Below are 113,861 nucleotides of genomic sequence, written 5' to 3'. Positions count from 1 at the left end.
AGTCATACTATGCTATGACGTGTTATGTTTTTTATGCCTAGCTATACTAAATGTGGTTTTTTATGGCCTTAATTGTACTTATGACGGTTTTTTATGACTTTTTATGCCTAACTATAGTATGACATTTTTGTGAACTTCTGTAGTGCCTTACTATACTATGTCTTTTTTTTACTTTTTATGCCTTTGCTTACTATGTCCTTTTTTATGCCGTTAATGTTCTATTGAGTTTATAACTTTTTCTGACTTATATACTTGTCCCCTTCTGTACTTAATATGCTATTCTTTTTGTGTGACTTCATATGCATAACTATACTAATGTCTTTTTTTTGGACTTTGGGTATGCCTTACTCATACTATGTCCCTTGTAAATGCCTTACTATACTTGACGTTTGTTGTAATGACTTTTTATGCTGTAGTATACTATGTTCGTTTTTAGAACTTTTTTATGCCTCGGCTATATATGGCGTTTTTTTTAAGTCTGACTATACTAGATGATGTGTTTTATGACTTTTTTTACCTGACTATACTATGAAGTTTTTATGACCGTTTTATGCCTTACTATACAATATGTCCTCTTTTATGCCTACTATACTATGACGTTTTTTTTAATTTTTAATGCCATATAATGCTATGGAGTCTTATGTTTTTTTATGCCTTAACTATACTATGTCTGTTTTTATGTACTTTCTTATGTTGCTACTATGCACGTTTTTATGCCTGGGGTAAATGTTCCTATGAGCGTGTTTTAATAACTTTTCCTGCTTTACTATACTGTGTCCCATGCATAAAAAGCATAAAAACGACATAGTATAGTAAGGCGTAAAAAAACATAAGACGTCATAATATAGTATGTATTAAAAATTAAAAAAAACATCATAGTATAGTCAGACTTAAAAAGGACATAGTATAGCGAGGCTTAAAAAGTCATAAAAACGTCATAGTATAGTCTGGCATAAAAAGGACATAGTATCGTGAGGCATAAAAAGTCATAAAAACGTTATAGTATACTAATGCATAAAAAGCATAAAAACGACATAGTATAGTAAGGCATAAAAAAACATAAGACGTCATAGTATAGTAAGGATTAAAAATTCAAAAAAACGTCATCGTATAGTAAGGCATAAAAAGGACATAGTATAGTAAGGCATAAAACGTCATAAAAACGTCATAGTATAGTCAGGTAAAAAAAGTCATAAAAACGTTCATAGTAATAGTAAGGCATTACAAGGACATAGTATGGAAGGCATACAAAGTCAAAAAAAGAAATAGTTATAGTATGGCAATATTAAAGTCACACATAGTATATTAAGTAACAGAAGACATAGTATAAGTTAAAGCAAAAAAATTATAAAACGTCATAGAACATTTAAGGCATAAAAGACACTAGTATTAGCAAGCATAAAAAGTAAAAAAAAAAGAGCATTAGGTTATAGTAAGCATTAGAAGTCATCAAAAAATGTCATTAACTATAGTTAGCAATAAAAAGTCATAAAACGTCATAGTGTACAATAAGGCATAAAAACGGACATAGTATCGTGAGCCATAAAAAGTCATAAAAACGTTATAGTAACTAATGCCATAAAAAGCATAAAAACGACATAGTTATAGTAAGCATTAAAAAAACTAAGACCATTCATAGTATATTTAAGCCGATTAAAAAATTCAAAAAAACTGCGCCGGGCGTCGTCCCCACCCATAGTAGTAAGGCCAATAAAAAAGGACATAGTATAGTAAGGCATAAAACGTCATAAAAACGTCATAGTATAGTCAGGTAAAAAAAGTCATAAAACATCATAGTATAGTCAGACTTAAAAACGCCATAGTATAGCAAGGCTTAAAAAGTCATAAAAACGTCATAGTATATTAAGGCACAGAAGGGACATAGTATAGTAAAGCATAAAAAGTTATAAAACGTCATAGAACGTTAAGGCATAAAAAGGACATAGTATAGCAAGGCATGAAAAGTAAAAAAAAAGACATAGTATAGTATGGCATAAAAAAGGCATAAAAACTTCATAGTATAACAAGTCATAAGAATTCATAAAAACGTTATAGTATTGTACGGATTAAAAACGACATAGTCATAAAAACGCATAAAAAAGTCTTAAAAACGTCATAGTATAGTAAGGCATAAAAAGTCACAAAAATGTCATACTATAGTTAGGCATAAAAAGTCATAAAACGTCATAGTACAATAAGGCATAAAAACAAGATAGTATAAGAAGGCATAAAAAGTCATAAAAATGACATAGAATATTGAGGCATAAAATGTCATAAAAACATTGTAGTATAGTAAGGCATAAAAAGTCATAAAAACAACATAGTATAGTAAGGCATAAAAAAACATAAGACGTCATGGTATAGTATGGATTAAAAATTCAAAAAAACGTCATCGTATAGTAAGGCATAAGAAGGACATAGTATAGTATGGCATAAAACGTCATAAAAACGTCATAGTATAGTCAGGTAAAAAAAGTCATAAAACATCATAGTATAGTCAGACTTAAAAATGCCATAGTATAGCAAGGCTTAAAAAGTCATCAAAACATCATAGTATAGTCAGGCATAAAAAGGACATAGTATAGTAAGACATAAAAACATCAATTCAAATTAATTCATATCAAATTTTATTCATCAACCACATTCAGAAAAAGCAAACAGCTAACCAAAGTGCTTTTCAAATTCTGGAAAACATTAACATCTCAGAGAAACAACAATAAACAGACAATTAAAACAGCATAACAAAAACAAGCAAGTGGATTGACATCATCGTAAAGTCAGGTATAAAAATGACATAGTATAGTAAGGCATAAAATGTCATAAAAACGACATATTATGGTAATGCATGAAATGTCATTAAAACGTCATAGTATAGTAAGGCATAAAAAGGACATATTATAGTAAGGCATAAAAAGTCATAAAAACGACATAGTATACTAAGGCATAAAAAGGACATAGTATAGTAAGGCATTAAAAGTCTAAAAAGGACATAGTATAGTATGGCATAAAAAGTCGTACAAAAGACAGTATATTAAGGCATAGAAGGGACATGTTATACTAAGGCATAAAAAGTCATAAAAACGACATAGTATAGTATGGCATAAAAAGGCATAAAAATGTCATAGTATAATAAGGCATAAAAATGATATAATATATTGAGGCATAAAAAGTCAAAAAAAGACATACTAGAGTATTGCATAAAAAGGCATAAAAACATCATAGTAAGGTAAGTAATAAAAAGTCATGAAAACGTCATAGTATAGTAAAGCATAAAAAGTCATAAAAATATCATAGTATAGTAAGGCATAAGAAGTCATAAAAACGACATAATATACTGAGGCATAAACAGTCATAAAAACGTTATAGTATACTAAAGCATAAAAGCTATAAAAATGGCATAGTATAGTAAGGCATAAAAAAACATAAAACGTCATAGTATAGTCAGAAATAAAAACGACATTGTATACTAAGGCATAAAAAGTTTATAAAAACATCACAATATAGTAAGGCATTACAAGGACATAGTATAGTAAGGCATAAAACGTCATAAAAACGTCATAGTATAGTCAGGCTTAAAAACGATATAGTATAGCAAGGCTTAAAAAGTCATAAAAACATCATAGTATAATAAGGATTAAAAGTTCATAAAAACCATCATAGTATAATAAGGCATAACAAGGACAGAGTATAGTAAGGCATAAAACGTCATAAAAATGTCATAGGCATAAAAAGTCATAAAAACGTCATAGTATGGTAAGGCATAAAAAGAACATAGTATAGTAAGGCATACAAAGTCAAAAAAAGACATAGTATAGTATGGCATAAAAAGTCGCACAAAAGACATAGTATATTAAGGCACAGAAGGGACATAGTATAGTAAAGCATAAAAAGTTATAAAACGTCATAGTACAATAAGGCATAAAAACAAGATAGTATAAGAAGGCATAAAAAGTCATAAAAATGACAGAATATTGAGGCATAAAATGTCATAAAAACATTGTAGTATACCAAGGCATAGAAAGTCATAAAAACAACATAGTATAGTGAGGCATAAAAAGCATAAAAACGACATAGTATAGTAAGGCATAAAAAAACATAAGACGTCATAGTATAGTAAGGATTAAAAATTCAAAAAAAGGTCATAGTATAGTAAGGCATAAAAAGGACATATTATAGTAAGGCATAAAAAGTCTTAAAAACGACATAGTATAAAGTCAAAAAAGGACATAGTATAGTATGGCATAAAAAGTCATAAAAACATCATAGTATAGTAAGGAGTCAAAAAAGGACATAGTATAGTATGGCATAAAAAGTCATAAAAACATCATAGTATAGTAAGGATTAAAAGTTCATAAAAACCATCATAGTATAGTAAGGCATAACAAGGACAGAGTATAGTAAGGCATAAAACATCATAAAAATGTTACAGTACAGTCAGGCATAAAAAAGGACATAGTATAGTAAGACATAAAAAATCATGAAAATGCATAGTATACTGAGGCATAAAAAGTCATAAAAACGTCATATTATAGTAAGGGTTAAAAAGGACATAGTATAGTAAGGCATACAAAGTCAGAAAAAAACATAGTATAGTATGGCATAAAATGTCATAAAAATGTCATAGTATAGTCAGGCATAAAAACAACATAGTATAGTAGTGCATAAAAAGTCATAAAAACGTCATATTATAGTAAGGTTTAAAAAGGACATAGTATAGTAAGGCATACAAAGTCAGAAAAAAACATAGTATAGTATGGCATAAAATGTCATAAAAATGTCATAGTATAGTCAGGCATAAAAACAACATAGGATAAGAAGGCATAAAAAGTCATAAAAATGACATAGAATAGTGAGGCATAAAAAGCAGAAAAACGACATAGTTTAGTTAGGCATAAAAAAACATAAGATGTCATAGTATAGTAAGGATTAAAAATTCAAAAAAACGTCACAACATAGTATAGTAAGGTATAAAACATCAGAAAAACATCATAGTATAGTCAGGTACAAAAAGTCATAAAAAATCATAGTATAGTCAGGCTTAAAAACGACATACTATAGCAAGGCTTAAAAAGTCATAAAAACGTCATAGTATAGTAAGGCATTACAAGGACATAGTATAGTAAGGCATACAAAGTCAAAAAAAGACATAGTATAGTATGGCATAAAAAGTCATACAAAAGACATAGTATATTAAGGCATAGAAGGGACATAGTATAGTAAAGCATAAAAAGTCATAAAATGTCATAGAACATTAAGGCAGAAAAAGGACATAGTATAGCAAGGCATAAAAAGTAAAAAAAAGACATAGTATAGTATGGCATGAAAAGATATAAAAACGTCATAGTATATTAAGTCATAAGAAGTCATAAAAACGTCATAGTATTGTAAGGATTAAAAACAACAAAGTCATAAAAACGCATAAAAAAGTCTTTAAAAGGTCATAGTATAGTAAGGCATAAAAAGTCACAAAAATGTCATGCTAAAGTTAGGCATAAAAAGTCATAAAACGTCATAGTACAATAAGGCATAAAAACAAGATAGTAGAAGGAGGCATAAAAAGTCACAAAAATGACATAGAATGTTGAGGCATAAAATGTCATAAAAACGTCGTAGTATAGTAAGGCATAAAAAGTCATAAAAACGACATAGTATAGTAAGGCATAGANGTCACAAAAATGTCATGCTAAAGTTAGGCATAAAAAGTCATAAAACGTCATCGTACAATAAGGCATAAAAACAAGATAGTAGAAGGAGGCATAAAAAGTCACAAAAATGACATAGAATGTTGAGGCATAAAATGTCATAAAAACGTCGTAGTATAGTAAGGCATAAAAAGTCATAAAAACGACATAGTATAGTAAGGCATAGAAAAACATAAGACGTCAAAGTATAGTAAGGGTTAAAAGTTCATAAAAACATCACAGTATAGTAAGGCATAACAAGGACATAGTATAGTAAGGCACAAAACGTCATAAAAACCTCTTAGTATAGTCAGGTAAAAAAAGTCATAAAACATCATAGTATAGTCAGACTTAAAAACGCCATAGTATAGCAAGGCATAAAAAGTCATGAAAACGCGATGGTATACTAAGGCATAAAAATCCATAAAAAGGTCAGAGTATAGTAAGACATTAAAAAAATTCCTCCAAATTAATTCATATCAAATTTTATTCATCAACCACATTCAGATAAAGCTGACCAAAGTGCTTTTCAAATTCTGGAAAACATTAACATCTCAGAGAAACAACAATAAACAGACAATTAAAACAGCATAACAAAAACAAGAAAGCAGATTGACGTCATCATTAAGACAGGTATAAAGACGACATAGTATAGTAAGGCATAAAAAGTCAAAAAAAGACATAGTATAGTATGAGATAAAAAGTCATACAAAAGACATAGTATATTAAGGCATAGACGGGACATAGTATAGCAAGGCATAAAAAGTAAAAAAAAGACATAGTATAGTATGGCATAAAAAGGCATAAAAACATCATTGTATAATAAGGCATAAAAACGATATAATATATTAGGCATAAAAAGTCAAAAAAAAGGACATAGTGGAGTATGGCATGAAAAGGCATAAAAACGTCATAGTATAGTAAGTCATAAGAAGTCATAAAAACGTCATAGTATTGTAAGGCTTAAAAACGACATAGTCATGAAAACGCATAAAAAAGTCACAAAAACGTCATAGTATAGTAGGGCATAAAAGTCACAAAAAATGTCATAGTATAGTTAGGCATAAAAAATCATAAAACGTCATAGTACAATAAGGCATAAAAACAACATAGTATAAGGAGGCATAAAAAGTCATAAAAATGACATAGAATAGTGAGCATAAATATCATAAAAACGTTATAGTATACTAATGCATAAAAAGCATAAAAACGACATAGTATAGTAAGGCATAAAAAAACATAAGACGTCATGGTATAGTAAGGATTAAAAATTCAAAAAAACGTCATAGTATAATAAGGCATAAGAAGGACACAGTATAGTAAGACATAAAACGTCATAAAAACATCATAATATAGTCAGGTAAAAAAAGTCATAAAACATCATAGTATAGTCAGACTTAAAAACGCCATAGTATAGCAAGGCATAAAAAGTCATAAAAAAGCCAGAGTAAAGTAAGACATTAAAAAAATTCCCTGTATAGCAAGGCATAAAAAAAAAACGATTCAAATTAATTCATATCACATTTTATTCATCAACCACAAAAAGCAAACAGCTGACCAAAGTACTTTTCAAATTCTGGAAAACATTAACATTCTCAGAGAAACAACAATAAACAGACAATTAAAACAGCATGACAAAAACAAGCAAGCAGATTGATGTCATCGTATAGTCAGGTATAAAAATGACATAGTATAGTAAGGCATAAAATGTCATAAAAACGACATATTATGGTAATGCATGAAATGTCATTAAAACGTCATAGTATAGTAAGGCATAAAAAGGGCATATTATAGTAAGGCATAAAAAGGACATTATAGTAAGGCATAAAAAGTCATAAAAAAACATAATATAGCAAGGCATAAAAAGTCACAAAAATGTTAGACTATAGTCAGGCATAAAAACATAATTGTATAGTACAGTTTAAAAGCGAAATAGTATAGTAAGGCATAAAATGTCATAAAAACGACATATTATGGTAATGCATGAAATGTCATTAAAACGTCATAGTATAGTAAGGCATAAAAAGGACATATTATAGTAAGGCATAAAAAGGACATATTATAGTAAGGCATAAAAAGTCAAAAAAAGACAGTATATTGAGGAATAAAATGTCATAAAAACATCGTAGAATAGTAAGGCATAAAAAGTCATAAAAAAACATAATATAGCAAGGCATAAAAAGTCACAAAAATGTTAGACTATAGTCAGGCATAAAAACATAATTGTATAGTACAGTTTAAAAGCGAAATAGTATAGTAAGGCATAAAAACGACATGGTACATTAAGGCATAAAAAGTCATAAAAACGTCATAGTACAGGAAGGCATAAAAACGTCATGAAACGTTATACTAAAGTCAGACATAAAAACATCATTGTATTCTACAGCATAAAAAGTTATAAAACGTCATAGAACAGTAAGGCATAAAAACAACATTGTCAAGTAAGGAATAAAAAGTCATAAAAACGTCATAGCATAGTCAGTCATAAAAATGTCATAGTATAGTAAGGCATAAAAAGGACATAGTATAGTAAGCCATAAAAAGTCATAAAACGTCATAGAACATTAAGGCATAAAAAAGATATAATATAGTGAGGCATAAAAAGTAAAAAAAAGACATAGTATAGTACATCATAAAAAGGCATAAAAACGACATTGTCTAGTAAGGAATAAAAAGTCATAAAAAAACATAATATAGTCAGGCATAAAAAGGACATAGTATAGTAAGGCATAAAAATTCACAATAACATCATAGTATAGTAAGGTATAAAGAGTCATAAAAATGTCATAGTATAGTTAGGCATAAAATATCATAAAAACGTCGTAGTATAGTAAAGCATAAAAAGTCATAAAAACGACATAGAATATTGAGGCATAAAATGTCATAAAAACGTCGTAGTATAGTAAAGCATAAAAAGTCATAAAAACGACATAGAATATTGAGGCATAAAATGTCATAAAAACGTCGTAGTATAGTAAAGCATAAAAAGTCATAAAAACGACATAGAATATTGAGGCATAAAATGTCATAAAAACGTCGTAGTATAGTAAAGCATAAAAAGTCATAAAAACGACATAGAATATTGAGGCATAAAATGTCATAAAAACGTCGTAGTATAGTAAAGCATAAAAAGTCATAAAAACGACATAGAATATTGAGGCATAAAATGTCATAAAAACGTCGTAGTATAGTAAAGCATAAAAAGTCATAAAAACGACATAGAATATTGAGGCATAAAATGTCATAAAAACGTCGTAGTATAGTAAAGCATAAAAAGTCATAAAAACGACATAGAATATTGAGGCATAAAATGTCATAAAAACGTCGTAGTATAGTAAAGCATAAAAAGTCATAAAAACGACATAGAATATTGAGGCATAAAATGTCATAAAAACGTCGTAGTATAGTAAAGCATAAAAAGTCATTAAAACGACATAGTATAGTGAGGAATAAAAAGTCATAAAATCGTTATAGTATACTAATGCATAAAAAGCATAAAAATGTTAGACTATAGTCAGGCATAAAAACATAATTGTATAGTACAGTTTAAAAGCGAAATAGTATAGTAAGGCATAAAAACGACATGGTATATTAAGGCATAATAAGTCATAAAAACGTCATAAACAACATTCATAAAAAAGCAAACAGCTGACCAAACAGCTGACCAAAGTGCTTTACGACTTCTGAAAAACATAAACAACTCAGAGAAACAACAATAAACAAACAATTAAAACAGCATGACAAAAACAAGCAAGCAGAATGAAATGAGGGACACAATTTTTCTTGGTTCAAATGCTAATGAGTATAAAAATGTTTTTAACTGCATAGTAAGGTAAGGCATAAAAAGTTATAGAATAGTAAGGCATAAAAAAATCATTGTATAGCAAGGCATAAAAATGTCATAGCACAGTGAGTCATATAAAAGTCGCAGAATAGTAAGTCATTAGAGTCGCCAATTATCCTAATGTGCATGTCCTTGGATTGTGAGAGGAAGCCTCAGTACCCATGCAGGCACAGAGAGTACATGCAAACTCCGCACCAAAAGGCCCCAGGCTTGGGTTTCGAACCCAGAACCTTCTCAGTGTGAGGCAGTTCTAACCGCCGCCTCACTGTGCCGCCCCATCACAAACTCATAGGCATAAAAAGTTATAGTATAGTAAGGCATAAAAAGTCATAATATAGTAAGGAATGAAAATGTCATCGTAAGGCAATAGTCACCAATTAACCTAATATCCATGTCTCTGGACAAGCCAGAGTACCCTGAAAGAACCCATGCAGGCAGAGGGGAGAACATGCAAACTCCACACAGAGATGGCACCAGCTGGGAGTTCGAACCCAGAACCTTCTCACTGTGGCACGACACTTCTAATCACTTTAACACTGTGCTGCCCCATAACAAATACATAGTATAGGAAGGCATAAAAACGTCATAGTATAGTTAGGCATAAAATAAGTCATAGTATAGTAAAGCATAAAGCATTTTTCTCCACAGAAATTAAACTTACATTAACATACTTTATATATGACGTTTACTCATTCTAGCAACCTTACTATAAGCCTACAGAGTCAGATAGAAGCCAGCGTTAGCTTGCTAGTTAACGCTAGCTAACATGGTTAAATAACATCAGTTGACATTTTTCTGGTGATGTTAGGTACCACTGTGATACTCTCACATGACATGAGCCTGCAGATAGTTCCTGCCTTTTCAGTCAAAATGCTAGCATGCCTACATTGGAATGATCTAATATAATTTCATTTTAAACATAGTGTAAACGAGTTCATTCAAATATTGGTAGGGACAATATTGTCCTCCCAAAATATGCAAACCTACGCCCTTGCCTTAGCCGATGATGTGGGCCTGGGTGGGGTCAGGGACAGGAACAGGTGCAACGGGCACAGCAGCATTTTTCTTGATGAAAAAAAACATCAATAGCTCTCATCATTTTGAATTACTGGTATGTTTTAAGGTTTTGATGTGAGTTGTAGTTGTAGTTGTAGTTGTAGTACAAACAGCCTAGAGTGCACATACACCATACTCTATGTTCACAGCTATACTACTACCTGCTAAATCTGCTCCGGTTGCCAGCGTCACCGCTCTCTCTCTCTCTCTCTCTCTCCCTCTCCCACTAATCAACAACTTATGTCTACTTAGCTATTCCTTTAGTTACCACACATCTGTGCATGTGTGTAATGCATGCAATATCATAACTGATCTAAGAACGATAGAAGCTGAGACAAGGACATCTTGACAAGCACACTTTGGCTATCGCTAGTCACCTGTCATAGATCCCAGGATTATTTCTCAATGCGCATGCACAAACCCGCCAAAATAAGGCTGCTATACTCTCCGCTTGACAAACTTCAGCCTTTATCAATGGGACACGGTCACACCCACGAAAATGACAGAAAATGGCTAGTCAAGCTATCTTTCAGAGACAATACCCTGTTGCCACCACAAATTGGCAGTAAATTATATAATGAATGCACACAGGCATGAGATCCTTTATGGGACAGAAAGCTGTTCTGAGATCAGAAACTGTATTGGATCTACTTAGTAGATGACCATGATAAAACAGAATCAGGGTGAAGGCTTTAAAGATTCCATTTTACTTATATAAACCCTTGATTTATTTATCTTCTCTTTATTGTTTATGATATTGTATGCATGGCAATGTATTGACTTTAGTTTGTTGTACAGAAAATCATCCATCCATCTGTTCACCCATTCCTCCATCCATTCCTTGAGCAACTTCCCTCATGTAATAAATGGTTAAATAAAATTTGGATCCTTGTGTTGTAATATGCACACCAGCTAGAGGCTGATCCAGTTGTCCTTGGATTATTATTGCCTTACTTACTATCACCTCGTAAGGCAATAATAATCCAGTCTTTTTTCAGGTCATATGTCATATGTGCACTTTACCCTATTAATTAGTGCAAGTACTAATGTAAAACAATGAGTACAGTACAAATGTCAACTATTTATCAAGTGCCTGACAAAGCTCAATGTCAGGTAGGTTCACGGATGTTACATAGGAAAGTAAAATAAATTATATTTACAAAATCTTCAGATGATAACATTTGGTGTTTTACAAGCAAAGATTTTTCTATTTTCATTTTTAATTTCCACTGGTGGTTAGTGTGACTGTGACTAGACTGTGAATTAGGTGTTCTTCAAAAAATAAAACTAAATTACAATAAAACTTTTTTAAGGTTTTTTATGGTTTTTTAACATAGGACGCTGTTATTTCAACATGTGTGAGTTTGTCAGATCTCACACATAAGTTCATAATGTCACCCTGTTTATAAATGTAGAAAATTATTATGATAGTATGCTGTGTATTGTAGTATATTTAATATGTCAGGGTAATGGAAAGAGGTCCAGAACTCAGTGCTTTAGTAATGATTACCTTTCTCTGTTTAATGCAGAGGAGGTAAGGTTTTTACTTGTTTTAGGAAAAGAACAAAATCTGCCTTCTTACAAGTAGAGCATACACACTCTTCAATTAATTTAACACCAAATACACTCATGAAATTGTAAATCCTGAATGTTTTTTCCTCACTGTTGATAACCACAGCTTGTGGAATGTAAAATGATGTGCGAGCTTTTAGGGCCAGTCACAGCATTTGCAGCTATCTCGAAAGACTAAATTAGCTGGACAGTTTAGGATCCAGGTGATGCCATTGGCACAACTGTAAAAAGAACCTGGAGCATCAGGTTTTGCATAAACACCGCCAGTCTTTGTAGCACAGAAGTTGTTGTCTGGGATTTTGGATGAAATTGTAGGTCTGAATTGAACCGTTGTGTGAGGCTGGTCTTTGGTCACAGACAGAGTCATTTGAGTTGGAGGAGCTTCTGCAGTGGGAAGCAGAGGAAGATCTGGAGAAATAACAGTAAGTTACTATATTACTAGTCAGTAGAATCAAAATGAACAAAGGTCAATGAATTCATTCTTGGTGCATATATAATATTCTAGTCCTTTTTTTTCCCATTTACCTGCAGCCAAAAGAGAGTGAAGATAGCTGATGAGGGGGTAGTTTCCTTGTCCACAGAACTGTCCATTAAAGTCATCCAGATCCAAAGCCCAGACAAAGGCTCCTCCAAATCTGTTGTCCTTCAGATAACGGACCTGAATGAATAACGATAGAAACAGTTCGACAGCAATGTTTGCACTTAAAAATTGTCTTTAACCTCACCTTGAACAATATTTTTATAGAAACACGTGGCTGACTACCTTAGTCTCAAAACTTTCTTTGTTGTCATATCCAACCCACTCGTTTTGTTTGATGGCATAGGGAACTTTTTGGTCTTCAATCAAATGGATACTGGCCCCTTGAAGAAAAGTGCAAATCTGAAAAGAGGGTTCAATTCTGAATATTTGCTATTACTAATAAAACATAGTCTGAGAGTTCAGGTCAATAAATAGCTGCCAGATTCACCTCATAATAGGACCAGAAGCCAGCCTCCCTTGTAAAAACACCAGCTTCTGCGGGACCACTGGCTGGTGCGCCAACCTGACTGGATTGAGTAGACAGTCGAAATGTTCGTCCGTATGTAGCAAAGCCCATATTTAGCTTTTCTACAGGCGTTCCCTTGTCCTGCCAATACCTCATGGCATAGTCCTGAAATTAAAATAAAAGAGACAGAATGAAGTTTCCATCCAAATTTAGCACAAATCTTTACTGTATTGCCAGAAGATCTTCAAATTAATGTGTGTTCTCATCCATGATTGTTATGTGCATATTAGGAGTTGGGTTTTTTGAGATTAACAGTTGGTGGAATTCATTCTCAAGTACTATTAAACCACTGCAGAAAGAGAAGGCACAACAAAATGACATAGGCTAGTTAAAAGAGTCCCAGTCAAACCTCAAACAATGGAAAAAACAATGTAGAAATTGTGATGGAAAAATTATGTTGATTGATATTGTTTGATTTCTGTATTGATTTGAAGAACAGTACTGTCTCCTCATTGCTCCGCACAGGTCTGGTGTTATTGCTGTAAACTTCAGTGGATGTTCAAATCATATGCTTCATGCATGTCATGATTATTTCGCTTATATTAAGTCTGTTTCCATTTTGCAATTATCAATACACCAACTTTTCCTCCTTAGCCAAGAGTAAAAATTTTTGCAATGTTACAATGTTTTTTATGGACATATAGAAAATGTGCATAAAAATAGATGGATGGAAACCCACTTACTGAGAAAGAAACAGAAAATTGGGATTAAAGGAGAGTAAAGTATATTTTTAGATTCATGATGGAGAAAAAAAAAGAAAATCCCTGTACTCACAGTATTTAAGTAAACATGATCCCCGGTGTCTTGGGATCCTTTGTATAAGGGGCTATGATGTCCTGTCACACTCTCCCAGGTGCCATGAAAGTCATAAGTCATCACATTAATAAAATCCAGGTACCTGATAAAATGCAAATGAGATCAAGTTCATCAAAATATGTTGACAGGATAATCATGAGGACAATTTGGGGAGTAACGTGTGGGTGTACTTTGCCATCTCTGCAATTTCATAACCAGCATCAATGGTTGCTTTCCCAGCAGCCACAGCAGCAGAGATAATCAATCTGGGCTTGCCAGTTGCTGTTCCCTCAGCCTTGTAGGCCTCTAGGAGTTCCTATAGATAGATAGATAGATAGATAGATAGATAGATAGATAGATAGATAGATAGATAGATAGATAGTAAATATGTATGTTAAACATCAGCTGAACATCAGAACAGTTATTGTGGTTCTGACCTTGCATAACTCTGTGAATCTCTGCCTGTCCTCTAGAGGACTTCCTCTAGCCGCAGGGTATTCCCAGTCCAGGTCCAATCCATCAAAACCATATTTTCTCAGCAGTGCGGTAGAGGACTGGATAAATGTATTTCTGTTGGCTTGTGTTGACACCATTGTTGTAAATCTGTGCAGCATTTTGGAGAAAGAAAGATGTTCTCAAGAGGACATAAACACAGTATATTGATCTTTATCGGTTGTTTTGTATCAAATATCTCACTTTTGTGTACCAAAGTTCCAGCCTCCAACTGCCAACAGCGTTTTAAGATTTGGATTCCTATGGGAATATTCAAATTTAGTTGGCAGCAAGGATTATTTTGCATAACATTTTAAAAGAGTTAATGTCAGAGGATTTTGCACTGACCTCTGTTTGAGTCCATTAAATGACTTGTAGAGTTCCTCATCATTCCATTCTATGGTTACCAACTCATTTGATTCATTAATACCAGAAAAGGCATAGATCAGGTGGGTACAAATGTTTGGGTCAATATTTGAAGGCATAAACTTCCCATCCCCAGGTCTGTATTGGGACCAGTTAGAGAAATAACACACCAGTCTGGAGCCTGAGACTAAACACAGAAGATAGATATTGTTTTCATTAATCTTTGAGAATAATGATTGACTATATACTAGAACTAGTTGCTACTAAGACTATTCAATGTCAATGGTTGATAGTGTATAATTTATTAACTCACCCAAACTGCCAAGGGAAAGACAGAAACCTTTTAAAGTTGCAGATTTAGTCAGTAAATGTTACGTAAAAAGAGAAGAAATCAATTCAAGAAAACTATTTCATAGCTTTTCATTGTGCCTTACCTGCAATTAGTAGTAGCTTGCACATGGTGATTGTGCTTGGATGAGCTCTTGCAGAGTCAAAAACAGAGCACAGAATAGCTCTCTTTGGCTGATGAAAAACAAACACACCATGACAATCATTAACAGGGAACAATTTACATCATCCAAAGTTCAGGACACAAAGCTGTTGCTTCATCTAGATAAGTCAAATAACAGAAGTTTTGACCCCACGAAGAAAACCTAAATTTAATTTGTTTTATGGCACAAAGTATTTACACCTTAGTCAAAGTTGTATTAATCCTCCAAGTGCAGAAACTGTAGGATCTCAACAGAGTGCAGTGTAGCAATCATTCTGTGAGTGATGCTTAAAATATATTCAATCCTTCATTCATCATTCATTTAAAATGGTGCATTGGTGTATATGTCCATGAGAACTCGCAGTCCAGAAATGCAAATCAAGATTTATGGTAATTTAGAAACAGTATTACCGTTTGTCCACCAGAGAGATCTAACAGGTTGAATATTCAACTATAAAATGTCCAAATTTGAATGAATGTTGGTCACAATTCTTTATGTTTATTTAAAAATATACCATTGGCTGATATACGTATACTTATTTGATATTTTAAACTCTCAAGTTTTGATATTAATATTTACTATTAGCTTCTGTCTGACACTGTGTGGGGGAGCTGGCAAGCATCCCCCTCACTAAGCTGAAAAACAATACACATTCACTAATACAGGAAGTTCATTTTTGTTATGTTGTGCTTTTATTTTGGGAACCTCTACTAATCACTCTCTCTTTGAGGTCTACTTCCAGGGGGCATGTTCTCATGGAGTGCACACATGGGAATGCAGCCACCGGATTCAGCAGGTGTCAATTACCTTGTTAGGTTGTACCAAGTGGGCAGGAAAGAGAGAGGGGAGTGGGTAGAGGGGTTTTTGTTAAGTCTGGCTTTTGTTTGGTATTTCTTTAGTTTATTATGTATTTTATTTAATCTGCATTAGGCCAAAAGTCGGTGTATTTTGTGTAGGTAAATATCAGTAAAGTTAAATTGTAAATAGGTATTCTAAATGTATGGTGGTAGTGTTTAGGGTCACTTCACTATGTAATGTTTTGGTAGAGACTGTGGGTAGTTATGCCAGGTGGGAAACCAGGGTAGTGTGTCAGAGAAGGGGGGTCAGGTTGAATGTCACCTTTGTTGCTGCCATCCACTGTGACCTGCTACACTAGCCAGACTGCTTTTGTTGTCAAGCCATTCTGCTACATACATGTAAGAGCTGTTGGACTTCTTTTGTAATTTGCCTATGGTCACCAGTAAACCAAAATCAGAGCTCTGAAACCAATCCTTGTGTAACTGATGCTGTTCATTTCTCCATCACGCTTGCACCTCAATCCTGCTGGCCTTCATCCTGGTTGTAAGGGTTCACCACCATCCAAACCTTACACACTGATTATACAACAGCTTCACAGTTTTGGGAATCCATAATATTACAGCATTCTTAGAGTGTTCTGGACTCTATGATTTTCCTTTTTCATTTTCTAATGTTCCCAGAAATGTACTGTGGCACAGAGATAAGATGACTATGCTACTTTGGACTTTAGATAGACTTGACATATTTTCAGTGCATGTTCTGGGTCAGTGCCCTGCAAAAAAATGAATTGTCCTCTGCCAAACCTCAAGACAGACAGACACATAAAAGCCTACGATGTGCCTCAGTATATATAGTGTACTGTAGTAGGAACTAGACTTATTTTTTTACAAGCCTGGGAGCACATTCATTCAGTGTTATATTTTGCTGTCTTTTTGTGAGGTGATCATTTTGTGTTTCATGTCAGACTCATGTCAAAAATGTGCAATTAATTAAATGTAGAAAGTGTCCACAGAACTGTCCAGCAAAATCATCCAGATAAAGAGTTCCCCCAAATTTGTTATCTTTAAGATACTTGCCTGTGGGATATAAGTTATAGAGTGCTGCAGTTTAAAATGCAAGTTTTGTGGTTTCAATACAAGTAACAAATGTAACACATTGTTCTACATTTTTGTCTTTGTTTACACCCAAATATATAGTAAATACAAAGTACTGTTCTGTTGTAGTTTGAAAATTCAAATTATGTCATGTCAAGGCTGTTTAAAAATATAAATAAATAAAGTATAAAAATAAACTTGATTTTGTCTTTTCTCCTTATCCTTTTAATCCTCTGGGATCATTTGATAGGTCCTGACCCCCCGGTTTTCAGTTTTGATTTGTATTCCAGTGGTTTGGATGTCCAAGACTCTGGGTGACAACTGTAATCTTGGAAACAAAAATCTATTATGTACCCAACATGTACTAGAGATTTCATCATTTTTGCAAGGCAGGTAACAAAAACTAGTCGAATCATGAATACACTGCAGTAGAGTATTGGGAAATTAAATCTCACATGTGCAAAAAAAAAAAAAAAAGTTGACTCAACTGATCAGATTAAAAAAGACTCACCACCTGAGGTGATATTTGCCAAAACATAAAGTTTTAAGTTAGAGTGCCACCTTCTGCTCATTCTAAGGTATTGTAAACAGCATGTGCTGAGTGTGCAGCTGCATTGAAATCAAAGATCCTGAATACGTTAATTATTTCTGTGATTTCTATGGTCTGCCCTTTTATCAAAACCAACCCACTCACTGCCTTTAATGGCATAGGGCACCATTTGCTCATTGATCCAATAGAGACTGCTTCCATGGAGGAAAGTGCACATCTGTAGACATGGAAGAAAAGGATACTAAAAGAATCCTTAACAAGATTCGTGTTGTCTTAGTTTGAAACATTTCTCTATTTATGTTTCACTCATACCATTAAAACATGTTGTAAATTCAGGTTTGTAATGTTTAAAGAATGTCTCAGTGTTGTTCTTGTGTTGGTCGCTCACTGACCTCTTAGTAGGACCAAAACCCAGCTTCACAGGTGCTGAGCGCAGATGCTTTATTGTGTCACAGCAGCTTCTTTTTCAAGTGAGTAATTCCTAAAGGCAAGGACATACAGTATTTGAGGAAAATCATATGAGATTCATTGCCGTTATATATTCACCAATCACTTAATTAGGAACACCATACTAATATCTGGGTATTCTATTGTTGGGATTTCTATTGAGATAGTTGCATCATCACAATAATTTCCAAACTGACCTGGCTGAGCATTCTGAACCTCGTCTTGTCTTCTGGTGGGCTTCTTCGTGCTCCAGGATACTCCCAATCCAGGTCCAGCCCATTAAAAACATATAGACTTAAGAATCTGCATGATTATTTCCTCCCTTGGAGAGAAAAGCCAGTGAGCTCTGGCACCATTACACCTGTCTGGGAGGCTCTCTGTGTTTCCTTTTGGATAAAGCTTATGGTTAGGTCTCTTCTCATCCAACCATTGGCAGAAAAGAGAACAAGTATATTTTCCAGTCACTTGTAAATGGTTAAAAAAATTATTTTAAGATTTATATTCAAAGAATAATAAACCATTTCTGGTTACCCCCCTTAAAATAAGAAAACAGAGCAGAAAATTCAACATTCAGAATCATATCAAATATGGTAGAAATAAATATTTCTTCTTTATTTACATTAGGACATAACTGTGGTAACAGATATTTGATGTTAGGAGTCAAATAAACAAAAGCTATTACATAAGGATTAATAATCTCTATCGCCATAGTGAGTGAGATGGGGAGACCAGTTCATAGAGAAATAGAGAAACTTCATATTTATAGCTGGTTTATAGTTGCTTGGTGATTTTCCAAATGGTTTGATCTCTTGCCTCCCATCAGGCCATAATTTGCAAACCTTCCATCCAGTTGAATCATCAGTCCCTGGATATATTATATATTATCCTACACCCATCCCCAGCAACATTTTTATACATTAAAGGTACATGTTGCCAAGGGGAGGCAATTTAAATTCTGAGATTACATTGTGGCTCACCTGATGGTGAAAGTTTGACCCTTATTTCAGTCAATCAACATACAAAAGTAACACAAATCTCATTATTTAAATTAGCAGAATAAACTAAAGTAAGCTGTTATAATAGTAGTTAAGTGGGTCCTTGCATCTGCTTTTATCAACATGATAAACTGATCCACTTCTGTCTCTTCTGATGTGCAGCCAGTCTTTCTCCATAATTGAGTGTATGTGTAGGCATGTGCATAAACACAGTATTTTTATTTACAAAACAAAAGGTCAAGCTTCCTTTTTGTCAGATGATTAAGCATGTCTCTAGAAACATTGTCCCAACCATCCACCATTTTCTTCTTAAAATGCTGAAAGCTGTGTTGGCTGCAAGGACACAGAGGGTATAACAGCTCCAGTCTCCAGCTGTTCCCTCCTGCAGACAAACTGCAAGCACCGCAGGTTCCTCCAGGTTCTTAATTGAAGGTGGAGGGTACAAGCCGGGTAAAGTTACACGACAGTTGAGCTGAAGTCAGAAAGGACGTTTCAATTTCGAGTTTTATGCCAGGGAGTAGATGGTGTTCATTGGCGAGTGAAGCTCAAGACTTCCACCAAAGTCCAGCTCCCTGACATCTCTCCTGGTTCCAGTGTACTGACCGATGAATGAGCCGTCCTCGTTGAATGGCATCTCTCCTCCTTCTCCGTAGTCCACCAGACTATCGTCACTGTCTGATCGCTTCATCATTGCTTCCATAGACGGCTGGCCTCTTTGAAGCCCTCTTTCCTCCTCCCTACAAAATAATGCAAAAAAAATTAAAACTTAATTTTAAATGTACATTTTGTCAGTGCTAGAAGGCAGAAAAGATGTTTAAAACTCATCCTGTGAACTATAAAAATAAGTATACAAGTACAATGTCGATTTAATTCTTTCTTATGAATCAGGTTTAGTTGGCAGTGCTACATTTACAATATACTGTACATGTACGTACCTTCGGGGGTAGGGCAGAGTGGAGACACGTGCTATCCTAAAATAAGAAAAGATTGTTTGAGATCATTACATGAGAGGATGAATCACATTTCATTGATCATACATTCACAATATATTTTTAGCATTATCATTAATCAGCCAAATATGCTCTTTATAGCTCCAAAAATCTGGATCATTTGGACTGTACAGTTGAAATGTCAGTAGTGTCAATGTGTCAACATTTAGTCTTTTCATACCTTTCAAGAGACCTTGAGTGGTTCAGTGCGAAAAGAACAGGGTTGAGATTTTGGGGTGGGGGGTTTAGATAGAAAAGGGTAGAGTAAATACACACACACACGCACGCGCACACACGCACACACACACACACACACGCACACGCACACACAAAAAACAAAAACAAACAGAAATTAATATAAGTATTATCAAAGAGTTATCATAAATAACTGTAACTGGATTTGATTTGTACCTGTGTAGCATCATGGTAAAATTTCATTAATGATTAAAGGTACCTTGTGGAGTTTATGACCATTGGCAGTACTATGGAGTGAAGTGGATCCCCATTTTGTTTGTATTCTGTACATGCAGGCATGTGAGGTGATAAACGATAAACTGATCACCAGTTGGTGGCAGCAATGCACATACACACATAGCAATGTGCAAGCAAAGGCAAACATGACTACCAACAATGCACAATTTATAATAGTCAAGAAAAAAAAAATCTGATTTGCAAATGTTTTATGAGAAAGGACATGTTTAAAGGTCTCAATTATACACTTTTGGTGAGAGACACTCAATATAAACATAATGTTTGTTTTTAAAATAACTCCACAGAGCAGCTTTAATTCACCAAACAGAATGCTAATGCTAATGCACAGCTGCGAAGCAAATGGATGTAAAACCCATGGCTACTGTTTGTGTTAAGGGAAACAATGCCTTATTCAGTGTTGAGTATTATTACCATACCATTATATCATTACAAGTACATCATTGAACACACTCTGGAAACCTCAAATAGGATTTTGTAAATCAGTTTTTGGAAGATAGACATAGAAACTGACAACTTAAAAATAAAATCATGCTTTCAGATAGAATCAATGATATTTGTTGTGAGTGGGTTTTCTTCATTTTCCACCAGCTGTCTGCTCCAATACTTACCGATAATCAAATGATCCCTCTTGATCTTTGTCATCCACTGGCTCCAATGAAATGTCCTTTTTCTCTCGTACTGAAATTAAAACAAGCTAACTTGTTTTAGAGAAACAATGTGGTGATATTGGTGATCATTTTCAGTATCGATTAATCTGCCTCTTATTTTCTTGAGTAATCGTTCAAATCTCTTATTTTGTCTGACCAACAGTCAAAACCCTAAGTCTTACTATAATGTTAGGACAATTAAAAACAGATTGTTTTTAACAAATTGTTACACCTGAGAAGCTGGAACCATAAAAAAATCGACTTAAATGAATAGTCTGTTATCAAAATAGTTTCAGATTAATTTTCCATCAGTCGACTAATTTATTAATCAACTAATCTGATGCCACTCTAATCAACAATCACCACTGTACCTGGGTATTTCCCCCCTCGGCTCCTCTTGATGAAGCAGACTACGAGAAGTATGAGCACAATGAGGGCCACAGCACACATTATCCCTATGAACCAGCCCTGAGTGGAGATGTCCACCTGGTCCTGAGCGTATACTGAGACACACACATAAATACCAAAGTCAACACTCAACTCTCCAAAATGTTTATTTTCTATAATGTGTTGATGCATGGAGCAAGTAGTACATTACTTTCAGTGGTATAGTGGGGTGACTCCTCCGTATGCCATTCCCCTCTCCCGACCCGAGTTCGTGCCGCCACGGAGAATCTGTACCGAGTGTAGCGGTCGTATCGGCGGACTGAGAAGCTTGTTACATTTGGAGGGAACTCCTCAACTTGCAGCTCCTCTCCTCTGGTGGTATTCACTGTGGCAAGAGTAGAAATTTCAGTGAGTTAGGAGAACTCTTAATGCTGCTTGAGTGCACACAACTAAGCTATTAAGTACCTCACCTACTCAGAAAGTGCCGTCGTTGCCCTCTGGAGAACACATTTAAACAGTACTGCAGTCTTTGAGTGCGCTATTATGTACTACGGGTATGTGGTCTTGAGTGTCACATAAAAAACTTTGTCAGCTTTAATGAAATAAACCTCTTCCTTTTCTGTTATCAAAGCTTTAATGTGTCTCCAAGGAAAACTGCATGTCACAACATTAGACCTTGAAAATGTAATCTATGAAGACAGAAACATGTCAAGATTTATATGACAATATTTCAGGTGTTGGGTTGGAGTACCTGTCTGGTACTTGAGAGAATACCCAGTGATGATACCGTTGGGTTCTGCTGGCAAGTCCCAGTCGACATAAATACTGTCCAGATGTCGCTGTTGGATCCTGAAGGATCTAGGAGCAGATGGTACTAGAGAAAAAAATACAGCATGAGATGATAAAAATAAGCTTTGAAAAGAAACATGTATGATTTGCTTGTGCTTGGAAGAGGACGCTGATATTAACTACAGTTCCTTTAGATGGGAAATAACCAACTTTTCTTACCTCCTTCAGGTGTTGAGAAGTGTATATTATTACTGGGTGGTCCTTCATATCGATTGTTTGCCACCACTATGTACATCTTGTAGTTGCTGTAAGGTATGAGCCCAGTGAGGACCCCTGACGGCTCTGGACCATTGTTTTGAAATGCTTGAGACTTCATTCCTCTGTTGACTCTCAGCCACCTCAGCTGGCTGCTGTCCCTCCAGTAGTAAACCTGAGAGATGAGAAGCACCACACCCAGCATTTTAATTCTGCTGCACTCCCAAAAAGTATTGTATTGTTATTTTTGAAAAGTTTGAATTCCTGCACATTGGAAGTACTAAGTTTCAATGGTACAAGTCAAGGACCTTTGTCTGGGATCAGATCCACAACAACATCTTTATAGTAAAACCATAAGTCAGTCAAAAGCCAGTCAAAACAGCAGCCAAATCACAAACTCCTGAGCCAATTCTCAATAATTGATGATCTGTGTTAAACTCCATAGAATACAAAACAAACAAATAAAAGAGTGTATTGAGGTTAAGTGAATTTTGTAAACAAGAAAAGTATAAGGGGTTAGTGGAGGCCGATCAGACAACTACTCAGAGACTCGATTCCAAACTGGGAATATCTCAATCACCTTAAAGAAAAACAAATCATACTAAAGAACTCTAAGAATGAAGACAAGGACAGTAGAATCAATTGACATAAAGGAAATATGAAACAAATAGTATAATACTATAAGGGAAAACTTCATGGAAATTATAATAATCAAATGTTACATTGTCCAATGTTTTAAGTAATGAAAACTAATGCAAACATATTAAAAACAACTGTTAGAGAAAATATAAAGTAAATAGCTTTGAAAAAATCAATACAGTTTAAAAGGCCATATATATATCTTGTATTTTCTATTCCAACAAATTGGACATATATTGTTGTGTGTCTCATTTTGTCGATATTTTTATCATCTGTTGGTGTTATAATTGTCTCAGGTGTTTGAGATTTTGCTAGCCTTTTGATCGGTTGTTACAGCCGGTAGCTTTAGCTTATCAATGCTTTTCATTATGAATTTGATGCCTAGTAAAGGCCCATGATGTTTCCAGTACAGCTGTCTATCAGGTGTGCATCAACACTTTTAGCCCTACTGCAAACCAAGACCAGTTATTCCTACTTTGCACACTATCACACAAAGTGAAACGCACAAGTGCTTTGATTGTATCATCCAGAATCAGCAGGGGAATCTACAGTTTGTACTGTTTCTATTGTTGCCTATCAACATAAATACAAGCTATATTTAAAGTCCATGATCCCATATTGAATTCACAATAAACATACCTTGTATTCCTTGAGTTCTCCCATAATAGAGCCGCGTGTCACTGAGTCCCAGTGCACAGTCACCTGAGTGCTCTCAATGTTGGACACTCTCAGGTTCAGGGGTGCCGTTAAGGGACCTTCGGGAAAACACAGATGACACAGTACTTTGTCTTTGCTATCAATGAACACAAAGAGAGGTGATGAGAAGGAAAACATGTCCCCAAGATAAAACATACACTAAATACAAGAATATGAGTGTTTAGAACACTGTGACCAGTTTATTCATCTGAAACCATTCATGATCTCCGGTGCATTAAGATTCAGATTAGAGCAGAACTGTAAACAGTACAGTGTGTATGCACCTTTGAATGGCTTCTTGTTAAAAACTACAGAATAACACAGATATAACGTCACATCCATACAAGGCAAAAAGAAAAAATATGCAGCTCAGACTTCATTCCATGAGCTGAGGTTTTGGCAACAGTGTGCTTTCTTCAGAGCTTAAAGGGGTAAGTATGAAACATAGCTTTGAGTATGTTTGAAATATTCAGTATAAAATATATACTGTAATCCCTTCAATGAAATAATCAAAATATTTAGAAAGCCCTCTTAAATCATTCAAATCTGCAAGAGTGTACATACAAAACTTTTGAAGGTGAACATCCCTGCATATCTTCTGATATGCAATTAGATATGCAGAAAAAGCTACATGATAATAGAAAAAACGAAAACGAAAACGAAAAAACGATTCATATTATAGGAAGATGAGGCAGAAATCAATTAGACAATACAATACAAAAATCAGAAAAGTAATTGGATTAGATCTTAAACAGGAACTTAATTGATTTTACGCATCACAGTCATCACTCATCTCTATATTACAGTATAATGCAATGGATTTAGGTACTTACGGTCTTCCCCAGAGTAACCAATGACAACAGGAGACTCCGGGCCCAGCCCAAAGTCATTGACAGCCTGAACTTTGATCTCATAAGGAGTGAAAGTATCTGCATCATATATGTAGTATTTCAGCCATTTAGTGGTGGCGTTCTTCCACTCTTCTCGGGAATCTCTCCTTCTCCACCACACTAGATACTTCAGATGGGGCCCATTCCACTCTCTGTATGTCAGAGGCTGAAAGAAGGTTCACAGCAACCAGTATTGTTTGTTTTTATTGTGGTAGAAATTAAAATACTCAACAGAGAAAATTATCGAGATAAATGTGAAAGTATAACAGTTTCAAATGGGTTCATTCGTTATTACCTCCCAACTGATCTCCATGTTATTCCTCCACGTACCCACACCCTTTACGTTCTTTGGGATGACATCTGGAGCTGTGGAGAAAAAACAATGCAGCGGTAAGATCACTAAGATCACTATGCTCATCATGTCCGGGCTGTAGCTATATATTTAACACCCAGAAATGAGAGAGGTATCAATCTTCTCATCTAACTCAGCAGAAAAACAACTTAGCATGTTTTCCGAGATGTCAAGTTGTTCTTTAAAAATGTGTTCCACACGTTTCTCTTTGATAGTTTACAATTTATCGTCTCTGACAACAAACATGTATTTTTGGAACATCAAACCCACGTGCACCACTGGTCTGGAAGCGCATAGATGGACGACTGGGGCGACTCAGTCCGATTTCATTTATAGCGATGACCCTGAACTCATAGTATGTGAAAGGTGAAAGATGCAGAATGACAGAGTTGAGGTTCCCTGGGTATGTTGATAGGTTTCTCCACTTCCCTGGCAACCAGTCATCATCATCATACTGCACTAAGTAATCTGTAACAGAGTAATAAATAAATTCTCTAAAAAATGCTGGTAAATAGCCCAAAACAATATTCCTCACAAGATGTTTTTATTTCATCTTGAGTTCATCTAGTTTTTCAGCACCTACCTGTAATGGGATTGTGGTTGCTGTTTCCAGGAACCCAACTGAGTCTTACACTACGTTCATATGGATCCGACAACTCCAAGTTAGTGGGAGGATCTGGACGGTCTACACACAGAAATATACAAACAATTAAAAAGCCTAACACATTGTATAGTGGATGAAATACCATTTATTTTAAACGTGTCATACCCATCACCATTAGGCGTGCTGAGGCAGATTTCTGGTCCAGTTCACTCTTGATGACACAGGTATAATCGCCCTCATCGCCTGTGTTTACATTAGTGATGACCAGATTTGATTCATCTAGAGAAATTCTAAGGAACACAAGTGAGATTTGTTCACACTAACACAAATATGTATATACTGTATATATATTAGAGTGTATATTTCTATATTATTTATTTGAAAAAAAAAACTTACCTCCAGCCAAGAGTGAGCTGCTTTTTGTCTTTCATCCAGGTGGTTGTGACAGGAGTAGTGACATCTGCTTTTACCCCACACTCAAATCGCACATCGGTTCCACGAATGACTTTCATACTTTGAGGTTTTGTGACAATTAATGTGGGCTCTAAGAAGGATGGGAATGTATTTGTGAAAAGTTTTATTGCTAACTCTTAAGCGTTATAGTATGAAACAGGGTAACCCTCACCTTTGACCTCTATTCGAACTTGAGTCTCGTCTCTTCCTGCGATGTTGCTGACTACACACAAGTAAGTTCCCTGGTCGTCTATCTGTGTACGTTTGATCTCCAGAGTCCCATTACTGTGGGTCTTAAAACGATTTCCTTCAAGATTCCCTTGTCCATATCTGGACCTGTGTGAGCAGACCCATAAACATATGCAGACACATACACTGTGAACTGATGTCTGAAGTCACTCTTACTTTGAAGTGTCAAACTGCTTGTTCTTACCATCGCAGTTCAGGCACTGGAGAACCAAAATAGCGGCAGTCTAAGAAGGTACGACTGCCCTCTATTACCTTGATGAGTTCATTTCTGGGCCCAAGAATACGTGGTGTAGCATCTGGAGGAAAAGATAACAACTGCAACATTATCAATGTAAAATTAATTTTATAATGAACTCTTAAACTTACAGTATGTTCTCTTATGTTCTTCTATGTGCTGTACCCTTATTTTAAAATTCAATTTCAATGCAGAACTGAAAGAAAATGTACACCTACTCTACTTAGGTTCTGGCATCAAAGACAGAATGGGAAAGCAGTAACACTGATTCATTAATTTATTTCAACTTTAATTAATTAATTAATTAAAATTAATTTTTTGGCAAGCTGGCTTCTTCAAATGTTTTAAAATGCAATTTGAACATTTCATATAAATAATGTCTCACTTTAGGGTTAGGGTTCTTTTATTACTGTACAACAGTCAAGCAACTTTAAGGTGTCATGACACTGACAATTTGAGTGTAGACATTAGAAATGTAGATCATTTCAAATCTTCCACAACTCCAGCTGTGTCATGTGAAAAACAATGTTTACACTGTAAATGTCATGAATGATAGAGTGGTAACTTACGTAGCACGTTGACAAAAGCATTGGCCAATAAGTACCCATACTGATTTGAAGCATTACACTGGTAGACGGCAGTGTTTGTAGCAGTCACACTGCGGAAGCTCAGCGTGTCTCCTGACACCTGTCTGTTAGGTTCTGGTGTAGCACCTGAAAAAACACAAGGAAGGAAAAATACAACGGTATTAGTACCATTCAGATTTTATTTTCACAGCTTATGGGATTGATCTCCAAAAACTTACTTTCAATTGGTTCCCCGTTGATGAACCAGCTGACTGTGGGACGAGGAGCCCCATCAGAACGACATACCAAACGTCCATTTTCTTCAGGAGCCAAGACCAAATCAGTGGGCTTCTCCAACCAGAATGGAGCCGCTTTTAAATACAAGTATAGGTAGTTGTTTAAAGGTTACTGTGCAGTAAGAAAATAAAGTACTGAATGTTTCTGAACGTGCGTCTCACCTTTGACCCTGACAGTTATTGTGTGCTCAATGTAGCTGATCTTATTGGTAGCAGTGCACACATATTCACCAGCATCATCAAAAGATGCCTTTGGGATTTGAATCATCTTGTTGAAATTCTTTACTTTCATACGTGGTGTCACTGTCAGGTCGTCACCATCCTTGGTCCAGGTAATATGAGGAGTCGGCCTTGATGATGAAAAACAAGGCTTTACACAGGATGACTTACATGAAATCAAATTGTAAATCATACTGAACAAGAAACATACAGACACATAACTCTTTGTCGCAGAATGTTAACAATAGCAATGAATATATAGTACCATATTTAAAAAAAAAAAAAAAAGGTTTGCAGTGTTCACACTCACACTCCTGCAGCAATACACTCCAGAATAAGCTCCTCCCCTTGCAGGACCAGTATGGAGCTGGACGAGCCTGTGGGAGACAGCCAGGTGGGGGCAGCCTCAGCCACTGTTCGAGCTGGAGAGGAAACCAACCACAACACACCAGTCACATACACCTCAAACAATAGCTAAACCTCTCAGACAACAGTGCTAGTTATCCTGTTAAGAACTGACGTGGACCACACACTCACCACAGTCAGTAAGTTTAGTAAGTCTCTTTAGGGTGTAGTCTGAATTAAAACAAATTGGTCCAATCTGTAAGCATAATCATTATAAAGGAGTTCAATTCAATTCAATTCAATTCAGTTCAATTTAATTCAATTCAATTCAATTCAATTCAATTCAATTCAATTTTATTTGTATTGTGCCAAATCATAACATCTCAAAGCACTGCAGGGTAAGGTCAAGACAGAGTTGTAGGAAGAAAGACATGTAAAATATGTTGATGTTAATGTTAGTTTGAAGTTTAAATGTGCAAAAGTATATATATATATATGTTGTGTGTACCGTATATTTATATCATAAACCCTGTTGTCTGCCATTTAGGCCTTTGTGATGCCATGCATGTATGCAAAGCTACATTTACATATTGCCAATAGAGTTTTCAGTTGGCTACATTTTTAATCAGATATGAATTATGAAAATGAAAACAGGGAAAACACATTGAACTAAATCGTTTCAATAAGTTTCCAGCAACGTTTACTCATGAAAATGCTGTATGGATTCAAATAAATTGAATATCTGCTAATGTGTCATCACCTTGAGAGCCTGTGTTTTCTTTTCCATTCACTCAGCTCTTGCAACTACTACAGAGTAAGAATAGATGCACTTTCACCTGACCCATCACAGGCCAAAAACACCTACTATAACTCAGGTCAACTCTCCAAACACAGAGCTACACTATATGATTCACAACCTCATCTTGAACCCCCAGCTTGAGTTATTTGTTTCTTTTACAGCCAGTGCATTTGATAATTTTCTGTTCTTGTAGGTTAAGCCAATGTCTGATATTTATCCACGTAGCATTCAGGTTATACAGTATATGTACACTTGAAAATGTATCTCAAACTTGACCAAAAAGATCAGATAATGGCAAAAAACTAGACATCAGGAACTGTGAACACATGATCATACTCACTTGTAAGCACTTTAACAACCACTGGCATCTTCTGCTGGATGACGTTCTTGTACGGGAAACGGGCATTACAGCAGTAGTCAGTGGTAGAGTCATTAAACAAGACATTAGAGAAGTACAAATCTCCATTCACTCCCATGGAAACCCTACGGTCCTGCCGCACAGCCTGCGTGGTGGGGAAAGCTGTCTGAATCGGCCAGTTGAAAGGTCTTGCATATGAGCCTGAGATGAAACACAGTGTTAAAAATACAGCAAGTTCATAGGTGAAACATTTCAATGGCTAGAATTCTTGAAAGCTTGTTTGGTAAGCTGATCAATAAAATGCTTCCTTTTAAGGGTTATCTGCATTTGAACCTAGATTTAAATGATTCAGTTAACCTTTGTGGATCAGGAACTTTAACTCAAGAGAGACACTTACAGCTGGACATCCAGTAGGTTTCAGGTTTAGGCGGGCCAGGTGGAGGGTCACAAGACAAGACCAGAGGCAAGCCAGCGCTGACCACCACAGGCTCCAGAATCTCCCTTGGCCACACAGGAGCCCCTACAAAAACACAGAATATTACAGGTCTCCACTGAGCAGCAAGGTTGAAGTTTGTTGTTTGATGACAGTGCATGTTAAATATGTGGGTCGCTAAAAACTCATGGTCCCTATTGTGTTTACTGATATGGTTGCAAAAAGGCTAATCAACTCATCTTTTCTTTTAATATACACCATCCCACCGAACGGACACTTTGGCCACTGGTAACACCAGGTGTGTTTTGCTCTGTACCGGACTCACATGTTATACATTGTTTGAAATCTCTAAGTCTCCTGATTCAATCTGTGCAAAGCATTTAGGGTCCTCTTATCACTACAATAGCTGTTGACTCAGAAATGGTTCAGACTTGTTGCTATGGCTCCAAAGTGTTTTCCACACAAAAAGTACTTCTACCCTCATTTAATTAGCCAAGAATGAAAAAAAATTAAATGAAGAAGAAAAACCTTGAATTTCTAGCATGTTTCTGCCTCTGTAACTTTGGTTCAATAGCTCTTCTATTCACTCTGACTCTATACTCTATACTATCCAGAAAATATTGTTGTTCTTGTTGTATTGTTGTGGACTCTTCATTTCAGAGTGATGCACATGGACTGAGTCACTGCCCACACTGAGGTCACTGCAAATCTCCTGTCACTGATGGATCCAAACAAACAGTGGATTCTTTAATAGTCTCAGTATTGAACTTACTGTATAGTCGTAGTCTGATCTTGTTGGAGTATGCAGACCCATACTCATTGGAGGCAATGCACTGATACTCTGCCTCATACTGTTCTGGCTTGTTCCAGGCATAGATGTCCAGCGTCCCAGAGCGCCTGCGCATTGATGCCTGAGGGTCACGTGCCACGTTGAAATACTTTCCATTTCGCCTCCATGAGAAACTTCATGATTGATCAAAAAGTGTGAAGCAGGAGAGAAAAATCAGTGAAGTAATTTGCACATAATGATGTCGGCTTTAACAAAATGCATCAGCTCTTACATGGGATGAGGGTTTCCTTTCGCTTCACACTCAATGACCATGGTGTCTTTAGGGTCAACAATATGCTCCTTCATTGACTGTTTTATAATGGTTGGGGGTTGTCTGACTGCAGGCAGAGAAATAAATCAGCTTGGTATATTACAAACGTATGTGCTTCAACAAAACATATTGCAACTTACAACAGAAAGTTAAGTCACTGACTCACTTTCCAGAGGGATGTCCAAAGCCCAAACACTCTGCCATAAAAGTAGCAGCAGCGCTGGTTCGACCAGTGTCCCCATCTTTACAGTTCATTTAATCCAGCAATACTTTTGGTCACCAGTTCTCCTGTTCTTAGAATAAATGATGAGAAAAACAAAGCATCTACAAGGCATTCATTTCAGGCAGTTAAAATCCAGAATGAGAAACCTTAAGAATTTACTGATGGTTCACAATACATTCACCTTGCAGCAGTAAACAACTTACTATTTAATTTAACTACTTAACATGTACATTTGCATTACATTTTATAATTTTATCCAGTGTTTGTTTTGTTCTTTTGTGTTTTTTTGTTTTTTTTATGAAAAACTGTCATCTAAAAATAACTATAGTTGTCAAGTAAATGTGGTGGAGTAAATCATAAAAATTTTCCCTCTGAGAGAAAAACAGAGCAGAAGTATTAAGTGAAAATGCTCAAATAAAATCAGCTCAAAATTGTACTTAATTACAATAATTGAATAGATGTACTTAGTTTCTTTTCACCACTCACATCTCTACTATTTAGTTCACACTGAACAGATCCTTTTTATCACGCTATTGCTATAAATATGCAACAAACCATGAGTCATGATCAAAAGAAAAAGTACTTACCTTTGTCATATACAGTCAAATCAGGGCTCTCTCCTCCCCATCCCTGTGACTTCCGCCGTGCATCGATAATTCCAATGACTTTTCTCCAGGAAATTATTCTTGTTTGTGCAGTATATCAATTAATGCCTCAGTCCTTCAAACATCAGGTCAAGAACCCTAGAGGAGTTCATACACTTCAGTAATAGAGTTTCTTTCTGTCACTGCCACTTACACTCTGCCCACCCATCTCATGAATAATGAATGAGCACCATACACCACCTACACCTCACCCACCACACTTCACTGTTCTGACCGAGCTCTCATAATTCTGAACAATCCATCTCCATCAAACACAGTCACAAAGTTCTTCAGCACAATAAACAAAACTGAAGTTCCAAGAATCACAGGGCCTTTTCATGTGATTTTTTTTAAACAGGGCATGTTTTTCTTGAGTCTGATTTTTTCTTAACAGCTGAATAATCTTTGCTTTGACCTGTTCCAGTGTGAGTTGAGAAATCAGTTTAGTACACTGGGTTGGGCCAAATGAAAGTACAAAACAACCCATATTCTGCACAATTTGCATTCCTGTTGGTTTTGATGACATCATAATGTGGGAAGAGAGGATGAAAGCAATGTTTGTTTCTCTCATATGAATTTTACATGTGGCAAATCTCAAGTCATGTGACTACAGTCCACTTGCCCTGACTAAAGATGGAAATATGTAAGCAATACATCTTCCAATACATCCTTCCTCCACACACACCCTGTATTTTTAATTCCTCCCATTTTTTCCCCCCAAATACCGATAATATATATTCTTTTACACTCAGCCATTCACATGCATATCCTCGGTCGAGGAAAAGGTCATTACCATTCAGCAGAGAAAATCCTACAGGGGGAAGGAGCAGTTCTCTTTCCTAGAAACAGTGCCAAGGACGCAGGAGAAGCTGTATTTGTGTTAGACAAAAGCCATCTCACGGCTGACGACAAAGTGCTGACCTGTGTAGGCTTTTAGGCATCCACACAGGGCTGCGTATACAGGCCAGCACTGACTGGGATAAACAATAGCTTGGCAGGGGGGAGGTAAGGGTAAAATGAGGTGGCATCGCTACCTACAGATGAAATTGAACTTGTAATTAAGATTTGTATGTACAAGTCTAATAATAAAGCTGATTAAAAAGTGAAAAGCTTGTATAAATGCATGACTGATCATTATTGAATTGATTTCTTTCCGTTCGCTTTGTAGCTGATGCTCTGTATCCTCCAGCCCTGATCCCCTCTAAATGTATGAAACACAACTAGTCATGCCTCACACAGAAAACAAAAGCAGAAGGGGTATGTTGAGCTTCTTGGCTCTCAGAATGAGCTTTTTTCTCCCCATGCATTGGACTGAAGCAGGCCTGGCAGTGAGCAGTGATCAGTGCCATGCACCAGATTGCACAGTGAAGAGGCAGAGAGGCGGACAGAGCCAGCTCATCGACGACAAGAAGTTCTCTATGCTCGCGGGTCTCCTTTGGCACGTGTGCCCAGGGCTCGGGTAAGAGCAGATGGCATGTGGGAGGGAGTGTCCAACCACACAAGCTGCCTGTTCAGACTCAGAGCACCTATCATCTGCATCTTTGACGTCACTGCATCAGGGAGACCACAAGAAGACACTGGAGAGAAACACTGCGCTACATTAAGTCATCACTGTGCAATCTAAACATCACTGTCTGACAAACATAAGCACTATAATTCTGACTTTATGGTGAGGTGACAGTAAACTACAGCAACATTTTCTCAAAAGCATCAGTCTACGGCCATAGCTGCTCTGTGAAACCATATTTATCTACAGCAATGCTTTGAGCCACATGCTAACATCAGCATAACCAGTGGTAGAAGAACTACTCACATCCTTTACTTACGTAAAAGTAGCAATACCACAGTGTAGAAATAAAATCTGCCACAAGCAAAAGTATGCGAATACTTATGTGAATCTTTTATTTTTTATTATTGGGTTAAAAGTATTGGTGCATTGATGTGTACATCATTTTGATGTTGTTGAAAAGGTGGAGCTCATTTTCTTACAAGAGCAATGATAGCAGGCTGATGTTTAAGAATTATATAAACTATTTTCACCATTTTAGTTTAGTATGTTAACATGCCAACATTTGCTAAGTAGCACTAAGCTCAAAGTACAGCTGAGGCTGATGGGACTGCCATTAGTTTTGAAGGTAATTGATTATAAATTAAAGTATTGCACAAATTGAAATTTCAACCCAGTGGTGACGTAAGATAAAATGTTGAGGGATCATCAGTTATTACAATTGATCCTGAGGAACATGAACTTCTGAACCAAGTTTAATGACATCTATCTAATAGCTGTTGAGACCTAATAGTGGCACTAAAAGGAAAGGTCAGGGTATCACCAAAGTCTTTGGGATTTATCATCTGGGGAACATGAATGACTGTACAAAATTTCATTGCAAGACATCAGAAATTTGTCTCAACCTGAGTGGTGGATTGACCGACAGACATCCCTACAGTTATACTTCTGGTGTGGCTAAGACTACAAAGACCCATGGATCTTTAGAATAAGTTGACATAAAATTATTCAAATCCAAGCCAGTCATCTCAATGGCAGGTGTGAGAGCTGAATAATATTGAGCTCACTCTCATACAAATCTGCTGATGCCGTCGTAGACCCGTCCCACCTCTCAACTCAGACTATGACATCATGAAGACCTTGACTTCCATTGATGTCTGTCTTTAACAAGAGCTGTAAGGACTACAGCACTCCTTCACACAGTAAAAGACTCTTTGCAAAAGTGTCTTAGTGTCATAATACTGTGTACTTTTTTTTATCCAAAAACTAATTCCCAAAATTGGCTAAACAAAGTACATTTGGTGAACATTAGGATTCCTACCTTTGAGTGTTTTCACGGCTCCTTGGTCCCTCTTTCCCCTTGTTGCAGCAAAAGCTGGACCCCTGACTACTTTTGTCTCATCCAGTGCCAGGGTAGATTCACAGCAGCATCTCCAAACTGAGCTTCACCTTTCCAGCAGCATCTGTTTTAGGTGACATTTGTCAGTCCATCATCTTAAAGCAGGTGACAGACGAGATAACAGAGGCTCATGTGGTCAATCAGGCTGTCCCACGCCTGGGTCACATGCCTGGCAAACAGGGCCTGAGAGCCTATTATAATAAATCCATTGTGAAATCCACACATAAATATAACGTCATCTCCACTGTGACGAGAGAGTAAAGTGAAACAAAGCTGACATGTCATGCACAAGATGGTGGATTAGGTTTAGGTGTCATCATGCAACTTTCTAGCAACAATCAACTACCACTTTCTTGAGACATGAAATTTTTTGTATATTTTCATTTGTGCTGTCGGATTTTCAGGATGTTAGATGTGGGGGGTGGGTTACTGACCTTGTATCTTCACGCTGGCTGGCACGAACGCACACTCTCTCTCACAAAGCTGTTTCTGTCTGGAACAAAGTCAGTCTATTGTGGACAGGGAGGGCACAGCTTCCAGACACATGGGGGGGATTTAACCCATCACATTCAAGTGACTGGATGGCTTCTCCTTCATTGATAAATCATTTGCCAAGACCAGGGTGGTTCATTTAATGGGTTGAAGTGGAGACATTTTATATGTTCAGTAAACAAAACAGTTTAAATAAAATGACAAGGAAACAAGTCTTCATAAATATAAATTTATTTTAGACTAATTTAATGCCAAAATCATACAACATCATACGAAAACATAATGTGGCATGATATATAACTTATATTGCTGTCAACAACACTGAAAAGTGCATTTTCAAAGAAAATAGTAATTGTATCAACTTAACTATGTCACATATGTAAATTTTGCAAAATTTTTTAAACAAAGTGCATGAGAGTGCTTATTTCATGTGCATGTTTGTTCTGTGCATCTATGTATAGAAGTAAAACAATATGTTATATGTACAGTATCAGTCAAAAGTTTGGACAGACTTTCCCATTCACTTGAATGGTATGTGAGACCTGTTGCCAACATTGTATTGATCTGGTACAGAGACACCAGGGAGCGGAAAAAAAACAGAAACTTCTTACAATACAATCTTATAATGATCTTGACTAATTTGATGAAGCTCAGAAGATTCAGCAACCGTCTGGCTTCTTTGTACTGTATTCAATTCAAAAATCACTTATAAATGATGATGATTGTTCCACCTCCTCTAAAGTTGATCACCCTAGCTGTTTCAATTGATCCTCAGTGGAAACAAGGTCCATGGCAATCCAACCATCAGCTGTTAAGACATTTCACATCAGACTGCAAAATTCACTTTCATTGTGGTGCTAAAAGGAAAAAATCTGGGGATCACAAGAGCCTTTAGGAATTATCATCTGGGGAACATGAATATCAAGATAACAGTGGTCCATTTGTTGTTATTCAAGATTGATAATCCTTTGAAACAAAGTGGTGGACTAACCAACACACTGACATCATCATCCATAGAGCAATACTGCTAGCATGGCTAAAAATGATTTCTCAGTTGAGGTCTCAACAGCAAACATATTGTGCATTTCACCAAATTTGTATTTACATACAGGCTGTTGTACTTCAAGTTGTTTCTGTTGTTTTGTACACAGCCTGTGTATGTGTGCATCTGTGCATTGAATATGCTTATACCCACTCATACCCATCTCTGCTTCATCTCCCAGGCTCTCTCACTCATCCAGTCTTTAGTTCTGCTTGCAGCTGAGCGCTCTGCCCCAAGCACCAAACACAGCCTGGCCAGCTTGGGCCGGTTTCTCTCCAGGTAGGTCTGGGTGTCTCTCTGCAACTGGTCCAGGGGCCCCGGTCGGCTCTCATCCAGGGACACTTCACCACTCAGCATGGGGTTGAAGCGGAAGTAGACGTCTGGAGCAAGCAGGTCATCTAAAAGGGTGTGAACCCCTTCGGTGTCAGTGGCACTGCAGATCAGATTGCTGATTTTCGCCCTCAGGCTAGTGGAGGTGGCAGGACCCCTCTTAGCATTGTCATAGCGACCTGTGCCAAGGGACAACACACACTGGAAGGGCTGATTGGGCCACAACAGACGGCTTTCGTGGACAGCCAAGGCACAGGGGTTGTTGAGGAGAATTCCTCCGTCCTACAAAGAGACAAAGAAATAAATCTACAAGTGAACAGGATAAGTACTTTGTTCAGTAATGATCTACTCTGAATTGTACATGTGAGACAAAACAAAGAGCGCTTTCAACTGACTCTGATTTTCTGATAATGTGTTCTTCCTCTTGGTTTAACTCATTAAAGCTTGAATATAAACAAACAACAAGACTTAGCAGCTTTATTAAGAAGTGTAACATAAAAGCACCTACTGTATGTTTTGATTTCATTTAAGGACTGTATGAAATTTATTAGATGGGTTAGCAAGATGTATTTTATGTATTTTTTTCTTTTCGTGGAAAGCAGGGTATCCTGTGTTTTTTGAGAGAGCAGGTAAGGGTCTTAGGACTTTTTCTCATCCTAGATTTATGTTTTATTTAATTCTTTCCTTGAAAGATGTATTGTGATTTTTTTCAGTTACATCATAAATATGTACTGTACTGTGTGCAGTACAGGTCATTAAGGTGTGGTTGGCCATATGCAGAGAACAAGAGGACAACAAAAACATTAAAGTTGTGGTTTGGACACTGTAAAGCTCTGTTAAGCCGGGGCGAGTTGCAGATTCAGGTGAAAATTTGTCTGTAAATTCATCACTACGACTGACCCCTTTCAACATATAAATATATTTTGATTCTTCCACTGAAAACGTTGAATGTAATCTCCTACCTGGTGAATATCACTTTTTAAAGGGAACTCTTGGAAGTATCCTGGGGCAGCTGATGATGCTCTCACTGCCTGCCACATCTGGTAGGCTGAGCCTCCTGCGTAGCGGCTGAGAGAGCCTGGTTTGTGGTTGTAGTTGCGGAAGACAAAGGCCTTAGGACTGGTACCCCAATTTACCACAGCACTTACTGCTGAAACCTGAGCAGATAATAAGAATACCCTCTCTTAAACCTGTGCCAACTCAAATTTTACTGGTTAAAACCACAATTATTGCTAATTACAGTTCATTGTGCATCATTAATCCAACTGTATTTTTACCAGTGCTACGAGTCTGATGATAATTTTGATCATAAAATCAACTGCTACTGTGATTGCAATATTCTTACCTTGGGACTTGACTCCTCTCTGGCTGTTTTAATAAGCACTCTATTTCCCAGCTTTTCTCTGAATAGGATAAAAGCAGAAAATCCGTATTGATGTGTAGAGATTCTTCACTGGAAGCACATGTATAGTGTTGTTAGAATCTATACCGTAATATTGTCTCCCATGTCTCAGTGTTATAGTAGGAGTGACTCCAGCCCATCTTCATGGTGCCAACCAGCGGGTTCTGCCGAAACACTTCAGAGCCAAATCGACGATACATGTCAGCACACTCCTCTAGAGAAAAATGGGCCAGACCCAGCATGAAGGCTAGAACGGCGCCTTTAATAAACACATGTAGAGACAGAAAAGAGAGACACAAAATTATAGTCATACTGGGAAGCATCAAGATGTTGCTGAAAATCCATCATATTGTAATTTTTGGTTGTTCTTTGTCACCTGTGCTCACTCCACAGATGTAGTCAAACAGCTGGTGGATCTTTCTCCCTGTCTCATCTTCCAGTAGCTTTAACACCTGCAGAGGCACCACACCTCTGTAAAAGGCAAAGACAAAATACTAATTATATGAAGAATAATACACACATTGTGATGTGTTTTGGTCATGTTATATTTGATTGTAAACAGCACACAGGACAGAGACCATTTTAAACAAGGTTCTGGGTTGAATTGACACAATTAGTTGATCAATTTATCAGAAAATTGATTGGGAACTATTGTCATAATCAATTAATCTTAAACTTTATTCTTAAACCGATGTGCACAGTAATACATCAATAATTATAACCTAACAATATACTATAATAAACATTAACATAAACATAGGGGTCATTCTACATGAGTGCTTTTACCTTTGGTACTTGAAGTTCTACACTTAACTGGTATAACATAACTGTGGTATTGCTACTTTTACTCAGGAACGAGATCTGAGTACTTCTCCCACCATTGTGTTCGAGTAATTTTTCAAGCAAAAATGTCCGATAGGCACTCTTTTCAGCTTTTCAATGTTAGGATTTGCTAGTTTTCTCTGTTTTATATGTTAGTAAAATATATATCTTTGGGTTTTGGACTATTGTCCAGATGAAATACGCAACTTGAAGGCATTTCCATGGGCTTTGTGAACTTGTGATGGACATTTTTACAGACAAAACATTACATTGATTAATTCAGAAAAGAATTGTTGGATTCATTGATAATGAAAATGATTGTAAGTTGAAGCTCTAGTTCTGGCTATAGCATGGAAAGAACACCATTCATTTGATTTTCTTACACTTACCTTGTGCCACCACCATCAATTGAAAGCACTCTAATGCCACAACCTTTGACTGGATCCACATAGCCAATTAGAGCCAAGGTTTCTCTAACGGCACTCTGAAGCACCTGGTCGTCTCTGTAGTTTCGTCGCTTTCTCAACAATGTGACTGCAATTTTCTCCTGGAAACAGAAAAATCTTTAAGAATTGACTGGGGTAAAATCAGTTTCTTTCAGAAATGTGATTGTTTCACCTCCAACAGTCCTGGAAACAGAAAAATCTTTAAGAATTGACTGGGGTAAAATCAGTTTCTTTCAGAAATGTGATTGTTTCACCTCCAACAGACCTGCCACATTACAGCTTTGCACGAGGGGTAACGGATAAGGTGTTCATTGAGTGCCTCCACACAAGCAATCAGAGCTCCTGGAGATGAAGCAAGTCCCAGACTGCCAATCAATCCACGTGTGATTTCCTCTGCCTGTCTCCGACTCAAGACAAGCTGACAAAATACAACCAGAAATTACTTGCAGAATGAAATTAGGCAAATGAGACATGCCAGGGACATAATATACAACTTTCTCAACTAACAGATATTTTTTTATATTTTAAATTTCTCATATTCTTGATCAATGTGAAGTCACTTCATATGTGACCACAACTCACCTTTTTACTTAATATTGCTGCTGGTGAAGTCATGGCAAGTTTGGGCTTACTCGCCTGGGTCAACGGGCTCAGCTTTAGATAAGCACCCAGCAAGTCAGGGATGGCACTCGTGGGATGGCGGAGGCAGTCCATAAAGGTGACGGTCTTAAGTCTTTCAGAGGTAGCAGATCCAAGGTCCATCTTTATTAGAAGGTTTTCAGCATCCTCATCCTGTCCCCTTTGACCCTTGAAATACTGATTAATGTGACTGGCCATTTGGAAATGGCTCTCCCCAAAGCTAGTTGTAATATGGCTGCTGTGGAAAAGGCCTTCACTTTCAGGAACGATAGGTGCCTCTTGCTTCAGCTGTGAAGTAGCACCTTGAGTTTGTGAGGCAGATTTTGTTGAGCAGTTTTTGCAAGCGCTATTTTTTTCCACAGGAAGGTGCTCTCTCCTGTTCTGAACTTCATCAGTAACCTTGGCACCAAAGTATTTATTGATGTGTCTTGCAAAGTGAAGGTAGAGATTGTTAGATTCCACTGTTGCCTGTTCAGCGCTGGGTTTTATTAAGGGCATTTCAGCTTCTTTAGAGGTCAGAATACAGGTGTTTTGCATTTTTCTCCTCTTCTGTCTCCTGTGTGTCACTCGGGTGGAAGACATGGTTTGCACATTCTCCTGCAATTCAACTTTTGCAAAACCTCGGGAAAAGACTGAGTTAATGTGATTAGCGACGTAACTGTAGCTCTCACCAAATCTTGTCGCCAAAGAGCTGATGTGAAATAATTGCAGTCCAGACATTTCCTGGGTTGACGGACTTGTTCCTGAGCTCTGCTGTTTGTCTTTGGACTTATAGACCTGCATTGTGTCTTTGCCCTCAGATACATTTCGTTCTCTGGTTGCTCGTTGACTTTGACTACGTCTCTGTGACCTGCCGAGATATTCTGGAGTTGCGACAATGAGACTGGCATTTTCAGTTAGAGGTACAACATCCTTCCTCTTGAAATAAATGTTTATGTGTCTGGACAGTCTATTAAAGGGCTGACCAAGACATTCACGCAGTGAATTCCAATGAAAACTGTTCTGAGCCTCCTCAATGACCCCAATGGCTTTGAATACATCCCTATTAGAGGATGAGTAAAAACGCACAATCTGAAGATGTTTCACCTCTTGGCTTAAATTTCTGAGGACGTGGTAAGAGGTAGAGCCCGTATCACTGTGTTTTGAACTTTTAAAATTGGCTTTTCTTGTAAATCTGGAAAGCTGAGGAGGTGACAGCACTGAATATCTGGGGACGTCCAAGCAGAGCGGCGCTTTGGCTAGACGTGGATGCCTTCTGATAAGGCTCATAAGGTACCTAATTTTGCAGTATGATCTCAAAGTCCTGTTCACAGAACACATGTTGGTGCTGAGGTAGCGACCCATGTTAGACCTGATGTCGTGAGCAGCAATCAGTCAAAGTCCAAATATCACTCTTGAGCCTGCATTGATTTATGCCACTGGAGCATATTCAACAAGAATCTAGGAAAAAAACAAACAACAAAAAATCAAATACATTAAAGCAAGACTAAGAGTCTACAGCCATGATAACAGCTCTGGGAGGCTGTGCTTGGAGCTAAATGCAAACATGCTCACAATGACAATGCAGATGTTTATGAGGAATAATGTAAACCATCTTAGCATTAGCATGATTACATTTGCTAAGATAAACAAGGTACAGCTGAGGTTCATGGGAAATTCTCTGTATTGGAAAATTTGACCTGATGATGGTGATAGATAAAAGGTCAGGGGTTCAAAGTTATTACAGTTATTTGTCTAGGCAAAATGAAAATCTGTGCAAAATCTTGTGCCTATCCACCAAAAAGATTTTGACATGTTTCATAAATAAGTTAAAAAGTTGAAAGAAAAAAATGGCCATGATGCTAGAGAAAAAGTCAGAGGATCATCAAATTCATTGAAATTTATCCTCTAGGGACCTTAACCATATGGAGCAAATTTCACGACAAACCATCCAATAGTTGTCAAGATATTTCATTCTAAACAACAAATGTCAACCTCATGGTGGCCAAAAAAGTCTGTTACAAATGTCTAATGTTTTTATGAAAAAAAAAACACGCTAGATAACCAAGTTATATAAACTTAAATATATTAATTTCCACAAAACAAGGGTTTAAAAAATTAATTACCCCGCAAAACAGTAAGCCCAAGGTTCAGAGAAAAAACAAAAGTATTGAAGTATGAGGGAAAGTTGCCACATCAATATCCTCACTGCATGTGAGTTCAGAGCAGAGGCACATGCTGACTTCTATAAACAAATCATTCTGAGGGGAGAGTGCATACTTTCACGGTGAGCTGATCAGACTGTACAAACATCATGTGCCACAACAACCACAAATATTGTTTCCTGGTACTGTGTACCCTCAGGAATGTAACATGAAACCTCAGGGCAAATAACAATCTACACGACCTGTGATTAAGTCTCTGCCCTCTGTCAATAGATATCTGCAATAGGATAAAAATTTAAGAATATACATATATGAGCTGTGCTCATATCCCAAACACATATGTTTTTACTATATTCCTTTTTAAAATAAGTTGCATCTATAAACACTGACCTATGCACACAAGCACTGTTTCTTTAATGCCTTCACAGAGAGAAAAGCAAACACCTTAGGTGTGCAATAGTCAAACATCTACTATGGTTGTTTTCTACTTCAGTAGGGGAAGGTCATGAACTAAAGTAGCTTAAAGCTCCTCTAACCTTGACAGAAAGTATCTGATAAAAGCACACACTGAAGGTTTACCTGAAACAGCACCAGGTTCTTCTTTCTTTACACTTCCTCTTCAACCAATTTTCTGTCCTTTGTAATAAAGGTAGTACATCACTTCTGACAGACAGTCAGAAACACTATTTCTACTATGTTTTGACACCTAATTCAATCCTTCTGTCGTGCAGAGCTCTAATCTTATTGGTTGAGCTGAGCTAGAGGGGTGGGCCAGCTCGACCAATGTTCAGAAAAACCACACAAGCTTAAGGGTCATGTGTTGTCACTGCTGACTGCCAAGCACAGGTCTAAAATTAGGGAGGGAGAGATAACTTAAGGGTCTCAGTAAGGCGATGTTAGCTGCTTCTTACATGACAGCAAATCACATTCCCACACACAGACACACACCTCCCTCCAATACAATCAGGTCTGTGACGCACTTCAATTCTTAGAAACTGTGCACAGGCCTCATGGTAAACATGATACAAGACTGAAGTGGTATATGGATATTATAAAATGCAGTAATGCTTTAGACTGTATGTTATTGATACCTGCAATTAAATAATCACCCAGTAATTTGCAGGCTGTAATTTAAAGACTAACTTATGATACATTTTAGTCATTTACGATTGCTGTTGTAGAAAAGAAAAATTAAATATAAAAAATATGTAAATCAGCCAGAAAAGTGTCTGCCTTGAATCACAGTGTGTTTTGTAAACATTAGTGTCCTATAGCCACAACTCATAACCTTTCACAGGCACACACTGTTCTGCACCACAGTGTATTGTTGATGAAACAAGCTCACACCAGGAGGCTGAGGCTTGAGTGTCTGAATCTGTCCCCCCAGCTCACAGAAATGACTTACGAGAAGTGATTCAGATTAAAAATATCATGCAAATTCAATCAGTTCAGGTTTTTGAGTTTCCATTATAGTCCAAATGACTTAACACTGATTTCACTCAGATACTATAAGAATCTACTGAACTTTCCACTCACATTCAGAGTTGATATAATTTTAGACCTACAGTGACATCTAGTGGCAGATTCCTGATAGTTTTATCCAAATAAACCCGAATGAAATTCATTATGACATACTGTGTATCACAGGAAATTGACTGTACTTTACTTCAGAGAGTTTTAGTCTCATCTCTGTATATTTGCCAGAGTACATCATGAAAGGCTCTTTCTCCACGCTGTTATGTTTATTATGGTTCAATTTTTCTTTTTCTATTTTCTGTTCTGTTTTATGAAATCAAACTCTTTTTGATACATTTCTTTGAATGTTTAATATTAAGCTTAACATTATGAATCAATTTTTAATATTCAGGACATTTTCAGCAAATTGCAGAAACTTGTTTTTACAGTATTTTTGCTTATATTTTGCAACCATCTATTACTGTCATCATTTTCATTTGTGTATCACTCTTGGAAGATGTTGGTTTGTTTTAACTGAACTGACTGAAGAATATCAAGTGAGACTAACAGTCTTACAAGCAAAGACATTCTGCACTAAATAATATCTTCACAGCAAACACATTTAATCCAGCTATTTCCTTTCAGCAGAAAAACAGTACCGAAACTCTTCCAGAAAGGTTCATGATGAACCAAAGGCTAAAGGGGACTAACCATGCAGTATTTATCCAGTTCTTCTTTACAATTAATTAGACATACTTTCTTCTTTCTCTGGTCAAGAGTCAATGTCATTTCTTTTCACAGCGTCCTGTGGTGCACTCCTCCGCACGTCCGGTCCACTTTAAACGATTCCTTGCAAAGATGGCATAGGATTGGTCCATAAATGGCCTCACAGGTGACCACGTCATGAAGCGCCCCAACCAACCAAGACCCACCGCACCGTACATGACTGCAAATGCTGGGATCCCACGGTGAACCTGTCAGTACACAGACATTTAGCCACCTAGCATAATATTAAATTTAGACTAATCTGGAAAAGTCTTCCAAAATGGCAATTTGGCATACAGAATATTACAGTCTTAGTAAAGTCAGTGGAACGGGAACTTACCTCATCTTTCTCATCAATCACATGCATTTCCTCCATGGCCATCTCATAGCTGATGTCCTTAAATTTCCCCCCATCATAGCCTGGCAGGGAGATATCGACGAAATCCACTTTCCCTGGCTGGTTTCTCTGCAGAAACTGGAGGAACCGGATCTCTGTCACACATATGGGACAAAGCCCATCATACAGCACCTGAAACAAGAGCAGGGAACAGATGGTCACAGCACTGGTGTCTTCAATTTTCTGTTTCGACCAAATAGTAAGAGTACTCCTTAGGCAGAATGGGCCATGTCAGCTGGTTGAGGTGGCACTATTTCCACAGCTTTGTAAAGTGTTGGGTAGTTTAATCAATAGTAGTTCATCATAGTTTATAATCAGTTTAGATTTCATATGTAAAATATTAATTTGAAAAGTAACCAGTATGTATAGATATCAAATAAATGTGTTGAATTGCAATGAATGTATTGAAGTACAATCTTTCTCTCTGAAATGTGGTGGAGTCAAAGTATAAAGCCGCATAAAATTAAAATACCCAACAAAGTACAAGTGTCTCCAAACTGTACTTAAGTACTAGAGTAAATGTATTACTACTACTACTACTGTAAACAACTAGTCTTCACTAATACAAGTTCTGTGTTTTTTAAGTTTGTAACACTACCATTTCCTGAAACTGCAGTTCAATGGCAGAATGTGAATATATATATATATTAATATATATCAGTCTTAAATGTGCCATTTTGCATAATGACCACTTTTACTTTTTATACTTTAGGCAGTTTTTTGACATTGTTTGTATGTGTACTGAAAACTGATGAAGGTTAGCAGAAACACTGAGGGAACTCACCTTGACAGTAGCAGACTCAGAGCTGAATGTCCGATGCTGATGTCTGCAGAGTTGAGGTGTCACTCTTACAGATGCCACTGAATTTACACCAGTGCGCAATCTGGCCAAACATATTCTGACTCTGGAAAACATCTTGAAATACAATGAACCCACCTAGCTATAGATGCTACACGTTGCTAAGCTATTGTAGCATCTGACTTTGGCGTAGCAAACACTGGTGTTAGCTAACGTAACCAGCCACCATTCATGTGTTACCCAAGCGGTTGAGTAACACAGAGTTCGCCCTCTGATGCCGTTTATCACAAACGATCGACAGAGACCTCTCACGTTGCAGCAGATATAATCCTCATATTCAGCATTTTAGTAACATAAAGATAATTTAATTCAAGCTGTACATTTACAATTACAGCGGCTAGACTGCAGCTACGTGTGACTGAAAGAGGCGTGGTGACTGGTGCGAGAGGTCTCACTCCGCTACTTTTTCGAAGTCAAACGTTAGAGAAACTACGCTGTAGTCCAACCCCATTTTTATAAAAAGACAACCTGTTGGATAATCATGTGATACCGATGCTTTCTGTCCATTTTGGGGAGTTTTTTTTAGCTTGTATCCAAATATATATATATATATATCCTAAACCTGTGTCTAATATTTTATTTTTGTCAAATGTGGATACATTTCTGGGGATCAAACAGTTGCTGAAACCATCTGAAAATCTTAGAGGAGAAGAGGGTTTTGTTGCTTATAATATAGCTTATTATATATATTTTTTAACGTAAATGTTTAATTTGAAAAATAACAAGTGACTACAGTTGTCTGAGAAACACAGTGGAATAAAAAGTACAATATTTCCCTCAGAAATAGTGGAGGAGAATTAAAATGCAGATGCTCATGTAGGCTAAAGTACAAGTACACCAAAACTGCAAGTATGGTAATTGAGTAAATGTGCTTTACACTAAAAGTTGCCTGCTCATATTCATATTCAAGATAAATGGAATCTACTATAACAGCCAATTAACAACTATTTGAACTTACTTTTTTAATGAAGATTTCATTAAGATAAAATACAGCTTATTTTGTTTGCATTTAATAACCACAGGTCCCACAAGGCTTTGACGGCAAATCTGTGGCTAGGACTCAAGGCACATGCTGTTGTTGAATACTAACAAAATAATTTCCATCTTAAAATGATGTAAGGTGGTACTAGCCAGATCAGGTGTAGGTACTCATTTAGACTATGGACAGAAAACCCCAGTATAAACTTTAAAGATTATCAGAGGAGCAAATAGCATATAAAAAGTGACAGGTTTCACAACACACGTCCTGTCTGATACATAAAATACATGCTGTGATTAACAATTATTGTCATTACTGATAAATCCACAAATTATTTATCAGTTAATTAAGTGTTTTGTTAATAAGATGTATAAATATAGTGAAAAAGGTCAGTCACAATTTCCTAAAAGACATGGCTTCATTTTTATTTATCATATTTACCAATACATTTTCTAATAATCAACTAATCAATTAATAGAAAAATCGTGTTAGCTCTACTGATAATGCAAATTGTTTCAACATTTTTGTACGAAAAGTGATGAGTCGGAACTACCCAGAACTACCCAGATCTCATATTTCTCAGAATATGGACAGAAATTTAAGGGTGCACTGCACAATGCAACTTTTTCTCTTCCAATACCAATTCTGATACCTAAACTCTGGATATCTGTTAGTACTGAGTACCAGTCCAATTTCAAATCTGTCTTCTTCACTGCATGGAATCACTTTTATATAGTAGCACAAGGATAGGGATTGTTGTGGCACTAAAAACTGACTCTGTGATATCAGGCAAAGTGGGAAACTGTCCAGGGCCCCCAGGTCATTCCAGTCTATATAATGATATATGATTAAGTAAAATCTCAACTATTACTGGTTCTTCATCTTTTATCCCTTTATCTTGTAGCCCCAGTTTTGAGACCTGGCTTGTTTTACTTTATCCTGTGGTCATTTGTTGTTATATCAAACTGCTTCCATTTTTCCTGTGTCCAGTAATTAATAAAAAGAAAACCTCAGGCAGGGTTTTTTTTTCATAATAGGAGGAAGGAAGGCTGCAACTAACAATTATTTTCAGTACCACTATATCTGACAATCATTTTGTTTGATAATTCATCCATTGTTCAGTCAAAATAATGTCAGAAAAGAGTGAAAAATGTCCATCATCATTCTCTGTAGCTCAAGTTCACATATTCAAATGGCTTTTGTTGAGTTTATTGTGGTAAAAAAGTATGAAAATAGCAAATAGTCATATTTGAGAAGCTGGTACCAGAGAATTTTTGGCATTTTTGCTAAAAAATTATCGTAATTGTTGCCATTTCCGCTCTAGAGCACTGGTTGGTTTCTGGATGCTTGGGGAAATAATGAAACTGCTGTATACAGTCAGCATGGGGCTGAACTGTTGGCATTGTTCCTGACTGAATCAATGTAACTAATAGTGGAGACTATATGTTATATTTTCTAATGGCATTGGTGAAGAAACTGAATTTATAAATGTGATTGGTTATATCAAGGCAGATAAACTATGCCCTTTATCAGGTTTGTACTGTAGGTGATACCAATTTGATGTATTGAATTCTCATTGAAATTTTATTCTTAATGAAATTGTCAACTCTCAGAGATTGTACCCCGATAGCTATTCCTTCAATAGCTCTGGTTGACCATCAGACCATTGCTGCTGAAGTAGGATTGTTATAGCAGTGTGATGAAGCACCTTAATTTGTGAGGTATTTAATTCACTAGATTAACAAAAACAGACATCTCCACCTGGCTGTTTTATCATTCATTTATCATTCCTTATCATCACAGGATATACCACAATACAACATTTTTGGCATTTTGCCCAAGCCCATCCGCAGTACTTGCACACACAAGCAGACAAACACCATACACTGAGGTCACTGTCTCTAGCAAGGCTATTGGTGGTTTTTTGTGTGTGTGTGGTCACTTGTATTTATCATGCAAGCACACGTGATGAGATCAAAGGCCTTACAGCAGGGTCTCTGTGAGGGAGACAGCCAAAGCCTGGCACAGCAGCAGAGTTCATAGCCTGGTCAATACGTTTTCAAGGATTGTACAGAGGTGAGCTGTTGTGCTATGCAGACTGTATATATTTTGAAAATGTGCAGTTGCTTATACTCTGTTCACTTCTTTTACCTGTTCCCACTACCCAGCTGGTGAATCAATCATGCCCCCTGCAGCACCAACCAATCTAGGCTACACCCCACCAGATGGAGGCTGGGGCTGGGCTGTCGTCTTTGCTGCTTTCATCTCCATAGGATTCTCCTATGCCTTTCCCAAGTCCCTCACCATCTACTTTAAGGAGATTCAGGAATATTTTTCAGTTTCCTACAGTGAGATTGCTTGGGTGTCCTCAGTCATGCTGGCGTCTATGTATGCAGGAGGTTGGTGGCATCAAATTTGACAAAGTCATTTAAAAGAAAAAGAAGTTGCACATTCTCACATAACATATGCAATGAACAGTTTGACTAACTTTTTGTCCTTTATTTAACCAACCGTTTGTAAAATACCCAAAACATGAGTGTTTTCTTTCCTTTGTGCAGGACCTGTGAGCAGTATACTAGTCAACCGCTATGGCAGCAGACCTGTGGTTTTGGTCGGTGGGCTGATGGTTAGTGCTGCCATGGTGCTCGCTTCTTTTGGCACTACGATCATGCATCTGTATCTTTGTGTTGGAGTAATTGGAGGTAAAACATTTTTTCTTTTTTCATTAATAATCATATATGATGTTACTTGTCAGCGATTCAGTAAAATATCCCTGAAATTTATTCACTTTCATAATAATGATTAATTCTACTACTGAGGCGGCTGCTCTTCTCTGTAATGTTTACTTTACGTTGCCTGGTTGTGACTGGCTGACACAGGACGATCCAATGGTTGTGGCGTAACTCACATTCATGAGGACTTTCAGGGCCAGTCCACTAGGATTGTTTGTGTCTCTGTGTGGGGTTAATGTTGGCCATTCTTTGCAATGTGTAAATATTTGTAATGAATTTGTAATTTGTATTCATAATTTGCAATGAAATTTCCATGTCCAGTCAAAACGGTGCTATTATTAGACTTGGGTCAGACCTCAGTTTTTGAAAATGTCGTGCTAAAGCAAATGCATTGAGAAAATCCACATGCATGCCAGACCACATGTTACTACACGTTACTAACAGTGAGCAAACAAACCTCTCAGACTTTAAACTCAAACCTTTAATCTAGTAGAGGTGCACCAAACACTAGGGCACAAAAAGGAATGCTACAAGGAAATAATTGCGGGACTTTTCTCTTGAAATAAAACATACTGGACCACTATGGATATAAAATAAAATATGTCAGAAATGATAACCAGGGCTGTGTTATTTTCATGAGATTAGTAGATTATTTCCTTAATTAATCATTCATTTGTTTTATGAAATGCCTTTTTGTAGTGAAACAGTTCAGACACAATTTCCTAAAAGCCAAGGTAACATCTTCGAATTCCTTCTTTTATCTGACCAACAGTCCAAAACCAAAAGATATTCAGTTTATTATCACAAATGACAAGAAGCAAAAGCCCATAACTGAGAAACAGAATATGTTTCTTCGAAGATGACAATTGATTATCAAAATATTTACAGTTACATTTTCTAAAATCATTGTATCAACTCTAATAAAAGTACAAATTGTTTGAACTACTGAAAACAAAGAAGACCCCAGATTCTTAGATTTAATTGCAACATATGGTTACTCATAGCCTATAATTTGTAGTTTTGTTCCAGCCTCAGACTAATTCATAATCTAATTCTATTCATATTAGCTCCTCTAACAGTGCATCTATAACAAACTCTAATACAACATATTGCAGGTAAAATTGAATTAAAAAAATTGAATTTCTATAGCAATGTGGGCAAGGAGGTTTTATGGGAGAATAAAAAGAATACTGCTCTCTTGATGGTGTACTTTATGATGCAGTTTGTAGTTCAAAACAAAACCTGAATTCCTCGTCAGTCAATGTGTGACACTGAAAATCTTTTTGCTTAATCTGTTGCTGATGAAGATGGGAAGTCAAGTGTCTACATGCGTTCCTCACAGGCAATAAATTTTGTTTATATAATTTAACTTTGTAAATGATTTTACTATCTCAGTGTAAATTGGTATTAATCTTGACAAGACAGCAACATGACAAGTTTTTATTCTCATTTCGCTGTATGTTCACCCAAGCATTATCAATTTTTTATAATGTTAAATTAACCATATCATTTTTTTCACCAGGGTTCGGCCTCGCCTTCAACCTGCAGCCAGCCCTGACGATCATAGGTACCTACTTCCAGGTCAAAAGGCCGCTGGCGAACGGGCTCGCGATGACAGGAAGTCCGGTTGTTCTGTCCACTCTGGCTCCTCTTAATCAGTTTCTGTTTGATTGTTTTGGCTGGAGAGGGAGCTTCCTCATCCTGGGATCCATTGTTTTGAACTGCTGTGTGGCTGGTGCTCTGATGAGACCAGTCAACAAAAGTGTCCAACCCAAACCAAAGACTGAACCACCTCTGTGTAACGGGGCAGCTGCTGAGGAAGGTGCTACTGCGGACACCAGTGCACAGTCGGCTAACCTCCTAACTGAAGAAAACCAAAGTGAGAAGAGTAGGAGTCAGGGCCACGTGCGCAAATTCATAGATCTGTCACTTTTCAGACACCGGGGTTTCCTCATTTATCTTACTGGTAATGTGGTCATGTTTTTTGGCTTTTTCGCACCTGTGGTTTTTTTGGCACCATATGCCAAACATCAAGGGATTGATGAATATTCAGCAGCTTTCTTGCTTTCTATTTTTGCACTGGTAGACATGTTTATCAGACCAGCAACTGGTCTCATTGGCAACACCAAGTGGATTAGGCCAAGAATCCAATATTTCTTCAGTTTTGCTGTTTCGTATAATGGTATATGTCACCTTTTGTGCCCACTGGCATCTGGATATATGGGGCTGGTCGTTTATGCGGTCTTCTTTGGTTTGGCTTTTGGGATGGTTTCTGCCCTGCTCTTTGAAGTTCTGATGGACCTTGTTGGAGCTCATCGCTTCTCCAGTGCAGTTGGACTCGTCACCATTGTCGAGTGTGGGCCAGTGCTTCTTGGACCTCCAATTTCAGGTTTGTAAATTCACAGCCACATAGAGGCATTTACATACAGTATAAAAAAATTGAGGACTTTGTAAAATGGTGACCAATGAAGTGTGTATCTTCTCTTTCAGGAGCCTTGGTTGATATTTTCGGGGACTACAAATACATGTACTATGCATGTGGTGTGTTTATGCTGGTGCCTGGCATATTTTTCTTTATCATGCATTACTACAATTACAAGAGACTGGACGAGGAGCAGAGGCAGGCTGTGGCTGTGGAGATGAGGACTTCTGAAGAGGCAGTAGAACTTAAAATGAGCCAGGACGATAAAACAGCGCATGAAACAGATGGATGAACTTGCTGACTATGAATCTATTTTAGTGAGTGTAGGAAGATGACACTGCACAGGTTCGACTGCAGGACATAGTGTATACGGGCTATTACTGATAAAAAATGATTTTCTACTTTGGATGAGGTTACTGGACTCTTTGGACCTTTGCTGCATATCTGTAGATTAAAATTTGGTATTTTAATGGTTATTTTATGTATATTATTATTATTATTATCATATTATGTGACAACTGTAACTCTAATGGCCTTTGTTCATCAATCATCCAAAACCTGCCCTTGTTCCTTCCAGTACAATTATCATAATGACTTTATAAACTAATATGGTTCTGCTTTGTTTATAATAAAAAGTAATTTTCCTGAGGGACTGATATAAAATAATGAGTCAAAATTCAGAACACACAGTCATACCACTTATGCTTAATATCATCTTTGTACCACTAGATGGCACTGGACGCTATCATGTGAGAACTGGCTCACATGCAACACATCTCTCCTATTAAACTGCAATTAAACTAAAGCCATTGTCACTGAGGGTTTAGTTCTTTACAGCATTTTTCCCTGAACCTCCCAGAAATTCTCAATAGGTCAACAAGGGCACAGTAATTGAAAATGAGAAAATTAAAAGTCGGGAGAACAGACAACAGACTTTCTCTCTTCAAAGACCTTCCCCGGAATCCTGTTGCCCAAAAATTCAAATCCCACTTTATTCATTCCTTAAGTTTTATTTTACAGTAAAATACATTTTCAGTGTCATGGGGATCTGTAAAAGCTGTTTCATTGCAGCACCGCTTTAGTACAGTCATAAAAATTCAGTATGAAGTTATGAAAATGTTTTAGAATTGAACTTTTAAATAAGTGTGGGGACCCTGTGTGTATTTAATAATAAGACTGCATTTGCATATGTGGCTGAAGAACTGAAATACTTTTCTTAGTCTCACTGGCACAAAAAGTGTCAGTGTATATAACACCGACACTTTTACTATAGCTGCAGGCCAGGCCACCAAATATGACAACATTCTAAAGTGCTGTTTTTAGTTGTTTGTGTATTTTTAATTGACACGGTATTATCTTATACATATTTCTATGTGTGTTTTCAAGAACTGAATAATACATGATCAAAGATTCTGACTCATTGAGCTGGCCTCAAAGAAAATACCTGACAGCAGATAAAATTAGTGATCTCATACCAGGTCGCATTATCCCACTTCAGGTCAAACTTCATTTTCCAGCATACTGCATGACTACAGCCCCATAGCGCCGGGCCTTGGGCACCTGCAATACAAGATACATTGGCGAGCCATTCAAGAAGAGAACAATGCCATTAATACAAATGTATGTTTAAATGATCCTTTCTTATCATGTCCCTGCAAGGTGCATATTGACTCCTTTTTTTCAGATGGGCGAAAATTGCTTATGTGAGTGAATCAATACATTTATTTATAACCTTAGATAACATTATGTGAAAATCAGATAAACAGAGTCTATGGCTTACGGCTGGCCGGTTTTCTCTTTGAATCTCGGTTTATCTTCAATCAACCAAAAATCACTGGGTCAAAATTTAACCCAGTTTGATTCAATATAGTGCCAACACAATACTGGGTTAACTTTACCCAATAAGTGGGTTTGACCTATATTTGTTTTATATATTTGGGTTATTTACCCAAACTAAAATATGTTTTTTGACCCAATGTTAGAAACAACAACTCAAGTTTTACCTTATAAATGTCACAATTTTATTTTTAACTGTACAAAACAATGTGCATATGTAATAGTGGAGGAAGCATTCACATTGTTTACTTAAGTAAAAGTACCAGTATCATACCAGTATCATGATATCAAAAGTAAAAGTATCAGTATCTAAAAATATTCAGTTACAAGTAAAAGTCCTGCTTATCAAAAGTACTCATTACAGAGAAATGGCCAGTGTATGTTTCCTATTATACAGTATATCATTAGATTATTGTTACTTGTGCATTAATGTGTAAGTAGAATTTTACTCTTGTTTAAGGTGGAACAATCTTTTTTACTATTTTTCATACAAAGCCACAACTAATGATTATTTTCATTATGCATCAATCTGCTCGTTATTTTCTTGATCAATTTTTTTATTGTCGGGTTTGTAAAATGTAAGACAATAATGATAAATGCTCAGAGAAAGAAAAATCATCATGCTTGAAAGGTTAAAAACTATGAAATGATTAATTTCATTTTCGCATGAAAAATTACTTAAATGATTATCCAGTGTTAAAAACAGTTGCTCGGGAATTTTTGATAATTGACTAATCAACTAAAAGCATAATGACTAATTGTTTAAGCTCAAAGCTTATTTAATTGTTTTTACATTACATCATTGTTTTAAAGTTGTTCATATATTTGTATATGTTTGCAAAGTCTTGATTTATAATGTTATATAAATTATTATTTAATCTATCTGTTAGATAAGTGAAGTGTAGTAATAACTTGGCTACAATATTTCCCTTTAAACAGAGTGGAGTATATACATGTAAAACTTTATATCAAATATCATAATGTGTGAATACAATGGTAAAGTACAGATACTTCATATTAGTACTTTAGTGTAGTACGTGAGTAAACGTACAAAGTTAATTTCCACCACTGTGCATATGACATTCAAACTGTAAAGGATACACTTATTATTAACAAGCAGAAACAAACAGTGACATGTAAGTTTGCAGCCAAACCATAGCGTGGGTAAATAACCCGGTAGTACACAAACTGGGTCAGTTTTGAGTGAGTGGTTTTTAGTGTGTAGAGCGTTGCATGAATACATTATTTAAAGCTGTCCCATGTAGATATGTGACAGATATTGCAACGGAATAGGTAGGTTTATGAGTGGACACAAAGTGAGAGAGTGAGGACTTCCAATTAGTGGCAGCTCCCATAAGCTCTGTATCATCTCCTCGCTGAACAGCTTGAGCATAATCACTGTGATGAACTGTGACTGATGTCAGTAAATCTGGCTTTAATTGGGACCAAGAAGATTGAATCCAGGCAGCACTGCGTCCAATCCCTGTGTGGACTGCTACCGAGCTGAGGCGTGATGTTTTAACCATGCTGCTGGTCTGAGCAGTTGCATCCCAAATTCTGTTTTAGTCACACGGTTGGGATGTCTGCAAAGAAGGAAGTGATACTATCTATTTAATCCAACATGTTTGTTAATAATCTCTGCTAATCTTCTTTAGCCACAGCAGCAGAACTAATCTGTCTTCACAATGTTTACACTCGGAGGGAGGGCAATGTCATGTGAATACCAGGGACTTAAGAGTTTTTTCATCAGCCCTGTGGACGACGGAGCTATTAATGACACATCACTGGTCTAAAATAAACATCGATAGCCAGTGCGGCCAACATGGATACACAGGGCATGTTGACATGTTCTAGCACAGACAGAGGAGCAATTGCCATGTCTTTCTATCCAAGGAGCTCTCAAGGACTCAATCACACCTTCCAGAGACTAGAGACGCCGTGTCCTGCAGTGTGTCTTAACTGACTGTCGTCCCCGATGAAATACAAGATTTACTGAGATCATTAGGTGAAAACAAGGCCCAGAGTAACCTACTCTCACAATCAATAATCTTCGCAAAAACAGCTACCATAGCATCGATCATGCTCACCTTGATATTTATTTAGAGTAAAATCATCTGTATTTCAAATACATTTTTGAAAAGAGATTTTTCTCAAAGCATTCAACATCTGAAAGTGAAGAGGGAAGAACAGAGGAAGTCTAGCTTTGGCTTCACCCTCCAAGATCCCTAGAGGGCAGCCTGGATCAGATGAAGGATATCCGTTCAACAAAATACTCAGATAGCTGGTTATCAATGCTCTTCTTGAAGGGGACATGTCAACAGATATATGTACAGTAAGCTGTGGAGTGCAGTGGTACTGAGCTCACTGTAGGTACAACTCTGGGGTATTTATGTCTTACTTTAATATTTCTATTTGCTGATTCTTTACGTTTCTACATCTAAAATGTTGTACTTTTAACTTCACTTCAGCTGTACTCACTAGTTGTTCCAATAATAATGATAATCTAACAATATACAGGTTATTAAACTGATAACGGCCAATCTGCATAATCAATACTTTTGATACTTGAAGTAAATCTTGCTGAAAATGCTTCTGCACTTTTACTCTTTAATAACTGAGTGTTTTCATCATATCGCCTATTAATAAGTGCAGTTTTGCTACTTTTGCTGAAACCTGCAATTCTATTTTTTTTTTTTTTTCGGCAGACACAAGCTGTGAACACAACATTGACATATCATCACCTTTGATTGCTGATATGGCGAATGTGTTAGCAGAGAGTTGCTTAATTACACATCTAGCAGTTATGGAGCAACATTGTCATGTTTGTGTCCACCTAATCACTTTTGGATGTTTATGTCTTTCTAAGACAGTCTTGGTATTACAGACACTTGACCAGACAAACTGAGCTGCTGCTGCTGCTGCTGCTGCTGCTGCTGCTGCTGCTGCTGCTGCTCCTGGACATCCATGCTTCCTTGTGGAATACAAATGGGATAAAACTGAGCCCTTATGAAGACGGTCATTTTTTTGAACTCAGACAAAAGAGGAACTTAAACCCATAAACTACTCAATCATGACTAATGCTTGTAAAAGAAATCGAGTCGCAAAGCAAAAGGACTTAATGAGATTATGTTACCCATAATTAACAATCTGTGAAACACATTTCCCAAAACCAGGAACAGTATGGCTTTTTTGTCCGCCGTCGAGCCTAAGAATGTGTGAATTATCATCCAAACACACATTTACCCCACTTTTCAGACTTGACAATACAGAGCCCCTGACCAATATCCTTAATCTGCCACTCAAAATACATTTAGCCTTTGTGAGAACAAATGTGCAGCGCCGAAACACTGGTTGTGGAGACTCTCTGCTGCCTATTAGAACCATTGTTCCTCTTTATCTGGTGAACACAGACAACCACCAAAGCTCGCATGTCTGGGGACGGTGCTGCTGTTGTGTGCATATTACAAGAAGAATACAAGGATTGTCCTGTGGATTATGATCTATCTTTTGAATACCACACTGAATTACACTGCAACATAAACAAATTTGATTGAAGAGCTGAAGAAAGAACGGATGACATACACTACCCACAAGCACTGTAGCATCTACACATTGTGCACACATGCAGTCAGATGTCATCTGTGGCATGTGGATAATAAAAAATAAGTGGTCTTTGTTATCAGTCTATCAGGGCAGCACACTTGAGTGACCAATTCGACCTGAGAGATAACATTGTAAGATTTCATTTAAATCCTCAGTCTTGATTTGGAAAATTGTGTTGAATCTAAGATAGTTCCCAATACTCATCTGCAGACGCCTGAGATAGGCATTCCAGCGTCACGTCCTCAGGGATCGACACCCAGGCCTCGGCTGAGACTGAGAGCATGACAGAGAGACTGGGCATGGAAAAGGGAGAGAAGCAGAAATAATTATAAGAGCAACTGAGGCGTATCGGCTTGTCCTTGGCTCAAAATGAAAAGCAGGATGAGACATGATGGCACAAATCAACTGCAAGCCCATATACAGTACCTGATTCACTCATAACATCTGTGTAATTACACATCAGGAACCTTGTAATACTGGGATTCTGTTACCAAATTGTGTCATCTTCACATTTCTGGCCAGGACCCAGAATAATTAAGTGTATCATTACCCTGAGCTGAAATTGTCGATGAGCAGGGAGCAGTGATGATGGAAGCCCTCTCTGGGAATGTGGGAGGCATTAATGACTAACTTATTTTGATACACAGAATCCCGCTATGTTGTTTTAAAGATGCTTGTCTGCGCTGCAAAGGTTTTGAGTGCACTGGCCTTTTGTAATCACGAATGAGCGCCGTGGTGGCTTAAGTGAATCAGTGTCCTCAGAGGTTCTTTGTGTTTCAAGGGCAGTCTCTCCTGAGTCTCAGGCTGACATGATGAGGTTGTTGACTGTCACAGCTGCCACGCTAAGCCCGCCAAAGGTGTGTGATTAAATTCCCATTCTTTTCCTAAAGAGAAGTGGAGCCATTTAGAAACCTATAAACCATATGGACAAGTCAATAAATTGTCTTTAAATCAGACCGTATAGGTTTACTCAGGGGGAAATGGCAATAGAAACTGGATGCCTTTGTGTGCAGCACACAGTATGTATGAACACAAAGGAGGTTTTTCTTTTAGATTTCATGTAGTTGAGCAACAGTTTTACAGGGGTTGTCGGTAGCAACACTCAAAACCTAATTTTCTGGTTTTTAGGTTTTAGAAGTACTATTACATAATTTTGAAAAATAATTTTCATTGATGAAGAAAATCAAATCATTCAAATGAACCCCCTTGTAAAGAGTAAATCAGGTGAGGTTCCATAAATTTCTCTTAACTACTGTCAATGAATCGAATGAAAACATTAAAACTAACATAACTGATCCTACCAACTAGAATTGCTTAGGTGTCTGATATAGCTTATTCCTCTTCGCCATAGACCTGCATTGTTGTTGTAAATCTATTAGGGACACATGAGTGAGTCACAGCGCCGCACTCAGTGACATCTTTCTTCATTACAATGAACATGGGCACTGTAGTTTATTTTGAGCCAATCCCATATACTCTATCCTGCTGCTGTAAATACTCACTGGAGTACTAAATGTGTATTAATCCATTGCTGCAAATATTCCCAAAGTTTGAGTAACGTTGGCTAAGTGCGACAGTGCCCAGCTGTTTAGGGACATTTCTGAGCCTTTTTTAAAAACTGAATCTGCAGTGAGCTATTTGTGACCCGATTTTAAGGATTTACACATCCAGTAGAAACCAATGGGGTTGAGGTTGAGTGCTACAAGGAGGATTGTGAAGATGCAGTGTCTTGAGAAATGGACTAATCCATTGTTGGTTTTGGTCTTTTCAAGCAATTTGTTGCAACAAGCCCTCAAAATTACACAACATAATGACAAATACATGGTCTGTATTTGCACTCGACAATGACTTCTGTTCTTGGACATATACTGAAATGATGGTTCCATGTTGTGCTTTCCTTGGGAGCTTTAGTGTCTGCTACAACCAAAATGAAAAGCCTGCCCAAAACAGCAGGAATACCTTAAATTAAAGCAGCAAAACAACTTCTTCAAAACAACCAACACATTCAACAATGTTGTCCTAAAATCTCCAGTATAAGATAGATTCAACATTGTCAATGGCAGTTTACCACTGAACGTCAAAGCACAGCAGTTGACTTCAAAAAATGGCTTGAAACAATTCTTTATGCATTCTCTGTAAGAAACAAGCACAGTGCCATCACCTGGATAGTGTGCATGTAAGTACATGTTGTTTTGTTTACAGTAAGTGGAAAGCTCCAGGTATACTTGTGGTGCAGCAGTACAGGAAGCACAGCATGACAATGATGCTTCTTCAAGCTATACATTACAATACTATTAGCATTTATTCACAACAGTAATAGGAAGAAGATAAAGAGAGAGAAAAACAAGTTGATAATGATGAAAAGATGGAATAATATATACTGTACATCTATTGCACATTGGGTATGGATAAGTTAAAATTAGACAATAAAAAAAAAAAAAAAAATTGTTAAAAGTCCCATAGTTCAACAGTCTGATGTCTTGCCGATAGAAGCTCTGAGACTGATGGACCTTGTTCTGCAGCCTCTAAACCGTTTGTTGGGGTCCTCAATAATTTTTCAAGCTTTCCTCATGCTCCTCTGAATGTGGAGGTCCTGCATGGATGGCAATTGAGATCCGCCGATGCAATGAGCAGCTCTTATCACTCTCTGCAGGGCTTTAGCAGGGCAGTCCTGCTTATAGCTGCTCCCATACCAGGCTATGCAGCCAGTGGTGCATCTTTATAAGTTGTACAGTATCCTCCTGTCCATGCCAAACCTCCCCCGTCTCCTGGGGAAGAAAATGCGCTGGTTCGCGGTCCTCACCACGGACTCAGTATGAGCTGACCACTTCAGGTTCTTGCTAATGTGGATCTGAAGCTGTCGACTCTCTCCACAGGTGTCCCGTGGATGTAGATGGGGTGTGTGTACCTCCTGTACCCTCCTAAAATGCAGCACCATCTCCTTGGTAGACGCTGAGATGGAGGTTGATGAAAGGGCTGTTACCTCCTCTCTGTAGTCCAACACACCATTCTTGGTGATCAGGCCGATGATGGTGACATCATCTTTGAAACTTTATAGTGCCGGTGTGTGTTGGCATGCAGTCGCTGCTAAAGAGCACATGCAGGACTGAACTTAGCACACACCCCTGGTGGAATTCATACAGCCTCCGTTTAATGTATCTGCCAAGTACTGCTTCAATTCAATTAAATTGTTTAAAAAAGAGGCAAAAGAAGATCAGTTAATTTTTAATCAAAACTAAAAGCACTAAATCAAAGGCTTTCTATGCAGTTTGTAATTGCACTTATTACACAAAGCTCTGCCAGATTTGACATACTGCCAGAGAAACCCATTATAAAAACAGAACTGATTTGCTTTTGTAAACTGATACATATTTATGTACTGGTTGCAAACACTCCACTGTTTAATTTGTTATTTTTATGAAAACTTAATTAAATTACTAAATACTCATTTAACTGAGGGCAATCCTCACGACTGTACCTCAGTTGTTATGTTATTCAGCGTCTGTTGGACCCTGCAACTGATGGCAAAATGTCAAAATATTACAGTTTGTTTGGCTGTATCGAAGGGTTAAGTGTCACTGAGTGTTTTCTTGACACCAAGCCGGTTCCTGCAGTCCTGGGAGTGTAAGACTGGAAGTGTCTGCATTCAGTGGCAGCTCAGCTACAGCCGCAGATTGAGTTTCTCTTCATTTCTATTAGCAGTAGCAGCAACACTAGCGCTGCTGTATTCTCTTTCTTACTTGATTCATGCATGTGATTTATAAGACTGCAGAATGTGTGCAATATAGTACAGTCCAGGATGATATATTAGTAAGTTTCTGTCAGACCAGATTCATATACAGCTGCTTTTGTCTGCCACTTGTGTCCCCTCTATAACCAGTCCAGGCAAGTGTTCCTCCTAGGCAAGACAAATCAATGATAAACCTTAAAATGCTTACAAGTGCATTTGATTATCAGGTATTTGTTGGTTCTGCAATATGTGTATAGGCTCCACTGAAGCCTGAAGTAGCAATTAGAAATAATTTCCTTGATTTCTCTCATGTAGAAAATTGTGGTTATGAGAATTATTTGTGCACAAATTTTCAGAGACTTCAGCAAACAGTTGCACTGGTATCTATCTTTTAAATGAAGAAGAGGATGCATTGTCACTGAGGGAGCTAAGGCAACAGAATGACAAACAACATAACTCACAAACTGACTCCTGTGCAGCCAATCAGCTTTAATGTATTATAATGTATTCATAAGGTCGTTCAGTGGTGATGGATTGGCTGAGCTTCGGAAAGTGCGGAGCTAATAAACAAATTTGTTTAGTCTTTATCTTCCTTTACTGTTGAAGCCCAGGATGCATCACCATGTGTACCTACAGTTTTAAACATGTTACTCAGACAAATTTTTATAATTAATCAAGAAGAAAACAAATAAAATATGTAATAGTGTGTATGTTTGTAAAAATGGTTGATTCTGACAAAAAAAATGGCATAAAAGATAAATTAGAAAACAAGGCCAATGCAATCAACTCATAATTTTCAGAAATATGAGAAAACATGTTGAAAGCTGACAGTTTACAATTAAAAATGAGCTGGTTTTGCAGTTGAATCAAACAGCTTATGTAAACAACCAAATAAGCAAAATATACAAAAAAGACTGGAATTAACCTCATCATCGCAGAGTGAAGAGCATGATTGCAAGCGCAGGCAGAATTACACAATACCGTGTTTCAAAAAACAGCCCTCTCAGCTGTCTAAATAGGATGATTGCTGCTGGTCTGAAGGGTCCTTCAGTGAGAGGAGCTCTGGAGGAAAGAGACAGAGAAAAAGAGGTAGCACATGTAGGAGGTGCCAAATAAAACATCACTGATTAACTTGTTTAGCACTGTGCAATGATGCTGGTCTCTCTGTCTGTGTGTGTGTGTGTGTGTGTGTGTGTGTGTGTGTGTGTGTGTGTGTGTGTGTGTGTGTGTGTGTGTGTGTGTGTGTGTTTCCACTTGTAACCCATGCAGTACATACAGCTCCATTTTGTGTGCATTCACCTGTCGAAAGATGGCAGCTTTACAAGCACTTTTGATAAAGCAAAATGAAAGATGTCTGGGCATGGATGCTCTTTTTCTTCTTGCCTTCTCTTTGAACAGCAGCGACGTTCATGGCCAGGTGAAGGACAGAATCAAAGGAGAGCATCCTTTGATGCAAGAGGCTGATCCTTAATATCTTTCAACAACATGATGATATAATTATCTCGCCATGTAACTGTCGAGTTTGTGGCTAATAGCAGGTATTTATCAGGACATATTAACTAAAGCAGACTCCTACAATGAATCAGTTGTTCTCGTGTGAGGCATTACTCTTACACAGCTCAATAAAGCAGCTGTATACCACATGATAGTCAGTGGTTTCCAAAGTTAAATATCTCATTTCTATTTGTATAATTTCACCAGGGGATTTAATGAATATAATTTTTTCATTCTCCCAGCTGGGTTCACCTGCATTTAAAGACAAACCACTCTTGTCCGTTCTGCTTGATCTAGAGCTTCTTGCGTTCGGATTAGCACGCTCATTACAGCCCACATCTATTCTGTCTTAAGCCATCATCCGTGTCCCGTCAACCTCAATACGAACCCAAGCGTCAAAACCATGTAAACTAGTTCATGACACTGAGTTTAATTTGATTAGCCAATTACTTTTCTTTTCTTTTTTTTTAAAGTGGTACTTCTGCAGGGTAATCACTCTTTAAAGTGTGTTTAATATATCTTTCCTCTCTTAGACGCTTTCAGCTATGAAATCAACACAATATATTTATTAAGAGACAAGTGACAACATTTATTTTCTTAAAGACGGGTCAAAGTTGTTGATATCATGCTCGGTATAGTCATAACTTCTCTTTACCAGGCCAGAGTCCTCATAAAATAGTGGTGTAAAATACAGAAGAGAGAACAAAAGAGAGACTGGCTCTACACATCTGCAGTATTCTGTATATGTTGTTTTCTGCTGTTGAGTTACGGCAGTAGCACACAATGGATGATAGGACCATAGACTTATCAATAATGCATAAGATAGTAAGAGAAATGACAGGCACTCTGCTGGTAGGTTCTCTCCAGAAGCAAGCCATAAATTTGCAGGGCAATAATAATGACTCTTCTCAGGGAAATAAAGGCCACCCTCTGCTCCCTATAGTCATAAACCTGACTCACTCTTCCATTGGTTGGAAGAAAAATGCTTCCTCTCCCACCACACAGGAGTCATACACAGTAGGTACTTCAACCAGCCAACTTGATATGCAATCATCTCTCTTTACAGAGGAAAGAATACAATTTCAGTTTTTATATTAGCTATTTTCCTATTATGCCTGTGGAGGTGGGGAGAAATAGAGCACGGTAATGGTGAAATGAAGTTCACTTGAACAGCATAGGAAAATATTCAAAAAAGATTCCCAGTAATTCTTTTACTTTGACCATAATCCTGCTGTGCAGCCTGCTGTGTAGACCTGCTGTGCAGTGGGATTTTCTATTTCAACAGGTTTTTTTATTATTATTTTAAGTACAGGTTATTCTTTGTATTTCTTTGGAGAGGAAATATTTAATTGTCTTTACAGTATCTCAAACATACAAGCACCAAAGAAGCATAGTTCTATTTTTTTTTTGAAAAATTAATAAATTCAGTTTCTTGCCAAGAGTGACATCAGAAGATCAATACAACTCTAACATCTGTCTGTTAAATATGCAGCTGGGGCCAGGGGATCATTGACTTAGCTTTGCATTAAGATTGGGGTGCAGGGATAAACAACTAGTTTGTTAACAAATTTCACCTATACCAGCACCACTAAAGCTCACTAGTTAAAATGTTATGTCTTATTTATTTCATCTATATGAAAACTCTTCTTCTTCTTTTTTTTTTTTTTTTTTTTTTACAAACAAGTGGATGGAAACATGTCTAGCTACTGGCAGCTCCTGCACACTCTGTGTTGTGTGTTTGTCCCACATTATACAGTAAAATGGCGAGCGTGTAGCTAGTGTTAGCTGTCTCCCTTTCATGGATCCAGTTGTGCCGACAGCAAATGACCATGAGCTTATGTAACTCAATGCAATCTCTCAGTGAGCATTTCTTTCACTGGTCTTTCTGAAAAGAAATATTATATGTCTTCCTGGGGTTTACAATCCAATTCTAAAATAAATTGATATCTACTACATCACTTCTAAGTTAAAACCTTCGTCATAGCATTTGGTCCCCTCTGTGCAGCTGTTATTGGACATCTGAATTAGCCCCATTGACACGCTTCTGTTGTGGTGATGTTGGGTCAAAGACACATTAGAACATAGGGCTGTCACTTTTTAGTCAAAATTCTAACATTCATTCGAACGTGGGGTGAAAAGTTCAAATTCGAGCTGTAATGAACAGTTCGAAAAGTAGGCTGCAGTCTCTATAAGCGCATCAGACCATCGGCAGGCAACAGTTAATAAAAAGGGAGCCAAACTTGATACGGATCATGTTGATAGACTTGTGTTTCTGGCAAATAATATGAGAAATTAGGTCGGAATATTTGGCTTGACTATCGGTTCCATGTTTTAGGTTCCGTGTTTTACCTCGCTACGTTTCTAGTTCAAAGGTGTCGGAGCTCCCTCCTGTTGGCTGTGTGTTCTTTGTTACTGTAGTACTTTGAGACTTTGAGATTCACTGAATGAAAAGTGCGGCACATTTTTTTCTAAACGTTGTTTTGGGCCTTTGAAATTAATTCAAACGAATTGTGGGTAATTTCAAATTCGTTCGATCTTGATTTTTTTTGAAAAAGTGACAGCCCTATTAGAACATTTAAAAAAATACTATTCTTATCTAGACATTTAGGTTGAACCACACAGCATACTGAGTACAGTTATGTTTAATGATTAATGATTTGTGTTAATGTCAGTGTGACTTTTAATTAGGTTATCTTGGGTTGGAGGTTAGTGCCTGCTCATTATATCAGTACCGACATTTTCAGTCATACCAATGTCATACCTCCTTGAGAAAACTAATATAAAGGGAGCAATTAATGCAGGGAAATACATAAAACTTAAATTTCTTCTTTGTGGTAATTACAAATTTAGTATTCAAACATCATCTATTAATTGTCTACCATCCAACCATCAGATAACTAGAATTGCTTTATTCTTGTAGAAAGCTTTTTATGTGACCCTTGCAGATACCTCCAGCTGTTCAAGTCATATTCAGTCAACAGTGGCCCAGAACAAATACTCTGGGATGGAGAGTGGCAGGGTGGGTCTGCATAATCAGCTCTAGTGAGCTGCCTTTAGAGTGCAAACAGCAGGTATCAAACAGTTTAGGGTCCATTTTTTTGTGCTGAGTGCTTTCCACAAAAGGTTGCATTAGACACTCTGACCTTGTCAGGAGGGTTAGACCAAGATTTCTGCTGAGCCCCTTTCAGATGGAAAAGAAGACCAGCAGAGATTTGACATATCTCTCGCGGATTTCTGTCTGAATTATGTATCTTCAGAAGCCACCTGATATCACAAAAAAAATAAAATAAAGCATAACCACTTTCTGCCCATGCATGTATGTCAGTTTTTGAAGGAAGGAAATGCTCTGTATTATACCAGATTTCTGACTCGCTTTTGGTGTTTGACAGTTGTAGAAAAAGACACGTTCCAGCATCAACCAAAGCAAAGGCATAGACGCAACTCCTTTACAAGTATGATCTGGTGTTTCCATCCCTGACAGATAACATATGGCTGTAACGGGAACATGACCAAATGATTCTGTTCATGCCATTCAGCTGCTAATGCAAACATTTGAAGGGCAAATGTGATTTCATCTCAGGAGATGAATTCAGGCATCAGAGGAGGACTGGCATGTTCAATTACATGAACAACCACAATTTTGAGGTTGTCATGTGATGTGATGGAGCCAACATGACTTCACCGCGCCATGTCAACCGTATGAACTGAGGAGCACACAATAGACAGAGGCAATGGAAATGATTGATTGTATGTCTTGGGGAAGAAAATGATTTCTTGACAGATTTCTTCCCCCTTTCAAAGTCCTTTCAAAGAAACTGTAATCTCCCCGTTTAATGTTTTATATCTGATTCTATAATCTTTAAGACAGCAAATGCAAGAAATGCACATCGAACTTGGCATATGCTATACATTTAATCTCAATTATTAACAGAGCCCCATGTGCTTAACCCAGATAACCACTGACTGCTGATGACATTCTTAAAGGCAGGAAAAAAGCCACCTATTGTATTAGTGTGTTTCTTCACCTGGATGTGTTGAGAGAGAGAGAGCAGTTTTTACAGTAGTAAATCTCAGGAGGCACAGAGGCAGTTACTGGAATGGAACGGTGAAGCCCAGAGCCAGAAGGCAACAGCATCTGCTCTCTCTGGAGACTGCCATCAGCAGTTTGGGCTAAAAGAATGGCTACTTATGTTGAAATGTCGGTGTGCTAGCTCTATTTTTTCTGCCCGACACTGCAATACTGTAGTCCTCTTTGTTAATTTGAGAATTTCATAATGTGCATGCAATGACATTTGACTTAATGGCGGGATCAAATGGTGTAGCTCTCAGTAAATGTCAATCGGACGCAGGAAATAATGGTGGAAAAAGGCATTTGCATTTCCAGTTTTAAATGCAAGCTTTAAAAAATAAATAAATAACAGAGCAAGGCATACATTACGCTGGCAAACCGTTAGCCTATTATTCTCCTTTTCACCCGAGTTTTCTCATATCACACCTTAGGTGTGTCTGGGAAGTTAATGAGTTGCTTCGCTTGAGAGAAATATGCCTCACTCTTATCCATGACAAAGATATAATGGAAAAGATTAATATCCTTAAAAGAATCTATTAAACGTTAAGATCAACTGATGTAAAAGGTGAGACACTCAATTTCCATTAAACATGAGGGGCTCAGCGAATTGAAAAACATCCTGCTCAAGACTGTGGTTATTTTAATAGCAGTTTGGGGTGATTCTACCCACTAAGACATTAATACTCTACTGAATAAGATTCAAAGGCCAGATTCTCACACTGGCTTCTATAAAGATAATCTTATTTCTTACTTGGCTGAACTTGAGAGTTGGTTTATGCAGATAAAGCAGACACTAACCGTTTCCCATTGACCTTTCCAGGAAGGAGCAGAGAATGCTTCAGAAAACAAAAACACTCAATGAAAATGCAAATGAATCACTTGAAAGGCATCCCTCACTATTTCACTGTAAGTAATTTGCTGGCAGTGATTTATTGATCTCAGAGAAAAGATATTTGACTTGTTAAACCAACAGCAAGATAATATCTTCGCTTATTGAATCTTTGAAACTGCTTTCACACCACTCGTCTTTACTTGTGTCACAGCACTGCAACCAAACTGTTTGCGAGAGTGGAAGGTGCGTGCAAGGATTTTTGTGATATTATAACAGGAATGCCTGTAGAAATATATGACTTTTATATACAAAAAAAAAACATCCTTGTTGTTCAAAAGGCATTGTGTGGCGATGCATGACATGATCTACATGTTCTCTCCATCTGATAGAAATCGGCCTCTTGGGCATGGTGTCATTGTAATCAGCAGTAATATCATCTTAAAATGTCACAGCTAAACCTTTAGTGATTCCTGTTATGATAAGGCTAGGTACAGCTGAGGGGGAAGCTAAATAGAAAAACTGCTCCATAGTTCTTCCTGAGACATCTCCAGCTCTCCCACCCTGAGCAAAACACAACGATTTATTGACATTTTAGCCACCCTCTGCACAAGTAGCAACCAGCACATTATCTTGTAGGCATGACATTTGGAAAGTGAATTTGACATGGAATTGGACAGGCGTTAAGAGTTGACCCATATTGCTGCCATTATTTGTAAAATACACAATTTTTATGTTGTCTTTCTGCAGATGTAAGGAGGAGCATGACGCTTTGGAAATGTCCCTAAGAACCCCATCACTTTAGGTATGTAACATTCAGCCCAAAAGCCCGTAGGGAGCTTATATGGGCTGTCTGCTTCCTGGCCATATCTGGACTGACTGTTTTAGATTTAGGAGACAACTCTTGTGAACATTCTTACAATAAAATCGCCCTTTTTTCAGGGTTACTTTTCCAAGAGCAGCCATCACAACCATTCAGGGAGGAGTTCATTGAATCAGCAGTGCATGAACCTTCTTTAGACAGAAGCTGGTGGTCTGCAGGTCAAGAAAAAGTCTTTTTGATTGGTTTGTTGCACTGCAAATGTAATAGACGAAGGTTCAGGGGGAATCTTTTTCCTTTTTGGAAACAGAATAATATCACAATAAAGTCATGAGCTACGTGATCATGAGCCAGTGAAAGCGATGTCTTCAATAAAAAAAAAAAAAGTTTACTTTATAAAAGTGCTAGAGAAGAAAACTCTTGTCTGTATGGAAATATTTTAGCTTAAACACACATCAAACATACAAACTAATGAAGCAGTGTTTGATGTGCATTACTGTATTTATTTTATTTATCTACATGGTCATTTCTCCACTGATGTTAAAGGATAAGTCTGTTTATATTCTTGTCACGATTCATCTCTGGACTCTCTCGTTTGCTCCTCTGGACCTACCATCACTCCTGTCACGATTCCTGTCTCAGCCCTGGTTATTTTAGCCTCCTCACCCTGCCACTCTCCATCCACCCACCAGATGTCCTCAGACTTTCCTCCCTATCACACTCACCTAACTGCCAGAGCCACCTGCTCACCTGTCTCCTACTCTCAATCACCTGAGCTTCCCTGTCCCTGTCCCAGTTTCCTTACTATCCCAGATGAAAACCAGCCATTTACACCAACTCCGCATCAGATCTTCTCCTCATGTCTTCTTGTGTTTCCCTCTGCGCCTCTGGGCCGTCCACTGCAGCAGCTCCGCCTGTGTATCCTGCCTCTGGGTAGTCCGTCCGAGATCCTAAGCTCTCCTGCTCTCCAGCCCCTGAGCCGCCCAGCTGAGGTCTTCAGCTTTCCTGCTCTCCAGCCCCTCAGCCGTCTACCCAATGTTTCCTGCTCATCGGCTCTCCAACCCCCGGACTGTCTGCCCGAGGTGTCCTGCTCTTCGTCTGTTCTGCCACCAGGCTGTCTTCTTGAAGTTTCCTGCTCCCCTGCCCGTTCACACACCAGTTCCCAGTTTCCTCATTATACCAGCTGTTTCCTCATTAAACCAGCTATTTCTACCAGCTCCTTGTCAGATCGTCTGCTTATGTTTCTGTGTGTTTCCCTATGTGACTGCTACCTGCTTGTAGTAACCTGTCGTCTCTACCTGCCTGCCTACCTACCTGCCTACTTGCTTGTCCATCCATCTGTCTGTAAGCCAGGTCCTCTTCATTTTATCTATTAAAGTTCCTTCACTGCACCTGCCTGCATGTGTGTCTGCGCTTGGGTCCTTCTTGCCTGTGCTGCTACCACCAGCCTCAACAGATCTATTCTATCTTTTCTTATTATGAATAAAACCCAAAAACCAAAACCGACAACAGTCGATCCTAACACATAATGCCTGTATATCCAAAGACTGATAACTTATTGTTCCAAGCCATACACCTCTGTTGGTATCCAGAAACTATTAAAAACACTTCAGTCAACCAAACTGTTGCACTGATAGCCTCCATGAACATGGGCTCTTTAGTCAGTCTCACATAAACCATCCTGCTGCTATTCACACTTACTAGAGCACCAAACGTGCATTAATCCACCACTGAAAATAGTCCCTGACAAATACACTATTTAGTCCCGTTTGAGTAACATTTGCTAAAAACTACAGCACCCAGATGGCAGTGTGTGCAGACACACCAGTCTCTCGCAGACCAAATATTTTCAGTGCTTTTATCATTTTGCATGTCTTCATCTGTGAAAAGAAGAGCACCTTTTATGCAGCGAATCTCAGCTCCAGGTGCCAGGATCTTCTGCAGATTGGCAGAGTGAGTGTGATGGACTATCCAGCGTGAAATAAAGAACAGCGGCATCTTTCTTTCCATTGAGACATGATTTCACAGCAACATTCTCGACACAACAATGAAGCAGAATGGGCGAACTCGTTACTGAAACGTCCGGGAATCATCACTGTCACTGATGGGATGTTGATATCCACAAGGAAAAGTGGTGCACAAATGCTGTATGTGAAACAAATATGTAGAAATAACAATAAACCTAAAGGATAACAAAACAAAACCAAAAAGTTTAAGAAAATGACTGAGCAGATACTTTTTAATTAAACTACCTTTTTGTGAGCAGTTTTTAAAGTTGTATGTCTTCAGGAGCCACTGACCTTGGGGCTGGGAGCCAGAAACAGACTGGGAAAGTACTGATATATGCACTTTTGGGGTTTTTTTCAGTGGATTTTTGTTAAAGATAACAAATGTTGGATAACACCAGACTTAACCTCTGATGACGGGGAAAATGGATTCAGCCATTTTTCTTTGAGCAGAGAGATGATTGTAAGTTTTTGAATTCTGGGAATGTGCTTACAATCGCCATTCATAAAGTCCAAAAATAAATGTGCAGCCTAATTTAAAAAAATATATTATCTCTCATTATTTCTGAACAAGCAGCAAAAAAAACCTTGACATTTATTGAGAGTGTGATTTGTCTTCAATGGCTTTGTATAATTGAATCCAACTTTGTCACAGATCTGTAAGATAACAGCTAAGGCATGAAGAGACCTACTATTATCCTTCCATAAATAGTTGTTGCACATTAGGGATTGGCAGATTGATACCAAAAGCATTGATGCTAACTATTGCATTGAGTATAAAAAAAAAAATAAAAAAAAAGGTTCTGGATACATGAACACTCTTCTCAGTGTAAGCGCTCTGCTTTTGTGCTGCTGTTGAATGCATAGATTAAGTTCAGAGAATTAACACAATAAACATTTGCTATTCACGGTTAAAAACCAACAAGTCCTCAAATGCAGTGGATTGAGTGACTGAGAAGAGTAAAGAGAAATGCTTAATATTTTTGGCAAACATGCAGTGGTAGGCCAATGTAAATACATTGAGGAGAAGATTTTTGATGATGGATTCACCTCAGATATCATGATACAAGGCACTCCCCATATAATAGTGCATTAGCCTGCTTTTAATTATAAAAAGCATTGGTATCAGTATAGATATGGGTGATTATGGCTCTGGTGTTAGGTGGTATTACATGTTTAAAGAGTAACCTAACATCCTCTATAAATCTAGTTTTTACTGACCTCCAGTGGTTTAACTTCTCAGCTCGCTGCAGTGATGCACAGGTGTACTCCGGGACCCTGTGACATCACTGTTGTGGGTGTGGTTAAAAGCATAATAGAGGTGACGCTTTCAACCAGAGAGGGCAGCAACACACTACTTTTCAGCCTGGTGTTACTCTATAAGCTTGAATGTGTGAGTATTTCTCTCCAAGTGTTGTGGATAATTGTTTCTGTGTGTTACAACAATAAAGATCAATGATATTATTGATTTCAGGGTTCTCTGTTTGATATACACCGCCTAATGTGTGCTCCATGGCTTGATTTAAGTTCAGACCTTATGTGTCAAAGCACAGTATCAACATGGGAAAATGTCTGTGAACAATGATGACTGTCCCTTCTCTCAAAACTATTGTTTTGCCCAGAACAATTCAGCACTTTATGCTATTTGGCTTCCTCCTATATGTCCCAAATCCCCTCTGCACAGAGTTGACTCTGCCAAAGCCTCAGACATTAATGCTGTGTTGTAGCGTGCCTACATCTCAAGCAGTTTCTTGCTGTTCCTCTCACTCTGGGTATTCTTCACTCCTTCCTGAACTGGGAATGCACCCTGTCTTCCTGAGCAAGCATCAAAATAAAATGTGAAGTCTTTATGCTGTAGAGATGGCAGTGTGAACTGCAGGCCTTGGGCATGTTCTGCATGCCAGTGATAAAAAATCCAGACACAATGCAAAAGTAGAGCTCACCATGTAGTGAAGGTGGATGGGGTATGGGGAGGATCGAGCTACTTCCCACACAGAGATCAGTGCTGATTTACTCCAAATAACAGCACTCACCTCCCCTTCTTTGCAATGATCACCATTACGTCTCCATCATAGACTGAAGAACTCCCCCACTGTAGGTGAAGATTACCTTTAGCTGAATGGACACTATTATTTATCCACGCAATCCGCTTTCAATTTTCCTTTCTTCTCAGCATGTGAAAACATGTTCTTTTCTAATCTTCTTTTACACAACTTCATGTAGCAACACCAAGGTAAGCTGAGGACTCAGGGTTTACTTCTCTCCCTCCTCATGCTCTTGTATCTGGTGGTATAACATATGGACTTTCTTGTTAGGTTTCTTTTGATCACTTAACCACGTTCTTCGCTCTCTAAATGTAGGACAGAGTAATGACTGACAACAAAAAAGGAAAAGAATGAAAGGAAATGTTCCCTCAGGAGCAAAAAGAAATCCATTCTAAATGTAAATAACTGTTAATCATGTGGTCAGAGCGACGTGAATGGTGCCAGTTTCCCTGATTTGCATTTGTCAGAAGCGTATGATCAGGTGGAGTGCCACCATGCCATCTAATCCAGAGGCAGTCTGGCTTTAAGACATGTGATACAGTCTTTACACTCAGCCAGGCTGTACGGGAACATTTGTTTCTTAGTGCTCGCTAAGGGGGGACTCAGTGAGAGCCGCTGCTCAGAGGCTGCCTCTCACTGGAAGGATGCAGACGGTGAAAGAAGCGATTCCACTACAGTTAATTAAGGAGCACTCTGCACGTGCCTGTAAATGCGAAGGGGCAAATGAATTCAGTGTCAGTGGGAGCAGTGATATTTCAAAGGTGGAATTGAAAGAGCTGTAAATCTATTTCCTGACTCGGGCTTGACGGTCATTTCTGAATCACTGGACTGTTGCTATCAAAGTGTGGAGCAGGGAGGCAGAGTCAGTGGAGTTCCCTCCTCGAGCCAAATTCAGAGTTATTGGATGGGATCAACATGAGCTGCATTATGGATGGATTTATGTCATTCTGTTGAGATATTTACACTCTCTCTCTGTTGGGTTGCTCAGGTAAGATTTTATTCGTTCTACTCTGCGCAAGGAGCTATAGATTTTTGCATGAATCTGGAAAGTCATAAATTTATCAGAAAAAAAAAATCATTTTGGTTTTAAATGCAAAATGTGAGATCTGCGCACTCAAGGAACAACTGCACTCTGTGGCATACTGCTGAAAAAACCAAAGTGCATTTTTATTTTATCTCATTCCATGGTATGATTCTGTACTGATTATACCAAGAATAGTTGTTTCATTTAATATGTTTATTTAGCCATTTTCTGAATTATTCTATTGCCACAAACAAAATGGACATATGAAAGGACTTTTATTGAAAGTATTTTTCATGAGTAGAATCTTGAGAATTTACTTAATTTATATCCATGCATGGACCTGAATGACACAAACCTATGCAATGCACTTTTTTGTCCTCCCTAAGGTTTGATAAAAGTTTTTATACAGTTGAAAATGATCCAGTATCATGTTAAAATAAATCATATATTAAAGAATTCAAATCCAAATGCATCTCATATATTTAGTGAATAGCCTATGATATGTATTAATAAATTTTTTTTTAAAGATGATAAATAATCGAATGCTTGTTGGCAGTGTGCTGCTGTGAAAAAAAAACTGAAACAATTTCAGGGTTGAAACATTTTGTATTTTCTCCTTCATAGATTTCCTTCACAGCCACCCTTCTCCTATGACCAGGAGCATTCTTCGTTGTTCTATTTTTTTCCTTTCTTTTTTTCTTTCTTATCTAAACAGCATGGTGAAACATTACAAGGCTTTTGATTCCTATTACTGCTGTGTCACTGTCACATTATTCTGACAGATACAGAAAAGCCTCAGCAGCCAGATGCTTGCGAAATCTTATCTTTCTTTAAGTTTGATTTTGGTTTTGAGGCAGGAGCACAGCTCAGGAGTTGAAGGGAGTCAGCCTGTCAGGGGAAATCTCTGCTGCATGGGAAAAACTCCCCGGGGATCACTCCACATTTGCAGCGTTGTGGCTCAGGGACAAGACAGGGCAAACTAGGAAGACGAAACATTGAAGAAGTCATACTTATATAATCATGCTAATGATAAATTCTGGTGACTAAAAGACTCCACTGAGGGCGTTAAGGCCAATTATAGACTGAAGTGCTTCTACACAATGTCGAAATTTATGTATTTGTATGTATTTTCATATTTTGTTCATGACTCCAGAAGTGAGTGAGTGAGTGAGTGAGTGAGGGTGTGTGTGTGTGTGTGTGTGTGTGTGTGTGTGTGTGTGTGTGTGTGTGTGTGTGTGTGTGTGTTTGTTGGTGTTGGAAGTCATAGGTTGAGAACATGATGTATTGTGTGTTGACTCCACCTTTGGTGGTCTCTAGCAGATGTGTCCTGTCATGTCCTGGCTGCTCTGCCTGTGCCTCTGGGTCAGTGTGACTGCCATTCAGCTGTGTCAGGCCACTTTCTATGACACCATCCAACAGCATCATGGGACGAGGCCTGGGCGAACCACCATTCACATGATCGGTGAGTCCTTTGGCGATTTCTCTCCTGCTCTGTACAGATTTCTTAAAAGCATCAAACTGTGCTAAAAAGCGTTGTCTTCACTTTGCTGCTATTGCTCCTCGAGGGCTCGACTGTAACATGCTGCGTTAGGTTGCTTATGTCTTTAATTAGACTGTCACAAGCAGGGAGAAAATAGCAACACTTCATTTTGTTCTGGGTTCATATTTCCATCTTGATTTTATTAAGTCATTACATTCATTATTGTATTAGTAGTTCAGCTTAGACTAACAACCAATTATTTAGCAAGCTCATTGTACAGTGGCTGTTTTTCATTAAGATTTGGCCTTGATAGCAAGTGAATCTCTGTACTGAAGATCACACAGATAGACAATGAATGCTTTTGCACTTTCCTTCTTGAGCTATTACAGCTGATATTCATGCTACACTGCTCCCCCTCAATTTGATCTGTGCGATTGTGCTCCCTGTGAAATTGCACTGAATAGAATATGACCGAAACATTACGGTTGAACTTTTGTTTTCATCAGGCGGATGTGAGCCACGGTTATGGTAAATAATTATGATCTCGGGATTCAACAGAGGAGAGGAAGCCGAATGCTGTCAGAACTTCAAAGGGAGAAGTCGCTGCATGAGCGTGCAGGTCCTTGGTGTCTGTTATTTCCTCTATGCGCCGGTGCACCTCAAGCATATCAGCAAGAGGTCTTTTCAATACTCTCAATATTGTGAATCAGAGGACTTCCTGTTCCAACACCTTCATTTCATTACTCATGTCTGCACATGTGTATTGGAGGAGAAAAAACGCATACAAAAAAAAAAAAAAAAATAGAAAAGGACACTCACAAATAGGATATCTTTTAGAAAGTGTTCTCATGTCAACAAAAGGGAAATGGAATTAATATTTCAAATGTGCATTCAGGAACCTCTTTGGAGAAAACGAGTTCAAAGCGAAAAATCCAAATCCTTCAGGACCATCTGCTACTAAAAGTGTAAATGTCCTGTCATTCCATTTACCATAGTATGGCTAGTCCTCACTCCTGGATAAATGAGATGCCAGTTTTATGAGAGGAGGATGGGATGCCTGTCTGGATTGATTCTGACACTGGGACATTTGTTCTGTGCTGTGTGTTGTGCGCCTGTTGGATTGGTGGGAGGATTGGGGTTGACGGGTCATGAATTGGTGGCAAGAAGGCCATTGGTTGCAGACCACTGGGCCAATCATTAAAGGCAGCGAAATGCCACAAGTTCACGGTGACTGGTATTACCAGAGGAAATCGAGATTACAGAGGGCGAGAGATCAGTTGTGTCCTTGCCAATAGAAATTTAGATCTATTGGGAGATGTTGTTTAGGAAACCACAAGTCAATCACATGTAGTGACTTTGGGAACAGCTAAATTGTGACCTGATCTTCATAGCCTTGCAGCACACACAAACTCTAGATAAATTGTTACCTGTGCATAAAAACACCTGTAGCGTGAAAAGATATACAAGAAAGGTAGATTACAGATTTTTTTTTTCAGCAACATTGTGTTGATCACTCCAAATGGATTCTCAGTAATAACTACTCTTGACAGCGTATACGAAACTGCTTCACTCATGCTCCGACATATTGGCAGCCTTAATGCGAATACTGTGTGTCCAGAAGTCCATTAGCTGGATGACCCTTTCCTAGACGCTTGTGTATGCTCAGTGATTCGGACAAGGCGGCCTGCTTTTCACCCTACAGCTGTACTTACAGATTGGTGCCTGCCACTCTCTCAGATATGCTTTGGGCTGTTCTCTGCTTTCCCTGGTACAGGCAGTGTTGTTCTCTGCGGTATGATTCATAAGGTGCTGTATTTATTTGGTGCAAAGAGCGTGAACGGTGCACAAAAGAGAACAGATTGTGTTTGTCATGCATCTGTAAAGAACCGGGCAGAGATGTTGCTTTTGGGTTCGTGCATTTCCCGACCCCTGAACATGTCTATGGGAAATCACAGACGGGGAATTTTTCCTCTTCTAAAACTGACTTGCTAAAAAAAAAAATAAACTCCTTCTTGCAACAATTTTAAACAACTAATCCAGCAAGTGAAAACATGAAAATATGCTTTGCATGTGTGACAAATTTCACTTTTTCAGTCCGCGTGCTGTATGATATTTGGTAAAGATAGAAATATATGCTTCAGAGCAGCAAGAACAAAGGTGCGTAGAATGTGTAGCGCGGCAGTCTATTTCCAGTGGAAGAAATAGTGCCATCGGTGATGCACTGCATGTGGAGGTGTTAGCAGAGTGTATGACAAAGAGTAGATAGCGGCCGCCTGAGTCGGCCTTGCTCCCTCATGAACTCACTCCCACCAACAGTTGGCTTTGCAGGGTCAAACTGTTCATAACTGAAAGGTCATCGATCCTCGAACACTGTGCAGATAATGTTTTTCCTCGTGGCAGCTGTAAGACGTGCAGCTGCGAGAGCACGTGCACAATGAGATGAGATACGGAGAGAAGCAGAAACTAGAAGTAACTCACTTGTAAGTATCCACTGTATATTATAATTTATTCAGACTTAAGTCATAAATACTTTACTCTGTGTGATATCATTTCACTGTCTTCCTATCCCCTCACACTGTTACCTACTATGATAGTCCTCTATAGTTACCCTCCCTCCTGCCTCCTCAGCCCTGTCAGTGCCTCTTAAGGATGGGCCTTTTCAGCATGGATGTAATTTCAATGTCAAGCAACTTTAATATCAGTTTTCTTCTAATATATGGAGTATCCCTATAATTTCATTTTTTTCCAGAGTGAAAATACCATTTGAATCAGTCATGTCTCCTTTTCAGTAGCTTTAGTGAGGAGTAGAGGATCAGGACTTTTTTTCCCCCCCCCTATGCGCTCCAACAAAGGAAACCACTCGCTGGTAAAGCTCACAATGAAACAAACATGAAAAATGGATTTTCGGCTGTCACAAACAAAGGTTGTATCCTCTATGCACTGTTTTAGACACTGACAATTTAATAGCCTTATATAATGCATCCTGGAGGCACATTATTTTGACATACATCTTCCTCCACCCCTCCCCTAGACCTCCTCTCAACCATGCTCTCACTAGTGTCATCGCTGCTTCGCCGCAGTGCCAATGGGAAGTGGCGTGCAGCCACAGCCCGAGGCCTCCCCACATCTGGAGCTCAGCAAGCCCACTTTGTCCTGATGTTGTTACACATGCTGCTGTGAGGTCAAAAGACCACTGGCCGCTCTGTAAAACACCAGAAAACTTGTTATTCTATAGCCTTAAAAGTGGCTTTTACTTTAGTGGCTCTGTTGTAAGAAAAGGCAAAGTTTGCACAGCCGTTGTTGTATCATACATTATACCACGAACACACTTATTCTTGTCGTTTCCTTGGTTTGCCCTGAAAGAAAAATATATTCTTAAGTAAATGAATCTCAGGACAATCAGTGCCCTAATTATTACTGTATGCTCACAGCTACAAATAGGTTTTACATATTTCAGTATTTCCCATTTATTTCCCTCTTTCAGGGTATGAATTATTCATAAGAGAGAGCTCCTCTAAGCTTGTGGATATTTGTTTAAACAGCATGTTTAATTGAAGTCTTTCAGCCAATTCTGTACAGGGGCTATGGTTTGTGGTCACAACGCTTATATGCAAAATGAATTTCTGCAGCCCACAGCTTAATTAATTAGCCAGCTTTCTCTCTCCCATGTCTACACCAGCTGTTTTTTGTCTTAGCCAGAATCCCCAAGCATTAATAAAAGGGGTGTTAAAGGCACACAAAGTTCATGGTTCGATACAGATTGTAGTGGTGGTGTCACTGCTGTTTTTTGGGACAGTGAGGAAAATGAAAGGCTGCATTTCTTGTCATTTATTTTAACCCTACAGACTACACTGGCTCTTTAGAGATCTCTTACTAGTTTAACACTGACCGAGCTACAAATTGGAATAACATTGCTTAATGAGATATATATTCTATATATTCTATTGCACATGGGCGACAAAACACAAATTAGTCAGCACAGTAATCACAAATCAGTCAGTGTCTTGTGGTCATTGCAGCGTTGTTGTGCTCGCTGCTGGCAGCAGTCTGCTATTCTGCTGTCAAGCTCATGACCTCTGAGCTTCCACTGTCGAACTCACGCTCCACTTCTGTTTCTGAAATATCTGACTGATCGTTTTGCACAAAAATACATTCCTCATCATCAGTTGCTTCAGGCGTCTTCATTTTTAGATTTACTGTCATGTTACTTTAACAGTAAGCTCACACACAAAGACACCTCATCCTTGTGTCTGGATTTATTCATAGTATCAGTGACTCAAAATGAGGAAGACAGGAAAACACAGCAAAAACTACTGTCTTACCTCGAGCCTCCAAAGATCCTATCAACTTTTTTTTTGAGAAAAATATTGGAGCACGTTTACTGCCGGCTTGTGCACACCAGTGCTTTAGCTAAATGCTACAGTGACAAACGCTAACATGCTCATGTGTAGCAGGTATAATGTTGACCATGTTCCTCTTAGTTTAGCGTGTTAGCATGCTACCATTTGCGAAATAGCACTAAGCACATCATGCAGCTGAGGCTGATGGGAATGTCATTAATTTTGCAGGTATATGGTTATAAAGTAGTCTTGGTGTTATGCACCTCCTGGTCTTAAATACCTGAGGTATGTGTTTACGAGTTAAAAAGCGAAGACACTAAACAGTATTATATGAGCTGAGCCAACCAGACTAACCTCGTTCATCTGACAGTCGATATCTGGCACGTCACAATGCTAAATGTTTATTGGTAGAACTGGAGTTTGCATGACTTAGTTAAACTGTATTCATTACAATAATAAGGCTGTATTTATTTTGATCACAGGGTGGTGTAAATTAAAACAATTGGTGCACTAGACCAAACCATTACATTTACATTTATGTTAGAGCAAATTGTATCTAGGTGGTATTTACTGTTTAAGATCTGCTGAGAATAGTGGGAGACATTTTGCCTGAGAACTGCACCGATCGTTTCCAACCACTTTGCCTCTGTTACATATAAGAAGCAGTGCATCCTCTTGGGGTCATTAGCAAGGTTTTTAGTTTGTCTTTGTTTTGTTCAGTAGTTAGCAGCAGTTTTCTAAATATGTTGTTGTGACAGCTGATATAGCTGAGGGATACTTGACTCTGTAAACCCTGAGTTCTGATACAAGGCTTCAGTTTGCTTTAATCCAGAAATAGTCCGAGACGAAGCTCAGCTATTACAGATACAATCCTTTTGTTGTGTGCAAACAGGAAATCAAATAAATGCTTTTCCTCAAATTAAACAGTGTTCCGAGAAGCTATTGAGCCTGCTGAACATTTATCTGTTCTAAAAATGAATTACTGGCTTCTTAACAGTTTATGGATAACATAAATTTTTCATACTAATTAATGTATAATGATGATGTTAGGTGTAATTAGTATTAAACTTTCATTAGTGTGAAATGTGCATCTACATTAGACCAGGGGCGGCTTTAGAGACATTTCAATGGGGATCCAGACTTGGGGCACAGATTTAAAGAGAGGGAGGTACATTTGTAAAATGAATAAGATTCACATTTAAAGAGCTGGGTCTTCGCAATAATAAAGTGTGCATTATTCATTTTATTTAATTAATTATTATTGTTAATTCAGTGTGATGAATGAATGCCCAGCAAATAACTTTAAATATTCTAAAGTGAAATAATAACAGTAAATAGCTGATGTTTGTAAGTACCCAGCAGCCATGGACAGGTTATGAGACAATGGGTCCTTATGCCGTCTCCCTGTTTTGTGTTTTTGTGGTTGTGTATCTCTTTTTAGTCATTTTACATCATGTGTCTCATTTTGTCTCAATTTCTGTCTCTTTTCAGTAGTTTCGTGTCTCTTTGCTGTCGTTGCTTTGTGGTTGTTTCACGTCTCTTTGTTGTCATTGGAGTGACTTTCCAAACAGAAATGTTGCGTCGCTTAAAACAGAGGCACTGGTATAGCGGCCTTGTGCCTGTAACCGGTAGGCTTAGTAATAAATCCATGATAGTAACAAGTCACCAACTACCTATCACCTTCTGTCTCTGGTTAGGGGCGGCACCAGGGGAGGCACACGCCCCCTCCAGCCCATCATCACATACAGCCTTTGTCACACTTTACGAGAATGATGCAGTGAACAGAGGTTAAATTAACTCTGGTGATTTGTAGAACAATACATGAAAAAGTGACACATGCACATACATAATTCTGTAATGTTACAGTTTAATTGTTATTTACACAATGAATCGGGAAGTTCAGGAAGAAGAACTGTATGAGAAACATCTTCTCATACGGTCCACAACTACAACAACACAGCAGCTATAGTCACTAAAATGAGCCTCTGTAACTACTAAGTGCAGAGAGATCAGAAGTCAGACTGGGCAGTGCAGCAGCAAATACAGCAGCAGACATATCTGAACTTTAGTGGCAGTTTCTTCCTTTACTGGATGTTTCTTTAATAAAATTCTGTAGATCTGAGCTGATCACACAGACTCTGGGTCCTTTAATTAGAGTATTAGAATTTCTGATTAAACCAGAGAAAAAAAAGCTATACAAAATCATCCTGCTAAATAAACTCTCTCTCGCTTATGCTGTAAAACCTGACTGGTGCACTTGACTAACTGGGAGCTGTACTGGGAGCTGTGGTCTTGAACCCACTCTAGTTGTGTTGCTGTTGTCTGCGGAGTTAATGCTGCTAGAAGCTGCACAACAATTTGATTTGACTTGGATTTTAACTTCTTTTTTTCTGAGATTTTCAGCCAGAACTTAATGGGTTTTTATTTTATATTTTATTTTAGAAACTTTCTTATTCATGTAAAACAAGTCAGCAACAGTCCACTGCTGGCTACCTCAGTGTTTAAACGACGATAAAGGTACCAACTCATAAATATTAAACGAGTGGACGGAGCCGCAGGACTGAACAGAACGTGGTTTGCTGGAGAGGGAGACAGACGCCAGGGAGATGACAGCCACATAGAACCAGAGTGGGCGGCTCAGCCTGCTCCACTGGGTCGATCAGCACAGCACAGCCACTTCTTTCTCTCTCTCTCTCTGGTTCTCTCCCTGTCTGATGTTTCTTTTTTGTTTTGTTTTTTTTTCACAATGAGCCACAGGCCGAATGTGTGTAGCTGCCCATCGGGAAGCGTCCGTTCTCCCAACGGCCAGTCCGTCATTGTAAACCCACCTCCCCTCGGAATCTGGTTGGCCACCTCTGTCTCTCAGTGCCTAGAAAGTAAACACCACTTATCTGAGGCACTTTACATCACCATCACTGGGTTCTGTACATTATTAGCTTTGCTTTGCCCCATCTGGAGTCAAAACCCACTGAGTTACAGGGTATCAGACAACAGTCATTCCCGCCACAATGGCAGCACTTCAACTTTCTCTTGATTAATAACAAAAAAATATATATATATATATCAGTCCAACCTCTTTCATCTTTTGTTTCCACACCGGAGAATCAAAACAAGCCCTCACAGTGGAAAGGATCGCACCATCACCACACTTGTCAGTAATTGCTGATGTCAGTGGTTGCACAGGACTGTGTGGGTTCACGTGTGCACCGTTCCTCTTTACTTCAACATTTTTCCCCCTGAAACAAAAACTACTGGTAAATTAATGATAGCTTGCGTCCCCACTGTTTGTAAATATTATAACAGGGAGTTCAGACCGTCTTGTCTTGTGTGCACTGTGAATTATTCCAGCAAATATGCTCCCTGCCAAGGTAAAAGGCTACCCTGCTGTCAGGTTATTCCCCTTAACCCACATTATGTGGAAGTGCAGAGATGTAACAAGTTTGTCACAGGCTGTTTTCTCCCTCTCTGGCTTTTTGTAAAGGATGTTTAAGGTGTGGCAGCCCTCAGGCTCTCCCTGCTCTTTAGACGATGAACAGGGTTTTTGTCACTTCACTGTTGGCCATTTGTGGTGGGATTTGGATGTGTTTTTGAGGATTTCGTGACCCAGTTGTTAGACACACTGTTTATTAGAATCTAGTTAGAACTGAGTCTGGAGATTTTGAGTTGTTTTATACGAATAAAACACCCCCCTCGTCCCCGGACGGTATCAGCGTGAAGCATAGGCGCATTTTCATGTTTCTGCCGGTGGGTGCTCTAACCAGTTGAATGTCCCAACGTCACGTCAAATAAACGTTCTGCAAATACCATGGCCTAAATTACTTGTTACTTTACTGATTTGGAAAAGGCAGTCAAATATACGCAAATATACGAAATTAACAGCGACGACTGTCAAACTTACAAACAGAGGGATTGGAGATGAAAAGTTCCACTAACGATACAAAACATGAAATGCAAGGAAAGTAATATCCAGCGTCACCAGGGTTATTTAGTGAAGAGACTCACTTGAACATTAATCACAGACCAAGTGAAGAAACCCAACACAAATCCGACGTGACCGCGACTGTGACACAGCACTACAAGCGGCCCGCATTAACCAGCCAGACAAGTTACAATAGGCCTCTGCTGTTACACACAGAATGAAAGCATACAAGCCCACACAGTAAAATTCAGGCAATTAACCATCAACACATAGAACAGACCCACGTAGCTAGTAAATATTCAAATTTGATTTGTTTTCACTCACCCATGACTTCATTCTTTCATGAGGAAAGTGTTAGGCCTGCAGCTGTGCTCTTTATTTATCAGCGATTATATCCAGGTTCCCAATTCGTGATACATTCCTGTGTGTGTTGTTGATGGGAGCGGGGCGCTCATGTCTTCAGCTGCGGTGCAAGCCTCACAAAACACCTTGTTTTTTGTGGTATCATTGGCTATGCAAGGGAATTTTATTTTCCAGCTAGTTTGAAAAGTCCCTCCCTTCTTTTGACCATCTTAATTGCTGCAGTTGTCTTTATCTTCGTTACTGTTGTCAGTAGTTTCACTTGGTGTTTTTGGGTTTTTGATCATAAATGTGTCCATTTTGTTGAAGCAAAGTCTCTTTGGTCAAGGCAGGTTTCCAGCCAGCCTTGTCCTACATTGCCGCTTCAATTGACCCCACTACGCCGTGCTGAGTCAGGTGGAGTGTGGGAAATGCTAGATTGGATCAATCGGATGGGCGCTCTGTGATTGGTGACAGGTAGGGGCAGGGGGCCTGTCAGCCAGAGCCCTAACAGCGAAACAAATCACAGCAGCTTAGTCTCTACTGCTGGTGCAACCTAACACCAACCAGGAGTTTGTTATCAAATAAATTTGGCCCCTGTTGTACGCTTTCGCACGTGGGTGCTCGGCATTTTCCGTGGGTGCTCGGGCCCGGAAGCACCGGTATCAGCGCCTGTAGTGTAAAGAAAAACTACTTCTATTAATTTATCCTCCCGGTGAACATGGGAACTCATTTTCTAATTTTTGATTTTTTCAATGAAAGAAATACTTTTTTTTTTTTTTTTGCAGATAGAATTACGCCTGAGAGATAATTTCATATGGCATTGCCTTTGTGGTAGCCTATTTTAAATGCTTGGCAAGAATATGAAATTCATTATCATTACTTAGACCTCATTAAACTGAAAAGAAGCATCTCAACTTACTAATTGGTTCCAAGGGGGAGGGTAGTATGAGTATAAGCAGAGTAATTAATATTGGGTTTATCAGGCTCTATTGCAGATTTCAGGCTTTTTTTAATTTTTTTTTATTTCCTGCTCTAATATCTCCTTGTTGTGCCATAAGTCTTCTGGCATATTTACACTACAGATCCAATTACCTTTCCTGGAGAGACTGGAGTATGTGTATGTGTGAAAATGGGGGACAAGAGTGTGAAAAATACACTTTTGTCAAATATGAACAACATGATGGAAGGACTGACAAGAAGAAAATAAATGACAATAAAATACAGAACATGTTTTTTCTATTATGATCTGACACTGTATGTTCTCATTTGACAAACTTTAATGAGGCATTCAGTAAAATAAGCATATCTACAATTTCTCATTCAAAACATGTCATATAGGAGCTGATAATATTTCACTATACACCAACACATGTTCTATAGCTTCCTTCATTGCAGAATGATGTGATTAAAACGATCATGTGACAATCTGTGCTGTGGTGCCATACTGAATAAGTAAAGAACCACCCCCCTGCAATCACACCCCCCCCCATCAGCTTGCAGGTCTTGCATAATCAACCGGTACCAACCCTTCAAAGTACATGTCATGCAATGCGAAAGGTCATTTAGCCTTTGTATAATGCATTATTACACAGTTTACATGTTGCAGGCACATTGTCTGGCTGGCAGTGAGAGGGCCAGCAGTCACATCAGAGGCGAGCAGCTGTTCTCTAAAGGCTCTCTGACTCGACTCCATCTCTGTTTCCTTTTCTTCTCGCTGAATGTAAGGCTTTCATCAGAGCAGGCGATCTAAAAATATGAAATACCAGTTTTGGACATTTGCCAGTCTGGGAAAATGGCTAGATAGAAGGAGCAGCTTGACATTTAAAAAATGAAGGACATTGCACTGACAGAAGACGTATTTTTACATTGTAATTTTTCTGTTTGCCCATTTTCAAAAAAACCCAGAAGTGAATGTGTGCTTGGAGAGGATAATGCATGTTGTTTATGTGTGTTTAATGGACGTGAAAGCTGCTGTGTGATTGCTGTTGTACAGTGCATCGCTGTCTCGCTGAACAAGCCACACATCTCCACCATAAAAACCAAATAACCACGGGCGTTTTTCATGTGCAGGGTCCTACTCGTTGAAAGTCAGAATAGCATTTAATGCCCTTGATCAGGACCAGTCTTGCAGTGTCCTGGGCCCGGGTTGTGTGTGACAACAGGCACGACAGGCTTTGAGGCTCACATGCAAATGAAAAACCCATTCCCTACTACTCGCGGCTTCCTCTGCTCCATGCAGTTTTCATGCATCTTAAAACAACACCAGCTCTGCTCTGCGAGTAGTCCTTTTTGCATTTCAATAAAGTATCACCCATCTTTGGCCCACTGCACAGGACCAATCTTACGGCCTCCTTGTGTGATACGCTGTCAAAACCGCCAGCCATATTTCATGAATTTCTATGCTTTTATTTGTCATGGACAGTGCTTTTTTCAGAGTAGAAATTGGTAGTTTTCTTTGCTTGTAAATTGTTTTGATCCCCCTCTCTGGCAAGCACATGCACTCTCTCTTACAAACACACACAAAGTGTAAACTTGGAGCACAGACATGCGAGAAATCTAGTTTGTTGAGGAAAAAAAAATCCTCATGTGTTGACACCTTTAATATCTGTGTCTTTCCCCGAGCACTGTTAATTCTCAAAACATTTCAAACTCTCAAGTTTACATCAACACACAGCCCTCTGCATTTTCTCCAGCCTTGAAACAAATTTGTCTCGCAGTTTATCGAGCAATATATCACTCACTTTCACCTGAGCATTTATGTCTAGAATAACAACAGTACTACAGGGACTTCAGATGTTTTCACAGAAGGCAGGGGAAAAAAATAGTCACTCAATTTGACACCATGCAGTCACATATTTTGTGCCTCTCACTGTCTTCCATCTGCATTAATTTGACATTCTCTAATCTGGCACTCCCATTTCCTGTCAGCAATAGAAATGCTGTAGCCTGCTGGTTTGGAAGTCTGCAGAGAGCATGCACAGAGAGAAAGTGGAGCCTATTATGGGTCACCTTGGATGCATTTCCCATTAAAGGGTGAGCATGCTGCTCTAAAACGGGGACTGCTGTGGTTTGGAGATCAAGGCCTGCTGTCTCTTGTAAATGACTTTTACGCTACAAAATAATTAACCACAGGTACAGACTCTGTGTTTGCAGTGACTTGCATGTGACATGGACTCTGAGGTTATAGGGAGTTGTCAAATGTCATACAGTTATCAAGATACATTGTCACATGGCACTTGAATGTGTGTGTGCCTGTGCCTGTGCATGTGCGTGTGCGTGCACATTCAGTACAGGGTGTATACATAATACCGCTGGCTGCCAATCACTGGAATCCAATGCCCCAGGAGAGAGACAGGTTACCTGCTAAATTGAGTCCCTTAGGTTTTCCATGTGGTCTGTACATGGAGTGTAACTGTGACTACTCTCAGTGCTTTCATTTCAGTAATATAGTGTATTCATTAAATCTACATATTGCACTTATAGATTATTAGGTTTTACCCAAATGACAGAGGTTGCTCAGAAACCCTCTATAAATTGCTCAAGTAGATTCTTTTTTTCATGAACACACAGTGTTGAACGCCTGGAACAGATGGCAGAGGAATGTTGCCATTCAGACGGTATACTCGCTATCAGCATCTCCAGAGACAACCACACAGTCGGGGCTCATTACAGTAGACAGCGACTCATTGCATACTTATTGCGTAGTGACATTTCTATTGAGATAGACTGACCATTTTCCTCTGTGCAAAGGCTGTTTCATCACGTTTGAAGAACCATTTACTGGTCCCACGCGAACTCTGCTCACATTCATTAGGCAGGCAGAACTGCAGATCCACGGAAACTCAGAATCGGCGCTACATGTCCATGTCATGCACGATTTGACAGCATCTGCCTTCATCCAGGCTTGCTGTCCATAACTCATCGGATTTCGATGCAGCGTTGTTGGCTTCCAGCATGACTCATTGTGCCGGAGACTCAACGGCACTCGCGCTCCATCCAGCAGCTGAGACACTGCTGATGCCAGGTGTTGTATTTTGTGGAGATAATAGCATCACACTTAAGTGCTCTGACAAATTTCCATGTGGTAAACCTGAACGGAGCAGATCCCTCTGCCAGAAGTTGTGTAGAGTGCCAGAGGGTTTCTTAGGTTTCACAAAAGTCACTTTTTCTCAGTTGAATTTATCTCACAGCATCTGTCAACACAAACATAACAGAAGATGTTAGTCACTTTATGATAGGTGAAACAAACCAAAATAAAATAGATGACCAAGACAGACACAGATAATGGGGTTGAGATGACTCCAGAACTTAAATGATTTTTTGTATTTTTGCTTGTGATATTATCATTTGGCCTCAAATTTTATACTTAACATTATCACACAAGGGATAACACACGTGGACATACAACTCATGTTACTGTGTAACAGGCAGTGATCTATCATTTAATGTGGTTTTGTTATTCTAACGTTGGAAAATTGGTACAGTGGAACAGAAAATGTCAGACAGCTGGCACATAACAGTTGTACTGTATAAAATGGAATGACTTGCATTAAGGTATGTTATTCATTTTTAACCTTAGAAACAGCTGTTAAGAAAACAGTCTCACCACAAAATTTATTTGTGATGTTTCTTTTGAACTTTTACCCAAATTTAAGTTCCTCTTCCAACTCAGCATTGACAATTCAAATATTTTCTACAAGTAATCCTTCAGTATCACATCACGTGATCCTCATCAGCAGATGGAGTGTGCCCAGTTGTTGAAATAAATGAAAAAAAAGAAAAAACAGTACATTGAACCATGCTCTAAAATTAACAGCGCAACAATGTAAAAATAGCAAAAGTACTATAGAATGGGCAATAATTAGGTCCTAAAAAAACGTTTTCCCATAAAACAAGCGAAAAAATAAGATTTCAGTTTTTCTCACTGTTTTTAATTAAAATGAACCAAAAAAAATGTAATGAAGTAGAAATATTAAATAGCAGAAAAAGGAAGGACTCAGGTGAAGTACAAACACACCACTGATTTGACTAATTAAGTTTAAGTTAACCTGTCACAAGGAGAACTGCTCAGTCTGTAAAACAGTTGAATAATGTCTTTTACAAAATGGAGCTGGAGGTGTGAGGTTTGAAAGAAGTTTGCATTTTTGAGGCACAGGGCAGCTAATAAAGGCTGCTAACAAATTGCATTATGGGAAATGTAAGATCCAGGGTTTTTGTGGTGTTTGACCCATATTATGCACTATAGAGGTCACCATATGTCAGCTTCTGTTACATAGATTCTTTTTTTAACCAGTAACTTGTGTCCCCAACTTTTTGTAAGTGCAATAATAAATCAATGCAGTATGCCTTTAAGTACAGTAAATGCATTTTGTTACTTTCCATCACTGTATAAATGTAAATATTTCTGTGCATATACAAAGAAACAAATTATTTATATTCTTTTGTAACTATGTGGAATGACTGTTCAGTTCACAGCCAACCTCTTTCCACTTATAATGCTTAACTTGGTTAAATATCAAGGCAGCATTTCAAATTCATAATAATTCATAAAAATGGCACACGGCATCTGTAGCTCTGGAATTAGTCAAGGCCGAAGACAATTGCAGGCAAGACCAGAAAAATTTGGACCGTGGACCGTAACACTAAATAGGCCTAAAGCAGATGTTCATTGTTCTCAGGGATGATTTGTTTTTTCCTAAAGCCAGAATAGACCAACAAAAGGAATCTTAGCATGGGCAATCGAATCAATGTAAGAAACCAGACAACACCAGGAGCCAATCCTCACAGAAAACACGGTACAACCACCATCTCATAACGTACAAAGTTATGACTTTTCCACCTCTTTCACACCGCTGCGCCTTTTTGGGAGGTCACGTCGTCTCCTGACAACTAGAGTAATGAAGAGGCAGGAACACGGAGCATGGCAACAAAAGGGCAGTTCCAGTTGAGACCCTTTGCTTCTGTGTGACCTCTGACCCAACGAATGACAATTTCTGTGCGACCCTTGTTCCCTGTCAGTCAAAATGTTGCAGAGGGACAACACAAGCGCACACACACACACACTCTCACACACAATCTCTCTCACACACACATGCACGCGCACACACGCGCACACACGCGCACACACACACACACACACACACACACACACACACACACACACAGAAGCTGCTTGTTATTTGGCAGGCTGACTTTGTTCATAGTCAGTGATAATGGCGGGAAATGGAAATACAGAAAACAATTATACCCTTGCTTGGCTCCAGCCCTCACCTGATGAGAGCGTTCATCTCCAGCTATGTTATTCTCCGTCTCCCTCTGAAATATTTAGAATGCAAAGACGGGGTCTCGGAGCATGCAGCGTGTTGTAGTCAGAGGCTGAAACCACGAGTGAACTTGAAGAGCGCTCGTCAGTGTTGCATAGCTTTTGTTTAAAGGTATCCAGTACACCTGCCAGCTGGAAATACCACGCTGATTTGCATTTTTATTTGATTTTAATGTATTCTTTGGAGGTGATGATTTCCAAATATAGACTATCCCGATTCTTTGCTCTGTTTGCAAGCAACAAGCAGTGCAAGTTAATTCTGTTGAGTAGTGTGTTTTTAATAGATCAAAGAGGAAATCTGGGGCTGTCTTATGCAATTAAGGAGATGCATTAAGAAGAACAAACCCCTGTGGGCTGTTGTTTTCAAATGATGCCCCACTGCTTCCACTGGTACATCACGATTAACGTTGTGCAGACATGCCCTTTTGTTGAGTGCATCAGACAGCAGGCAACATTCTCCCAGACCGGCTACAAGATCTGGATATTTTTTAGTTAAACCAAAGGCTGTTGATGTTTTCTGAAATACAGAGCCAGGAGTCATGATAACCCCCGAGAAGCTCAGCAGACTTGGCAAGAAGCAGGGAAGAGAGAGGCTTTCTTGATACTACCCTCCACCCATTTTTTTAAATTTATTTATTTATTTATTTTTTATTTGACTATTAATTTTTTTTTTTTTTTTTTTTTTTTAAACATCCTCATCCAATCAACACCTTCTTATGAAGCTGACACTCGTTCTCTTGATTCATACTTGCCCCTGCACGAGCAGATTTACAACCTGGCAGTGCTAATACGCTTTATATCCACTCTGAAGAAACACTGCATCCTGAGTGAAGCACAGTCAAGTTTATCACAGTCTCTCTCTGACGTTTCTTGTGGGTTTTTATGCATGTAAGAGAAGATGAAGATAATTTTTAATCTAGTGCAGTAGAAGATGAAGAATCAAGTGTGAGACAAGCCTAGTGATCCACTTCTATTCAACGGGTCAAGTGGGGCTGTGTGCTGGTTAATCCCCGCAGGGGCTCAAATGATGGCTCAATTATATCCAGAAACTGACACATAACTTTTTCTCTTCTTTGAATTCTTTGAATTTAAGCTACTTTATGGCTTAGTTTGGCTTTGGGTTGAACAAATACTGTGTTCTATGTAACACAGCTGTATATACAACAGTAAACCGGTTTTTGGCAAGCTTGAAAATTGCTGTGTTGCAATCCCAAATGACTTGAGATTTGCAATTCAAAGCTGTGTGATAACACTGTATTGTGTAGCACCCAATTTAACATTAATAGGCAGTATTAACACTTAATGAATGGTTTCCAATTAACTATAATTTTGTTGAACACAATATAAGTATGTTTTGAAGGGATTATCCATGTATTTTTAAAAACTATTTTAGAGCAACAATTGGTTGATCAGTTGATTAACTGATCGACAGGGCAACTATTTTCATAACCACTTAATCAATTTAGTAATTTATCTATTAAAGATTATCTTTGGTTCCAGTTTCTCAGATATGAGGTTTCGATGATTTTCTTTGTAATATAGTAAACTATATCCTTGGGTTTAGGACTGTTGGTTGAATAAAACAACCTATCTAGTACATAACCTTAGGCTATGGGAAATTCTAAGTACTTTTGCTATTTTCGAACAATTGGTAATTGGTACTGAAAATGATTGTTAGTCAAAGAAGCATCTCTATCTGGTCTACAATCACTGATTGATAATACAGCTGTGAAATGGCTGTAATCATATATAATTATATATAACTAGATGCATTAACCATTAACCAGAGTGTGTTATAAAGCACTTATTAACTATTTAACAACATGTATAAATCTTTCAAAGGTGGATTTAAAGTAGAAAAAACATTTTTTGCATTGAGCTAGTAACATTGTCTAAGGAAAGAAAAGGCAAAAAATACCCCTCACAAGGTCTAAAAATATGTGATGTGTTTAGATGTTAATTTGTTTTCCAACAAAGAGTTCAAATCCCAAAGATATTTAATTTTAAACTATATGAAACACAGAAAAGAAGCAAATCCCCACATTTAAGCTACAGCTACAAACAGCAAATATTTTGCAATTGACACAAGTGAAATTTTTATCAAAAGTGTTGACAATTAATTTCTGTTGACCAGTTAATCAATTAACTGATGGATTGTTTCAGCATATCATCTATGACAATAACTGTATTATATTATTTTTTCAAGCATTAAGTTTGTATACAAGGTATGGGTGCTTCTTTGTATCTGCTTCTGCTTACAACTATGTTATTGTTTGTTATCAGTTGTTTAGATGCTTCTTATAAATGCTAATTATGGGATGTTAAAATAAGGGCCAGTTAATTGTCACCACTTGGCTTTTATATTGTTTGACTGAGGATTTTTTTTGAGATGCAGTGATTCGATGCCGTTTGCTGCTGTAACTACGGCAGGTTTTTCTCTTAAGACGGTGTGCACGGCTGTGTTTTTGCTTCTAAGAAACTGCTCTGCATCAGGAGGGTCTCACAAACCAAAATATTCAAATGTAGTTAAAGCGATATATGCAAATGTAGCCATGACACATTTCACAAACCCACAGCTCATTGTCAAACATTACTTCAAATCACTTTGCTGGCAATATACCAGATACTTTTCCCCCCTCTCTCTGCTCTTTCTCTCTACAACCTCCTTGATCTTGTGTCATGCTGACGGGTGTAATTGTCAGACGGTCCTTTGCTGCACAACTCTCATATGTGGAGAGTCTGAGCACAGTGGGTGGAAGAGGCCAGCGGTTGAGGTGGGTCGAGTCCGCTCGGTCCAGTCCTCTCATCCTTCAGGGCACAGCCAGTAGTTTGGTGATAATTGCATGGTGGAACCAGTGTTCATATTCATGATAAACCTGAAGCAGGCCTCTCCTGCTAATAGATTATCAGTCTCTTTTTTTATCCTTCCAGCTCTCACCCATCTCTTCATCATCATTTTACATTCAACAAACTGCAGGGGCCTATTTCGCAGAGTGAAGGAGTGTAAAGCTCAGGAATAATTATTCTTGTTTACAGCAAACTCGTGTGATGTTTTACAGTTATTTCACTGCATGAAATAAACCTGTGAAAACAAAGAATTTATGAATATGGAGATTATAGATTAAGCACGAGATACACGTGATGTATTTAATGTTATGAGCAGAAATATGGATCTGACCGTGGTGAAAGAAGTATTCAATATTCTTTTGCTACAATGTAAAAAAAAATACTCTGTAAAAGCCTTTCATTCAAAAGGTAAACATACATGAGTATTATCAGTTATATAGAGCAGTAAAATGCCCCTGTGACTGATATATTATTATATATGACATTATTAGATTGTTATTACTGTTGTTAATGAAATGTATAAACAGCATTTTACTGTGGTAGCTTGTTGAGGTGGAGCTAGTTTTCATTGGTTTGGTAATTTAGTCTTGAGGTTCCCGAACTTTATGGGTCAAGGCCTAATTAAAGGGTCACAAGATAAATGTGAAGCGTCACCATACGATTAATTGGAAAGGTCTGCTACACCAATTGGTTTTCATTTCTTGGACTTTTCTCTAATCTTTGCCTTTTTGTGACATATTCGATCATTTGAACAGTAATATAAATGAAACCATGTAAGAGGTTTAGAGAGGGAATGTCTCTTTGGTGCTAACAACTCATGGGTATCTGAAAATTGACAACGGACACCAACCACACACTCATTTGTAATGAGGCATTACAAAACTCTTTTTTTCTTCTCTCAACTACTCATTTAGTCTATATAACTAAAAAATAAGTAATAAAAAATAAAAGAAAATCAGAAGACAGCGAGAAATGTCCCTTTGAGTTTGTCAAGATGACATCTTAAAATGTCTTGTCTTGCCTGACCACCAGTCCAAAACTAAAAGATATTCAGTTTCCAGTGATGTGGAGCAAAGAAAAGCAGAAAATCATCACACTGGAGAAACTGGCACCAGAGAATACTTAATATTTATGCTTTAAAAAATTACTTAACAAATAATCTATAATAGTCATAATAGCTGTTGATTAATTCTCTAACAATCAACTGACTGTTTACGCCTGAAATGAAGAGGGGTAATAATATAAAGTAGCATGAAACGGAAATAGTCAAATAAGTATCTTCAATGTAATTACTTACTTTCAACCAATGATAACCATCTATGTTAATCCATAAATGTCCACAGAGCAAGGTGTTCAGAAAGCAGAATGTTGCTTTGTCTGATCACCCCTGAGATGCTGATTTAATGTAGTTTGTTTTCTGTGGTTTTTTTTCTCCTTATCAGAGGGGGGCACATGTGAAGTAATTGCTGCTCACAGATGCTGTAATAAGAATCGTATTGAGGAGCGGTCACAGACGGTCAAGTGTTCTTGTCTGCCAGGGAAGGTGGCTGGAACCACCAGAAACAGACCTTCATGTGTTGATGGTGAGTAATAAAACAGATAAAGAAAAAAAATATATATATATCAGGTTTTACTACAGCGCTGTCCCAAGTTTGCATGGGGAAAAATATTTGTTTTGAATGTGCTTGCCTTGCAGGAAAAGAATGGTTTCCATTTTTATTCAAGTAAACATGTACTCTATTATACGAAACTGTTACGTTTTGTAAAGATACGGAGATTTGTTCAAATAAAAGGCTAAGTCACCCATGCAATACCTTGTCCCAGATAAGATGAACATTACCTGGGATAATGTCACATTCAAATTCTGCTGCTGACAGACAGCAGAAGGTATCTGCAGGGGTAAGCTTTACTCCAACAGCAGATAGCCAAACACAACTGCTGAATGTAGCATACCTCAGGGAAGAGTTAATAACATAATGCAAAGAGATGCATAGGGAATCGCTGCTGATTATATAGGGGCCTTGTAGATATTTCATAATGGTTTCATAGATGCTTCAACAAATGTCAGAGACGCAGATTCAGTTCCTTGTAAGAAGGATGGATTTGGCGCTCAGGGTCTAATACAACTAAAACACATATTGGCTTTAGGAAAACCTCTCACCTGCAGCTTTTATCTTAAATCCTTTTTGCAAATATTACTGCAATCTCTGAGCGGACTGGGGGAATTTGAGGTCTCTCAATGTCAACTCTGACATATTCTGTTCCTCTGTCACACATTACAAACCATTTACTGTCTACTTACCCTGTATTTAAGGCAATTTTCTTTCCTGACGGCAGAAATGTGGCGTGCATTAAAGTCAAGTCACAGTCACACCCACCGATCCCCTCACTCAATGAAGAGAATGAGTTTCACCCTCTGCATTCATGTGTAACTGGCTTCTAATAAAGAAACCGCATTGTAATAAGCAATGGTTTTGCACTGAAACAATTTAGCTGAAGCATATGCATATGACACACACAGCCAAGTTACTTACCTTTAATATGACACATTCGATAATTAGGATTAGCACACAGGCCACCTAATGGCCATTTATCTGCACACTGCCGGGCTGTGCTATCTGGCTTTGCACTCTGTTAGGGTGAGAGGTACCTGCATCACCATTTCTCTTGTCTTTGTTGCCTGTAGCATCCATAGTAATTGGGAAGTGGTGGTGTGAGATGGAGCCTTGCCTGGAGGGGGAGGAATGCAAGACGCTCCCTGACAACTCAGGCTGGATGTGCTACGCCGGCAACAAAATCAAAACCACAAGGGTAAGATAACCTCTCCTGACCGCAGGAAACAAGATGTCATAGCAGAACAGTGGGATAGAAATGTACCGCGCTATATGACACTACCAGTGGCATCAACAAAACAGCATAGTTACCGGGATGGAATTTCACTGCAAATTGACTTGTTAATAACATAGTCTAACCCCTTAATTTCCTCCTTCTCTTTTCTTGTCAGAACACTCAGCCATACACAACATCAACTTATTAGCACGTTGCAGAAAGGACGCAAGGAAATGCCTCTGGTGCAAGGGTTAATTTGCAGGTCAGCCTCATATTTTTTATACTGGGGCACTGATATGCTAATTAATTTCTCTCAACTGTCTTAATTGCCAAGCTTTGTAAAGGGCAAAACATATGATTTATATTCATCTCTGTGATATTTACATCCTTCTAAATACGGGTTTCCTTCTCATTTTCAGCACTGTCACAGGACCAATTACCACAAAGACAATGAACCTATTGTTGCTTTAAGAAATATGAACACTTCTCAGATTAAAGTGTAAAAAGATGTAGAATACATAAAGCACATCCTGCTCAAGGCTTCTGAAAATACTGACGCTCCAAGCTGCCTGCGGGGAACTTCATCATAACCTTGTAATGAATATATTTTCATCATTTCTTTCTAACTTTGAGATGGAACATGAATGTCTGCATTTGGATTAATATCTGGATAGCATCTGATGTCCCTCCTCAAACATCAGTGAGACAGATGTCTACGAGGAGGCACCAGACAGGAGAGGAATACATCAAAGGACGTGGGATGAGCAAGACCAGTAGTTGACAGCCCTCAGGATTTTATTTTCTCTTTTTAATATTCTAAGAGGAAAAATATTGTACATAAATTGTTTGTCATTTCTTGTGCACATGAACTTTATTTATGGTGGTGGTGAATATCGATCATTCGAGTCCCTGAATGCTGTCTTGATCTTCCCTCTTCTTACCCACAGAACCCAACACAGCCAAAGTTTGGACGAGGTCAAAGAGGTTTGACTTGACAATGAAACAGATGCATTGTGAGGGAGATGTTTTACAAGTACAGCTTGTGTGTCTTGATACTGTACATTTTACCACTTGTTTGTATGGTACTAGTATGCCTTTGATCACCTCTTTAATTACTTTACCAGTCAAATTTGGTAACACGTCAGCTCCCCTGAAACTGAGTGATTCACCAAAAATGTGATACCAGTAGGTTGTTTTCGATACTTGAAATGCCTTATTTGTGTCAAATCATTGAGATGATGATATTGTACATATGAAGCCATCTATTGATATGTGCTGAAATTCCATTAAAGTCATTGTTCCTGTAACTAATGTGAGTGCCACTCTTATCATAGTAATCACACATCTGTTGATGCCAGAGCAGCCAAATCACTGCTTTAAAAAGGATCATTTTGGCCAGTTTGGGAAATAGACTTATTCGCATTCTTTCTGAGAGTGAGATGAGAAGATTGATACCACTCTCATGTCTGTACGCTAAAAACCAAGCTGGAAGCAGATGACATTTAGCTTAGCTTAGCATAAAGACAGGAAGCTGGGGGAAACAGCTAAGCCTGGCTCTGAAGAAAGTCAACAAAATCCGCCCACCAGTCCCTCTAAAGCTCACTAATTTACATGTTACATCTAATTCATTTGAACCGACAAAAACTGTGTAAAAATTAAAGTGTAAAAATTACAAGTTGTGGGTGTTTCTTCGCCGGAAGCAGTGACTTCCACTACTCCCTGCCCAACCAAAAACCAAAAACAAAACATAACTTGCCACTTTTACAAACTTGCAGATTAAACAAATGAGATATAAAATGTAAAATTTGTGATCCTAAGATGTGCTGGTAGGTGGACTTTATTACTTTTGTACAGTCCAGCTGTTTAACCCTTTTTCCTGTCTATGTCTATGCTACGCTAATCCTCTCCTGTAGCTTCACATTTAACAGACTATGGGAGTGATATCAATCACTCCATCTAACTTTCAGCAAGAAAGCAAATAAGTGTAGTTCCCAAAGTGTCGAACTATCCCTTTAATCATAATTATCTCAATTGAAAGCATCTCAATCACCTCCTTCAGATTCTTAAAGCCCAACACTCAAGTTATTAACTGCAGCTCCACTACTCTTGCTCTCTGTACACGAAGGTATACGAGACTGAGAGCGATTTCACACATAGATGAATGGGTAACAGGACTCGCTCCTGTATTTACAACACTTTGATGCAGTATCACACTGGGATACTGGCCATTGCTTTCACAGCCTCTACCCCTCAGGATTTATTCCAGGAGGAACTCTGGGTGACTGCCGGTGCTGTGCCGGGTGTCATCCATCTTCTGGAAAAATGAAAGTTTTTCCTGCACCTTCCACTCGTTTCATTTTTTTCCCACCGTCTACTTATACTCAGCTTTGTTTCCAAGCTTGTTTGTTCCTTCAAACGCAACAGTTCACTCATTCATGAGATAAAAATGTAACCTCCAGATTTCTTTTCTAATTTCCTCTCATGTATTTTATATCATCGTCTGCTTTTAATCTTTAAAAGAATTTTGTCTCAGCACCTGACCAGTTTGAACCATGATCTGCCAAATTTCACACAGTTTGGAACAGAAATAGAGAGCTTCTCTTACACAGCTTATTTATGCACAGACGAGGTTTCTTTCATCGGTTTCTTTGATATGATATGATCCTGGAAATCTACCAGAGCTGGACAGGGATATAAAAGCAGCCCTGGTTTGACTCAGGGCTGCAGCCCAACACAGCCGGACGCAACGTGAGCCCTAGTAGTGTTGTCTCTATTCCCTAATTTTACCTAACTGAACTATACAAGCCAATATATCAGAGTAGTAGTATCACACATGTAGTAGTATCGCAAATACAAATGATGTCAGTTGAATTTTTCATATGAGATATATTTCTTTTCTCAGTACAATACTCAATTTGCTGATATATCCTCATTCTGAATAAACATATCTGAATGTTCTAGCTAGCCACACCAGGACTCTATCTATTCAATGCAATCATAACGTATTATAATATATATTTCACAGGTTTGGTTCAAATGATGTATTACGATTATTTTTGTTCACTACCTTGGCATTTGATAGCCATGGTGAGTGACACATGGGCCAGCTTTAACGCATGGACAAAGCTAGTTACTTGAGCTCCCAGTTACTTACCACTTGCTGTGTACTACAACTTCTCTCTGTCCCTATCCTGTAGTCACCTCGTTCTCTCTGCTGCTGCTGCCGCTGCTGCTGCCACTAAATAACTCTATATAATGTTTGTCCATGCTGTGAACTGCATGTTCCTGATTCTACCACGTCCTTAGTTTTCTTATACATTACATACATTCCAACATGCATCTGTGTACTACTGATACCTCCGAACACATCTTCTGTGATGTTCCTGGAATCATCTGCGGACACTTTCTTTCAAAGGCTCCTCCAAGCGATCTTCCCATGGGACTGTCAGCTCCAGAAGAACAGCTTGCTTGGTGGACTCTGACACAAATACGCATGGTTGCAGGGCGGTGGCTGCAATATATGGCCGGAGAACTTCTGCTTCAGCTGTAAGTCCCTTGCTGGGGTCTGGATGCCTGCAGGCTGCGCCTCAGCTCTGACAAAGGCAATGGTCTGCTTGAAGGGTCAGGACAACTTTGCACTCTAAACTTCTTCTCTGATGGCTTCAGCAATGGTGTTCAAGACCTGTTAATGCCTGTTGTGAAACAGCTGAGGATGTGCTTCCATAGCTTGGAGGACAGTGGGCATGCTGGCCACTCCGCTTTGCGAACATGTGCAGATCACGTCTTCTCCACTGTTGTTCTCACCTGTTTCTGAACAAGGGGGTGCGTTTCCTTCCCTCTGTTCATGCTGGGGACTTGGAAAGGATCCTAGCCCAGCTCGACCTTGTGCGACCACTCCGACCAGCCTCTTGTGATGCAGCGTTACCTCTCCTTCCTGAGTAGCTTCCACTGCCCACCATCTCCTGTCAGTCTTCACTTTGAGCCCTGCTTTATCCACCTTTGGATCACTTGAGTCCTTGTACTGTAGCACTTCTCTGGCTCTTCCAACCATGAATTCCTCCAACAAGGATTTGAAGGGAAGCTGCAGTGGGGACAGCCCTTGGCAGCCCCAGCCAACTCTTGAGGTGGTTGTTGACCCTCCTCTCTAAGGTCTCAAAACGTAACAACTAATAATGTTGAAAACTAAACTAAATCCCAAAGCCAGTATAAATTTCAGCTTTTTACAGAGATGGAACAAAAGTGAGTGGAACAGAAAGTAGCCCAGAAGTGGGGCAAAACACATGCTAAGCTTATTTGAATAGCAACTATAGTCAACTCAAATAGTTGCTACCTGACTCATACTAACAACCATTCATTACCATACAGAGCATGACTCAATTAAGAACTTTAATGAGGAGACACAGCCATGCTTAGCTTCAATGAGAAAAAAAGACTTTTGTACTGTAAATCCAGCTGCGCCTGAATTAGCAGTCAATAGTGAATTAACAGGCATCTGAATGGATTGTATTCAGTGTTTCTGCTGTGTTTCTGCCCTTGTGCATGTCTTTTAGCTCCATCTGCATTATGGATCATGCAGCATAAACACAGATGTCAAATTACAGCACAGTTTCCATCATCCATTGTGCTGAAATTACAAATTGTTTGTCCGAGGCAGCAGTGACTGCTCTCCATGTCTGTATGAATACATGAAAACACTGTTTAGGTCTTGGTTTATTTGCTTCAGGCTAACACAATTTGAACTAGCATTTGAAATAATGTTTCCTGTCCAACATGGGATCGTTAAATGAGCATAATGTGTGCAAGATGGAAGCAAGCAGCATCCCATTTTCTGACAGTCTTTGGAGTGGCTCTCTGGGCTGCTGCTGTAGGCTCTGATGTCTCACATCAAGCTGTAGAACAGTGAAAAATAAGACACAAGTGATGGTGATGTGCCCTGACTTCTTTTTATGACGCACCAGGGACGTCCTGGGAATTGAGGCTCCCGTGGGTTTGTTCTGAAGACACATTTCATTCAAAACACTCAGACAGTCTAGTCATGCTCCAGACTCTGCACTTGGAAGTTGCTGCTCTGTCTCCATGAATATCAAGGTGCAACTTAAAGACAACTTAAAGCAAGGGGATGTGATGATAAGGTGTTAAGTGTGAAATAACTCCTTTCAAGATATAATCCCCACACAAAAATAATTATCTACTTGGGAGAAGACCAGCGCTCAAGTTATCTTTTTATTAGTGGTATATACTGTAACTGCACAGCTGCTGCGAGCGCTAGATCTGCACCAGATACAGATAGACACTTCTAGGTCTGCACATACACAGTGTGCATGAAGTACACTTGCACACTGAACAAGGTAAAAGTTATTAACTCCTCTTTGCTGTTGTTTTCTGAGGCATCAAGCATCACAATCGGTAAGATTACTTAATCTAATCACATCCTGTAACTGAGAACTGTCTCCACTGCCCCTGCAGGATTCTGGGATTTCAAAGTCAAGGTAACACAGACCAAACTGGATTCTAATTAAAGTTGACATCAGGTGCCTCATGCTCCTTTCCTCCTCCTCCTCAGGCTTTCATCTAAATGATTCATGCAGAGAACACCAGGCCTTTCATGCCGTTAGGTCCTCACAAAGGAATAACAGCTTGATCACACAAAGCAAACACAGACAGATTTACAATGACACCGGCACAGTGTCTGTTGCACCGGCTTATATCAAGTTATGTCAGTCCGATGCTGAGGCACTCCGCTGACATGCTATGTTTTTTTGCCGGGATGTTTCTTACAGACATTCCTGCTGGCAAATGTGAGAGTGTAAATTAAATCACAGGGCTAAAAATGGTTTTCTAATCAAATCACACTGCATCATGACGACAAAACACAACAGAATGTTTAGTTTCCAGGTGTGGTGATTTGAATGGGGTGTAACCTGCTGCGAACCTGACGTGATTGTTTGGGAATGAACGTGACAAGTGTGTGCCGGCCATATGTTGTGGGCTGGAACACTGGCATTGTGGAAGAGGATCAGTCGCTCTGGGTAAAAGAATCAGCTAAATGCATAACGGAAATACAAAATTGAAGCCTTCTCTGAAATTGCAGAGGATACAGGTAGGCTAAATAATTGCTGAATAGAGAGATAAATACTTGGAGGCTTTTTTCCTCCTTTATAAGTGGGAAGAGGATTTATCTCTGTGTGAGCAAGCCTGCCTTGAATTAAAGATGAGCTCCCCCTGCCTTTTATCGAGCTATTGTGAATAACACAGCATATAGTACACAATAACTACAGGTATGCAGAAATAGGTTTGGTATAATAGTTCAGCTTTGTGGAGAGGGTGAACAGACTTACCATGACGTGAAAGTGCCTCCAGGTTGAGTAAGAGCAGCTGTGTGCTCTTATTATTTATATTTGAACTGCAGACTGAAACTCTTGCCTCTGAAAAACCTGAAAATGAGTTTAAATTGCACTGCTAATGAATACTAACAACTCTAAGCAAGCTGGTAGTTTTGTTTCTCAGCCTTGAAAATAAAAAGGTTTGTATCTTTTAAGGGGACTGAAATGACTTCTAATGGTAACATCGAAATGAGTAAGATGCCTGTCCTCAAACATTTGTTTCAGATGGGATACTGTCGTGTTTATGACCATGACACTATCTGTCTGAGATTCTTATTTGTTTGTTTGTTTCGTAGCAGACAATGACATAATGCGAGTGTCATCTGTTGAGGCAGAAGAAGCAAAATGAGCAGCGACCGACTCGTGTCCAATCCATCTCCCAGACTGTGGTGTCTTGCTGTAGGTTATTTTCTTCCTCACCACTCAGGCCTCACCCTTACGCTTGACTTTAATGGAGACTGACAGTAAATCACAATTACCCATACAAGACACTTTAAAAATAGTTTAGGAAATTAGGCTTTCCTAATATGAAGGTTGAACACACAAACGCACGGCCTACGCCGAAGAGCTTTCTGTGCAGGCACATCATACTTCAAAGGTTCAGAGGACGGGGTTCTAGTCACACATTTACACCTTTGTTCTTGTTTGTCCCTAAACACTCCTGCAAAGGGAAGAGTCTTTGCCCCAATTTAGTTCTAACCTTTAAAGAATAGCTTGACATTTTGGGAAATGCACTTTTTTCACTTTCTTGCTGAGAGTTTAGATGAGGAGATCAATAACACTTTGATGCCTCTGTGTTGAGTATGAAGTTAGAGTCAACAGATGGTTAGCTTAGCTTTGCATAAACACTAGGAACAAGTGGAAACAGCTCTAACCACAAGTAACAAAATCCACCTACCAGCATCCCTAAAGCTCACTACTCAATATCTCCACTGCTTAACCCATACAAAAACTGAAGTGTAAAAACAATTTAGCTGTAGCACCCCTAAACTCTATACCATGATCAAGTGGCTTTACTCATGTGATGTTTGGGTTCAATTTCTTAAGGTAGCTACCACGAAGGTTTACCTGTTTTGAGTGAACCGATTAATGCTCTACTAATGATAACGTAAGCTGTCAAAATTAGCAGTACATATATTCACTTCGGTTTGTCTATATTTTAAATAACTGATCCCAGACAACTCTTTAGAATGAAAAGGAACAGATGTTTACTGTCAGTATTTTTAGGAGTATATAAACAATATTAACCCATACAATTCAACCCATACAAATCAAAACCCAAATTAAGACTAATTAGACCACTTTAAAATAACAACCAATACTTACATAATATTAAACCAAATTACTTTACCAAAATTAGCAAAATAAATAAATACCTTTGGAAATAATATTTAATACTTTTACAAGATGAGTGAATCAATAAATTACCGAACAAAAATATATACATTTATAAAAAAAAAAACAATATTGATATATATACCAAAATATCTAAACACAAGCTTAAATGTCTTGTCTGTGGCAAATAACTTAGACCTCACCCCTTTTGCACTATTCCTCCATGATTAACATCAGTGGGCCCACAAACACACTTACACACACCAAACAAAAAACGTTGCAGGCCCGTGTGATCCTCATCAGGGCAACACACAGAAAGTTCAACTCACAGTTTTGGCGGCAGTCCTTGAGGAACAGGTCCAGCTCCGATGAGAGAAGCTCGATGGCAGTGGTGATCCCTCCTCGGGATGAACACCACCCGCTTTTTCCGATCAACAGTGACGTCCTCTGTGCTTGTAGACTGTAGTTGCTCAGCCACACTCAAAGTTTATTGTCCGATCAGCAATGGTGTCCTCGGACCTTACAACTAGTAAACTTTAGGTGCTATACACCGACACACTACGAGAGTCCTGCCCGGTTAGCAATGGCGTCCTCTGGTCCAGCGGCACGCCGCCTTCAGCTTAGCACAGACACACTCGTACAACGTGTTACTCGAACCGTGATTAAGCAAAATCACAGCTGTCTACTGTTTTTCTTCTGTTTACAAACACTTTAACCAGCTGTTTTTAACTAGCGATTTGTCAGTATTTCTACTATCCTGTCTTCTCTCTGTAGTTCCGGGTTTTGTTTTCACCCCGCCCTCTTCCACACCTCTGACCAATTACCACAGGTGACACAGACTGATACCTGCGAAAACCAATCAGAGTAACTGAAACTAAAGACACAGAATGTTTTTTTGTTTGTTTTTTTTAGTTTACCAAAGTTTGCTGCCCATATTGTTTAGAATTGTTAATTTAACTACTTGTTTAACTATTTACATCATATTTTGCTTATGACTACTTTATCTTAACCTCTCCGGTGACAATTTTCCCTTTTATTGAACTAAATTATTCTGAGTTTAATTGCTTTACAAAATTATTGTCATCTAACTTTATTAGGAACTGACATGTTTTAATCCCTTAGCTACTTTTACACCGGGCTACATAAGCTTATTTCCCAAAGTGTTAAACTATTCTTATAATAATAAGTTTTACTTGATTGATTTTTAGATGTGTGAAGACAGAGTTATTTTGTTTGGCTTTCCTGATCCAGATTACAAAACCTTCAGTCTTCACCAGCCATTTGGTTTCATCTTCTGGCATTATTTTATGGAACGAAAATAGAATGACTTCCTCTCTCAGGATATTCTGTTCTCAAGATATACAGTGTATGTTTGAAGAGAAAAAAAGTCTGAAATAATCTGCACAGCAACCACTGAAATGAAACCTGATTATTACCGGGCTGAGGAAAGCAAAGATAAAGTGAGATTACAAAAGCCTTTTTTCACCTTATGTCAGAAATAAAAAGAACTCTTTAAATAATAACATATAAAATTTACACATCCGGTACATACAGAGTGATTCTCAGTGCATAAGGATGAGCACTTCTCTTGTCCATGTACAGGTGCAAAACACTGTCTGTTTCATTACTGTAACATGTAGCCATGAGGCATGAATGCATATGAATACATCACACACAGCTGATCGCATTAATATTGTCCAATTAATGTTTGTTCATTAGTGTAATTGTTCAGCCCTCTGTTTTAATTAAGCAAAAATGGAATCTCTATTCCAGATAGTATGTTTGCATAATGACAAAGCAAATAGATGAAACCTCTCAGCCATGGCCAAACTACATTCAGTCTATCGCTCCACGTCACCTACACACCATAGTTGCCTGCAGTAAAAGAAGGCTAATTTAGTTCAGACACACACACACACACACACACACACACACACACACACACAAGACAAGGGGAATAGTGTTTACATTTTTTATTACAAGTGTCAACTCTAGATGAGGAAAAAGTTGTTAAAGGGGAATAGAACAGTGTTTCCATTATGTTTTTCATGTGCCCCAAGATAGATTGTTTTCTATTAGTGAACATGAACTACTGTCATCAATAGAGAGACTCAAGAGAGTGAAGGTTTCTTGCCACATATCAACTGGAAACCGATATCAAACAAGTTGCCAGAAATATGTAATTTATGAGTCGGATTTGAATTATGAGAGTCACGTCTGAAGAATTGTTCATTCCCGTTAAATAATGTCTCTCAATTGAGTTTATTTCTGTCTCATTTGTGGACGATAAGGAGAAAATGAAGAATTTATTTAATCATCTGTTCATCTGTTGGTGATTCGCTGTATTTTTTTTTTTTTGCCTCAGCTGTAAGGTATTTTTTCTTCTGTGCAGCTAAGGAGTGAGGATCCTATAACTCCTACCTTAATTACCTTATTTTGGCTGCTTTCATTTTGAATTTGCTATGTGATTTTCGTTTTTAAAGCCATATATTATGACAGGTGCTCAGAGGGTTTCTGCTCAGTTTGTACAAAAGCGCAGAGCTAAAGCTCTCTTGACTGGCTTTAAGGTTAGTTTACAGATAAAAAGGTAATCAATGAGCCCTGCACAGGTTTCTTAAACTTTTGTAAGAGTCTGCATGAGTGTGTATGAATCATAGAGTTTATTTAAGACACATCTCACCTAATGAATGTCACACCAGCTCCTTTGAAAATGAATCAGAATAAGAAAGCCGTGAATTCTGCTGGTATTTTAGGAATATAGGCATAAATTTGTGGATGCATGCTGTCACTGTCGGAATAAACCCCACTGGGGTGTAAAAGAATTTGCCTTATTTCAAACTTGTATTCCAAACACTTAGTTCTCATTGAAATTTAGAAAAAAACAAAACCTCTTATTTCACAAAATATGGCCATAAAGGTGGAACGTATTACTGACAATACACGTCAGTAAAAAATATACTGTGAATAAAGCATTTAAATCTCGATATGTTTGTGAAAAAGTAAACACAGAAGAGAGTGTGAGGATGGTAATAATATGGAAGTCACACATCCACTTATTCAGTTAAATTCCCCCCGGATTCATCCTTTTTTGCAGCTTCTTTGCTACATTTTCTTCAGTGAGAGCGTGTAGCTCCACGGGTTCCTGATCCTTCCAAAGCTTTCTTGTCCAGGTCTACTCAGATTTTAAGAACAGTCGGGGGAATCTTGGGACCTTTAACTTCAATGAGCTTTGTATTTCTGTGCAATATATGCATACATAAATATAAGATGGGAAACGGTTCAATGAGCCAGAATATAGGATAAGACTACAGTTGGACTTCTACAGAAGCTCAACAAGCTCCTGAGCTTAACTTGCAATTATATGTTAGGTCTAACTCTTCTGTGTAAACTTCAACTTCAAGAGTCTAAGAAGTTAATTCAGTCGCTGCAAAGCATCTTTACCAGTCACAATCCATTTGCCTGAAGAGTTCAAGAATAGACTTAAATGTATGTTTCTTTATTCCCAGAGTTGGCAAACATCATCAACAAGAGTGTGCCTGCATTAAAGAGAAGCTGAACAAAAACAAAAGTGACAAACCATGAAAGACTTTAGGGCTGAAACCGCAATCATTATTGTCATTATTGATTTATTTACCCATTATTTTCTTGATTAATCTTTTGGTGTATAGGTTGCTAGAAAACTGTGATAGATTCCCATCAAGCCCGAGGTGATGTCTTCAGTTTGGATATTTTTGTCCAACCAACTCACCAAAATGAAAACATACTGAGTTAATGATGACATAAGACAAAGGAAAGCAGGAAACCAGAGATCAAGAACAGAGATGCTGGAAGCAGATTGGTTAGTATTTTTGCTTGAAAACTTATAAACAGCTAAAAGGTGGAGTTACATGTTGAGTCTATTCATCTGGTCTGGTTGAGTCTATTCGCCTGGTCTGAATCTTCTTACAATAAATACTGAACAATTGTATAAGAAGCTTTCCTCTATACAGGTTGTACAAAATCGCATGACCACCTGCACAGTGTAATAACATGAATTATGTCAGAAGGGTATAATCTTAAATCTAAGGTCATTTCATTTTGATGCCATAAAGTAGCTGGTGGCATTGCTGGAGTGGATTGCATAATATAGTAGAGAGTTTCTATTGTTGTGTCCGTCCTCTACATAGATGTATTGCATTTTAAAACACCCAAGGTCTTTTGTAAACATTAATGTTGAAGCACCATCCTTCTTTTCTTTTATAATACTGTTGTCAGCTGCATCCTGCTCCTGATGGTTTTATAGAAGTGGCTACGATACGGCACACAGATATAATCGAGACACGGGTGTTTACGAAGCTCCTGAACACAATCACAGCATTTACAAGAACAATTAGTTGTGTAATAAGCTTTCAGTGAACCTACGAAAAGTCATTTAGGGTATATTACTCTGGATGACATCAGATTTAAGTGAGGGGTTTTCTAAAATATCTGGCACAACTGAGTATCATGAAATGAATATTAAAATAACATGATTTCTTTTTTACCATTTTGACAACATTCACAACACTCCTAACATTAAATAATAATTGTAACTTGAATGTTTACAAAGCAAGCCCATGCGTAAATTGCCTTGGACTGCATGACAGCTCAGTGAGGAATCTTCTCACAACAAAAACGATCATAATGCATAATTGCGTTAGGTAAACGCTGTGCAAACTGTTTAGAATTCAGATGCTTTCATCCAGCACAGCGTGTGGCATTCATACAAATCTGATGCTTCAGATGGGATGATTTGCAGTTGCTGTATTCCTGTTATTATAAAATGTTTCTTCATTACAAAGGTAAAAAGCAAAATGTTTGGCTGAACTCAAGCGATAAAAGAGAGGCAATCAGGGTGGGTCCAGGAGGAATATTATTCATGTAAAGAGGACAACTGATGAAGTGGTAATAATGGTAAACATTCTGTTCTGTTAGTAGCAACAATTTGCTTCAAGGCAGAGAAACTCCAATATTTCCCATCATTACTATAAGCGGAGTCCCCTCCACAGGAGTACTCAGTTTAGAGAGACAAACAAAAGCATGATGTAAATACTCTCAGCAGTGAAGAAGCTCCTCTTCTCTTCTCTCTCCCCTTTCTCCCCATGATTAGCATTTCAAACAGTCTTTGTTTTGCATCAGGGCTTCATGCTTGTGTGCATGCCATCACAGCGTTGCAGGTGGTGGCCTGTCCAACCAGCGGAGTCGAAAAGCAGCCTCTGTGTGTGTGGGTGCGTGTGTGTGTGTGTGTGTGTGTGTGTGTGTGTGTGTGTGTGTGTGTGTGTGTGTGTGTGTGCGTGTGCGTGCGTGCATGTGTGTGCGTGCGTTCGTTCGTGTGCTTTTGAGAGTGCCTCTTTGTGGTAAGGACTATTCCAAAGGGATCTGACCTCTTTACAAAACTCAGAGTACGTCTGTGGGACAGCATTGTCTACAAATGCTACATAATCATAAATTTCTCAGTATTTGTGGTCCTGTGCTTTGATCGGCAGAGAGTGTCACAAGCCACTGACTGGATTCACATTCTGCCTCATGAAAATCCACAAAATCTCTTTTTAAGTGTCTGCCAGCAGGCCCATCCAAACTTTGATTGAGTGCATCACAATGTGCCCTGCATATCAAGCACTGAAACAATGGTACAGACTTTTGCAGTCGCTTGTCTGTTCAGGCTGGGAAAAAGGTGCTGCATCATTTTATCTTAAGTCAATTGCAAATAGATTGTCCACTCCATGGGATTAACCCCAACTAAAATTGTGTTCAAGCCAAAGGAAATTAATAATGAGTTCCTGCAGTTTAAAACTCAGCCAGGAGATATCTAATTAAATCTATATTGTTCTTCGCTCTATCTGATGGGGTGTTCACTGTCCTCGGAGTCCGGTGTTAGATGAGGTGACTGCTGCAGTCCGGGACGGGCTTGTACTAATTAGATGGAGCTTCTGTCTTGCTACCGTGCCACCTACAAACAACAACATATGAAGGTAAAAAATTACACAACTCACGTTTTGTTCACTTCCATCACAATTATTTCAGCATATTTTATACAAGATAAAGCTGAGGGTTTTTCGATAAAATTTTATTGTATTTTATTTGTTATTGTATTCTTATCATTTATGAAAACATTATGGCACTTCTACTTCCAGAACCAGGAACACCTAAAAAAGTCCAATCATAGCTTAGCAAATGTATCTACAGTAAGCCAGGCACACCTACCAAGCTGTGGATTTCTTTGATTTCTCCACACTGCCGAAATGGTGTGCATGGAGCTCTAGAAAGAGGGTTACCCTTTCTTTAGACTCAGTAAAACTAAGGACACAAATGTAAAAGTATGTGGAATAAACTGTGCTTTAATGTAATATGTGATTGTTAGCATGTGCAGCTAAATAGAATACTACCTACAGCAGTAATAGGAAGAAAATGTCTGGTTTCAAGTTAAATTAGAAAAACGTGTTCAGGACTGGAACATTCACCCTGTGCTAGCCAGGATGCTAGTATATCAGAGTTTAGAGTAAGTTAGCGGATCTGCTCCAGCCAAACTTGTGTTATATTATAAATATTGTATTGTATATATTGTATAGTTTTTTATCATGAACATCCAAACCATATAAATTATGATATAAAAACATTTTAGTTACATTTTTATTTATAACTAATATTTGTAACTGTAGCTCTATCCTGCAGTAGCCAAACAATGCTGCTCCTTGATTTCAATGTTCTACATGGATGGTCATGTCATGTCATGTCATGTCATGTCATGTCATGACGCCTTTCTGTAGCATTATTTCATCTACTGTATATTTAAGAACGCCTTTACAGGATTCTCATTTTACAAAGAGTCACCTGGGAGCATTTAAAACTTAAGCAACTCATGAGGTTTTAGCATTGTCATTAGCTTACGGTACAACTAGCTACATCTGATCAAATTTGTTAGTAACAATTTTAATTTCAGTCAACAACATCCGTGGTTGTCTGACTGCTTTTGTTTGCCTCTGTGTGAAATTGAAGATCAATTGTTTCAAAAACTTAACAAGAATTTCAAGTCGAAAACCTGCCTCTCCTCCCTATCATTATGAACTATATATGTGCCGTGCAAGAACAGAGGACTTGACGGACATAGCAACACTAAAAAAAAACTAAGTGAAAAGGTCAAGTGTATTCTCTGCCTTTTTTTATTCAGTTGTTCGCTTAATAAATCTGATAGGCCACATGACGACTGAGTAGCCAGTGCTCACTCACTTGCCTCTGTCTCACCATAAAATGTTTCCCCCAGGAATCATACATATAAAACAGTTCAACGTAAACACAACTCATCAGAAAAGCACATTTCTAAATGTGGGGTTCCTTTGGCCGTCAGATTTAATTACATGGGTTTTAGTTTTCAGCGTTAGTTTACAGCTTATTTCATGTTTGTCCTCTTGGCCCCATCATTCACCAGATTATAGAATTAGGGTTTTCTGAGCCCACTGTGTGCCTGCTGGAGAGCAAGACAGTTGATATGGCCAATGGAAGCAGAGATTATTATGGCTGATTGTGGAAATCTTTCAGCATCAAAGCAGAGCTTACTAAAATAAAGCTTTATGATGAGAATTCACAAGTCTGTCGGCCAGTAAGGCAATAAATAGGAGGAGATTTATTGTCTGACTGTATGTAAGAATCTATAAATACTGTGTCTTAAACTAAAGCCATTTTGTGTTATGTCTTTTGTATAGTGTTGGTGCCACTGTGACTCAGACTAACGCAGGCCTTCACCTCACCTTTGTTGTCTTTACTTTGTTCCCTGAGATGCATGACCAGCCAGTAAGGTCAGGGAGAACTCGGCACTCCTCCCCCTCCAGACACGGCTCCATTTTACACCACCACTTCTGACGCACAATGGAGGCTGGCGCACAATGGAGCAGAAGGTCACTTTTTAGATGGAAAGACTTCAAAAGATGAGTTGTTTGGAAAAAAACATCTCGATCAGATGTCATACACTCTGGTCCTTAACAGCCTCAGTATCAGTGGACTGTGGCGAAACTGACTAACCTGACTCTACTTTGACAAATAATATATTCATGTCATGTCAGAATAGTTCTGGTTAAGAGAGGTAGAAGAGGGGGCCGGTAATATTACCTTCAACACAAGAGGGCAAAGCCCTTGTTGTCCCCGCCACCTGTCCTGGGAAGCAGGAGCACTTGACTGTTTGAGAGCGTTCTTCAATCTTGTTCTTATTGCAGCAACGATGAGCAGCAACCACTTCACAGGTCCCTGTCCTCTCCTGGGATGACCCTGAGTAAGAAAATTTGGAGGGAAAGATGTCAATTTTTCATACTGAGTTTTGCATGTAAGTGGATGCAGCCTGGATGATTTCAGCCTTTACAGATGGCTGTGGTCAGATTGCAATTTCCAGACTTTATTAGATGTAAAATTTAAATAAATACACCAATCCTTTTGTTACGCTCATTCAGATGACCATGTAAGCAAGTGTAAGAGTACTTCAGACCTAATTTGGATGTTTCTAAAGCTAGAGCACCACCAAGTGGATAAAAAGCATCAGCACTCGTGTCACAGTGAAAGTCAGTCAAATATCAAATCATATTAGCGGCAATCATCAGCATGTTCAGATATCTAAGTTCAGGTTCCAGATTGTGTATGAACAGAACTGATCAGAATAAACAGCATAAACAGAAATATCTTCTGCATCATTTCACAGAAAAGCAAATAAAAGAACTTGAACGTTGCTTCTGATTAAAACACCGCTGGTGATTCATGCTGTTACTTCTAATTGACGGGGAGGGGGGGCAACAGAGCAGAAGTAAAAAACAAAAAGAGACAAACCCATGCATGCTTATTGCTAATTAAGAACTGAGTTGTCTGGTTGCACTGCCAATGATACCTGCAGGAGTGGAAGGTTAATTCATAATTAAAGTGTAATTTAAAATCAGACAATAATCAAGGCAAAGGCCAAGAAATTAAATATGTTATTATTTTAAAAAATGTAGACAAATATCAGGTTTCATATTGGAGTTATCCATGCGAGGTTGCTGCTTTGGCACTAATGAAAAGTAACTAAATACATTGTACTTTTACTTCACTGCATTTATCTGAAAGCGATACATTACTTTTCAGATTACGGTTTCACAGAAAAATAACATTGGATATGCTTATAAATAACATTTTTCTTTTTTCTTCTTCCAACCATATTGGGACCCTTTGCAGGGACCCCACCCCCAAGGTTGGGAACCAGTGGCTTAATGATCCAAAGGTTTATAAAGTAGTTAGAATGCTGCTAATGCATTGGTGCATCAGTATTAACAATCTGACAAAATAAATCTTTATAATATTATTAGTCTAACACTTTTACTTAAGATACTTTCAGTCAGTTTTGCTGATGGTACTTCTGAACTTTTTCTTTGTAATGGAGTACTTCTTCCTTGTTGTATTGGTACTTTGATGTAAGTAAAGAATCTTAATTCTTCTTCCACCACCACTGTACTGAAACAATTGTGCCCCCCTATCCCTCCATGTAATACTGCAGAGGTTAAATGTTCAGTGTGTCATGTACGTTACAGTAGCATGGTGTAGAAAGGATTAGAGTTAACAAATTGAGCCTATCAAATCCTTTTTAGAGCATCTCAATATACATATTTCCTCCATATTCACTTCTGTTTCTAGTAAGAGGCAGATTGAGTCTAAGGTTGTTGTTGCTTGTACTGAACTCTGTACCAGGCGACCAGGCCGTTGACCAGGAGCCATAATGAGTCCCTCAGGGGGTGTGTGACTGGTCTAGTTGGGTCTGACACCTACCTGTCTGTCCTCGGGAGCTTTGGTTGCCAGTGGACACTAGCTGGCTGCAGAGGCTTACTATACAGAAAATCAGGAGACCCCAGTGTAATGGCCGAGCCGATGTGTTCAGCTCCATCTTGCCTGCACAGAAAAAGAGCTTTACACACACTTTAACCAAATCAGGCCAATAGTTTCCCCTAAAGCGTGTGACCTTAAAGCAAAATAATATGCATTATTAAATGCTCCTGAGAATTCCTGAGTACTGATATGTGGTTCATTAGACTGTGCATCTATTTGCTCTATTATGACACTCACATCACAAAGCTAAGCCAAAGCAAATAAAAGCCTGATCAGTGGCAACTTTGGAGGCAGATGAGAGTGGGTCCTTGCACTCTTTTCTGACTCATATTATCCTTCAGCTATAAACATCTAAACTCTCCCTCCAAAACAACTTGCATTCCACGTGAGTCACAGAAAAACTGGGACGTTGACTTTTATGTCAAAGTACAGCAGAAATGAATGCAGGACAAAGATTACATAAAGTAAACGGTTAATTCATTAGTTTGAGGTGATGTACAGGTTATAAACTACTTACTTTCATAATTGATTAATCTCCAGATTATTTTCTCAATGAATCATGAAGTCAATAAAATATCAATAATCCAGGAGCCCAATTGCTTCAAATTGCCTGTTTTGAGTCCAAAACTTAGAAAAGGCAGCAAGCCCCTACATTTAAGAAAGTGGAACCAGCAAATGTTTGGTATTTTTCTGTCAATCGACTAATGAATTAATTGATTTTAGAAACTAATAAAGTTCTACACATACTGCACATTTGCATTCAGTGATAAATGCATCAATCCTCGACCAATAGCTATATGTCCATGAACATAACTTTTGTTCGTCATATTTGTGCCAAAACACTAGTACACCAGTACATGCTACTACTGTTTACTGTGTTGTACAATATTGTCACCATCAATAAAAGTGAGTCTTACACATTTTAACATTCAATTAGAACATTTAATAGAGAAAAGATGACATCAAAATATAGGATATATTGATTTTTGCTCAACAGTAAAGTAAGCCAGCGTTGAAGTCAGACTGTGGTCAGTGAC

The 113,861-nt window shown here is 38.2% G+C and overlaps 6 protein-coding genes across 7 annotated transcripts; 2 read left to right on the top strand and 4 right to left on the bottom strand.

Annotated features, from left to right (window-relative positions):
- Positions 1-11,296: 11,296 nt before the first annotated feature.
- LOC111238176 (acidic mammalian chitinase-like) lies at positions 11,297-15,353 on the bottom strand. Its single transcript, XM_022767576.1, has 11 exons — positions 15,287-15,353; positions 15,166-15,192; positions 14,835-15,039; positions 14,691-14,747; positions 14,432-14,597; positions 14,186-14,310; positions 13,974-14,097; positions 13,122-13,304; positions 12,917-13,033; positions 12,679-12,811; positions 11,297-12,561 (listed from the first exon to the last, which is right to left on the bottom strand). Exons 1-11 carry the CDS (start codon positions 15,309-15,311, stop codon positions 12,290-12,292), a joined length of 1,434 nt encoding a protein of 477 aa, XP_022623297.1. The 5' UTR covers positions 15,312-15,353; the 3' UTR covers positions 11,297-12,289.
- A 3,494-nt stretch (positions 15,354-18,847) lies between these two features.
- On the bottom strand, positions 18,848-31,310 carry LOC111238178 (neurofascin-like). The gene is made up of 26 exons (XM_022767578.1): positions 31,187-31,310; positions 30,982-31,087; positions 30,693-30,883; positions 29,885-30,007; positions 29,470-29,688; positions 28,296-28,407; positions 27,929-28,116; positions 27,710-27,841; positions 27,474-27,617; positions 26,854-26,965; positions 26,593-26,756; positions 26,364-26,511; positions 26,133-26,257; positions 25,947-26,048; positions 25,634-25,831; positions 25,307-25,377; positions 24,955-25,177; positions 24,065-24,180; positions 22,751-22,961; positions 22,494-22,616; positions 21,954-22,127; positions 21,727-21,858; positions 21,317-21,386; positions 20,398-20,409; positions 20,163-20,198; positions 18,848-19,964 (listed from the first exon to the last, which is right to left on the bottom strand). The coding sequence occupies exons 1-26, from the start codon at positions 31,260-31,262 to the stop codon at positions 19,733-19,735; spliced, it is 3,540 nt and encodes a 1,179-aa protein (XP_022623299.1). The 5' UTR covers positions 31,263-31,310; the 3' UTR covers positions 18,848-19,732.
- Positions 31,311-35,500: 4,190 nt separating this feature from the next.
- Positions 35,501-42,809, bottom strand: LOC111238202 (calcium-independent phospholipase A2-gamma-like). The gene is made up of 9 exons (XM_022767611.1): positions 42,690-42,809; positions 39,910-41,406; positions 39,593-39,745; positions 39,271-39,428; positions 38,436-38,530; positions 38,147-38,318; positions 38,003-38,060; positions 37,620-37,814; positions 35,501-36,939 (listed from the first exon to the last, which is right to left on the bottom strand). Exons 2-9 carry the CDS (start codon positions 41,308-41,310, stop codon positions 36,481-36,483), a joined length of 2,691 nt encoding a protein of 896 aa, XP_022623332.1. The 5' UTR covers positions 41,311-41,406; positions 42,690-42,809; the 3' UTR covers positions 35,501-36,480.
- Positions 42,810-43,910: 1,101 nt separating this feature from the next.
- On the bottom strand, positions 43,911-45,969 carry LOC111238199 (uncharacterized protein At5g50100, mitochondrial-like). Its single transcript, XM_022767608.1, has 3 exons — positions 45,512-45,969; positions 44,671-44,859; positions 43,911-44,539 (listed from the first exon to the last, which is right to left on the bottom strand). The coding sequence occupies exons 1-3, from the start codon at positions 45,641-45,643 to the stop codon at positions 44,351-44,353; spliced, it is 510 nt and encodes a 169-aa protein (XP_022623329.1). The 5' UTR covers positions 45,644-45,969; the 3' UTR covers positions 43,911-44,350.
- A 2,582-nt stretch (positions 45,970-48,551) lies between these two features.
- On the top strand, positions 48,552-52,485 carry LOC111238194 (monocarboxylate transporter 2-like). The gene is made up of 5 exons (XM_022767599.1): positions 48,552-48,641; positions 48,734-48,964; positions 49,124-49,267; positions 50,820-51,686; positions 51,788-52,485. The coding sequence occupies exons 2-5, from the start codon at positions 48,748-48,750 to the stop codon at positions 52,009-52,011; spliced, it is 1,452 nt and encodes a 483-aa protein (XP_022623320.1). The 5' UTR covers positions 48,552-48,641; positions 48,734-48,747; the 3' UTR covers positions 52,012-52,485.
- A 20,309-nt stretch (positions 52,486-72,794) lies between these two features.
- On the top strand, positions 72,795-96,519 carry LOC111238198 (protein FAM19A1-like). 2 transcript variants are annotated; one of them, XM_022767607.1, is made up of 6 exons: positions 72,795-73,139; positions 74,496-74,637; positions 93,868-94,008; positions 95,112-95,236; positions 95,430-95,516; positions 95,674-96,519. In XM_022767607.1, the coding sequence occupies exons 1-5, from the start codon at positions 73,083-73,085 to the stop codon at positions 95,460-95,462; spliced, it is 498 nt and encodes a 165-aa protein (XP_022623328.1). In that variant the 5' UTR covers positions 72,795-73,082; the 3' UTR covers positions 95,463-95,516; positions 95,674-96,519. The 2 variants fall into 2 exon arrangements, with proteins under 2 accessions (XP_022623328.1, XP_022623327.1); XM_022767606.1 differs by having other exon boundaries at positions 74,493-74,637.
- The last annotated feature ends 17,342 nt before the right edge of the window (positions 96,520-113,861 follow it).

This window comes from Seriola dumerili, unplaced genomic scaffold (genome assembly GCF_002260705.1).
Source record: "Seriola dumerili isolate Sdu_G_001 unplaced genomic scaffold, Sdu_1.0 BDQW01001222.1, whole genome shotgun sequence".
NCBI classification, from domain to species: Eukaryota; Metazoa; Chordata; class Actinopteri; order Carangiformes; family Carangidae; genus Seriola; species Seriola dumerili.
This window is presented reverse-complemented; position numbering and strand designations above follow the sequence as displayed.

Excerpts from the sequence above, each read along its gene's own strand:
- LOC111238198 (XM_022767606.1), top strand. The coding sequence starts at position 73,083 with ATGGATTTATGTCATTCTGTTGAGATATTTACACTCTCTCTCTGTTGG. Across the intron at positions 74,638-93,867 it reads AACCACCATTCACATGATCG|AGGGGGGCACATGTGAAGTA; the intron begins GTGAGTCCTTTG and ends TCTCCTTATCAG. Across the intron at positions 94,009-95,111 it reads CAGACCTTCATGTGTTGATG|CATCCATAGTAATTGGGAAG; the intron begins GTGAGTAATAAA and ends TGTTGCCTGTAG.
- LOC111238178 (XM_022767578.1), bottom strand. The coding sequence starts at position 31,262 with ATGGGGACACTGGTCGAACCAGCGCTGCTGCTACTTTTATGGCAGAGT. Across the intron at positions 28,408-29,469 it reads GGTTGTTAAAGTGCTTACAA|CTCGAACAGTGGCTGAGGCT; the intron begins GTGAGTATGATC and ends TTTCCTCTCCAG. Across the intron at positions 26,258-26,363 it reads CAGCTCACTCTTGGCTGGAG|AATTTCTCTAGATGAATCAA; the intron begins GTAAGTTTTTTT and ends TGTGTTCCTTAG.
- LOC111238202 (XM_022767611.1), bottom strand. The coding sequence starts at position 41,310 with ATGGGTCGCTACCTCAGCACCAACATGTGTTCTGTGAACAGGACTTTG. Across the intron at positions 39,746-39,909 it reads CAGCAATATTAAGTAAAAAG|CTTGTCTTGAGTCGGAGACA; the intron begins GTGAGTTGTGGT and ends GTATTTTGTCAG. Across the intron at positions 38,319-38,435 it reads CATCTGTGGAGTGAGCACAG|GCGCCGTTCTAGCCTTCATG; the intron begins GTGACAAAGAAC and ends TGTTTATTAAAG.
- LOC111238194 (XM_022767599.1), top strand. The coding sequence starts at position 48,748 with ATGCCCCCTGCAGCACCAACCAATCTAGGCTACACCCCACCAGATGGA. Across the intron at positions 48,965-49,123 it reads GGCGTCTATGTATGCAGGAG|GACCTGTGAGCAGTATACTA; the intron begins GTTGGTGGCATC and ends TCCTTTGTGCAG. Across the intron at positions 51,687-51,787 it reads TCTTGGACCTCCAATTTCAG|GAGCCTTGGTTGATATTTTC; the intron begins GTTTGTAAATTC and ends CTTCTCTTTCAG.
- LOC111238199 (XM_022767608.1), bottom strand. The coding sequence starts at position 45,643 with ATGTTTTCCAGAGTCAGAATATGTTTGGCCAGATTGCGCACTGGTGTA. Across the intron at positions 44,860-45,511 it reads CTGAGTCTGCTACTGTCAAG|GTGCTGTATGATGGGCTTTG; the intron begins GTGAGTTCCCTC and ends CTCTTGTTTCAG. Across the intron at positions 44,540-44,670 it reads TGATTGATGAGAAAGATGAG|GTTCACCGTGGGATCCCAGC; the intron begins GTAAGTTCCCGT and ends GTGTACTGACAG.
- LOC111238176 (XM_022767576.1), bottom strand. The coding sequence starts at position 15,311 with ATGTGCAAGCTACTACTAATTGCAG. Across the intron at positions 14,748-14,834 it reads TTTAATGGACTCAAACAGAG|GAATCCAAATCTTAAAACGC; the intron begins GTCAGTGCAAAA and ends ATATTCCCATAG. Across the intron at positions 14,098-14,185 it reads GAAATTGCAGAGATGGCAAA|GTACCTGGATTTTATTAATG; the intron begins GTACACCCACAC and ends GCATTTTATCAG.